We start from the raw sequence: 144,179 nt of genomic DNA on the forward strand, positions 1-144,179 counted from the left end.
TATGCTCTCCGTTCTCCCCTCCAATGCTAATGAGAAGGTAACTTTCCTCTCAGTGGCTAGGCCATGCTGAAGCCCGGTTGCGGTGGCTATCGGTTCACCCTCCTCCTTCTTTCTTAGTGGTCTGCTTAATGTTACTGCCACAATCAGTAACATTTATTCCACCACAAAGTGCCTAGAGTTGGCTGTTGGCTTCTTTAGTTTACATTCTTTTGATAGCCAATACAGAAGCAAGTTTGCCTTTAACCTGTCTTACATACTACATTTAATTATTTCCCGTACACGTTGGCATGATATCTCAGTTGCAAAATAATGTTGAGAACTGCTGAAACAGTGCTTCTTTTGTACATATTTGCAAACTTCCATATTAAACGTACAAATGAAATATACAATTTTGATTCCACAAAATATAAATATCTTAGCTAGAAGTATGGCTCTGTGGGTAAAACACTTGCCATGTAAATGTGAGATCCAGAATTCTGATCCATAGCTCTCACGTAAATGCTGGGCAGGCATGGTGGCCCATCTGTAATCCCAGGAGCCAAAGGATTCACAAGACAAGCCAGCTCTGGGTTCAAGCAAGAGATTTTGCCTCAGCAGATAAGGTGGAAAGTAAAGCCAGACGTCATCCTCACCTGCACACACACACATGTAAATGTGCATAATTTGAATGTGTACACCACACATACATGCAAACATATATATATCCACACATATACTCTGCACACACATTCAAACATGAATACAACCACACATGTATGTGAACATGCACACACATGTACAGCCTCACATAGATGCATGCAAACACGCATACACAACACATGTATACCACATACATACCATACACAAACATGCATACACACATGTAAATCACACACACATGCAAAACTGCACACACACACACACATAGACCATACACATACATGTAAAAAATTTTATCTGACTTGGTGTACACTCATTACTTTTCAATGTTCCCTCACCCTCCTCCAGCTGGAGTGTTGGAGTCCCTGACAAAGAAGCCGGAGTTAATTCAGCAGACAGAATTCACAGCAGTTAGAGTCTGAGTCTGCTTGTGGATGGTGTTGAAGAAACTGCAAAAACTGTGCTGGTTAGATTTTCATCAACTTTGTGAAACCAAGGGTCAGAGGGAACCTTACTTGAGAAAATCTCTCCATCGATTTGGCCTGTGAACAAGTTTTAGGGACATTCTTTTGATTTGCTGAGTTCCTCCAGTCTCTGGTTTGGTTCCTGCTTCCAGATTCCTGCCTTGAATTCCAACCTTGATGTTCTACATTGATGGACTATAAGCTAAAATAAGCCCTTTCCTCCCCAGGTTGCTTTTGATTGTGATGCTTACCATGGCAAAAGAAAGCAAACTAGGACAAGAACTTTCATATAGCAGCAGTATAAGAAATCATCTGGGCTGGGTGTGGTGGTGTCTCAGCACTTGGGAGGAAGAGACAGGTGGATCTCTGTGAGTTCAAGGCCAGCCTGATCTATAAAGTGAGTCCAGGACAGCCAAGGCTTCACAGAGAAACCCTGTCTCAGAAACAAACCAAACCAAACCATCCAGCCCCATTGTAAGAGCTGTAGTGCCCTCACTTAAAGCAAGAGCTTTGACCTTCCTGCTGGAATAAACCCAACTGTTTTAATTGCTTTCATGAAAAAAAAATTTAAAATAAACAAAAATATAATTTTCATTCCTTGCTGAAGTCGTGAAGTCCTCTCCATCTTGCCCTCTTTCATATCTTCGAATAAAGTCATGTGTCCCCACCGCATACCCCCTCCCTCCTCACGCCCTCTCCCATTTTATGGGATGAAGCCCCTCTCTCAGACCCTTTCTTAAAAGAGAGGAGCTCCTTTGTGTGGCAATCTAACGTGAGTCTCAGCATTCTTACCTTTTCTCCTGGATTAGTCCAAAAGGGACATTAGGACACGGTGGCCTCCTACCATCCAGGTGGATAAACCCATATTTGTGAAACCCTGTGGGTACAGATGCTCCATTGCACTCATGGGAAAATCAGTAGAACTTGAGCTGATATATTCTTATCTTACCTTTTCGGAAATGTAACGGTAGGTCTGTTTTTTAATTATATATAATGATTTACATTCTTATGTGTATATGTAGATGTACATAGTTTGCAAACATGCACACACATTCATAAATTAAGGGAAAAGCATTCCAATGTTTTTACTGCTAGAGTATCTGGTCAAAAATGTTCACAGGCAGGCCTGGGATGTGACTTAGTGGATAGTTTGCCTAGCATGCGTGAAGCCCTTGGGTTCAGTCACAAGCAGTCAGAAGCAATGCAGAACCAGCATGGTGGAGCAGACCTGTAATGCCAGCACGCAGAAGTGGGGGCAGAAGGATCAGAAACTCAAATTCATTTTCCACTACACAGAGAACTTGAGTCCAGACTGAGAGCCAAGACACTCCCCCTGTAAAGATGAGCATGCGGGTGCATGGATTTAATTCTAGCACTCAGAAAGCAGAGGCAGAGGGATCTCTGTGAGTCTGAGGTCAGCTGGATCTACATAGTGAGTTCTTGGCCAGCCAGGGCTGCGGCCGGAGAACCCTGTCTCAAGCAAACAAGGCCGGGGCAATGAACAAGGGGAGAAAGTTTAGCAGGCATAAACGGTAGGAGGCTACTGTTCCTTGAATAGCTACAATTAGAATCCTGGAATATAAAAACATGTTCGGCAAAGTGGGTGTCCTGTCCAGAGTTGCTAACTCAGTAGCTAAAGTGAGAGTGGCAATCAGGTCAGCAGGGAAGAACCGTAAATGAAAACAAAGTCAGGCTAGTACACAGTCAAATAGAGAAGGCAAGGAAATGAAGAAAAAGAAATAAGAAAACTTTATCACAAATAAAACAATGAAAAAAAAAAACCCTAGTGATCAAAGAGATAGGTAAAGCAAAAAGGAGAAATGATTTAAAAAGACCTTGAACTTGTGGAGACAAAGGACACCACGTGTAGGTGGATGTGCAGCCTGCACTCTCTGAAGGAACTAAATCAGTAAGCCAAGCACGTTTCTGTACACTCATGTTTGCTGTGGCACTGTTCATAACAGCTAATTTTCAGAATCGGTCTATGTGCCTGTCAATACACATTTCTACCCAGAACACATACTAAAAGCAAAACAAAACTTGGCACCACGCTTGGTTCTCAGCAAATGCTGAGTACACACTAGCATGGTATGAAGAATGTTTTTATACTCTAGTTAAATCTTTTACCGGCCCTATGGTAAAAGAACTGTAGATGTGTGGATGAGGATGTTTGTGCTGAGTCGTATGTATGTTTTCATCTCTTCTGTTACATGTCATTACTGTTGAAATACTGAAAATACTAAGACACACACCATGCCATGTGCCATGTTCCTACTCTTACCACATAGCATCCACATGTTATGGGTCTTCCACCCTTCTCCACCCTTCCAATCCCCTGACGATAGATAGGAAAGAAAAAGAATAGAGAGGAAGGGGGGCAATATTATCATTAGACATTGTACTATTTCCTGCTAATTAGGGGCATGGAGGTCCTTGGGGTAAGTTTGATCTTGGTCATCAAGATATCTTGTTTCTTCTTCCTCCTCCTCTGCCTCCTCTTCCTCTTTGTTTCTTTTTTGCATATGACTACTTAACAAACCACTAATAGCAGCCACTAACAACCTCCTTTTCAGGGCTCTAGCATTTATACACCCTCTGAAAAGTCCCCAGAATTCCAGACATCTCACAATTGCAGAAACTATCTGCAGCTGGCAAAACCACGCCCCTGCTAGAGCACGAGGCAAACCATAGCCAGCTGTTGCAAAGCAGCCCCATATCCCCACACCTGGGATTAAAATGAAAACATATTCTTACAATATTTCTGTTTTTAAAGAAACCAAAATTCTCACTACAGGTACATCTGTTCTGCATTAGTTTTTATTTCATGATAAAAAAACATTGTTTGTGTGAGCATCCTGCTTATAAGAACCTCAAATAGTGACTACAAAGAAAAGCTTCATGGTTTTTGTTTTGTGTTTGTTTTTGGGTTTGTCAAGACAGAGTTTTTCTTTTTAGCCCTGGCTGTCCTGCAACTTGTTCTGTAGATCAGGCTGGCCTTGAACTCACAGAGATCTGCCTGCCTCTGCTTCCCAAGTGCTGGGATTAAAGGCATGGGCATGCCACCACTGCCCGGCTAGGTCATATATTTTAACGAGAAACCAAATTCAAGCACCTGAAGTAATGAGAGCATGTGTTAGCCTGAGGAATCCTCACTGCCCGCATTTAAGAAGAAAGAGGCACCTTTGCGTCACAGTTATCTGCTGCTGGCGGAACTGAAGAGTGCTTGGAGGGGACTGTAAGATTCTAATATTGCCGTCTGAGCTCGACAGCACTTTGTGGCCTACAAGCTCCTTCAAAACCACACCAACAGCATTCTATAACGGGAGGAGCAGCTCAAGAGCACTGTGGAATTTCTATTTTGAGCCAGTTTTGAAGACGGAGAAATAGAACCATAAATGACAGTAATCTGCCCCAGCTGTTGTGGTATTTTAGTCTAAAATGTTAGCATTCTCTACTTTACCTGCGCCACTCCCCGCAGCCAAGTGCTCTCTGGCACAGGTGTCCTCGATAGGAGGTAATTAACTTATTGTCGTCTGTTTCAAAGTCTCGTGGAAATACAAACCAAAGATACAAGGAATAAACTAAAAGGTATCTCACAAGACAAGGAAGGCAATGCACATGTTAGCTTAGTCACTTTTCAATGTACACTCTCTCTGAAATGTCTCACACATAACATATTCAAAACTCTTTAATTTTTCATTAAGACCCCAAAACCTTGTATTTATATTGTTTTCTTAATAACATCTTGCTATGTCACCCTGGCTGTCCTTGAACTTGCTATATGAATGAAGCTGGTTTTCAGCTTGCAGTAATCCTGCTTCCCAAGCACAGAGATTACAGGTGAATACTAAAATGCTCAACTCAGCTCTTCTTTTTTTAAAGATACAAAAAACAAACAAACAAAACCCCAAAACAAACAAATCCAAAAACAAGAACACAAATGATAAACATTATTGTAATATATGAAAAAACCCACTGGGTTTGCTTGCTTGTGAGACAGCTGCTGTCCATGCTGGGTGTTGTAATGCCTGTTTACAATCCTAGTTCTGGGGCCGTGGGGGAAGGTGGCTTAGACAGAGGTCTTGAGAGGCCAGGCTGTGCTAACATAGGGAGTTTTAATGAATGTGAGCCTAGGCTTAGTGAATGTCCAAAAAAGAAAAAAAATAAATAAATAAACTAAACATTTAAATTTGTTATGTAGCCAAGGCTATTCCTGAACTCCTGATCCTCCTGCTTGCATGTAACATGATGATAAAATCCTGACCTCAGATCCATGAAGGAAAAAAAAAAACAAAAACCCCCCAAAAAAATCCCCCCGAATTTCCTTAAAACTCTTGCACATGAGAGGTAAGTGAGGAGACTCCACAGGCAGAGGTTCCTGTGAACCTCTGGTGCACATCCGGGCTGCTGGACACCGGATGCCCGGATGCTACCGCCCACGGTGCGGCTCCCTGGACCTGGACTGTCGCCCTCTCATCATAGGGGTCGCCTCTGGGAGGCCGCCTTGCTCACAGCCAGCACATCGCCCTCTGGCCCTCTGTCCTGGCCGTGCGGCCTTCTGGACTAGCTCTGTTCTCACTTGTAGACAAGCGTAACACATGAACTATTGTGATTATCTTTCTTGCCGTCTCAGCTAAAGAAAACAATGATCAAAAGATATAAAACTTCTCTATTGCAAGAGAGGTGTATAAAATAAAATTATGGATCATTTAAAAATAGTCTTTTGACACAGATGTACCAGTTTGGGCTGGGGCTGCAAGTTCAGGGGGCAGGTCACCTGTACTATCTAACAAGCAGGAGGATCTTGGTGTGGTGTCGTATACCAGGACTCAGAGACAGGAGGATCAGGAAATTCAAGGCCATTCTCATCTACATAGTTCGAGGGCAGCCTGGGCAGGAGACCCTGTCTTTAAAAAAATCAGTTCAGTAACTTTTTTTTTCTGGGGGGGGTTATTTATTTATTTAAAATAGAATGGTGACCACAAGCATGTGTGGAACATATTATACAATTGCTTATGGAGTTTTAAAAGTTAAAGTAATTGTAGCATGTAATGCATGAAAGGAGAGCATCAAGAATGACTGCCATTCGGGATTTTTTTTTTTTTAAAGGCCCCAATACTTAAAGAAGGTAAGAAAAAACTGGATAAACCTCACCGGAAACACACTCAATAGATGAAACAAATTAACCTCATAGTGTGTATTTGGTTGATTTTCTGAGGAAACTGGACAAATGTCTGTACCCCAGAAACAAGCAACAGGCTGAAGAAAGGACTCCACTAACATGGTACGGGAGTGTCGCTCACAAAAATGTCCCATCCTGTCATCGGTTATGATCTCATGGAAGCTGCATCAGGAAGCCTCACTTTCAGGTAACCTTCCACCTCTGATATACTTCAGCATTGCCCGAGAACAAGCACAGCTGTGTGGGAGCGGCATGGCTGAACTCCCAGGGGAGGGTGGGTCTAGGGTCCTTCTCTCTCCTGCTAGAAAGTGTTAACAGCCCCCAGGCACACATCAGCCTAGGTTGTCGCTGCTGTATTGCTCTGCTTAACTGGTCAAGATGAAGAGCTGGCCAAGGTTATCTCTGTCCCATGAAGGTGGTGGGAAGTTCATGTTAGGATTAGAGGAATGAGTGATACTACAGCACTGAGCGAACGCCAAAATGATTAAGGTCTCATTACTCAGGATGGAAGTTGGCATCTGGAGAAAGTGAAATCTAACGAAGTTTGAGAAGCACCTTTCCCTATAGGAATGGTTCTCAGACAAAGTAAAGTTAAGATGCAATCAGGACAGGAAAGCCTTTGCTGTGTCCAAATCCTGGAGCCCACACAGAGGTAGAAGTCACTCCACAAAGTTGTCCTCTGACTTCCCATACACTCTGGCACGCACATGACCCACACCCTCATCATAGGCACAAATGCCCCAGAGAAAAATTAAGGGCATGTGGGAAGGGATAGGAAGTCTTCACTGCAGTGTGAATAAAAGCTCCCAGAAAAAGCCAGTGAGGGTGATGAAGATTCTCAACTGTGGATTGACTGTGGAGAACTGGAATGTTGTAGCTCCACAGCCTAAGGCATTCGGAGTTATCTATGTATAATTCCCTCTACTAGCCACACACTGCCCATCTCCGTGGTAGAACTAACATGCTTTTGACTCTCATAAAACCTTTGGAGTGTATTCTTAGGAGACCAACAGCTTCCAACAGCTGGAAAGCTAAGCATGAAGGCACTGTCTGTGACAGTGCAGCCTTCTTTGCTCTGCTGTGACCTTTCTGCCTGTTGTCCCCACCAGCTTAGTTGGTAAATGTCACTTAACTTTTTTTTTTTTTTTTTTTTTAAGACAGGCTCTCTCTGTGTAGCCTGGCTGTTGGGGGTTAGTCTGGTGCTTCGTATTCTGATGTTAATTATTGGCCTCCAAGACCTGGTTGCTGCCCAAATGAGCAGACACTCACCTACCACAAAGTAATGTTTGTTAACTTGTTAGGCCCAGCATGAGCCTAATTTCGAGAAGGGATGAAGAGAACTCAGGAGACGGGTCTCGATGCAAAATCACAAGAGGTTTATTTTGACCATCGTGCAATGGGGTCACCCCTGCTGGTCAGCAAGGAGTGGCACTGGGAGACAAAGGCCTTGGGCTTTTAAAGGATAAGGCACGGGGAATTTTTAGAGGTTGCAGTCTTGGCAATTCAGGATTGGATGAGGAAGCTATAAAGTAAGATAATTGGTTAGTCTTAGGTGTTCAAGCTTGGCCAGTCCTGCCAAGTGTGGATGCAGCTGCAATTAAAGGTGGGGGCGGTTAGCTCATCCTTGAAGATTGGGGCTGTGGGCTTTTGGCTGGAGGTCAGGGTCTACTCAGAAGAAGAACTGAGGCCATCTGGGTTGGTTGCTAAGAAACACTATCTTGAAGACAAGGGTCTGGTCATTCTTTTTGCTGAGTGAAGGTCATTGCTTGCTCGCTTTTTTATATCTGTCCTCACAGATAGGGTCACATTTCTCCTTCTCTGGAGAGGTACTAAGAGGCTTTAGCTTAACCTGGACCTAAAACTCAAAACTATAGGCTTTAGAAGACATATAGGTTACAAAGTTAGTCTGATCCTTTCAAACTTTGTCTAAGAAATTATTCCTGATTGGTTAATATTAAAATACCGACACACCTGGCAGGTTAGATAAGGTAAGTGTGGCCAAAACTTGAGGCTTTGAGGATCTTGGGAAGGAGAGAGGTGCTGGAAGAGGGAGAGGAAGGAAGCAGAGTGCCACCGTGGCTTAGCGTGAGAGAAGGGCATGGCAGATCAGCATGGATGGAGGAAATTGACCCAAAGGAAGAACAGTAGCAAGGATTTTGGAATTATGCATGGGAGGTAGCCCAGATAGATATTATTAGAACACTTGGCCTGGAATGGGGGCTTAGAGGTAAAGGTAGTTTAGAGAGTTAATATCTGCCTTGCCCAAGATAAGATAAGGCTATTCTAAAATCTATCAGGTGTCTGTGTCTTTTATAGATTTCGATAGTAGGTTAGATAAAGCACCATAATAATTATAGGGCTAATAATAAACGTTATTAAATTAAATTAATAGCAACATATTAGCACCCAACTAATTTAATGTATCCACATCCCTTAAAATTATGTTTTTCATAGTTTGGCAGGGGAATAAGCTCCCAGAGATACAAACCAAGCTTCGAACCTGCTGCGGATCGACAGGAGACAAACTGAGTGGACTTAGCAGAGCAGAGCTGGCTAATGCAATCACAGCTGCCACCGCCTCTAACGGATCCTGCCACACCTGCCCAGGAAACACCAGCTGTTTTCCACGCTTCAGCTATTGGGAAGGTGGAGAGGAAGAACGGTTCCTTAGCAAGGGTGCTCCGTCCTTCTCCCTCCCCCCAAATCTTTCGAGGTTTGAAAGGCATGCACGTTAGTTAACACACATTCGTCCAGGGGTCCGGGCATTTCACAGGCGCTGCTTCCAGCTGCTGCTTTCGGCTCAACTCCCGCAGAGCAGTGGTGGCTGCGGAGACATGGCAGGTTGGACAGGCGAAACTGGGAGGCTGCCGCCTTCTAGACAGAGCTAGGCCTAGAACTGCACCTAAGATGGAAGCGCCATGGCAGATGGTGCGAGGATGCTTTCTGGCTTCGTTCTGGCTGTTGTTGCCAAGGACCTGGTCACAGTGTGTTCAATGCTGATCATGCTTCCCCACGCCCTCTCTAAAAAAGTTCAAGGAGAGAGGGGGGAGAGAGCCGAGGGTTGGAAGGCTAAGTAACCGGCAGTGAGAATGAAGGAAGGAAGGAGACTCTCTCGATGAGGCTGATGGCATTTGGATTTACGAGATGTTTGTCAGCTATTTCTGGGAAAGGCCCGTTGATATATTTTAGCAACAACTAAATTCCAAGGAATGATGGAACAGGGCTTCACTATTGCAACCTAAATTGGCACAACTGGCTCAAAACTTAGACTTATTTTCTTTCTTTGCTTGATTTTTTTTCTTGAAAGTTTTGAGTTACAATGACACAAAATTGGTATGAAATATTTGAGTAGGGTGGTGATGACACAGGCCTTTAATCCCAACACAAGAGACAGAGACAGAGAGACTCTGGCTTATACAATGAAGTAACTGCCTGCTGATAAGATGAAGGTGCTTTCCACAGTCCCTGCTGCAGGAATAAAATGTTCAGCTTAAAATCACCTGCTGACATCAGCACAGGGGGATGAGCTGCATGCCATCAGAACTCAGCTACACTCTTGGACAGTAGCCTAGGATTCAAAATGACACATTTTTTTCCCCTTCAAAGTTACTACATAAGTTTTTTTTTTCTTCTTAATAATGGATGATATGTCCTTACAGATCTAGAGGATGGACACAAGCCACGCTTGGGTATATATGAGGAGAGGATAAGTCCGTCAGGTCCGTCTCTTTCTATTGGTGTTTGGTTCTTTTTTTCGGTGGATACGAGGGCTCTTGCAGGTAACATGCAGTTCTGCTACTGTGTTTGCATGGGAGGGAGAGGTAAGTTGTCACACTGCTCTGAAAGGCCAGCCAACCTCCTTAGAAAGTGGGACTCCTGTGGGAGAACTGCTGTCGGAGGGCATTTTGGCCTAAGAAATATGTCCTGTTGGTCAATGTAAGGACCCAAAGTTAAGCGGGGAGACAAACATGCTGGCTGCATGCCTCCCACGTCAAAAAGCTATTGAATGCTGATGGAGTTGAGATGTCACACCACTCTGGCTTATCCCTTTAAATGTGAAACATTAGCTCTGTGCCCCTTTCTAACTGGATTTCTTGATTTGTGGCTTTTTAACTTCTTGAGTTCTTTATATATACTGGATATTAGCACTCTGTCAGATATAGGGTTGGTGAAGATCCTTTCCCAGTCTGTAGGCAGTTGTTTTGTTCTGATGACAGTGTCCTTTGCTTTACAGAAGCTTTTCAGTTTCATGAGGTCCCATTTATTGATTGTTGATCTTAGAGCCTGTGCTGTTGGTGCTCTGTTCAGGAAGTTGTCTCCTGTGCCAATGAGTTCAAGGCTCTTCCTCACTTTTTCCTCTTAAGAGGTGTAGTGTGTCTGATTTAATGTTGAGGTCTTTGATCCAGTTGGACTTTAGTTTTGTGCAGGGTGATAAATATGGATCTATTTGCATTTTTCTACATGTAGACATCCAGTTAGGCAAGCACCTTTTGTTGAAGATGCTGTCTTTTTTCCATTGTATGGTTTTGGCTTTGTAAAAAATCAAGTATCCATAGGGGTGTGGGTTTATTTCTGGGTCTTCTATTCGATTCCATTGATCCACCATTCTGCTACTCCAAGATCCAGCTATACCACTTCTAGGGACATAGCCAAAATACGCTCATGTATACAACAAGGACATTTGCTCAACCATATTCATCCCAGTTTTATTCATAATAACCAGAATCTAGAGACAATCTAAATGTCCCTCAACTGAGGAATGGATACAGAAATTATGGTACATTTACACAATGGAATACTTCTCAGCAATTAAAACAAGGAAATCATGAAATTTGCAGGCAAATGGTGGGAACTAGAGAAGATCATCCTGAATGAGGTATCCTAGGAGAAAGACACACATGGTATATACTTACTTATAAGTGGACATTAGCCATATAATATAGGATAAACATACTAAAATCTGTACACCTAAAGAAGCTAAGCAAGAAGGCGGACTTTTGGTACAATGATCAATCCTCACTTACAAGGGCAAATGGGAAGGACATCTGGAAGAGGGAGAAAACAGGCAAGAGGACAAGAGCCTATCACAAAAGGCCTCTGAAAGACTCTACCCAGCAGGGTATTAAAGCAGATGCTGAGACTCATAGTCAAATTTTGGGCAGAGTGCAGGGAATCTTATGAAAGAAGGGAGAGATGAAAGACCTAGAGGGGACAGGAGTTCCACAAGAAGAACAAAAGAATGAAAAAACTGGGCCCAAGGGTCTTTTCTGAGACTGATACTCCAACCAAGGTCCATGCATGGAGATAACCTAGACCCCCATGCACAGATGTAGTCTATGACAGTTCAGTGTCCAAGTGGGTTACCTAGTAAGGGGAACAGGGGCTGTCTCTGATATGAACTCAGTGGCTGGCTCTTTGATCACCTCCCCCTGATAGGATAACAGCCTTACCAGGCCACAGAGGAGGACAATGCAATGAGTCCTGATGAGACCTGATAGGCTAGGGTCAGAGGGAAGGGGAGGAGGACCTCCCCTATCAGTGGACTGGGAGAAGGGCAAGGCAGGAGAAGAAGAAGAAAGGGTAGGAGGGGAAGAGAGAAGGGGATACAGCTGGGATACAAAGTGAATAAATTGTAATTAATAAAAATAAGTTAATAAAAAAAGAAGAAAGTGAAGCATTTTCATGGGGCACAGGTGGCAGTCACTCCTGTTGCAAAAAGGTGCGGGAGACAATGTAGGTGGCAAAGTATATGCCAGCCTAGTTAGGTCCCAAAAGCTCAGGATACAATTCACATGTTTGAAAGGCAGAACTGTCCATATCTTATGGAGAAAGTGGTGGGATGAGTATAGCCACACAAATGCAGAAACTCAGGCCCAAACAGGTACAAGGTGCCTAGGGTGTACTTAAGCATTAAAGGTAGAAAGGAATTTATTTATCTATCTATCTATCTATTTATTTATTTATACATACATATGAGCACTCTATTTGCATGTATGCCTTCATGACAGGAGTAGAGCATCAGATCCCATTATAGATGGTTGTGAACCACCATGTGGTTGCTGGGAATTGAACTCAGGACCTCTGGAAGAGCAGACAGTGATCTTAACCACTGAGCCATCTCTCCAGCCCCCTAGAAAGGAATTTAAATGGAGTTGATTTTAAAAGGAAATGCATTTTTGTTGTTGTTGTTGCTCTGGGCAATCGGCTTATCCCTTTAAACATGAGGCTTTCTCTTGGGAGACGGGTAGCAGGTTGGGCTAATACAACAGGGCTCAAAGGCCCAAAGGAGGACATTTGAACAGCATATACGTGGCCAATAACTTCTGGGCTACCATATCCTCAAAGATTATCATGTCATTTTTTTTTAAATGGCATAGATAATTTGGTTTACAGTTTGGCTTACACTCCAGACTGGCTTATGGAGAGATAGATGGCTTCTGCTCATACCCACTGACCATCTCTCTAGTCCCCTCCCCCACTGTATAGTCTTTACTATAATCTTTACTGGTAAATACTCTACTCTTCTGCCTGGCTTTCCTTGGCCTCTTTTCTCTCTGCAGCTTGTGGCAGGCTGAGAGGCTGGAAGGAGCTGGAGAGATGGCTCACTGGTTAAGAGCACTGAGTGCTGTTCCAGAGGATCTGAGTTCAATTCCCAGCACTCATGTGGTGGCCCACAACTATCTGTAACTCTAGTCCCAGGGGATGTGATACCCTCTCCTGAGGCCTCTGAGGGCACCACACATGTGGTGCACAGACACATATGAAGGCCCACGCACATAAAACAAAATGTGAAAGAGGCTGGTGGGCAGCTGGGGCTCTGGCTGTGGTGGCTCTCCACCGAGCACAAAGGCTTGTTGGATGTGATTCTGGATCACCATCTTCAGAGGAGAACATGTTAGGGGGTTCCTTTTCACACTGTAGAGTCTTACTCCCCTTTAGAAACTGATTTGGCTCAAGCAGAGTGAAAGGGAAGGTGCCCAGTTATACACCTGCAAAGGAAAGTGGCTGCTTTTCTTCCTTCTTAGAGCCTCTTCCCGATGCATGCATCTGCACAGCCCGTGAGAACTCCTCTTTCCTCTCCTTCTCTCTCTCTCTCTCTTTTTTCTATCCAAGCATTTGTGTGGCTGTCCAGAGTGAGAGCAAGCAGAAAATATGAAATGATGCTTGCACCTGCTATATCCCCTGTGGACTATGCTTCCTGATCCCACAGACCTTTAGATGGCCAGGTTTTGCTTTCCCCAGAACAATGAGGTTCTTTCCCCAGAACAAGGCGCCATCCTCACCACCTGCTCCATGTGTGGAGAACAGTTGTACATCGGTCTTTAGCCTGTGCCTGGGCTACTGAGGCTCACGCTTGTAACTCAGTTATGGCCTGGCCAGGCCCTGTTGCACGCCTTGTCAGCCCACCGACAAAAGTAATGATGGGAGAAAGACTCAGCAAAACTATTAACGGGAACGAAAGGGCTAGTGCTAGACCTCTGACATGTGATGGGAGAAACAGAGCGAGCTTCTGAAAACTGCTGTCTTTCAAGCTAGGCTGGCAGAAGCCAAGTTTAAGTATCCTCAGGGCTACTTAAGAGAGTTTGCAAAATCAAGCCATGCTAGCGGCACAGGTTTAAAGAAAGTCCAACTAGGAAGCACAAACTTCAAAGATTAAATGAGTGCTCCTGATAACCCCAGCGTCCTCTCACTACTCTGTAAGAGGTGGCCTTCAAGGTCCTTAAAAACTGGGAGGATATCTCAAGTGCCAGAGCCTTGCTCCTGCGCCCATGTCGTCTTAGGAAGTGCTAGCGCTCCATCTAGTGGCTGTCTGGTTCACTGACTCAGAACTAGCCTAGAATGAAAGGATTTAGAGTAACCAAGATAATCCCAAAAGCATTGGCCTACATGCCCCACCCAGTGTTTCAAAGTGAGGACGTCCTGAAGGGAATATCCTTCTCTCTCTTGTGGGTGAGGACTAATCTCCATCCAAGGACCTCACTCTCAGTTCAACCCTGAAAAAGAACAAATGCCCCTGACTTTGTTCCTGGAACATGAAAAGCCCCAGTGGGAAAGGGGCTCCTCTCCCTTTGAAAACTGATGGGTGCCCGAGGCTATACAGAGTCTTGTATTGTCCATCACTATGAAGCAGCTCCTGCTGACTCTAGAAATAGCAAGGTCCACAATTATACTCCTTGTGGACATGGGAGTGACCTTTTCTGCTCTGACTTATAGAGAAGTTTTAACTCAGAATGTGGCTGTTCTGACAAAAGATCACATCCAAAGACCTTTTTAGGTCTGTGTGATCTGGATGGAATATAAACATGCCTTTAATCCAGGAGACAGAGGCAAGCAAGGCCAACCTGCTATAGAGTAAGTTTCAGGTAAAGAAAAGCTTAGATCCAGGTGCGGTGGTGCATACCTTTAATCCTAAACAATCAAGGTAAAGTTAGTTTGTAGAAGGAAGCACCCATGTTTGAAAGTGATATCTAATTGAGTGGCAGAAACAGTGATGAATCAGAGAAAGACTTGACAGAATAGGATATGCTCAACTCTCACAAAAAGAGACAGGAAAGAGACAGGACTTGGTTTTCCTTGCACCTTCGCATGGACTCTGGCTGTTGAACTCAGGTAGAGCTGAGGCTTTTGGCAAGCTTTTTACCAGCTGAGCGTGTCACCGGCTTAGTGTTCGCTCTGCATGAACATTTTCACGTGTTAGAACGACTGCTAATTTAGGCTCAATGCAGAGAAAGAGAGAAAGAGAGACAGACAGACAGACAGACACACACACACACAGAGAGAGAGAGAGAGAGAGGAAGAGAGAGAGAGAAGGCAGTGTTACAGGGATGTTAATAGAGAGGCAGGTTGCTGAGAGAGGACTCAGGTGAAGACTGAATGAGCCAAAGAATGAGAAGGATCCAGGACATTAGAGCTGATTGCTGGAGTTAGTTTGAGGATAAGCAGAGCAACTCAGAGAGAAAAGTCAGACTGTATAAATTAACTGGAAGAGGAGTTTGAGCCAGAACAGCTGGGTTGATCCAGCCAGCCCAGAGCTCAAAGAACAAGAAAGGGTGAGCTTATTAAGCAGTAAGACTAAGAGGCTGAAAACATACTAGGCCTAGTTTAGATTTTACAGAGGCTAGAAGCTTCCAGGACTAGGCCTAGGTAAACAGGCAGGTAGCCTGCAAGAGGACAATTGAACCAGATGAATAAGTTACTTTTACACTGACCGCTCCCTGTCAGAACTTCTAGGCCCCGATCCTTCTCATTGGTATCGATGGTAAGCCCCAGTTTGATTTACATCCTTCTTTTTTTGAAAAATTTCTGAAAAAAGATGATTTTATGTGTGTAAGTAAGAGTTTTGCCTGGATGTGTAAGTGAACCGTCTGTGTGCCTGGTGCCAGAAGAGGGCACTAGAAAGTGCCATGCACATTCTCCTGGCTAGAGTAACTAATACAGAACCTTACTTCTAACGCCCTCTGCTGCCAGCCTTAGGAAGGACAAGCCATAAGTAATATTTACTACTTAGTAAGATAATGAAATAGTCACTTATTTATCTAGCTATGATTCTACACAATCTTCACTCAAATCACATAACTTCCTTATCTCCAGTCCCTCTGGGGTTAGGTGTGGCAATTGTCTTGGGAGAATTTGCCTGCTGTGTTTTTGTGTGCGTATGTATACGTGTGTGTGCGTGCGCGTGCCCACATGTTAAGGGTCAGACTTGCCATAGCATCTGGAGGTCAGGGGACAACTTTTGTGGACTTGGTTTTCCTTGCACCTTCGCATGGACTCTGGCTGTTGAACTCAGGTAGAGCTGAGGCTTTTGGCAAGCTTTTTACCAGCTGAGCGTGTCACCGGCTTAGTGTTCGCTCTGCATGAACATTTTCACGTGTTAGAACGACTGCCTCATGGACAGTGGTCCTATTGGGAGATGTGGCCTCGACGGAGGAAGTGTGCCACTGTGGGGTAAGGCTCTGAGGTCTCTCCTGTGCAAACTTTGCCCACGGTGGCTCACAGTGCCTCACTTTCGCTGCCTTCGGATCAAGACGCGGGAGTCTCAGCTACCTCCTCCGCACCATCCTCGACTGTGTGTCAACGCGTTTCCCGCCGTGATGAAAGTGGACTGAGCGTTGTGGACCAGGCTGGCCTGGAACTCACAGAGACCCGCCTGCCCGTGCCTCCCGCGCCGCCACCGGCCGCCCGTCCCACCTCAGCGAAACCGCTGCAGAACAGGCTTCCTCGTCCGCCGCAGCGCGGATCCCGGACGTCCGCTGGGTCCCCTCCCCGGCCCCGCCCCCTCCCGCCGCACAGGCGGCGGCATCGGGCTTCGCTTCCGGGTCGCCGCCGCGTACGTTGTCATAGCGACCATTTTACGTTAACCGGTTGGCAGTGTCTGAGCAGGGGGTCTGGTGGTCGCGGGGCCCGTGCTGCCCGCGTTCTCCGAGAGGCCAGCGCGGCCGGGGGAGTCTGGCCTAGGCATCCGCGTCGCCCGGTGCGGGCGGGATGGCTGCGGAAGAGGAGGACGAGGTGGAATGGGTCGTGGAGAGCATCGCCGGGTTCCTACGGGGCCCGGATTGGTCTATCCCCATCTTGGACTTTGTGGAGCAGAAATGCGAAGGTAAAAACCGGACCCCGAACGGGCGTAGCCGCTGGCAATGCCTGCCGGGGCCCAGGGCTAGCTTTGTGGAAGGGGTTGCATCCCTGCTTCCCCGGGCGGGGTGCTTTGCAGACCCGAAGGCGGGCACCGAGACCTCCCAGCCACTCCCGCCCGAGCGCAGGTCCGAACACGGTAGACTTTAATCCCATGCTCCTCCCGTCACCTCATCCCGCAATTTGCTTCCTCGCGCAAGTGGACTGTTTGGGTAACCAGCATCTTCCCGTTATCTGGGGAAGCGTCGTTTTTCCCTCTTTGCCCTGGGGTGTCGCCGTGTGGACGCAGTCTACGAGATGAAAACTAATGCACTCTGGCCGTTTTATCCGCCAAGGAGGGTGTGTGGTTCGTCCGGTAGGACCAAAGCAGACGATAACGAGGCACACGTAGGCATCGCTGCTTTCTGATCGGTTCCTATCGTGTTCGTATCCGAGTTCACATCACAAAGACCGATTGGACCCTCTTCATAGCACAGGGACAAACGATGTCACATCCAACCTTTATCGTGGTTATTTACCTATAATACTTGGCAATACTTGGAGGGTAACAATATCTATCAATCCTCTGAGCTTGCGTCTTGGGTTAGAGGGATTAGACTAGTGGTAAAGATCAGTATGGTAGAGCTGAGGTGAGTGAGTACCAGCTGCAGGGAAAACACACTTCAGTGAGGGTAATGTTGTACTCGCTTTTCCAGGATGAGTTGGCTTGCCTGAAAAGTTAACGGTTTCCAGGCATTCGCAGGATCCGAATGCATCTGACAGTGCCTGCCCTGCAGTGCAGCCTGCTTGAGATCCAGCTAACAGAGGGGTCTTATCCTGAATTATCTTGCAAGTCTTCTCTGAACCTAAGATCCCATGGATCTATTAAAAAAAAAAGTTGTGTTTTTTTTTTTTTTAAATTACATTTATATACTCTTTCTTCACACACACCAGAAGAGAAAATCAGGCTCCATTACAGATGGTTATGAGCCACTATGTGGTTGGTGGAAATTAAACTCAGGACCTCTGGAAGAATAGTCAGTACTCTTAACCACTGAGCCATCTCTCCATCCCTGCAAAGAAAGGATTTTGCTTGGCCTTGGAGCCTTTTTTTTTTTTTTTTTTTTTTTATTCTGTTAAAATTCAAACTCCAGTTAAGTGTTTTGGCAGGGAACTTTTAAGAAAGGTCAGAAAGCAAAGTAGTTAACTTGTATTCCCCTAAAGAATTTAAGGTGCTATTAAAAGATGAGTGAAGCAAGGAGAAACATGACCTTCAGAAGGGACTGCTTCATCCATTGATTTAGTTTACAGCACTGGGGCTAAATGTTGCATGGAAAGGGGGAAGGGCATGGCTTGTCTTCTGTCCACAGGTACCAAGAGCAGCTGTGTCTGGGTAGGAACCGCTGCTTGTACATTTGGAATAACTGTTCAAATGTCACTGCTATGGGGCTGTCGGTGTGCTGTTCTCTACTTCAGATAATGGAAGGATTATTTAGACAGCTTTGTGATATCAACATTTCAGTGTTTAGTGAGTTACCTTAGACCAGACACTGGAGGTAGAAATCCTATGCCTGAGAAATTTGTAGTCTACTGAAGACACATGTGTAAACAATAAAATAGAAAGTAGCAAGGGCATTTTTTAACTAAAGTATTAAAAATAAAGACGCTGGGGAGATGGCTGTGGGGGTGAGTGTTTGTTGGTAAACTTGATGGCTTGAATCTGATCCCACAGCCCATGTAGTGGAAGGGAGAACAAGCTCCTGCAAGTCCATTTGTAAGATTTTATATTTGAACTTAATGAAACGATTTAATTTTTACTGTTCTATTTTTTTTTTTTATGAATTTAGTTTTTGATGATGAAGAAGAAAGCAAATTGACCTATACAGAAATTCATCAAGAGTACAAAGAGCTAGTGAGTATTTTCCTACTGACTGTTGTTTTGGTTGAGATGGGGGTCTCACTCTGCAGTCTTGGCTGGCCAGGAACTCCCTGTGTGGACAAGACTGTCCTCCCCAGTGCTGGGACCAAAGACGTGTGCCACCACACTGGTTCTTTTCATTGATTTTTTAAGAGGCATTTTATAATACTTATCTTTCTAAATGTGTACAAAAAAATGCTTTTTTAAATTGAAATTGTTTAAAATTGTTTTTAGTGTTTGTTTATTTTATGTGGATGGGTGTTTTGCCTCCATGTATATGTACTGTGTTTGTACCTGTGCGCACAAAGTTCAAAAGGGGGGTGTTGGGTTGCCTGTAACTGGAGTGCTGAGATTTGAACCTGGGTCTTCTGGACCTCGGCCGATGTTCCTATCTGCCACACCAGCTCTGCAGCCTCTGTTGCAGTTCTTTAAGGTCACAGAAGTTCATCATGCTCCAGCAGCACCAACAGTTTTCACAGCTTCTTTGACGTTTCTCCACGCCTCTTTCCAATCAATTTTGTGTCTTTTTGTTTTAGACTCTAAGTGATGTTTTATTGTGGCTTATAAGGAGCTTTCACTTTTAAATTTAATTTTACTTAGCGGGTGCCTGTAGGCAAGTGCTTGAGCTCCCTTAAAGTTGTCTTGGGAATGTTAATAGCCCCTGAGTATTTAAAATCAGGTAGAGCATGTTGTACCATCTTCACTTCATAATCCCAGCTGTCCTCTAGTAGAGGAAATTCAACTTCATGTGATTCTTTGCCAAGAAAAGAAAGAAAGAGAAAGCCTTGTTAATCTATGGATAAAAGCATTATTACTTCCATGTCGTATATAATAGTATGCATATTAATTACAAAGAACATTCTAAACAGGCAGAGTATCATTTAGAATTTTCCTATGTGAATTATAAAAGTTAAACCTTTTCCTTTTAGGTTGAAAAGCTGCTAGAAAGTTACCTCAAAGAAATTGGAATTAATGAAGATCAATTTCAAGAAGCATGCACTTCCCCTCTGGCAAAGACGCGCACATCACAGGTGCTGGCTCTGTTTCTGTGTTAATGCTTCGGTGTGACAGACATGCCCGCGTCTTTCTTTACGTTGATTTTAGTTTGATTGTGGCAGTGTAAGAGTCATGACATTAGACATCAACAAATTAGACATTGTGTGAGGTGAGAATATTCATCTGACATGTTCATCTTTAGCCACCTTAAGAAGCAACGTGATGGGCTGGAGAGATGGCTCAGTGGTTAAGAACACTGTCTGCCATTCCAAAGGACCCGGGTTGGACCCAGGTTCAATTCCCAGCACCCGAGTGGCAGCTCACAACGGTCTGTAATGCCCATAAAATAAAGTTAAATAAATAAATAAATAAAATGCAATTCTTTAAAAAAAAAAGTATATTCACTAAGAAACAATGTGAACCGATATTCAGAATGAGCTTCCTGATCTCAGAGTAGTAAAATTTATCACAGAACTTAACCAGACATGGTTTCATTTCTATAGGATTCTGTTACTTCTGTAGTTGACTTTTCCTGTTGGTAGTGAATGCACAGTTTCTAGTTATGGGGAGTCCTTGCGAAACTGTTTTTGTTTGTTTTATGTTGATTAGTGTTTTGCTTACATGTATGTGTGTACACTGTGCATGCCTGTGCCTGTGAAGGCCAGAAGAGGGCTTTACCCCCGGAAATGGAGTTACGGCCAGCTGTGAGCTGCCACATGGGTGCTGGGAGCAAGCCTGGGTCCTGCGTGGGGGCAGCCGCCGCTCTTGACTGCTGGGCCACCTCCACCTTCATCAAGCTGATTTTCTTGTCTCCTCAGGTCTGCAGTACTGGGCTGAGTGGCTTATTGGTACATTTATAAATAGTGTTTATTGAGAGTTCCTATGAATTGGTCTGCTCTTTAAAAGGGTTTCGATTTTATTTGAGACAGGGGCTTGCTGTGTAACCCAGGCCAGCTTCAAACTCACTATGTAGCTTGTGATGGTCTTGAACTCATAATCCTCCCAGGCTTGAGACTATTAAGGGTCAACCACATTGCTCAATTCCTTAGTTGGTGTTTTAAGACATTTTATTGGTGTTATCTCACTTTATCTTCTTGGAACCATTTAACTTCCACCTATAAATGAAGAAGCTAAAGCAGAGAAAAATAGTAAGCAGCCATTCCCAAGTCTGCAGCCAACTGAGTTGGAGAGCAAACACATCAGCCCAGGCTCTGTTCCTTCTGCCCAGACAGCGATCCTAAGAGCTCGCTTTGCTTCCTGTCCTCTAAGAAACATTTGTTTAGCAAGATGGTCATGAGGATTGCTGGTTATGCTACTCTAGGTTCTATTTTCAGCTTTGTGTCTTGCTATAATTCTTCAATATGTTGTGTGCTATCATTTATCTAGGCCTCTCACAAGCTTATACTATCCCTTAATCTAAAAGTACAGCCCTCTCCTCAACACTCCACTGTCCCTTTCTTAGCCCGAAGGATTAAAAAAGGTATAACTGCAAAACAGTCTTTGTTCATCATCTTTCAGCCAGTGTTAAAAGATTCAGGACCCAAAAATTGCACATCTGTGTAAAAGCAGAAGCATTTCCTCTGAAGGGTTTCTGTGAGGCTAAAGTGATGATGTATGCCAAATATTAAGTGTAATGCCTGTTGTGTGTTAAGCGGTCACTAAGCAAACCAAAGCACTTTTTCATTAGCTGTGGCTATTTTGGTGGTTGGTTAGCACTGTGCTCATAGGCCAGGGTCATGGGTTCAGAAATCCCATGGGTGAACTAGTTAGCATTATTCCCTCTGAACCAAGCTCTTAGTCACCTTCTGCTGAATGGCTCAGTATTCTTGAAAGGCATCTTGAGGTACACACACACACACACACACACACACACACACACGAAAGAAAGAAAAATAACTCCTCCTTAAAAAAAAAAAAAAAAAAGCCTGGCGGTGGTGCAGAGGCCTTTACTCTCTGCACTCGAGGCGGAAGGCAAGTGAATCTCCGAGAGCACACGTGAGTGGGGTTCATAGAACAGTTTGGTGAGTTAGCTTTCTCCTTCCACGTGGGCTGCAGGGATGGAGCTCACTGTTTAACAGCTGCACACTGTTTAACAGCTTGCTTTTCTGTTGTATGTAACTTGGGAACACTGTGATTTTGTCTGTGTGTGAGAGTGCAGATAAAAGTTATAAATAAGTTCAGTATAGCTAAAGCCGGGAACTTCTATGTAGCAAACAATAGAAATTTGTCTTGTTTTCATGTTTAAGTTGATTTACTTTTATGTTTGTCAGATGGAAACGATACTTGCAGAAGTGTTTCTTGTACAGTAATAATAATTTGGGAAAATTATTTTTAGTAACTGACATACTTGAGAATATATTATATATATGACATTTCCATAAGCGTACATAACAACCACTATTATATATGAATGTAGAAGAAACAATAATTTTAGAGGAATTTTGGGTTTACAGAAGATTGTTCAGATGTTTCCTTTCTTAAGCTCTTACATTAGTTTAGAGTGTTTATACACCTCTGGAACCAAGATTGATACATTATTTCACACTCTGTGCCCTGGAACTCTGCAGTTTCCACACACCGTCCATGACCCACTGTCACATTTTCACAGAAAATGGTTTCACTGCTCTAAAAATGTCCGGTGTTCCAATATATTTTTCCCTCCTGATCTAGTCCCTTGACAGTAAAAACTTTTATAACATTTTAAAATTATTTTTTATTATTTAAAGCAATTTTAAATTTAAATGTGTTTTAATCTTATTCTTCCCCTCTCCCAAGTCCCTCCAGTTCCTCTCCCCCTCCCTATCCACTCAATAAGTTTTTTCTCAAAAAACAAAAACCCAATACAACAAAACCCTCAAACCAAAAACCACACCCGGAATACAAACAAAACCCTAAAAAGCCCATCAAACTGTAACCAGAGAAAAGCACATATTCCACAAAAGCCTGTGGCGTTCGTCACATGTTGGTCAGCTCCTTCACTACAGTTGTGAGGTGCCGTGTGGGTGATGGGAACCAAACCACAGTCCACTGGAGGAGGGGCGCCCTTGCCAGGCCCCGAATTCTTTTCTGGTTTTGCAATAAGGTCTTGTGTATCCCAGGCTAGCCCTGAGTTCACAGTGTAGCTGTGTAGACCTTGAACTTCCCCAGTGCCAAGCTTGCTGTCTTGTCTTATCTCACTTGGGTTCATACAGTGCTGAGGGCTTTGTGCATGGTAGATAAGCACTCTATCAACTGAGCTACATCCTTAGTCAAAATAATTGTTTTAAAGTACGTTTTAAATGGTTTACTAGCAGTAAATGTTTGATTTGATGTGGGTTTACTTTTTCTTTTCCCAAGACAGGCTTTCTCTGTGTAACTTTGGCTGCCCTGGAGTTATTTTGTAGACCAGGCTGGTCTCGAACTCACAGAGATCAGCCTGCCTCTGCCTCCCTACAGGCCTGCTCCACCACTCCTGGCTAAGATACTAGTTTCTTAAGTGTGATTTTATCTGTGGTTTTCTTTCTTTTTTTTTTTTTTTTTCCCTTTTAGGTGAGGTCTAGAGTAGCCTAGGTTGGCCTCAGACCCACTATGTAGCCCAGCCTGGCCTTGACCTCCTTATTGTCCTGCCTGTACTTGCCATGTGTTGGGGTTACAGGCAGTCACCATGCCACTGTGTTTAGCTGTCTTGGCTCAGCTGCTGAGAGCACTTACTGCTTTGCTGAGGACCCAGGTTTGGTTCTCCTCACTCACTGGGGTGGCTCATAGCTGTCTATCGCTCTAGTTCCACAGACACCAGTCACATGCTTCTGGACTCCACAGGCACCTGTGTGTATATAATGCCCATGAGCCTGCACAGGTGTGTACATGTGTAAATTTCCATAGAAATCTGGAGAATAAGTGATCTTTGCAAGCTTGAGGAAATTTCTGTCTATTCCCATCTGCTGAGAAGGTTTTTTTAAACTAATTAATTGATTAATTAATTAATTTGAGACAGGGTTTCTCTGTATAGCTCTGGCTGTTCTGAAATTCACTCTGTAGACTGGGCTGGCTTCAAACTCAGAGCTCTGCCTGGCTCTGCCTCCCAAGTGCTGGGATTCAGGGTGAGCACCACCTCCCGGCTTTTGTTATGTTTTAAAAATGGGATGGGTGTCAGGCTTTATCAGAAGCTCTTTTCTGTGTTTACTGATAGGGTCGTTGGCCGTCTCCAGTCTGTTGATCTCTGATGTAGTGAGGTATTTTCAATTGTTGAATCTACTTTGAAGAATTAGAAAAATATTCCAGGTTGTTAATGCTGTGTAACTCTTTTTATACATTGTTGAATTCAGTTTGCTAAGTTCTTTGGGGCATTTTTGTATCTCTGACCTTTATTTTTCCTTTCTTGTAAAGTCTTGGATTTTGGGATTTGGGTAGTATATGTATTCTCTCTACCTCAGTAGTCTGGAAGAGATTGTAGAGAAGTAGTATAATTTCTCCCTCAAATGTTAGGTAGAATTTACCTGTAAATTCATCTTGACCTCATATTTTGTGTTTTGTACAGTTACCAAATATTATCTCTTCCTTCTTCCCTCCCTCTCCTCCTCCTCCTCTGAGACATAACAAGGTTTCTCTGCGTAGCCCTGGCTGTTATGTTGTCCTGGCACTCACTGTAGACCAGGCTGGCCTTGAACTCAAATCTGTCTTCCTCTGCCTCTCAAATGCTGGGATTAAAAGAGTGCAGCAACCACTGCCTGACAGATAATCCTTTTCAGTAGGCATAGTGAATAAATTTATCTATCCACATTATCTTACTGGCATAGTGTAAGTTCTGGCAACTGTGGTCATCAAGTTTGTGGGCACAAAGTTGTCTCTACATATTTCTTCATTACCCATTTAATGTTATAAGATCGATAGTGATAGTCTGTACATTTTTTTATATCTGATCAAAATGGGAAACATCTAGGTTCTTTAGTCTGATGTTAGCTGTGGTTTACCTTACTTTTGTTTTCTTGAGAGGGTCTTGAGTAGCCTAGGCTGTTCTCAAACTCACTGTGTGGCCCAGGCTGGCTTTTTCTTACTGGGTCGACAAGCATTTAAAGGATCAGAACACAGGCTCAGCAGTCGGAGCGCACTGCTCTCTGAGAGGACCTGGGCTCGGTGGCCAGCAGTCACATCAGGTGACTCACAACCAGTGTGATTCCAGCTTCGGGGGCTCTCACCTCTCTATTCTCTAGGGATACCTGTACTCACACAAAAACATGTAACTACCAATAATAAAAATAAAACTTTTAAAAAGGACCAGAACAGTTACTTTCACATTTACTTTTCAGGTTATAAAATTTTACTTAATTCAGTTAATACTCTGTGAGACAGTTGGTATGATGCTTGTTTTATTTTGAAGCAAAAGTTTAAAGAAGACTTTATTTCATGTATATGTCTGTGCACCGTGTGTGCAGTGCCTGCAGAGGCCAGAAGAGGGCATTGGATCCACTGGAACTGGACTTGCAGATGGTTGTAAGCCATAATGTGGGTGCTTGGCATTGAATCTGGGTACTGTTAACTGCTGAGACATCTCATTAGACCCCAGAGACAATCATAATATATTTAAAATGAGAATATTTTCTATAGTTGATAATGTTATTATTTAACTGGTAGTTTTCCTAAGTGACACACAAAATAGTGGCCTATTTTACTAATCTCTAGAATCTTAGCGTCCGTGAGGTTCTATATAGATGTTATTTCTGTTGATGCAGAGCATTAGATAGTGCGCAGAGTCACAGAGCTACTAGTGCCTGTAGTCAGATGGAGGTAGGCTTTTGATAGCGAGACTGTTCCTTCCCCAATATGCCAGTGTTTCTGAAACCTTAGTATAGAGGTATGTGGACACTCGTCCTGTGAAGATTTTTATGTCTGAAACAAGGTTCAGGAATATGCTTTATTAATGACCCTTTTTTCTCGAATCTTTATTTATTTATTTGTTTATTTATTTATTTATTTGTATTTGTATTTTTATGTTTTTTTCTTCACAATTTATTCATTATATATCCCAAATGAAGCCCTCTCCCTCAACTCCCCCCAGTCCCACCCTTCCTCCCTTTTCCCCTCATCCTCTTTCCATAGTCCACTGAAAGGGGGAGTTCTCTACCATTGCCACCTGCCCATAGCTTTTTAAGTTTCATGAGGACTGCCTGGATCCTCTTCCTCTGTGGCCTGGCAATGCTTCATCATCAGGGGAGAGTGATCAAAGAGCAGTCAACTGAGTTCATGATAGAAGCAGCCCCTGCTCCCTTCACTCAGAGATCCACATGGAGACTGAGCTGCTAGTCAGCCACATCTGAGCAGGGGATCTAGATCCTTACCATGCATGGTCTTCGGTTGGTGCATTAGTTTCTGCACGACCCTCTGGGCTCAGATCCTTTAGCTTTGTTGGTCTCCTTGTGGAGCTCCTGTCCCCTCCATGCCCCTCTATCCCCACTCCTCTTTTTCCCTAAGATTCCCTGCGCTCTTATAAGCAGATATTAGCTGTATAATATAGGACAGCCATCTATAGACCTAAAGATGCTAAACACTCAGGAGGACCCTAGGGAGGAGGCTTAAATCTCATTCAGAATGGCAGACAGGATAGACACCAGAAGTGGTGGAAGAGAGGAAACAGGACAGGAGCCTATGATAGAGGGACCTCTGAAAGGATTCACCCAACAGGGGATAGAAGCAGATGCTGAGAGTCACAGGGAAACTTTTCTTGGATTTATTAAGAAGGGTCAAAGATCACAGTTACACGTTCAGTCTCTAACTTTCTGCTAGAAAACTTGTTCTGGCACATTGCTGAAAACAGCAGTGCCCATAGTTGGGATTGGTGGCTCCCGCCTCTAATCCCAGTGCTCTGCTTTAGGACTGTTATAGTGGAGTTTGAGGCTAACCTAGGCTAGAGTGAGACTCTGTCTCAAAAGGCCAACAAGAAAGAGAATAGTGACGTCATTTTAAAAGTGTGTGTGTGCTGAGGATAAGGTATTTGGTGTTAGCAATCAGGGCAGGAAGCCCGACCCCCAAAAGGAGATTCAGGCAGAAGCTGACTGCACTGTTTCAGTGTGGCTTTCTCAGCTCATGTTTGTCTCACCCTGCCCTTAGATCCCTGACTGCCCAGGCAGAATTTAAGGGAGTACTGTATCTTTTTCTTCATAGTGCTCTCCTTGTAGGTACCACTTAGAGCTGCTCTTGCCTTTGCATTTGTTAAGCTGTGCATCTAGAATGTGAGCTGGTTGCTGGGGGAAGGGCTTATCCCTTACACGTGGAATTCCTTGGTGAAGTACCCGGCCAGGTATTCTTTAGAAGAATATTGCCTTTGCCTCCTAGTAAATAGCACAGTCTTGGTTACCTCTGCATGGCTTTGTGTCGTGAGCTTTTTCATTCATCTCAGGTAGAGCTGGAAATTAAATTCTGGTAACATAAGGCCTGAGTGCTTTGCTTCCTTTGGGGTTTTCCATGCATTTCAAATCTTATTCTGCTATTGATTAGCTTGGGACTTGTTTGTTCTTGGCTGTATGTAACGTTACTAATAGTTAAGGACACATACACACACACACACACACACTCTACATGCACTCTAACAGTAGATACCTTTATTATTACTTTTTAAAGATTTACTTTTATTCTGTGTGTAAGGATGTCTTGCCTATATACATATCTGTGTACCTTAGGTTTGATACCCTTTGGTACCCTCGGAGGGCAGAAGAGGATGTCGGATCCGCTAAGACTGGAGTTACAGATGGCTGTGAGCCACCGTGTAGGTGCTGGGACTTGAACCTGGGTCCTCTGCAAGGGCAGAGCTCTTTATAATTGAGCCATTGCTCCAGCCTCACTTTATTCTTCATTTGTTAATACTTTTCAGTTTTGACTTTTCATAATTCCTAACTCGCTCACATATCCTTTTGTTTTTGCTTGTAAGACTTCATTTTTTTCTTTATTAGTTTAACTTGGTACTTTAAAGATAATTTTATAGCTCCTGAATTACACTCAAGGTAAATTTTAAGAGATAGGGTGTAAACCAAATGTTTGGGGTAGAAACCAAACCTGGTAATGAAGTGAAGTAGGCCAGACGGTTGCTTCCGTTCAACACTAGCTGGCTTGGGAAAGGAGTAAGCCTGCTGTGCTGCTGGAGGCTTGCAGGTTGAGTGAGTTAGCTCCTGAGGACCCTATTTAAAGGCTTCAAAAACAAAAAACCAAACCAAAACAAAACTTAGGTTATAACTGTATACCCTGTGATCCCAACACTTGGGAGGCCAGGGCAGGAGAATTAGGAGTTTGATGCTGACCAGGACTACAGAGTGAAACCCTGTTGTTTTTTTTTTTTATGTTAAGATTGTTTACTTGAACAGTCTAACCATACTAATGTTGTCACGTCCATGAGTTAATATGCGCTCTTCAGTGGAGATGATGCTGTGGATGTGGGGTGAACAGTCTGAACGTGAGTGCTCATCTAACCTCCAGACTTCCTCCCCCAGGCCATTTTGCAGCCTGTGCTGGCAGCGGAAGACTTTACCATCTTTAAAGCAATGATGGTCCAGAAGAACATTGAAATGCAGCTTCAAGCCATCCGAATAATCCAGGAAAGAAATGGTAAAGTTCAAGTTAGGAATCTAAGTATTAGCTGAACTTTTTTGAAGTTTTTTTTTTCCCCTAACAGTCTTAAATGCGTTTATTTCAAATTTGTCAGTCTTTGTAGAAGATTTAAAGATGTAAATTTTCTAATTTAGCATGTGACATCTGAAAGAAAGAAGGCAAGAATTTGATTTAATGATCCTGTAGTTAAATCCCAGAGCTTGCTTCTCTGTCCAGCCATTGTGTTAGTTTAGTGCTTTAGTGGTTGTGGTTACTGTTGTGAGCAAGTGACTTATCTTCTGCGTGTCACTGTTAAGACCTTAGGAGGAAACGGTTTTGTGGCTTCAGTTAGTGCTGGGTCAGCTCAGACCATGGGCCACTTCATGGGTCTGGGGTGGAACCTGGTCACCTGCGTCTTTGATAGTTTCCCATGTGTTGCTGGAGCTGGCCACAGCAGGGACCAGCATTTTACTAGTCAGGCAGCAAGATTATTCTGGTCTCATTTCAGTTGTGCTGTTTGCCCTTAAGGGTGTGGAATGTGACATAGATAGGGCTTGTTCTTATTTTGCGGGAAGGAGCATATTTCAGTGGTGCACATGTGGTGGTCAGAGAACACTTTGAGGAGTGGGTCCTAGGAATCAAACTTAGGCCATCAGGATTGGCCGCAAGCACATTTACCCACTGCGCCATCTCACCAGCCCCAACCAATAGGGTTTCTGTGGTTAGGAGAGAAACATCAGGATGAGTAGGCAGAGCCTTAACTTTAGAATCAGCCACTAACTTAACCATGCTTCAGAGTAAAGCTGCTCTTCACAGAGGGCTGTAGAGTTGTCTGTGGGTGAGAGAGAACACACCTGAAGGGTGTGATACAGTGGGCTACTTTGAAGTAAATAAACTAGGAACACTGTCTTTTTTGTTGCACCATTCTTTGTTCTGGGAAGTCCTTTCTTCTCAGTATTCCTGAAACTATGCTTTACTCTGGTCTGTGAGATAATTGCTTTATATTCATAAAACTTGTTATGAGAGGACAAGGTTTGATAAAAGAGACTGAGCTTGATCAGTGTACTCTAGTTTTTCAGTTTGGCATTTAAGGAAACTTGATATTTATAAAAAGAACAAATACTTCTGCAGCTTCATGCTTCAGATTGCTAGTAATAGAGTACTCCAATGAAAATAGCCCGAACAGTTAGACATTACAGCCTCTGTCTTATTAGTCAGGGTCACTATTGCTGTGATGAAACCCATGATGAAAGCAACTTGGGGATGAAAGGGTTTAATCAGCTGACACTTCACATCACTGTTCATCACCTGAAGGAGGTCAGGACAGGAACTCAAGGAGGGCAGGAACCTGGAGACAGGAGCTGATGCAGAGGCTACGGAGGAGGAGTGCTGCTTACTGGCTTACTCAGCTTGCTTTCTTTTAGAACCTAGGAATGCCACCACTCACAGTGGGCTGGGCCCTCCCCCATCAGTCACTCATTAAGGAAATACCCCACGGCCAGATCTTATGGAGGCGTTTTCTCAGTTGAGGTTCCCTCCATTCAGGTAACCTTAGATTGTGTCAAGTTGTCATAAAACTGTCCAGGCACAGTCTCCCAGACCATGAAGTCCAAAGGAAGGACAGGTCCAGAAGGGGTTACTCTAGTGGCTCTCTGATGTTCTCAAGGTCTCTGACATTTGTCATGTTTATATTTTGACCTTCCTAGCCCTTTGTTTCTGTTTGCAATGCAGACTCTGTTTTGTGAGGAAAGGAATGTTTCCTTCTGTGTGAATTTCTTTTTGTTGGCAAGATAACATTTCATGTGAGCTCTCTAAGAGCCTTCTGCTTAGGCCCTATTGCTCAGGATCGGGGGTCACTTGCTTTTCTTAAACTAGAAGAAGATGAGACCATTGTGTTAGCTTGACCCAAGTGAGTGCCACTGTTCCTGAGGTGAGGGAGGGTCCAACCTCTCAGTGATGGCTGCCTGATGACTACACAGAACCTGGCCTTATTGGAGAAGGGAGGGATAAAGTGGAATAGTGACTGCTATCAGCCGGAGTATGGGGCAGCTTGCCCTATGTCTGAATTTAAACTCTTACATCCAAGGGTGAGTAGTAGATCAATGTTGATTGTATTCAAAACAGGATGTTTGGAAATTTTATTTCTTGTAAGAAAAATTCAAAGGCTTTCTATATTCTTGTTTGTATGTTCTCAAATAATTTGGAGAAAAATGCATTTTGATGGTTTTAAAGAATTCCATACTCTTACATTGTTCCTTACTGCTTCTAATTCTCCATAGAAAGCTTGTTAGGAGGAAAATGATTTTATCTTTTGACTGAGCAAAATCACACTTCAGGGTGATGCGTTTACAGATCTGACTTTCCTGGTGTGATGCTGTGCTGTGGTTTTGCAAGGTGCTACCACTGGGGAAACAGGTGAAGAAAGGGCATGCACCTTTCTGCTCTCTCTTTGCAAATGACTGCTATTAACTCAGTAGAATGTTTAGCCTAAAATGCATGTGAACATGAAGGGAATTAGGCTAATAAAACTACGTTAGAGCTAATCCCGAATCCCATTGTGCATACTTGCATAAAGCAATAGAATGTAAACTCAGCCTCTGCTGACGCTACAGACCATAGAGATGAAGAGAACACCCACTGCCTTCTCAGGGAGCAAATTAAAGCAACAATTACAACTACTTCCTGTGGATTTGTGTTTTCGGGGGTGGGAGGTGGTGGTTGTGGGTGGGGGCCGTGAGGGGTGGACGTTGGAACAAGTGTGATTTAAAGCTATGCCAATACCTGAACAATGCTTCAAGGGCAGAGATAGTATTGATCATTATGTTCAGCACATGCCATCGCTCACATAGTAACATGTCTTTTCACTAATATTGTAGTTGAAATGGAGAACTTCATTTGCCCTCTAACAGCACCATTTTGTTTATTAAACTCTTCACACTTAAGGTTCACCTTTAACAGCATTTTATTAACCCTAGATGAGTAAATATAAGTAGTGTATTCTCAGATACTGTGTGGCAATGGAAGACCGTAATATGTTATTTTTATTGCAATAGTTTTTCAGGTTTAAAAAAATTTAAATTAATTTTGTGTGAGAGAAACAGATTTGATAGATCAGTTGTTCGAATGAGAAAACATGAGTGCCTCAATGATGTGGAGGTCACTTTATTTATTATGTACACAATGTTCTGTCTGCATGTGCACCTGCATGCCAGAAGAGGTCAACAGATCTATTACAGATGGTTGTGAACCACCATGTGGTTGCCGGGAATTAGAACTCAGGACCTCTGGAAGAGAACAGCTAGTGCTCTTAACCATCAGAGGCAGCTCTCCAGCCCCCTAAGTGATAATTTGTAAACTAATTTGTACCTGATGAACTAGAACAGCGAGAAGAAAGTGTTTTCAGTTGACTTGATGGTCTTTCATGTGGTGTTTCCTTTTCAACAGGTGTGTTACCTGACTGCCTAACTGATGGTGCCGATGTGGTCAGTGACCTTGAACAGGAAGAGATGAAAATTCTGAGAGAGGTCCTCAGGTGTGCTTCTTCAGCTGTTTTTGAGTGACTTGTTAGAAGTGTTGTATTTGATCTGAAAGCATATGAACTTCTCCCTAGAAAAGGCTACCAGCTAGAAAGACCAAATGATTTTTATTTAGCTATGTATACACAGCTTGAGTGTCCCTTATCCAAATGCTTAGGACTTGAATGTTTTGGAATACTCGCACAAATCACAGATGAGCAACCCTAAACAGAAAATTTTAAATTCAAACAGTCTAAAATTTGAAGCGATTTGAACAGTCTGCTGATATGCCAAAGTTTTTTTTTAATTTTAGAGCATTTTGGATTTTCATGTTTGATGCCCAATTTGTATTATATTTAATTGATTGAAAAAATATTTATTTTCATATATCACTTATCCTGGATCAGTCCAATTGAGAGGATTTCCCTGCCCCCCCTCCCCTTATCAAAGGTTAAGGGACTAGCCACCAATGGAAGGAGCTGAAATAGACTCCAGAGATTGACAGGGAAGGGTAGGGTGTGACCTGAGCTGAGCAGAGTTCTCCCCGTCTGCTATATTTCAATATTAGAGGCCACTTAGGCTGGTGTTGCAATGTAGGAGGCTGGGAGTCTGTACCTCCAGCTGAGGAGCGATGGGTAATCTAGGGAGGACAATGGGAGAACTTATGTTGAACTCATAAGTATCTTGCCAGTCACTTCATTCCATCTCAAGCAGTTGCTTGTCATGGGTGTGGCACCCTTTAAACAAGAAAGGTTAGCGAGCATTGTATTTCTCATGAAGTCATTCCCTTCAAGTCCCTGAGGAAGCTTTGGAAGGGAGGGGCCACCTGTGAGAATCTGTTTGGCTTAGAAAAGAAGACGCTGGTCATCACTGCCCCTGGTGGGAAACGCTGACAGAGCTCCAAGGCTAGGCGCTGAACTTTAGGCCATGTGGGTGGTTGTGAGGACTGAGGTAGAAGTGTGGGTGGTGGGCATGGCCCTTTCCCGCCCACCAGATCCTGCCTTGTGCCAGGGGCAGATGGGAATTTGAGTTTCCAGATGTGCGAAGGGAAGGCTATTTGTCTAGAGGACTGGTAAGGTTTTGATTAGTTGTACTGACGTACTGTTGCCCTGGAGAGTGTCAGGCAGTGTCTCCTGTGGGATTTTTTTTCTTCTTGTATTGTGGCTAGTTCCTTCATCTTGTAAGAGCTGTTGGGAAGATCCTCTCACTAGGGCCGTCCTAGTAGCAATCAGATTGGTTGGGTTAGTATTTTAGAGTTGTAGTTTCTAAAAGCGTAGCTGTGGACATGGAGGATAGCGTCCTCAGTGTTTTGCTGATCAGTGACTGAACTGCTTAAAGAAAGTAATAGGCAGCAGAACTTCTTTGCGATAGCTCAGATGTTGCTGACCCACCAGAAAGAGGAGAAAAAGAGTTAGTAGAAAGGATGGAACATTTCAAAGACTTCCAAGAGTCTCCTGTAGTCAGACTGGCCTTGAACCTCACTATATAGCTGAGGGTGGCCTGTACCTCCTACCTTTGTCTCCCAAGTATTGGGATTTAGAGGTATGCCCCCACTATTTTCCTAGTGGAGTTTGCCATTAAATGTGGGTTTAGACCATTCATTTGTATGTTAACTTAAAAAAAAAAGGTTTAGAATTTCAGATCTGTTGGTGATTATTCAACTAGGGTTCATTACGTAAACCCATATAGTCTACTGATAGCTATATTTTGCTGTCTGTTACAGGCGGCTGTGGAGCAGGGTTGTAGAGATGGCTGTTCTCCATCTTGGTGGTAAAACGCCTTGCCTAAACATGCTGTGTGTGTATTCTCAGATGAAGAAAAGGTGGGCAGTGGTGGCTCACGCCTTTTATCCAGCCCTTGGGTAGCAGAGGCAGGTGCATCAGTGTAAGTTCAAGGCAAGCGTGGTCTACTTAGGGAGTTGCAGTACAAGGCCAGGTCTGTCGAGAGACCCTGCCTCAACAAAACAAAACATAATTTACTTTTTAACTTTTTTCTTTTCATATTTCAGAAAGTCAAAAGAAGAATATGACCAGGAGGAAGAAAGGAAACGAAAAAAGCAGGTGCTTGTAGGCCATAAATGCAGTATATGTATTGCCACTTCCTCTTGCTAAGTTTACGCTTGCCTGTCACTGTTACAATTTAAGCTTCTACAGAGCACCTCAGGGTAGTCCTATTTCTTTGGCAAGTCAAAGAATTTATACTTAAATTTTTCTCCTTTTCTCCTTTTGGTCTGTGCAGGTGTGTGTGTGCCTCACGTGGATATCTGAACGTTTGCATTTGTGTGAGCACACCTGCCCGTGTGTGCGTGTGCAGTGTGTGTTGGGGTCAGGTAGCCTCCGCAGTCTCTCTCTACGTTATATAGACAGGGTCTCTTGCTGAAGGCAGATTGTTTGCTTGGGGAACAGCACCTCCATCTGCTCTGCGGGGATGGGAGGTTAGCTGCGTGCCTGTCTGGCTTTTGTATATGCTGTTACGGGATCTCAGGGCTTCAGTTCCTGCACTTTGTAACTACTCACTGGGCAGTCTTCCAGCCCCTTCTTTGAGCAAAGTTTACTTTTTTCTTTCTTTTTTTTTGACAATTTCATCCATGTATATAATGCCTTTTGATTGTATTCACCTTATTTAGCCCCTCCCTCTCTCTCTGAACTCCTTCTTTCTAACAAGCCCCTTTGCCGGGGCCAGCTGGGCAGAGTCGAACGGTTCTTGAGTTGGGTGTGAGGATTAAAATTAATAAAATAAACACACAGCACACAGGAAACTTTTTAAAGGTCCAGACTCGACAGCTTTTGCAAAAGGCAGACTGCTGCAGTAAGCAGCAAGTCTCAAGACTCTGCCTCCTCCTCTGCCTCCAGCCTTCTGACCACTTTTATTTATTTTGAGGAGTTACTTTAGCCAGTAAAACATCTCAGAACAATAGGTTAATTTGCACAAGGAGCCTGAGGAAGAGGTGTGACCCTCAACAAGCTATCCCACCTGTTGTCACAAACAAAAGGAGATGGACTTGCAAGTTCTCTGCCATTAGTAAAGACCTGCTAAAAGCCATCTCTCCACCGAGATTTAAATATCAAAGCAGGCCGCTGAGTCACGGCTCCTGACACCCCTTCTTACTTCCTGAGTTTAGTTAGGGTTGCATACACAATAATTTGTGTAGTGTTACTTTCTGCATCATGAGCTCCTACACTATTTCGAAAAGAAAATGACACCCAGCAGTTATTAACTGCCAATAGCTCCTCACTTAGGGCTGGGGCCTCATGAGCCCTCCCCTATTACATGCTAGAATATTGATTTCATCTTATGCGAGACTTGTACAAATGAGCACAGCTGCTGAGAGTTCCTGGGAACAGCAGCTGTGCTATCTCCAGAAGATAGTTTCATAGGCCCCTTCCCCATCCTCTAGTTTTTGACGTTCTTTCTGCCTCCTCTTCTGTGCTGCTCTCTGAGCCTTGGGTTGGCATTGGCAGTATGGTACAGATACCCTGTTTCAGGCTGTATACTCAGCAGTCACTTATTCTCACTACTTGGGCTAGTTATATTCCTGTACAGTAAGTACTATCTATTTGCAGAAAGAACCTCAGGGTGGGAGAGAGAGCTCAGTGGTCAAGAACATTTGCTCCTCTGGCAGACTTTCAGTCCCTAGTGCCCACATGTGGCCCACAGCTGTCTGCGTCTCTAGTTCTAGGAGACTTGGCCTTCTCTTCTGGCCTCCACGGGTACCAGACATGCACACAGTATACATATATACACTCAGGCAAAATACCCATGCACATAAAACCAGGACAGATCCTTACAAACAAAGCCCCAAAACTCACCTGTGACTGAGAGCAGAGACTAGTCAGCGCTGCTTTTGACTTGTCCATTGAACAGGAAGACAGGAGTAGGTTCCCCAGCCCAGGATGCCCCCACCCCCAGTGTGGGTTTTTATGGGTTTATTGTAGTAGGCGTGACTCCCCCTGTGGAGCAGGCTCGGCCCTGCAGAGGAACCGTGCCTCTGTCTCACCAGAGTGCTATTCCTGACCAGCACATCAGCACTGGGACTTGCAGAGATCACATCCGGGCAAGAAAATGACACTCTATGCTTTGTTTACTTTTGTTTTTTGAGACACGGTCTTACTGTATAGCTCTAGCTGACACTGAACTCCAAAATCAGTTTGCCCCTGCCTCCCAGGGGCTGGAATTAAAGGTTTGTCCCACTATGTCTGGCTCAATATATACTTTCTTACAAGAGTATACTTTATACATTCTTAGAGTGTAATTATTGGTGCTAGGGATGTAGCTCAGTGGCAGAGCATGTGCTTAATATATGTGACTTAAGGTTTTATCCTTAGGCTTTACTGCACATCCAAATCCAGAATTGTATCAGTTTAAATTTGTTCACTTTATATTAGTCCAGCAGCCTATCTTTTACATTTCATGATAAAGGCTGAGAGCATCACATCAAAAATGGTAATCATTGATATGTCTAAATATACATGTATACAGACACACATACCTACACACACACACACTAGAGAATTCTTTATAAAATGTATAGTAGCCCTTCACCAGAGCTTGTCTTCATTACTGTTCTGTTGCTGTGAGGAGACATGGTGACTTATAAAATAAAGCATTTAATTGGGGCCCTGTTTACAGCTTCAGAGGGTGAGTCCATGACCATCCTGGAGGGTAACATGGCAGCAGGCAGATTGGCATAGTGCTGGAGCAATAGCTGAGCTTACATCCATACTTAGGTAGCAGGCAGAGAACAAGACGGCTTGGTGTGGGCTGCCCCACACCAAAAAGCCTGCCCCTAGTGACAACACCTCCTTCAATAAAGCTGTGTCCTAGACAGTCCATCACATGGAAACCAAGCCTATGGGGCCATTCTTATTCAAACCACCACAAAGCCCCTCCTAACCCTCTGGAGTTCTTTCTCATTTATGTACGTTCACTCTACTAAAAATAAATAAATCCCCAGGTTTTTATATTCAAAGGAAATACAGAAAAGCTGTTGTCTTTGGCCCTTTGCTACACTGAAATACCAACCTCGGCTTTGAGCACAGGTCACTGCCAGGCTTCCCTGTGCAGCAGTATCACGGAGCACGGTCTGGAGCACTCCCCTTAAGAACCATTTCTGTAAGTGGCCACTCTGTCCAAGGATGGTAGAGATGAACCTGGTGGAGGTAAATGAAACCCATTCTGTGCTCCCCACTTCCTGGATGTGTGCCTTTGTTATTCTTCATAGTCTAACTGAAGGAAAGAAATCCCAACACAAATACTGAAAAGTCATTTTTCTTCTTTTTGTCCTCCTAAAACCACGGCACATCTATCACACACTGCATTACAAAATCCTCTTATTCCACTGTACCCAAGAGAAAGTCCTCTTATCCCACTGTTGTATTCAGTCATTAATATTTACTATTGATGTATCTTTTAGTAAAGCTATGGTTAATCCTAAACAGCTGTACAACCAAATCACCACACAGAGACTAGGATTTATTAACCTAGGACACAATGCTGGGTAATAGTTACTGCATCCTAAACCTCCAAGCCTACATAGTTTTCTACCATTCAGATTCACCCATTATAGTTACTTTTAGTGATATCTTAGGTCCAGTTCATTTCTCCACGTCGTTCCAAGACCTCTCCTCCAGCCTCTCCTCTCCCAGCTTCTGCTTCTTTTCTCCCTGCTACTCCTTCCTCTTCCCTTGCTTCTCTCTTCTCCCTCCTACTCCTTCCGCTCCTCCTGCTTCCTTCCTCTCCTCCCACTCTGAACCAGGATGTCCCACCCTATCCTCTCCATTGCTCAACATTGTGGCTGGTTGTTTTAATTGACAATTTAGAGAACAAATGGTGGCATGTTTACACAAATTTGAGACAGGTGATGCTTAGAATAAACATCACAATGCAATGTCCGGATTGAAACCAGATAGTGGGGGAGAGAAATCAGCATTTGAATGAACAAGGGTAAATTGTATACATTCCAAAGAACATTATACCAACATCCCACTGTACCCAATATAAAGAAAAGAGATGGTTTATGGTGGTAAGTAATATATGTATTTTTGAGTAAATTTTTGGTAAATAGATAAATATTCGGAGTATTAATGAATATTAAATGTAATATTACAGAAATTAATGTAAAATCATGAGAGGACATTATTTTAATCTTCTATTTTTTATGCAAACTATTGTTTCTTAAGTTTCACATTTTAGGGATGCACAATTTTTTTTTCATTTGAGAACTTATGAAAATTAAAAACATTAAAATAATATGCTGATAATAATGAACCCCAGTTATCCATCTCACAGTAACCAAAGGAGGAAGAGTTAGAAATCTGTGAGTCACTTAAAAAGCTAAAAATGATTTAGGGTTTTTTTTTGTTTGTTTTTTTAAGATTTATTTATTTATACATTGTTCATCCTGCTGCTTGCCTGCATTCCAGAAGACACCAGATCTCACTATCGATGGTTGTGAGCCACCATGAGGTGGCTGGGAATTGAACTCAGGATCTTTGGAAGAACAGCCAGTGCTCTTAACCTCTGAGCCATCTCTTCAGCCCAGTTTTCTTGTATTTTTAATGAAAAAAAGAAAAGAATTAAAATTAGCCTACTTTATTTCCAAGATTATTTTATTTAATATTTATTTTTCCATTTTAGTAATGGAAATAAACGAACTTGTGGCTATGTTAGGCATTTCAAAGTTATAGCATATTTCAGGTGGAAAAAATTGTAATCCAGTAGTATTATTTCTCTTAGTGTATGTTTTAATGGCTTGCTTTGAGTCATATGACTACTGAGTGTCGAGCTTGGGTTTGGAACCAGTTCTTTCTAAATCCTAAATCCTGCTGCTGTTAGTACTGCATGATTTGAAACAGGATATTATTTCCCTCAAAAAGTAGGAAGTGCTGGGCTGGAGAGATGGCTCAGTGGTTAAGAGCACTGGCTGTTCTTCCAAAGGTCCTGAGTTCAATTCCCAGCAACCACATGGTGGCTCACAACCATCTATAATAAGATCTAGTGCCCTCTTCTGGCATGCAGGTGTATATGCAGACAGAACACTGTATACATAATAAAAACTCTTTAAAAAAAAATCTTAAAACAAAACAAAACAGTATGAAGTATAGGGGCCAGAGTGATGGTTCAGTGGTTAATAGTACTTGTTGCTTTTCCAGAGGTCCCAGGCTCAGTTCCCAGCACCCACACGGTGGCTTACAACCATCTGAATTTCCAGTTCCAGGGAATCTGAGGCCCTCTTCTGATCTCTGTGGGCACCAGGCATGCATGTAGTATATATACATACATGCAGGCAAAATACACATAAAAATAAATCTAAAAAATTAAAGTAGGAACTATAAAATGTTATTAACATGTTTAAAACATTGGGAAAATAGAACCTCCTGTTAATTATCTAGGTCAGTGATAGTAATGTTTTAAGTAACACCTTTGGATCTTTTAACTATTGAAGTGGTCAACATTAAAATTGGTTTTTTCCCTCCTCTTTAAATTCTGATGGGATCCTGAAGTCACCAGAGGCTAAAATGGAAGAACCGCCAGTATATGCTAGTGAAGCTGCACCAATGGATAATTCCCAGGGGGATGGCGAGCATTTTGTACAGCCACCCTCAGGTAAGCTTGAGATGCAGTGCACATTAACAGGCAAACATGGAGGGCGTTTATGTTCCAGAATAGATTTAGCTTCTGTACTTGAGTTCTTTCCAAGTTTATTTTGTAGGTAGGAAGTATGCAGCCTATAAGTAAATGCCATGTCCACATTCCTGAGTAAAGCTTGTATTCCTGCGAGTAAGGAACAGTATCTGTGAGTTGGAAGCTCAACTCAGAGAGATACTATTAAAAATTACTTTAAAAATTACCTTAAGGTAGAACTAGAAAATGAGAGGAAGCAGTTTTTCTGGACGTTTAGTTAGAAGTTATGTACTTAAAGGAGATGGCAGCAGAAGAGCTTATTCAGTACGTAGCGATCTTTTTTTAACTAAAAAGATAAAGTGAGGTAGATATTTATTTTTTCCAATTTTTTTTAAAAGAAATTCAAGAAAGTGACTTTACACTATTTCTGAACTCTTAAGTGGTGAAATTGTGACTTCTGACTTTAAATATTATTTTTTGCTATACCGACTGGCCTTGAACTCAGAGATCCACCTGCCTCAGCCTGGCGAGTGCTGGGATCAAAGATACAGGTCACCACACCTGGCTTTTAAAATTGTTTGTTCAATTGTGAAAGTTCCCCTCTATTTTTAGTTTACTCATTGGTTTTGAAGGAATTGTAATCTTAGTTTAAATTTGTCAGGATTATGGAACAGAAACAGTTTTGTAATATTTTCTGTGTTTTTATTATGTTTGATCATTTTTTCACACATTTATATAGAAATGAGTTCATTGGAATCATATACACAACACGCCTGCTTTAGGTATTTTTCTGTGCTTGAATGTGTGACCCAGATTTAATTTTGTTCATACCGACTTCCATGTACTGTTTAAAGCTTGTTTCTGATGTAATTTGAATACATGTTCTCTGTAGTGCTTAAGTGACAGTGTCAGGTGGGCACCGTAATATTTATCTGTAGCTCTAGTGCTTGGAAGGTGGAGGTAAAGCCATCCTTGGCCACATGGGGAGTCCATGACCAGTCTGGGTTACATGACAGTCTGTCTCAAAACTAAAACACCCGGATGGGCAGGGAGGCCAGTGTGGTCTATGTAGTGATTTCCACAGGGCTCCATAGTGAGAGCCTGTCTCTAAAGAACAAGACAACATTTCATGACAGGCCACACAAGATACAGGTTTACACTTCAATAGCAAAACAAATGGCAGATAATTTCAAACGTAATGTTTTTTAAATGTTTCAGTACTTTGTAAAATTAATATATCTGATGTTCTGAGGATCACTTCATATAAAGTGATGGGACCCTATTTAGAACTCCTAACTTTAAAATAATCAAGCTGTTTGACTTGTATTTTTTGTCCTCATTTAGATCTTCTTTTGGTTTCTGCCAAAAATAGTATTTGTTCTCTGATGGAGTTGTCAGAGATGGGTTGATATTTCATTAGGCTTTCTGATCCTTTCTTTAAAAACCAGGAAAGCTAGAGGTATTTTGCCTCCACATACTCCCTCTTCTAGGCTTGACAGCATGTGCATCCATTTATGTCCATATCTAACACATTCAAAGCCGCAAGTGTTTGAGTATGTGCAGGAGTTGAACAGACATGCTTATGCATGTGAGCTTCTTCCTTCTCCAGTTCTGTGGTTCCATGTTTGGGGCACCAAGACTACTTCTTGTTTAAACTCATTAGGTTCTGTGGCCCTCTGCCTAGATTGTTTAGAAGTGCCAGCTCTAAGTATCTTTTTATGGAGACTTTTCTATTCTCCAAATGCCTGGGTTTTCTTCGTCTCCCTTCAGTGTGGTCAGTCTCCTCTCTTTGTGCTGCAGCAGTGGTCCCTCTCAAGGTTCTTTTCTGGTTATACACACCTGGCAAGATTATTAATCCTTTGAGATGTATACTGTGGTCTTCCCTCATTTTACTGCTGTGTCACTTTTATGTCTTTTCACATCTCACTGTTCCCTTTCATAGCTCATGTTTTTAAATTAAAGATGTTTTTATCTTTTATTTCTTGGTGTCCATGTGTGGCTTATATATGTGTGTGCACATATGTGAGTGCTCATTCATGCCTATACATGTAGAGGTCAGAGGTTGAGGTCAAGTGCCTTCTTCCGATGCTTCCCACTTTACTGAATCTACAGCTCACTGACTGGCGAGGCTGGCAGGCCAGCAGGCCCTCAGATCCATTTGTCTCTGTGGTGGATGTTCTCAGCCAAGCTTCGCTTTTAAAATGAGTGTGAGGGATCCAAATAGGATTTTCATGTTCTCATGGCAACTTTTCCTATTGAACCACCTTCTAAGCCCCACTACCTTAAGATGATTTACTTGTGTGTATGAAAGACAGACAGCGAGCAAGAGAGCTGTGTATGTGTATATGCGCCACTGTGTCATGTGGTAGAGAACTTGCAGGAATTGGTTCTGTCCTTCCTCTCTGTCGGTTCCGGTATCAAACTCATAAATGCCATCATATTTGGTAGCCAGAGATTTTTACAATTCTTATGCAATGGTAGTAATTTTTAGTAAGTTATCACAATCAAATCATTGCCGCTGATGCTTAATGTGAGACAGAAAAGCAGTTTCAAAAAAATTCAAGTATACCGTCACATACTTGGAAGCAAGTTTGGAAACTAGAGATTTATTTGTGAGCGATCAGTGTGCTGTTTGAATTGCAAAGTATCTATGTTATTGCAGAATAGTGTGGTTCTTATAGCTTATTATAATTGTTAAGTTAAAATATCTTAATTGGTCTCATTGTTTACTGCTAGAAGTTAAAGTGCATTTTGCTAATCAGCCAGTACAACCCTTGGCAAGAAAGATGGAGCTGTTGCCTGAAAGTCCCTCCCTCCCACCAAGAGGTCTGAAGATTCCGAGCTTAGAACATGCAAGCATGGAAGGACCGATAGCAGTAAGTAAAAGCTAACTAGTTACTATGAGGAAGGCACTGTGGACATGCAAAGTCATACACCTGTCTTTGTTATACTCTTGGAACTTAGAGCTGATTCAGTAGATGTCTCGACCACGTGTTGTGTGGACTTGAATACAGACAATCCCTTCTCTTATCTGAACCAGAATTTGTCAGGACTTGGAACAGAAGAGTTACGTCAACGAGAACACTATCTCAAGCAGAAGAGAGATAAGCTCATGTCCATGAGAAAAGATATGAGGGCAAAGCAGATCCAGAATACGGAGCAAAAAGGGAAGCCTACCAGGGAGGTGGAGGTATGGCTGGCTAGTTTTAGTATTGGTTTGTGCAAGAAAGCCACCAGTGAATCTTTTTAGGTTGGTCTACTCAAATTAACCATGTGCTAGTGTGACAGCTGCTCAGTCTTCTCTGAGGGGAGTTTAGATGAGAATTTTGTGAGGAAGAAATAATCATTTTGTTACACATTTCTGTTGACTTTCGATGCCGAGTTCCTTAGGCTCAGCCATCTGAAATGTTTGCAGTGGTCTCTCCATACCCCACCCATCATCACCTTCCCAATGCTTCTCCCAAGAGATTTAAGACTCTCTTAAATTTTGGTCATTGACTTGTAGTTTTACTGAAAATATTCTTAATCTTTGTTCCTTTGAAGTATATTGGGAATTTTAGATATATGATGCTTATCTTTAATTGTAGCCATTTTCTTCTTTTTTTTCTTAAAGGAAATGACAGAGAAGCCAGAAATGACAGCAGAGGAGAAACAAACATTATTAAAGAGGCGATTGCTTGCAGAGAAACTTAAAGAAGAAGTTATTAATAAGTAATATTAAAAATTAGCAAAACACAAGCCCAAATTTTCTTAAAAATAAATTATTTAATCCTTAAACAAAGACTGTTAAGTTTCAAGCAAATACTTGCTTTTCTAAATGCAACTGTAAGCTCACTACTATTATTTCAAACAGGTAAAGGGCAAGAAGGAAGGCAGTTTAACAGAAACTTCTGCCTAAAGCCAGGTAGGGTGGTGCATGCCTATAGTCCTTTGCACCCAGGATGCTGGAGGAGGAGGATCAGGAAGGACCTCAAGATCCTTCTTAGTGACAGCAAATTGGAGGCCAGCCTAGATTACATGAGTCTGTCTCAAATAATCAAAATAAATAAATAAATTTAAAAATAAAACAAAAGTTTGGATGTTTTCTTTTTTTTTTTTTTCCTTCAAAAGGGCCTACAGAAGGAAATTAGTTGATGGTGCATGCTTTCATTCATTCTTACGTAGACACTGTTATTGCTAAGCACGATACACACCAAAGGTACAGTAGCCAAACAATGCCGGGGTCCTGCTTTCATGGGGCTATTGATGGTCCAAAAAGCAGTGTTTGAGGGAACATGACAGGCCGGCTACCTGCCTTGAGTACGCTGGAAGCTGTTCAGGTGGCTGCATGGAGAAGAGGGATATGCAGTAGTAGTTTAGAAAGCACATGCTTTGAAGCTGAACCAGAACATACATGAATAGGAGGGATACCGTATGAAAGGTGATAGTGGGTTAGGGTAGTTTTGGGTTTACCAGATTTGAAGCAATCCAAAGGGTTTCATGGACAGTGGTAAGGAGTTTTATTATTTGAAGCAGGACAAACAAGACTTGGAAAATAAATGTGGGAAATGTAAAAAATTATTACCTTTTCTACAGAAGTTGTTGTAAAAACAGACAAAAGGATCAACTGACTGAATCTGTTGAGGAAAATTCTACCATAGAGTGTTGGTGTCTCTATGGCCCTGGGAATTTTTTCTAGTCTCTTTGCTTAAAGGTACTCAGAACGACTGTGCCTTCAAAAATTTGCAGTTACAATTTGCACCCATCCTTTTCTATTTATTGAACATTTTTTTTCTTAAAAACAAACAAAAAACCCCAAACATTTTGTGTGTGTATGTATGTGTACAGACATATGCATGTATATATGTGTGCATGTGTATGCTGCTGTGTGCCTGTGGAAGTCGGGGCAATTTTGTACTGTGTTGAATTCCATGGATCACACTCAGGCTTGCCAGCAAGTCCTTTACCCACTTAAAACTTCATCTTATCTTCTTGAATCTAAAATTGTACTTTTAAGCTCCAACCTTCAACCTGTAGAAAAACCAGTGATTAAAACACATAAATCTGTTTCACATAACTTTTTATTAAAAATAGTTTATTAGGTAGGTATATGTTTACAGATATTTTTAGGACCTAAGGCATACAAATGTGTGCTCTGGCTTGAACTAGCTGAGTGGAGACAATGCTATCAGCACCTCACTGCATGAGAGTCGTCACTCAGGACGGCAGCTAATATAGAATCTTCTCAGTTGTGCCTTCCAAGGACCCTTTTGCCATGTGGGTGAACATACGCATTATACAACTGTTGCCCTTTTATTTCAAGAAAGCATTCATATTCCTGCTGTAAGAAACACTTCCCATAACGACTTAAAGTTTGAAGTTCCTTAGAAAGGAAAATTTAAGCAAGTCTTTATAAAGTACTAGACTATAAACTTAAAGTTATATAATAAGAATTAACGGAACAGTTTATAGGTCAGGGCTGCTTAGATTCTAAGCACTAAGGTGGAAGAGGCCTGAGAAAACTCTCTTGAAAGAATGCCCGCTCCTACAGTAACTCACTGATGGTGGTTGAAAAGTATCTCGGCTCATCTGGATTCCACATGCAGGCTTGTTGCATGTGCACCCGCCTTTGTTTAGTGCGAAAACGGCTTCATGCTGTCCTGTTTGCCCAGGGTTTACCTCTTAAGTGACACTTAAAGCAGGCTTGACTCTTGCATTTAAAACTTTCTGCATTTAAAATCTTTATAGATTCTATAAGCTTTAAAAAGATAATGTAAACTAGATATATCTCAAAAATAAAAGTTTACTTTATATTTACAACAAAACAAACAGAAGCCTCAATCATGGAATTACAGGGTCACATTTTAATTCCTGAATTTTACAGTTTAGCATTAATATCACCACATGTATACAAATGGTGTAAAACAAGTACAGTGGTATTTTTAATACAAAATAAACATCTGTTTTATGGAAAAACTATACTTCATATCTACACAGACAGCCCATCTTTTCCAAACAATAGCCCAAATTAAAATTAACTCCAAAATCTCCAACACAGGAAACTGCTTTTAAGCTATTCCAGGAAAAATGGACCCATAACACATTACAAAGCTGATCTAAAGACTGGAGCTGAAATTACTATTTTTAGAATTTTTCCTCAATGCATTAAATTGTAGTTTGGGGTCATTTTTCTCATCTCAGCAATGATCTCAGATCATAGATGAGCAAACTAACATTAAAATATTTACAATTAACTTGTTCTAAAAATAAAAGCTCTTAATAGTTTGCCCCAATTATTTTAAATTCATTTACGAACATGGAATGTGCTTTTTAAATCTGTTAAAAAAGCAGCTTTCATGTTACCCCCCTTGTCCATGGAAAAGCTTCCCATCTGCATGTGACTCTGACACTTAGGTAACCTCTAGGATCAAATGACTTCTAGATAGTAAATGCCATGTAACTCAGCACCATTCTTTATTGGTCTTTATATATTTGTCAGCAGCTCTGAGGAGACCCAGACCTAACTTGACTGAGACAGTAGAAAGTGATTCACTGGAAACATAGCCACTCCTGAGTTTTTCTGAAGAGGACCATTTCAGAACACTGCTGTTGTGTTTCTTGGCTGCTGTTACCTCTAAAAATGCTGACATTGAAGATCTATTAAGAAAACTATCCATTTGGAACCCAGCTTTTTTGTTGTTTAATGTATTAGAAGTTCTTGGTATAGAGAAATTGGTGTGTGCTGTTCTAGGGTGCATGTCCGTCAAACACCAAAAATTGACTTCTGTGATGTCCTTAAAGAAATGGTCCCAATAACATAACTTCATTTCTAATGACAGTTTAATTTGTTGTACATAGAAGTTTCTTTTAAAAAGAGGCAACTGATTAAAACATGGCCAGCACCATTATACAAGCAATGTTATTGGGTACTGAAGTCTTACAAGTCTCTCTAGGTTGGACTCCCTGGAGCAACCCTGTCTTAAATCAACCTTCCTCCCCTAAACCAGAGACTTCCCTTGATGGGAAGCTTTCACCCAGGCTCCAATTATCTCTCTCTCTCTCTTTTTTTGGATAGCCCAAAAGGCAAAGCGTTTAATTACTAGGAAACAAATTCTTGGGAAGCCTGGTTTCTTACACAACTACACTTTCCTACCTGGTAACCGAGTCTCTGCTACTCTGTGTGTGTTAAGTTCCATAGAAAGCTTTCCGTCAGACTTGAGCTCAGTGAGCAGCTGCAGCGTTTTAGTAAGACCATGTGTTGGAGTCCCCTAGCAAGTATTCTATGAGCCAAGTCGAGGTCTTTTCCTAGGGGATGATTCTTCTTCCTCATCTTCTTCTTCATCATCTGGGTAGTCCACTAAGCCAACCAAACTTCCCTATTGAAGAATGAAAAACATTTTAGCATATATAACCTAAAATAAACCAGATTAGCATGAAAGAAAGCATGGTACAAATACAGTCATGAAGCGGTATTAGAAGCCATTTTTCTAAATAGTGTATCTGATAGAAAGACATTTGAAGTTAAGGAAGGAATTGCTTAGATTATAGTCATTTACTGAATACTACTGCTGGCAGTCTCCCCCTCAGCATTTCTGTTGTTTGTTGGGTTTTTAATGAAACTTCAGAATTCAATTTAACAAAATGTCACTAGGAAATTGACTTTATTTTTTCTGTTACCACCTGACAAGTCTCTAGTTTTCTCATGAATTTATTTTACAAAGTGTATACTTTTTCTTTAGAGAAATGTCTGCATTACATCCTTTGGGGTTTGATATTTCTGGTAAGACTAATCTCTTGATATACTCTGGACCCCACTTCTTACAGGGTATGCAAGCAGCACCCCAAGTTGTGGTCTATCTTTTTACTTTATACTAGTGTCATTTCTAATCAGAATGACATCTCTCTCTTTTTTTTGTCATTATGCTTTGGGTATTATATACTGTACTTAAGATCATGAATATTCCTGTTTTCTGAGAGCTTTATATTTATGTTTAGGTCTTCTAAGTTTTGTATCAAGTGAGTCCAACATCTATCTTGCATGTGGTTATCCAATATGTAATATTTGTTGAAAATAATTTTTCTTTTAAAAAAATTTAATGAGTTATTTTTATTTTATGTACACTGGTATTTTGCCTACATGTGTGTCTGTGTGAGGGTGTCAGGTACTCTGGAACTGGAATTACAGTCAGGTGTGAGCTGCTTTGTGGGTGCTAGGAATTGAACCTGGGTCCTACTGAAGAGCAGCCAGTTCTCTTAACTTATGAGCCATCCCTTCAGACCCCAAAGAATTTTTTCTAGTGATCTCTCATACCTTTGAAACCTGTCATTCTTCCCCTTCTGCCCCAATTCCTGAGAACTTCAGGACTCATGGAATTTCTGCCTGGCAGGCTGTGAACAGCCTGGACTGCAGAAGGAGTTATCACACCCAGCTTTGGTGGTGTGTTTTGTTTTGAGACAAGAGATGAGAACTCACTATGTAGCAAAGACTTTCAACTGCTGGGATTATAGGCATGTATAACCCATGCCTGGCTACTTGTGGGTTTTATTCTCACCCTTCTGAAATTAAACATTTGTTCTTTGTTTTAGAAAATTTTCTGCTCTTTTATTATTGGATGGCACTTTCTGGGTTGATTAGCTGAGCCAGCTGTTTTCTTGAGTTTAATTTCTTATTCTTCCAGATTAAGTTTTTTTTTTTCCCCAATAATATGGGAAGTACAAATTTATTTTTCACCCCACTGATGCTGTCAGATTCCAAAATATATTTGTTCTACATCTTCTGGGGCAACAGATAAAAATAGTGATATTCTTTGAAAGCAAAGTTTCACTATCACTATAAAGTTTCACACGAAAAAACAATGCACACATACAAGTCAATTTGTTCACAAAATTCTATTTTTGTGACTATTATAATTATGACTATTTCTCAATAGGAGCTGATTCTTCAGCAGTGGCTTCCAATTTCATTATCAGTTTAACTGCTACAGTTGCAGGCTGCACAGATATCAGCTACTAGTGATATTAAAAGATAAAATATGAAAGTTGTAAAGACAAAAATACTTTCATCGTTTAGTATAAAATATCTCCTTTCTATGGGAAAGAATGTTTGTAGAATCAGAATGATAACATGTCTTGTGAAACATGTCTGTAAGTCAAGCACTCTGGAGACCAAGGCATAAAGATATGAGTTGGAATCTAGTCTGGAACACGACTGTAAAATCCTGTGTCAAAACAACAAAACCAGAATGGGAAACTATTGGTGTATGCTACAACAAACACCACTTCTGCTATAAAATGAGGAAGGAAACCCTGCATTTTACTTTCTGTAAGCTTTCCAAGACAGAAAGTTTAAAGACTGCCGGTAGAATTTTAAAAGATGCCTAACTAACCCCTATTGTCGAAAATGACCAGACTTTCTTGCAGTTTTAAGTATACTAGCAATGTGAACTTTACATATATCATTTCAGATGTGTGTATAGAATTTGTGTTTATGACCCTATTTCCAAATACAAATAAAATAGAAACAAATGGCTAATTTCTTAACATGCTACCTGTCTAACAGCGAAAGTTAGTTTTGTATTTAACAAACGTTAGGGTCATTCCCACTTAATCAGGAACAAGACAGGTTGCTGCTGTCACTGATATTATTTAACCCTGATTGTAAGATACTGATTAGTACATTTACTAAATGATCCAAACTACCTCTTTATATTTCCTGTTACATGGTAAAACATCCTTGCATTCTTCAAACTATACTTGGTTATGATTTACTCTGTTGCAGGGAGAAAAAAAAAAAATCTTCCTTTTCTATACCCCTTACTACTTGTAGTGAGGTTTCTGAGACCCCTAAATCAATACTATCATTTGTCATGTTACTGGCTGTTCTAGCCCACTGATGAAGACACCACACATTTTGTAAGAGGTCAAGCTGCAAACAGGATGGAAAACTGGTCAAAATGCTGGGATTATGAGATTTAAATGTTGAGTCGTTAGTGAAAAGAATATGCAAAATGTGCCTGGATCTCACTGAAGATACAACTTTACCCAAAGCTTTAACCACCACAGTGCTGAATATATGGCTTATGTGTTTCTGTTAAACAGTAAAGTCAGACTTTAAAAAAAGATGATTTTTCTTTAGTTGGGTCTTCTTTTTGTTTTTATTTTATTTTTAGATAGTTCTATATTTATGCTTCTTAAAGCTAATCAATCATTCCTTTTCTGGGGGAAAAGGATGGTTTCATATGTGAGATTTGTAAAGGTTAAAAAAGTACACAAATGAAAAAGTTCAAAATATAAACGAGTATAACATTAAACCAATGAAAATTTGCTATGAAAATTATAGAAAGGCTAAACCTTAACTGAAAAATCATGCAAATTAAGAAAAAGATAAAGCAAATTTACAGGGCACTATAAAACACACAAAACAGAAAAGCAAACTCAACGTTACTACTGACAGGAGATGCATAATAGGGAAAGATAGAGGATACACCTTTACCCAACTGGTGAAGATGAAAAATACTTTTAACAATACTGTTAATGCTGTACCAGGAACACTCATACATTGCTCATGGGAATAAAAACTGGCATAGACCTTTGAAGAACTTATTCAACAAAAATACTTTAAAATGTAACACTAATAGATCAGTGAAGTAATGGGAACAATTTAAATAGCACAACAGAGAGCTGGTACTTGCAGGGAGAGGCGGAAGATGCTCACATATAGCTAAATAAAATGACCAATATACTTTAAATAAAACAAAAGTCCTAGCAAGAGAAAAAAATGTTTATCCTAAAATTTCCGTAATATTCAAGATAAACGAGTTTGTGTACACGGCTGGGAGTCAGGCACTGATGACAACAACCTTTCATTCTGTGAAACTTTCATCTAAGTCATCTTCAGTACACAGAGCAAAGTTTGTGCGTAGTGCTTCTTTCACATACCTTAGTGGCTGTCATTGATGCAGCCAAGTTTGTCGTTTTGGAAGAGGACCCATTAGAACTTGCTGGTGTTGTCTGAGCCACTACAGACTTACTGTTGGTACTGTTTGTTCCATTAGCAGCACTGGGGGAATGGGAGAAAGTAAATTTGAAGCCACCAGAAGATGTCCTTTTGGGAAGGTTTTCCTTGTCTTCACTTTCTTTTGCTAAAGCAAAAGTAAAATTGAGCCTATATTAAATACTGCTAAATCAAAGCATCTATCAAAGTGACAGCACACAACTTTGCCTTAGGTTTCTCAGAGTTACAAGACGCGAACATATTTCTGTTGGTCAGACTCTTAGGAACGTCAATCAACAGACCAACTATCTTACATCCTATTTATCTCACTGTTTACTTGGAAAGCTACCAGCAGTTTGATTTCTATCACTGTCTTCTACTCACTGACTCTACAGTTCTTGACCCCCCCACAACAACAAAAAAAACCAAGTCACTATTTCAAATACCTAAAGACAACTCTTCAAGTACCCTAGTCTCTTACTCTCTAAAATCTCCAAGTTCCATTAGTTGTTTCTTTTATTGCAGAAGTGTCCGATTCCATTTAAAGTTTGGTTAACTTTATTTTGACACATTTCCTAACAGCATTCATTGAACAATGGGTTCAATACTTAGGCATGCTTTCTGCTTTTTATGACAAATTGAAGGCAGTATTTCTACTGACTGAAGGGGAAATAATTTGTCTGCTAAAAAGAACCTGTTCTGGATGGGGATATATAGCTCAGTGGCACAGTACTCACTAGCCACGCATGCTCAAGGCCCTGGGTTCAAGAGCTAGAAATTATACATAAATAGAATACCAGCAGGTTCTTTGTTACCCTTAGGGGGAACTCATGCAACTAATGAATAGGAAATGAGTTAGACTCATAGCTGAAAGAAATTATACCAAGTCAATTAAGAAGAAATGCCTGTAGAAAAAGTCACATTCAAATGGTATTTGCAAGCCAATGTTCTTTAAGGCACAAAATTAAAGTGATTATTTCTCTTGAAAGATACTAGCTATAGCTTAGCCCTCTACAATAGGAAAATTCAGCCCTTCCCCCTCTGAGGCAGTGAATGTCTAATATATCTTAGGCTAGTCTCAAACTTGCTTTGAAACTTAGGATCACCTTCAATTTCTAACCTTCCTACCTCTACCTCTTGAGTGCTGGAGTCATGAGAGGGTGCCAGCATGCCTGGGTTCAATTTGCTTTTTTGGACACAAGGTCTTCCTTCCTATGTAGTTCAGCCTGGCCTCGAGCTCACAGTGCTTCTACTGCCTCAGCCCAACAATGCTGGGATTACACGGATTCACCATTCACCAACATAACTAGCTTTCCCCTATTACATCTTTAAAACAAACAAACAAACAAACAAACAACAACAAAAAACAGGGTTTCTCTGTGTAACAGCCGTGGCTGGCCTTGAACCTGCCTCTGCCTCCCAAGTGCTGGGATTAATAGTGTGTGCCACTATGCCCAGCTCACCCTATTATATTGTTAAGCAACTTTAATAATAGCTGAAGTTTCAAAGAGCAAAGTTACATCTTTGAGTCCAGTTTGCTCACCAGTAAATATGAGAGATGGAAATATTCTATGCTTCTATGGTTATAGTCTTCAGTTACTTAATAATAGAAACCCTGAAACAATTTAATCATAATGGAAATCTTCAATGGAATTTTAGTATAGAAACAAAGCCAAGACTAGTCTGTTCAGAGAAGTGTAAGTACACAACAAGTTCTAAACAGAGGCTAGGTGTGTGACACAGTGTAAGCCCAGAATTTGAGAAACTGAGGTTGAGTGACCATGAGTTCTAGGCCAGAATGAGGATATATATTGAGACCTTGTTTTACATAATATTATAAACTGAAAATTTCTAAACCCAAATGAATAGCATCAAATCCACCAGGTTTCAAGGAAAAGATTTAAAATGTGAACATCCCAAACAATTTGGCATATGTGGATAATTTTAAAAGGGTATAGTTCAGCATAGAATTCTATGCTTCTTGTTTTACAAACCTTGGCCAGTTTCCCAAACAAGTTATCTATTATTATGGTTTGTGTATCTGTGTGTATGTATAGTGCTAAGGATCAAATTCAGGCTATGTAATTATACGCGAGAGGTGATAATATACGAAAGTTCAGGATCTTAGTACCTTTTTTAGTTTCCATAAATTTTTCATAACTATCTGGAAAGTCATCTTCAGTTTTAGATTTTTCAACTGGCGTTACAGTTGCCTTTCCTTCGTCTTCATCATCTTCATTAAACCACATTTCTTCATCCTCTTCCAAGGCTTTTGCATCTCTGCGATATCGATTACTACGCAATATAGATGGTACACTGTAAGAAATATATCACAGATGTTGAAGAATAACTATAAGGTTATGACCAGATAAAATTTGGGAAGGATGAATAACCAAGATGAATTAATACTTAAGGATGTACAGTATATCAAAATAATCTCAGCCATCATGTTAAGATGTCGTTAGAGAATTCTTCAAATGTCTTTGCATGTTGTAAACTAAATTAAGAGTCCATCCTGAGTTGGATCTCTGTAAGTTCAAGATCAGCCTGGTCTACAAAAAGAGTTCCAGGACAGCCAGGGATACACAGAGAAACCCAGTCTCAAAAACAAAAACAAAAAACCCAAAACAACAACAACAATATCCATCCTGAGTTACTACATACAGTAACTATATCAAGTCATCATATAACGGATGGGGCAGGAAGACAGTTTACCTTATGCTGTGCTAATAAAGAAAATTTCACATGATAAGATCTAAACCATGGACAATTTTATACTTAATTCTGCTTGCTACAAATGTAATATACTTAAAACAATACCTGTTCAGTTTCTGATTTTGTCTGTCTTTTTCTTGTTCATATTTAGTCTTCAATCCTTTGAAAGTCTGAACATATTCAATCGATTCAAGCGCTTTGTAAAAGTTTTCAACTATATGTGCAGTAAGAGACTTGATATCTTCCTGTACAGGCACAAAATCCATATTTATAAAACAATATAATACTTGTTGAGAAAAACAAAAACTTGTATAGTTCCAAAGTTGATCAAAAAAGGTTTTTCAAAATCACCTTCTAAAAATAAATGTCCTAGATTCCTTACACATGAGCCAGGACAGGACTCCACAGAAAACTTGAACAAGGAGAGGCAATTCACTGGAGCCCTTTAGGGGGCTATAAGGAACATTTGAAAAGCAATGGATTTAGTTTATGTCTTAGTGCTTTATACAGTATTTTATAATTTAAAGAACACTTTCACAATTTTATATAAGATTATCACAATCCTATAAAATAAGCTATACCTATTTCACAAAAAGACAAAATTTAGGCCTTCAGAGCTTCTTAGAGACAGATGTTAAGCCCCTATGTCCGGTAAATGTTAGTTATTTCCTGGTTAACTGCTGTCAGGAATAGGATAGTAGCTAACGAGCACAGGCTTCTTTGATTGGGTCGTGTACACGGATAGACTGCCTAACTGGCACTCTGTGTTTTCTATTTTGGCAGTAGACTGTTGCACACAGAACAAAGACACGTTAAAGCTGAAGAGCCAGTGTTCAGTTTATCAATTTTCAGAAGAAAACAATGTAAACTCTTGTGTACCGAATTCATTTTATCAGCATCTCACAAAAACGGTGAAGGAAAAAGTAAGTCCAATGAGAAAGCTTATGAAACACTCCGAGTCACTAGGACAGACAGTGGCTGAGGTAATCAACCCCGCTGCTTGTTTTCCAAGCTAAATTTCCATGTCTCTCCTCTTCATCTCCTCAAGAGTCATACTCTTGGCAAGTGGCAACTCTCAGAAACTAGCTTGTCTCTATTATTTGTGCATTGCTCTCTCCAGCTCTTGGAAGAGAAATCTGTGTGACAGTGCCAGGACAGTGGAAGTGCTGAATGAGTTTAACAGGCGAGCGACCCACTTCTGCTGTCTCAGTTCCCTCGTCTACAACAAAAGGCAGTTGGACTACTTTCGACTTCCCAGTTCTCTTAGTTTAAATTCTAAACTTCCAGCCTACTGCTTAGGTATCTTGTACAAACTTTTACTGAAGAAAAATTGTAATTTTTGTATTCATTTCTTTATTATTACTCCTATGATAAAAAACTTTTTCATAATAAATCACAAAAATGCCTTGCGTGATTGAAATGTTCAAAATGCCATGCATGATCCTAAGACACTTCCCCAAGAAAAACAGAGCTGAGAAAAATGAGCAAATACGAATTACAAATCTCTTGAATTTCACTTTTAAATTTCATAATTTTCAATAGTGATTTAGGGAGTGACTTAGTAAAGCTTACCTACCACATAGAAAGAAGGATCCATATATGATCCCCAACAGTAACCCTCCCCACATAAAAGAAACTACTACCATTCAACTATTGCCTATGTATAAGAATAAAAAAGTGATTTTAAAAATTTCAGTTTATTAGAAATAGATTCTAAGACACAAAGAATAAATAATTTCAGGAAAACAGGAATGAAGAAATCAATCTTATTACACGCAATTATTTACTTTTATATAAAATTAGTTGTTTACATATGACTACTAAGAGATCTTTAATATAAACTTACCACTCTTATAAATTCAAACAGTTCAATAACAGCTGAATTTAATAGATTGTACCGCGTTCCATTATCCAAAAGGGCATTTACAACTGGTTCAAAAAGATTTCCTTTGGTGATGTAACGATTATAAAATTCATCCTTCAGGCCAATTATTCGCCTCATAAAGCGAAGAGCACCTAATTAGAAAACAAGTAAGAGGCTAATGAATTTACCAACATTATTTTATAGATTTTAGCATAAAGCAATGTTTAAATCTTTCTAAAATAATAAGTAAAATGGTACAAAATAAAAAATTGGGTTTTGAAATAAAAATTTTAGGAATGACAACTGACTTGGCTCAGCAGAGAAACTAGAATTCAATACCCAGAACCCTTGTGAAAGCGGAAGGAAAAGAACCGACTCCACAAGTTTATCCTCTAACACCATACACACACATATCAATGATAACTAAATAGAATAATTAAAAAACCCAGGACCTATAAAATGCACTGCAAGCAATACTTAGAGCAGGGAAGTGTCGCAGTAAAGGAAGTTAGAATTAGGCGCTTGGTGGGCACAGGTATGGCGCAGCCTATTGCATTTCGAGTGAAGGATTCTATGGGGGCAGATATTTGTTTTTTATTTTCTTAAAATACAATCAAAGGAACGGACAAACTTCTAAGACTTTTTCAATGAAGGTTATAGATTTACTATTCTTGCTTCTCTTGCCTTGGAACACTAACTTTTGAATCAATACCACTTTCACATTCTGACAATACTTCTTTACCAGACATGTACGAACTACGGCAGATCAGATTGTATTTGCTAACGACGACAACAACAGGAAAAAGCCAGAGCAATAACTAAGCACTGTAAGTTGGCATTTCATATCTTAGGATATTAAAAAGGCATTCCCTTTTTAAATTAGCTTTTACTGGTTAAATAAAATTAGAAGCATTATTGCTAAAATGCTTACATGATGTCAAACACTGCAACTTTAACCCTTTATGTGTTGATACTTTAACATAACATCCTCCTTAGTTTAATTTCTTCTAAGATTTCATTAGCAAGGACTTCTACATTTATGTGTCTCTACTTTCAATTCTGTTATGGCTATTAGCCCATAAATGAAAACAAAACAAAACAAAAACTGAACCCAGTATAACACATCACCCCCCGACACACTCCATATACACACGCAAAAAAAAATAAAAATATTAAAAAGACTGAAGTCCTGGAAAAGGTCTGAGTACACAGACTCACATGCTGCTGCTGAATGAAACAAAAGATTTACAAACTATAACTATGACAGCTTTGTTTTATTATAATGATGGAGAGCTTGAAACAAAACTTATATACTGGAATTTCATCCAATCAGGATATGTTCACACTAATAGGTATAATCTACAAACATCTACAGGATTATTTGTGGAAAACCTATTATGAAAACACAAATCCTTCCAAAATTAGTGTACAAATATAATTCCAAATGAGATGAACTGAATAAACTTTTATGTTACAGTTAAAGAACGTCTATAAATGACTAGGAAAATTATGAAAATTAAGGGGCAGAATCAAAAGGCAGGCAATTAAGTCTTCCACAGAAATATTATATAATGAAAATAAGTTATTACTTCATCTGACGAGATTAAATTATAGATAGTACAAAAATAATACACAGGTATTTTGTTAGTTTACTGCACAGTAAAAGTAGCATTTTCATTCTATGGAAAATATTTAATTAAGGTGTTGGATAGGTGGCTAGCTACTTAGACTACCACTTCATACTACATCCTGAAATATATTTCAGATATTACATATGCAAACTAAAAAGGAAATAACAAAAATGCTGGAAAATACTGAAGAGAAAATTTGTATCATCTTAGAAAACAGAAACGTTCCTAAGCATGACAACTCCAAACACAAATAAAAGGAAAGCAAACTAAATTTATAAAACTTCATGAAGCATTTTAAAAATGTTTATGTGTCAATATATGCTGTATTTGTGTGAGAGGTGTGCATGGAGAATCTGGAGGGCAATCTCAGGTGTCATCCACCTTTTTTGAGACATGATCGCTCATTGTCCTGAAGTGCTGTTTTTAAAACAAAATCCCAAACATCCAGTTTTACCAATAAAAACTCAGGAGCTAGATGCTGGGATGAAAACCTGTTAGCCTGGGAAGGCAGAGAAAGCACCCAGCTGACCTTCCTCTTCAACTGAAGACCCAGAAGAGAAAAGCCTCTTCTCCTTCTCCCTGCTGTCTTAAGAACCTTTCAAAATGATTGTCCCTCTCTTCTTTCATAAGATACGGAGGGGACAGGAGCTCCACAGGAGAGAGAGAAAAAATTCTGGGCACAGGTATCTTTTCTGAGACTGATACTCCAACCAAGGACCACTCATGAAGATAACCTAGAACCCCTTCACAGATGTAGCCCATGGCAGCTAAGTCTCCAAGTGTGTTCCCTAGTGTGAACTCAGTGGCCTACTCTTTGATCACCTTCCCCAGGAATGGGGGTGGGGGAAGGGGCAGCCTTACCAGGCCATAGGGGAAGACAATGCAGCCACTCCTGATGAGAATTGATACACTAGGATCAGAGGGAAGGGGAGGAGGTCCTCCCTTATCAGTGGACTTGGAGGAGTATGGGAGAAGATGAGGGAGGGACAGTGGGATTAGACGGGAACTAGGGAGGGGGCTACAGCTTAGATACAAAGTGAATAAACTATAATTAATAAAACAATAAATAAATTTAGAAAAATGATTATCCCTCCTTTCTACTTCCTGTGCATCTATCTGTCCTTTGTATTTCAAAGGTGTGTGCTAGGGCTGAGTAATACCACAACTAGAAATAGGTTTTTCCAGTACATAACCTTGGGGTTCACAGTGTGATCAGGTATCCTGCAAAACTGAAGCCCACTAATCAGGACAGACTGGCTGGCCAACAAGCCTCAGAGATGCTCTTGCCTCTGCCTCCCCAGAAATAGTATCATACGTGTGTACACCACTATAGCCCCGAACATGCTTCTGGGCATCCAATTCAGGTCCTTGTGCTTGCAAGTCTCAACAGACCCATATTCCAGTTCCAAGAGAGATTGTTTCTTTTTAAAAGTTACTTGGGAAACATCATAAACAAAAGGTAAGTAAGACTGGAACATCTCCTTCTAAAACATAAACTATAACACACAAAGCGCTCTGTGAAAGAAGATAACCTGCAGCTCACATCAGATAAAAATGCAAATTAGGCTGAACACGATGACTTAGACCTATATCCTAAGATTTTGGGAGTGGAGGCAGAAATATAAGGATCATCCATAGCTATACAGCAAATGACGTCTGCTAGGCTATAGGAGACTCTGTCTCAAAAGAAATAAATAAAAACACAAATTATATTAATATATGAAAATATCCTTTGAGGGAAATACAAATTAGAACAAAACTACAACACATTTTCATCACTAGACAACAATTTTAAGAATTAGTAATACAGCTGGGAGTAGTGACCTGGCTATAATCTCAGGACCAGGCTGAGGCAGAAGGACTGCCATGAGTTCAAGTTAAGCCTGAACTATATAATGTGTACCAAGCTAGCTTGCAACTTCAAGAGTGAGGCCATGTGCCTTGTTACCATTTATTTATTTGTTCATCAGTGTGGCATTATAGGGCATTGGAAAAATACTATGTGCTTCATCTTTTGGCAAAGTAACCTGGTAGGTAGATATTAAAATTTAAAAAGAATATATGAAAAAGTACACAAGTGACTTTGCCTGTCAATCCTATTATTATGGATCTTAGAGAAACACATTAGCATATAAAAGATTCTTATACTAAACTGTGTAGTTTGGAGTAGTGAAAAAGAAAAACAACTTTGTAATATATGTTTTAAAGAATGGTAAATGTTTGTGAAAATCATACTATGAAATATTTAGCTATTAGTAGAAAGAAAAAAATAAGAGCAAATAATTTACAGTGGTGCCAAAGGCAGAGAAATGTACAGAGATAAAAACAAAAAGCCCTATATATATCTATGAGCATGCTTATGTACATTTGTACAGGGACAGAAAAAAAAAAACCAGGAAAAATATAGGATGTTAACATTAATTTTTTTGCTTGCTTTGTCCTTTTTGAGACAAGGTCTCATTTTTGAGGCTAACTAGTCAATTGCTATGTACTGAAAAATGATTTGGAATTCCTGATCTTTCTGCCTCCACCTTCCAAGTTTTTGGATAATAGGTGAGAGCCACCAAACCCACCAACACTGGCTCTTTTAAGAACAGAAAAATAAAGAAGACTAAGAGAATTAAGTAGCAAATGAGACCGGCAGTGTCGCTCAGGTGGCCTAGCAGGCTCAATGGCCTCAGCTCAATACCCAGAGCTGCATAAACTGGAATCTGTATAATCCCAGTACTTAGGAGTGAAGGAAGATTAGTAAATTCAAGGCTACCCTTAGGTACATAATGAGCTCAAGGCCAACACACAGGCACACACACACACACGCAAATATAAAACATGATAGTTTGATGAAACTCCAACATACCAGAACAATTCTATGAAGCAATGCTGTTATTGCACATGGTATTGTATTCCAACAAAACCTAGGTTAATTCTACCAAATCTAAATGTAAGCAATGTGCATGTGAAAAACCACTACTTTCCAGCTCTCTTGATCTTTCATAACAGAATACAATGCAGAAGCAGTTGTGTTTCTCAGCCATCTCATTAACATCACACATACTGCTAATACGCGGATGACTTCATATGAGTAGCTGGCTTTTATGTCTACTAAATTCTTTCTTTAATCTTTTTTACAAAAGTGCTCATTTAAATTGTTACTTACACAAAGCCAGAAAAGTGTGCTTTGAGTTCATCAACACCAAGACTCTTCTCAGCAAGTCCTTGTTCATGATGTAGTTTTTTATGTGGTATGTGTGATGTTCCACACAAAATGTGAGTAGCTCTAAAATTAAGGCAAGTAGCTGTGCTGTTTGATAATTATCTACAAAAGAAAGGTGTTTTGTGAGAATAAATATAATACATCCAAATAGAATAGATACATCCTATATCTTAGAGCAAAACTACACTTCACATCACTTAAAAAAGGTACATACATAAATACATACTACTTGTATATATGTAGACTCTTAAAAAATGTAGTAACAGGGAAAAAAAAGGCTAACTACAAATGTGATAATAAAGCCTGTTGTTGATATAAACATGTTTTTGTTTTGGTCCCAGGTGTGGGGTGTGGGACTGATTCAGATGGTCCACAGCAGCAGACTATTTGACTCATGCCGGCTCTGAAGGGAGCTCTTTGCCAGTTGCAGAGAGTTTAAATCTGAGGACTCTAGAGAGAAAATAAATGCCAGAGCCCAGAGAGTATGGAGATCAGAGAAAGAACAAGGCTGCTCCTGTTTCCCCCTTGCTGCTCCTGGTTGCTGTTGTGGGACAAGAAATTGAAGACCTCCTTAAAGGAGGATTGAACTGGCTTCAAGGAATCCGACTACCCTAACCAGCAGCTAAGAGAAATGCACCCCCTCTCCCACGAACCCTTTCTCCTACCGGGTGTTGGGGTGTTGGAAGGGATTGGAGTGGAATAGGGAGAAAAAGATAAAAGAAATGCAAATAAAGGAGTGTTTAAAAATATGCCAACAAAAGCTTTTGTCACTTTGACATTTTCCTAAAAATTCTTCCTTTATTAGTGCTACCACTGCAAATATGAACAAATCCACGAAATGGTACAACAAAGAGGAAAGACCTCAAAGTTCTTGTCTGAAGCCGCTCAAAGCACATTTCTTTTAAATTGGTTTCTGCATGTGTGTGAGTACAGACATGGTTGCGGTTGCAGATTTTGGGATCTGGAGACCAGAACATAGGACCAAGTGTCAGTTTCTTTACCAACTGAGACACCTGGCAGCTCCCAATGCAAGTCAACATTAAAAAAATTCCATCATTAAGAAAATGTTAGTTCTGCTACTTAAGTATCAAGCAAACACTTTGCCATTGAGATTTCATCAGTAACAATCTTGAATATACTCATGACGTTAGGATCACGGAAGCTACCTTTTGGTTGCTCTTCTAGACACCCTGCTTCATGAAAATGTACCATCCTTCCAGGCCCGTACAAAAGATATTTAAAACAGTGATCTATCACTTTAATTCAATCTCTGAACATTCTCTAGAAGTAAAAGCTCTTCTAGAGGTTTGTTGTTTCTTTTGATATGCCTGGTAGAAAAAATGTAATGGTAAAAGCGGGCAGCATCAATATTACCAGGCCGCCACCGTGAGTGCACATTCTAAGGAGAGGCAGGCAGTGTGCACAGTACCGTGCTGATGTTTGGCTCAGTCAGTAACATCTAAATGTAAGAACTACATTACCAACTTACAACTAATGATTCCTCAAAACAATATCAAAAACAACATCAAATTTACAGAGGAAGCAATCTGTTTCTCATCTTTCAGAGCTAGAAAGCACAACTGCTTCCTTCTAATAATAAAGCAAATCTGTGCTTGGATTTTATTTTTATGTTAAAAAAGATTTTTCTTATTTCCACATAAATATATGTATTAATTAAGAAAAAACTCATAATTTGTACTCATAAATTATGAATATATACTTACCAGGGCAAATTGTGTTGGTTTTGTTAGATCCAAGCATATCATCTAAAAAAAAAAAAAATAATAATAAAAAAAAAATCACCTACTTCAGTACTTCAGTTAACAATATTTTACATTCACCTCATGTTTTACAATACACACATCTTCATTCATAATTTCTTTTGAATTTCATAACAACTATTAAATTGCTTGCTTTGGCCAAATATTATATGTCTTTTACAGAGTTAGGTGCAGAGGTAGATTATTAAAACCTAATAGTGAGCCAGGCATAATGGTGCACACCTTTAGTCCCAGCAAGGACAGGCAAGCAGATTTTGCTATGTTTGAGGCTAGCATGGTCTACACAGTGACAGCCTACATAGTCTGGTTTCACAAATACTGGAAAAAAAGATAGTAACAGTGAACGCACTCTGACAAAAAAAGTGAGATTAAAAACAAGCAAGACTGAGAAATATTATTTTACTTTCTTTTATTCAACATAACAATTAGGATATGTTTCTGCCATCATGTATTAAAAAAACACAAAATACTGGAAGTTCAAACTCTCAGAGCAACACATACATTAACAATGTATTTATGCTAAAAATATGTACCTGGCAAAATGATTCTTCCTAGAGCACATATAAGCTCATCTGTACAGGGAATGTAAGAATGTTTACAGGAGCATTATTTACAACTGGAGAAAGCGTGAAACAAATGTACACAGGAACAAGAATGCTAATACTCATAGATACGATACGAGATTTAAAGTACCTAAGAAATCTAGATATTACTATAAAAATAGGGTAATACCGATAACAGAAGTAAATTTAAATCAACCTTGAAGTTGAAAAATAATATCTTACATACACCATAAGAACACAAGCCAACACAAAAGACAGAAACTCTTGGGTAGAACCTCAGGAACTGCAGACTATAGTAGAGTGCGCCTGAGACGGTGAAGGGGTACACAGAAAATCCCAATTCTAGTTTTTCTTTTTTAATCAGAAAAGAAGTATGCTAAGTTAATTTTGATAAAGGTATTATATAAGTATCTACTGATAGAATTAGCTATATTTTGCCCATGGAAGAAGTGCTAAAATGAACATTAAAATGCAGTATTTTAACTTACATACTGTAACAAAAATCTTCTGGAACATGCCCTTTTAAATTTACTTAACTTTGCATTTTTAATAACTAAGTTGCTACATCAACATTCTTTTCAATTATTTTAACTGCAGTCTTCCATTATACAGACACTCTACAATCTGTTCCTTTTCCTATAGTAAGTAATACAGTAATGGTCCTGAACCTACAATGAAAATGTAAAAATACCTCTTAGGGTATATAATCAGAAAGCAATTAGAGTTATTAGATAAGGTATGCCTGTTATAATTTTTATTAATTTCTTTCACATTTTATTGACTGACTCCCCCGCCTCCTTAAGACAGGGACTCATTAGTCCAGACTAGCCTTGCACTAAGCTAAGCTTGGCTTTGAATTCCTGATCCTCCTTGCCTCCACCTCTCAGTCCTGAAATTATAATACTGTTGCCACCACATCTGGCTATGGCTTCCTTTCATTGTTTATTGTAATAAACCAAAAACTGATGCCAAATTGGGCCTATACAGCTACAAATGCCTAAACAGTTCTGTATTCAGATTACTTCAAAACTATCTTTGTTTCCATTCTACTTTAATTCATAAACAAGAAACTGGCATTAGTAAGTTATGAGTATAACTTAGGCAACAAATATGGAAAGGCAACAAAAAATACATACTAAGAAGCAAATCCTTGTACCACATATTATGCACTGATAGTTCTGAACAAAGGACAATCATGATTTCATAATGCACTTTAAACCTTTCAGTAATAACTTACTTCCCTGTCATATAAAGCATCAAGTAATGCTTTATGGCCATCATAAGCACATAAATAAGAGAACTTACCTTTCTCACATTTGTCTTCTGACGTATTGGTCAAAAGTGGAGCTGTGAGGACATGCATACAATGGTTGTAGAAGAAATTTAAAAATTCACTCTTTTCAGTTTTCTGAAATAAAATATTTAAAAGAATACTTTATCACCTCAGTATTTAAAGATATCTTCAAGAATCAGCAGTCATGGCCACACTCTTAACAAGTCCTTCAAGATAATGTGAAAGAATCCCAAACTACCTAGAGTCAAAGAAGCCAATGTAGATACATATACTTCAATCTGAATTCTACAGATATTAAGTCTAATAATTGAAATTTGACAGACATTAAATAAAAGTGAAAGTGAAAAAAGAAAGTTTTTTGGGGGAAATTCATAACAATTTTTTTCAAAGGCTGCTATCTGAAGTGTAATGGAGACTACTAACCCACTGAACACATTGGGTACGTGGAAATTGTGAGGATTACGATTTAAAAAAATGTCTTTTCATTCCGGTTGTGTATGTGTGTGTGTGAATAAAGGCCAGAAGGGAGACTGGATTCCTTGGTAGTCATAAACTTGTAACATGAGTGCAGGGAACTGAATTCTGCTCTTTTTCTGGAAGAGCACCAAATGCTCCCATCTACCAACTCATCTTTCTAGCATGGGGATTATGATTTTTAAATGCTTTAGGTGATTAAAAATTGGAGTCTGAGGACTGTGAATGCACTTTGGTGCCTAATCATCTGACTAGTATGTGCAAGGTCTTGGGTTCATTCCCCGTGTGTGCTCATTCCCTGTGTGCGTGCAGGCACGCATGCCTGTGTAAGAGGCACTGTGGTCCTACATTTCACTGCCTATCTAAATCTGCAAAAGTACTGATGAAATTTATCAAGCTACTAAATGGAAAGATGAAATTCAAATGTTTCTTAAAGACTGAAAGTTGTAATTTAGAAAACAATTTCTAATTTCTACCAGTGTTTATTAAATGATTAGGCCAACTAACATAACCATTTTAAAATAATGTATGTATTCTCTAATTATGAGAGAATTTTATTAAGGAAAGGTGGTCTCTTATATTGAAATAACCACTATTAATATTCTGGGATCTTCCTTGAACCTTTCATGATTTACATAATTAACAACCTTTAGTTTATGTCAATTTTATTGCTTTTTACTGTGATAACATAAGGTAAAATAAAATTTGTCACCCTATTTGGCATCTTAAAATACAGTTAAGCATAATTAGTAGGTTCACATTGCTATGCTCAACTTTTAAAAAATAAGTTAGCACACAGAACCCAAGGAACAAAAATTAAATTCTTACTCTAATTAGTATTTCTGGGCCAGTGGGGTAGCTCAGCAGGTAAAAGCACTTGCTGCTAAGCATGATCAAGCCTGAGTTTGATTCCTGGGTCCCCTAAGTTAGAAGTACAGAGCTAACACTTGTAAGTTCTTCTTGAACCTCCATGCATAGCCTCTAACCCCCAGTAAATAAAGAAAAAGTTAACAAAAAAGGAATTATATTTACTAAAAATTAATTGTTAGAAAAATACCATTGCTTTTAAAAGCAAATACTTATCCAAGTATTTAATGTTTCTAAAAACCTTATTATAAAACCATTTAAGATGGATTAGGCCAAAGCATTTTTAGTCTCAGTGTGAGTTCTTACATTAGTTGTAGCCAACATGTTCTCTGGATCAATTAGCGTACGAAGAAGTCCCATTAACTGAACAGCACCTCCCAGCTCGGGGTCAGTATCACAGATCATTTGTTCAATCACCACATTAATAAGAAGTATATCCTGAAAGAAAGTATGCTTCCATAAGACCAACACACAGAGCACAGAAAAAACAAAGCACAGAATAGCTTATTTAAAGTTTTTTTTTTTCTGGTTTTTCGAAGTACTAAAAATATGAAATCTCTCTCTCTCTCTATCACACACACACACACACACACACAGAGAGAGAAAGAGAGAGAGGGGGGAAGGGAGGGGGAGAGAGAACATGACTATTTTACTGTTACCATCCTAGGTCTTAACTCCAGGTATAAATCAAGAGATTGATCAAACACATATGATCACAGAACATGTGACCCAAAAACCAATCATTTCAATCTTTAAACAGAAAACTCTTCCTAGAAAAGGGCCAAGCAGTAACTCAGCACACAACTTTTTACAAGATCTGAGAACAGTGTCATAAAGTGACTAATATCAGGATTATTGTCACATAAGTTTGTATTCTTACTGTGTTTGTGTGTGCAGTGTTCATGTATACAGATGTCTAAAGTTAATGTCGAGTATCTTCCTCTACTTTTTTCCTTTTAGTTTTTGGTTGTTTTTCTGAGATACTATGAGCCCTTGGCTGTCCTGAAATTGATATGTAGACAAGCTAGCTTTGAACTCACACAAATCTACTTGCCTCTGTCCCCAGAGTTCTGGGATTAAAGGTATGTGCTATCATGACAAGCTTACATATAATTTTTGAGGCAGGGTTTCTTTGATTCACACAGACATCCTGTTTCCATTTACCCAGCACATAGGTTCTGGGAACCCAAACTCTGGTACTCATGCTTGCATGGCAAGCACTTTACTGGCTGAACTACCTTTTCTACCCTCTATTTTTATTAGTGTAGGACAGAAAGTGACTGTCATGTCAAAGGAAAAATGCTCTATCATCAAACGTATATTCTAAGCAATCTGTTTTAGGCTTTTTTGCTGTTGTATGGACATTGCATGATTATTATGGTGTTTGAATGAAAATGGCCCCATAAGCTCAAGTATTCGAGTATTTGGTTCCCCAGTAGATTTAATTGTTTGGGAAGGCTTAGGAGGTGTGGCTTTATTGGAAAAGTTGTGTCACTGGAAATGGGTTTGGAGGCTTCAAAAGTCATGGCATTCCACGGCTTGAGCTTTGTGCCTTGTGCTTGTGATGTGATGTAAGCTATCAGCTACTGTTCTGTTACCATCCCTGCCTGCCTGCCTGCTGCCTACCCTACTCCATGATGGTCATGGACTCAGCCTCTGGAACTATAAGCACCAATAAAATAAACTTGCCCTGGTCGTGGTGTTTTGTCACAGAAGTAGAAAAATAACTAAGGCAGGTATACAAACCTAGATGATGTAACTCCGACATACTCAAGCTATAATTATATAAATAAATGGACAACCACCACTGCTAGACTACTCTAAACAAAACATCACAGGATTAAATGAAAAGGCATGAGACCAATGCTGGGAAAATATTAAATGATGAGAATTGCTAAGCTTCCCAGGCTAGTCTTGAACTCTGAGCTCAAACTATCCTTCAAGTAGCTAGGGCTTAGACACACTCCCACATCTGAAACATAGTCTTTCTCTCTTTAAAAACCTGGCAGAATTCGTTTTGTTTTCCTTTTCAGATGGGGGGTTGGGGTGGGGTGGGGTCTCCCTATGTAGCCTTGGCTGACCTGGAAATCACTATGTAGCCTCATCTGGCCTTAAACTCACAGAGATCTACCTGCCTCTGCCTCTATAATGCTTGGAGTAAAGGTATGTAGACAGGTTAATTAAATTTTTTTTCTGGTCTCATTTTAATGAGAAATAATTATAGAAGAAAGCAATAAAGAGACATGAATCCACAAACAGCTGGTAGACAACTAGGAAAACTAAACAAGGTCAGAGAAATTAATTATTGAAAATTGGAGTTCAATCCTCTACCGTGTTTAAAAATTTGAAAACCACTGAATCTATTTTGTCAAGGCATTAGAAACTGACTTAGGGTTCAGCAAGATGAAATTATGGGTGAAGGTATTTGCAACCAAGCCTGATGAACTGAGTATGATCTCTAGGAGCCACAAGGTGGAAGAAGAGAGCCAACTTTTCATATGTCTCCTTGGGATGCATGTACCCACACATAAACAAAATAAATTAAAATATTTTTAAAAAAGCAATAGATTAAAGAATTATAAAACAAATTCCACCAAACTTCTCACCAAAAAGGACTTTTTTTTTTCTTTCTTTTTTTGCAGTACTGGGGATTGTACCCACAGCTAGACAAGCACTCTATTACCGAGATACATTACCAGCCTCCCTCCATCCCCCCATCATGGTTACTTTTTTATTGCTTAAGACATCATGATTGAGGTAACTTATAAAAGAAAGCAGTTAATTTGGGCCTTATTGTTCTAGAGGGTAGTAGAGTCCATGACTATCATGGGAGAAGCATGGCAGCAGGAGGTCAGCATGGTGCTGGAGCAGCAGCTGAAAGCTTATATCTGGTCCACAAGCACAGATGGGGGGAGGGGGAAAAGGGAAGGGGGATAGAGGTAAAGGGGGGGGGAGTGAGAGAACATGAAAACCAGGAATGGGGCGGGCTTTTGAACCTTCCCAGTCTACCAATAGTGAATTCTTATAATAAATAACAAAACAATTAAATAAATAAAAATGCCTTCAAGCAGGACTGTTTCTAAACCTGTCAGATGAGTTAAATTCTTCTTTGAAATATGGTCTCACTGTGTAGGCCTGACTGGTGTGGAACTTACCAAGTAGATCAGGCTGGCCTTAAACTAACTCTGCCTTCCTAGTGCTAAGATTAAAGGCGAGTGCTACCAAGGCTGGAGACGAGTTGTTTAAAAACAAAAATTCTGGTCTCAATCTAGTGAGACACAACTACAAAAGAAAGCAATAAAGAGACATGAATCCACAAACAGCCCAATCCCAAATAAGACCCAGTGAAGTACAACACAGTTTGCTTCAAAAATAAAAATCAAATCAGGTTTCTGCTTCTGACCAAGATTCAGTGACCCTTATGCCAGAAATAAGCAAAACATGAAAAAAAAAATCGACAACGTGTCAGACAACAGTATTATAAAAGAAAAGACAGGAGGAGGAGAAGTCAGGTAAGCTGTAGGATACATGCTAACCCCCATTATTAGAATAAATGAACTAGATTATATCAGCTCAGTAAGACTCAGCTCCCAACTCAAGTGAACTGCAGATCTGGATGTTATGATACAATGCTATCCCAGAGGCACTCAGCTCATCAATTAAAATTAGTCTAATGAAATGTACTACCAAATCCACCTAAAAGTAACATAGTTGCTATTTGGTTCCTGAAAAGGCAAGCTTGGTCCCAAGACCATCAACTCCTGCAGATGCTAAAATCTTAGGATGATTACAATAACATGAAAAGGTTTAGTATCTGTAATATCCAATGTTGGTTCACTTTTTAGAGGCAGGGTATGACTTGACAGCCCAAGCTAACCTGAAACTTGCTATGTAGTTCAGGTTGTCCTCAATCTTGACAAGTCTCCTGCTTTCAAACTCTGGGGTGCTATGATTAGAGATATGCCACCACACTTGTCTCCTCCACATAGTTTAAATAATCTCTAGACTGCTCATAACTCCTAATAAATGTGAATGCTTTGTAAATAATCGTTATATAAAGGGCCTGTATTCTTGGAGCTAACTTTAAGTTCAGGCAGAACTATCTTATTTCTTCAGGATAGCATACAACTTCAGCAACTTTTGCTCAACTAATCTTCCTAGCTTGGATAGACACAGCTGCAATAAATATTCTGCAATTCACATTGCTAAAACCGATCTGTAATAATAGAAGAAAAATTCTGAGTATCAGACACCTATAATCTCCCATGCAAAGCAGGCAGAGGCAGGAGTGCCACCTACAAACCCGAGGCCAGTGTGCTCTATATCAGAAATTTCAGGTCAGCTCTGTCCGGGAACAACAAAACATCAACCACCCAATCAAAGTACAGGCAAATTACATTCCCTTTTCACCTTTCCTGCCCTCAAAGTGGCACAAATGCTATATTCAAAGTGATAGAATAAGTAGGATTATGCTGCAAAAATGTAGTGGGCCAAAAAAGTGAAGATGCTCAAGGACCCTCTTTCCTTCTTAAAGCTCATTATTGGTCTAATATAGAACCAATACGAAGAATCCATCCATCCTACCTTTCCTTCCTTCCTTCTTTCTTTTTTTTTGAGACAAGGTTTCTCTGTGTAGCCCTGGCTGTCCTGGAACTCACTCTGTAGACCAAGCTGGTCTTGAACTCACAGAGATCCACCTGCCTCTGCCTCCCAAGCACTGGGATTAAAGGTGTATGCCACCATGCCCAGCCTAGAATATTTAATCTTAAAAAAATCAACAATAACTTTTTATACTTCATCTATCTTGAAAGACTGAATTTCAAATTACAAAACTGAGCCTCCTCTTCTCCTTCTGAGACTGGCCTCAACTTCACTATGTAGCTGAGGCTGGATATGAACTTTTGATTCTGCGTGTGCACCATCATGCTCAGCTTAAAATTATAAACCTTAGGAAGATGCTGCAATATGCTTATATACATACATATATACACAGTATATTGCCTGAAGCCAGAGATGTGCTCCCTTCCATGCACAAATGGAACATAGTGGCACACACCAATCACTTGTGAATTAGAGAACCTTGAGGTCACCTCAGTTACATAATGAGAATGAGACCAAACTGGAATACTTAGGACCCTATCTTACAGGAAGAGAGAAAGTGAATAACACTGGACATTTTACTGAGGTGGGAGGATTGCTTGAGCACATGAACTCAAGGCCAACTTAGGCAACGTAAGACCCTAGTCTCAAAGAGAGGGGGCAAGGACGGCAACTTAGTTCTACTATATCTCCATGTAAATATAAATATAAACAGGAAATTAAATTAAATATAAACAGGAAAATATTGCTAATGAAAACAAATCAAATTTTTAAGAATTAAGAATTTTAAGTTATTGTTCATGGTTATCATGGTATGAGTTGAAATTTATGGCCTTTAAGATGAATGCCTTTTGATCATATAAGCATCAAAGATAAAATATTAATTTCAATAGAAATATTAACCTCAAAGTTATCTTCTATAAAGGTTGACACGAAGAGTATTACAGTGAGACAATAATAAACTAGCATTGAATCTGGAGAAACAGCTCAGCAGTTCAATGCAGGTCCTTCTCTTCCAAAGATCAGAATTCAGTACCCAGCACCCATATCAGGCAGCTCAAAATTGCCTATATAACTATAGCTCCAGGGAATTGGATACCCTCTTCTGGCCTTGGAGTACTTGCAAATACACACCACTGTTGCAGGATATTTGATCCCACTGAGAAACCGGAGATTGTGAACTGTAAAAATCTGTTTCTAGTTGTGGAGTGGCTCAGCCCCAACACAAACCTTTAAAAACCAAGAGCTTTCTGTTTACTGTAAACAATTACTTGGAAGTTTGGCTCAGCCCTAGCACACACTTTTAATCCAAGAGCTAAATATAATTAAGCCTAGATCAAGAGGCAGAGCAAATAACCATCTGACAGACATTGAAAAGGGTATTTAAGACAGCATGAAGAAGAAGCTTTATGGCTTTTGGATTTTTCCTTTTTTCATTAGGGATGTGAGCTGAATAGGAAGGTCAGCTGGGTGCTTTCTCTGCTTCTCTGAGATAGTAGGTTTTCATCCTAATATCTGGGTCCTGGGTGTTTACTGTGATAAAGCAGAAAATGATTGGGATTTTTTGTTCTTTATAACAATGTAGCACTTCTCTACACATAAATGAAAATCTAAAAAACAACTACAACAACAATAACCCCACCAAAAACAACAACACCCTCCCCAGAAAACAAACAAACAACCCAACCAGCAATCCCCTCTAAAAAAACAATCAAACAAATATCCCCAACCTAACCAAACCAAAAAACCCACTTATACTTAACATACTTATATTAAGTTTTTTTTTTCTTTTCTTTTTGAGAGATGGGGGTCAGTGGGAGTGATGGTTCAGACCATGTCTTATTCCATAGTGCATGTAAGAAAGTCCAGGACTCGAGCTTATGGCAACCCTTCTGTCTCAGGCCCCAATAAGCGGTGAGATGTGAGACACCATTCCCAAAATATTACTTCTTTATTACCTATAAACTACAGCACCACTCCAAACTTTTTGTAACGAATGGAAACAGTGGTGGTGACACAAATTTGCATCACTTGAGAGGCTGAGGGAGAAAGGGCTATAACTTTAGTCAGGCTAGTGAACATGATCAGCATCTCAAAACAAAGGCAGAGGGCCCAAGTTTGGTTCCCAGCACCACAGTTGGGTGGCTGACAATTGCTTGTAATTCTACATTCAAAGGATCTAATGACTTCTCCTGGCCCTCCAGTGGTACCTGCTTGACATATACACACAAACCATAAAATAAAAACCAAACCAAAACAACAAAAACCTAAACCAAGAAACACTGGAATCAACTAAGACAGATGGAAAGTAAAAATACAAACAGACATTAAGAGAAAACATAAACTGGGCACAGTGGCTGTAATCCCAGCACTCGGGGAGGCAGAGGCAGGCAGATGTTGACAGGCTGGTCTAAAAAGTCCAGGACAGCCAAGGCTACCCAGAGAAACCCATCTTGAAAATTGAGAGAGAGAGACTGAGAGAGAGAGAGACAGACAGAACACATAAAACTGTAATGCACTAGCTGGTCAATGTTACACATGCCTTTAATCCTAGCACTTCAGAAGCAGAGGCAGGCAGATCTGTAACTTCAGTTACATGTTCATTTTGTCCCTGCTATAGTTTAAGGGGAAATTTTAAATATTTTTATAGTAAGAAAACACAACAGTTTTCTAATTATTCAACTTTCACTTCTATTTAAAAATAAAAAATGAGTATAAATAAAAACAAATTCTCAGTTATATAAGATAATTACTTGGTCTGCATAGCTTTAAGGGCTTAAAATGTTTTTCATTAGCCCTATATTCTTAAATTTAAGGTTATGACTATGATTGTCTTGCCACAGTAAGTATTTTTCCTGGGGACACACATACCACTGCACCATTATTACTTACATCATCACTCTGCTGGGCTTCCTGCATCACGAATTCTCGGACCATAGATGGGCTAAACTCAACCAGATAAGAAAAAATATCTGTAGCAGCTGATCTGACTTGCAAATCATCCATGCCCTGATAAAAGGAAAGCAAGGTTAGAGACTGATAACAGAGCTTATTTTTGCATTCTCCTCTTCTCTTTCAAATTCATGAATAACCTCTCAGGTTTTTAGATTAACACTGAACTTCACCTTGCAATCCTTTTCTTCCCTAGATGGACTTTTTACCTTCCAATTTTTTAATTAAGACCTCAAACTGAATCAAAATATCTTTTTCTTTTTCCCTACTCCCCCTCAACTTTTTTTTTGTTTTTAATGGCAGGGGTTTTCTGTGTAGCCTTGGCTGTCCTAAACTCACAGAGATCTGCCTGCCACTGCCTCCCCCAGTACTAGGATTACAGGTATGCACTACTTGCTCTGCTTCCTCCTTTCTTTCTATAAATGTTATCATTTGAAAGCAGCTCAGTACTAATTTTAATGTTTTTTTTTTTTTACCAACTTTAAAAAGTTTATACATAAGAGTCAGCACAGAGCTGAGTATATTAGTGCACACCTATAATTCACTGGCATAGGCACACATGTGGCATACATCCACATAAACACACAGACATGACGAAACAAAAGATACATTTCATAAGTCACTTATTTTAAAATTATTCATTAAAATTATTATTTAAATCTCTTATATGAACATCTATGAACCAAATTCATGTAACTGAAATCTGACAACTATAACCCTACTCTCACTCATATGGAAGTGTAGGGCCTTTGGTTCACTATGTCCTCACTCTACTAACTGGACTAAAAAGGGAAGACAACCAACCCAACTCTATGAAACAGTGTCACTCAAGGAAAGACAACAGTCTTCGAAAACGACGACGATAACAAGAACAAAAACACACCAGCACTGATGGTACAAGTCTGCTAACTCGGATTCTGGTGGCGACTCAGCATCAGATGAGCGACTACACGGTAAGTCAGCACTATGTAAATATTTTACCGTCCACAATACAACAAATTCCAAAGCACAAGAAAACAACGTTAATTACCATTACGATTTCAAGAGCTGGGAGAATTCCCAATTTTGCCAATGTTTTGAAAAAAGCATCCCTGTTCTGAGGTTGTAATGTCTGAGAAAATGCACAAAATTCTTTGAAGAAATTAACCTGTAAGGTTAAAATTATAAAGTCAGTAACAGGAAAATAAAACAGATACAATATAAGATTAGCTACCGGAGTATGAAGTTCATCCTTCCGAAGGATCGTATCTTTTCACATATCCTGGTGATACGTGAAATTTACATTTAAAAATTATAATAAAAGCTAATCTGAGAATAGTGGCTTATAATGCATACATTCTCAGCACTCAGAATGCTGAGGTGGGAGAGTCAGGAATTTGAAGCCAACCTGGGCAACAGTTAATACACTTTGTCTCTTTAAAAACATAGCCCAGGGTAGAGCAGATGGCTCAGAGGGTAAAGTTACTGTTAATTCCTGGAACTTGATAGATAGAAAGGGAGGAAAACTCCCATAATTTGTCCTCTGACCTCCACTTATGCATGTGTACACTACTTCTCCAATTGTAAAATATAATATGTATGTAAGTATGTATGTGTGTATACATGTATTATATATATATAAATAAAATATATGGGTGTGTGCTACACACACACAACAAAACTCTAGCAACATATTAAAAGTAAACTTAGCTTTATTTCTCAAACATTGATCCTCTCTAAATGCAATATAAAATGCTATGTAAGGCATTTTGCATAAAAACCATTCTGCAAAAAACACTGTCTGGGTTACCAAGGGAACTGAAAACAAAACAAAACCACAACAAAAATTTAAGCATTAACAAAGACAGATAGTTCTTTACTTTAAAATATTAATTTAACAACCAGAAAACTTAGGAATCCAGTAAGTAACTACCAAAGACAATATTTAAAATTATATGTATGTAAAATATTTAAAATAAATACACATCTGTATATGTATTTATTTTTTGAGATAGGGTTTCCCCATGTAGCTCTGGTTGTCCTGGAACTCACTTTGTAGACCAGGCTGGCCTTGAACTCACAGAGATCCGACTGCCTCTGCCTCCCCAGTACTGGGATTAAAGGTATGTGCTGCTATGCCTGGCCAACACCAATTTTAGTATCTTGTAATAGTGTGTAAAATCTATAAATTTGATGACATTTCAAAGAAGACAACATCTGGTAAACAGTAACTGTTTCTTTCACCTCTAAAATAGAGTTAACTCTCAAAACAAAAGCAAAACAAACTCCAAACTTCCTAAAACCTCTTTATAAATATATTAAAAACTCTAAACATTTCCAAGGTATCAGATGTTTTACCATTCACTTATTTTAGAAGTATTTTCCTTGCATGTCTTTTGTTGTTTTGTTACACACACACACACGCACGCACGCACACACACACACGCACGCACGCACACACACACACACACACACACACACATATATATATACACTACTATAAAAAATATTTGTAGTTCTGTCCTTGGGGGAGAAACAATGACACATCTTAAAAGAGTTTTCTGAAATATGTAAAAACAAATTTTAGAAACTATGACTAAATAACTTACCAACTCACGCCGTTTATCATCATCTGTGGCCTCATCTGTTAATTGTGCAAAAACTTCAGACAAAAACTTCTCATCTTCCTGCATGAGAAGAAATAATGGCTATGAAATATTAACAAAGTATTGTTACATTATGTATATGCCTTATACAAAGTATAGGAAAAACATTCAAAAAGCATTTTCATCATGAAACCTAAAGTTTGAGGATCTATTTATAGCTTTCTGAAACCTAGAAATACCTAGAAATAACCTAGTTATCTATCAACACATACTCACCTAGAAATCTCACTACACAAGACTAGGCCAAACAAACAGGAGCTCTAGAGTTAGAACAGTGAATTCCTTTACTTTTCTGATAGCTTTTCTAACTCAGTTTTTATTTACTCACTTTAAACACACTTCAAATAAACCCGAGGCTCTCACTGTCAGTTCATATAGTGCCAGAAGAACAAGCACAAGGCGGGGCACAAGCACAGCAGGGAAGGGAGCTGGGCTACGGCAGCAGGTACAAAGTCTTGAGCATGGGAAAACTTAGAGTGCCAGGGGTAAAATAAAGTAAAAAATCACTATGGTAACTGCATTCTAATGACTTGGAGTATTAAAAGACAGGTGTTAATTTCCCTACGTGCTTGTTAAAAGAATACATAGAGCCAAGGATCAAACCCAAGGCCTTGTGCACGCTGGGCAAGTAATCTACTACTGAACTATGACCCCAGACCAAGTATGTATCTATTTTTATAACCCCTTTTCATTATAAATTTTATTGATGAATTTTTTATATAAATTTGTATGTCTAAAATGTAGGAGGTTTACATCACAACTGTCATTGTTTTAGTGAAGCAAGTAATCTTCAGCTTAACCTATATTTTCTACAATAAAAAATTACAAAGTAAAATTACATAATATTGAAATCCATTTTAGATGCTAAAACAACAACAACAAAACCCAGCTACTAAAAGTATGGTGCTTTTAAGGTTTCATTATATTTTCAAAACCCTTCTCTGTGAATTGTAATTTCTATTAATTTAAATTAACATGTTCTAAAATATTCATAATAGTAATTTTTTCTTCCCACATATCTCCCAGATTAAATTTTCATTCTTTCCTCCCAAAGATTTTTTTAAACTTTTCAGAGTATTTTTTAAGAAGATTTATTTATTATGTATACAATGTTCTGTCTGCATGTACTCTGCACACCAGATCCCACTATAGATGGTTGTGAGCCACCCATGTGGTTGCTGGGAATTGAACTCAGGACCTCTGGAAGAGTACCCTGTGCTCTTAACCTCTGAGCCATCTCTCCAGCTCTAACTTTTCAGAATATTTTCAAAGAAGAAAGTTCCAATGTCTTGTTAATACAATTTTTTCCCCTAAATTCTTTGTACACTAACACTTGTAAGGTGACAGTCATAACTGCAAAAACTATTCATAAAAGCAATCTCAAGTACGTTCATTAGGAGAATGCTTTCGGATTCCCGGTATATTTTTCCAATTCATAGTATCATTTTTCTGATTTCTTTAAGGTACAAAGCATTATGTTCCAGAGTACATATTAGGAAGAAAATAATAGATAACTTAAAGCTCATAGTTGGAATGCTTTTTTTCTAAGTCCTTCTCTAACTCTTTAAAATAATCACATTAGATCATGAAAAATTTTCTTTTCTGTGAGTTTTAAAAGCTTTTTTTTTTTAAATAAGACATAATTGTCATAGTCTATCTGGCTACTTTTCTAAACAAAACTGTGGGGAAGAGGTTCTAAATCAGGGCTGGGACGTAGCTCACTGGCAGAGTGTATTTCTAACCATGAAATTAAAACTTAGCACCACAAACAAAAATAAGAACAAAACAGAAGTATAAATCAAACTCTTTTCTTCATAGTAATGTAAAAACAGGTAAAACAAAGATAATTATCTTTTTAGAAACATGCAAATGGCGTCAGGCTTTTTACAACACTACTTGGAGACTGTCCTGTCCAATTTTAGATTTTAGGAGATAGGTTATCTCAAGTTAGTGAGTGGCAGAAGTGGAGTTAGGAACCAGGTATCTTGAGTAAATGGCTTTTAAAAAGTTACGTGGGACAGGTGAGAGGGCTCAGCAAGTAAGGGTGTGCACTGCACTGCCGAGGCCAGTTTAGCTGCCGTTCACCTCAGGCAACTAAATACTTATAACTCCTGCTTCCAAAGGATTCTATACCCCATTCTGACCTTTATTGAACATTATACTCATATGCACAAACCCATATATAGACACACATATACATAGAATTACAAAAACAGTAAAATCTTAACAATAAAGTTACTCTTACATATTCTTATATTCTAGCTATTGGCAGCAGGACCAGTCACAATCTGGAAAGGACCAAATGATAATGAAAAGGGTCTAAAACTTTCCTGTATGCTTTTAAAAGGCATCTGAAGGCAGGTGTGGTATATGCCTTTAATCCGAGCACTTAAGTAAGTTTACATAACCTATTTAAAGTACTTTTCAGATAACTAACCCAACTGGGTATTCTTTATCTGTTCTTCATTTTGGTTCAATGAGATACAATGTGTACAATCTCATTTGCCTTATTTAACTCAGGCAACATATTTTTAAAAAGATAGAGGTACACAAACTACATAGTTAGAATGGTATCTGGAAACATCTAGTATCTGGCCAAAAATTTCTTCCTGGAAGCCTTGGATCTAGGCTTTAGAAAATAAACATTCAGCACTAATATGCATGTATGTGCCAGGACATGCATACATCCATGCGTGCACACAGGTACAAGTGAAAATAATAGAAATCAACTTTTAAGGAGGGTTACAGTCTACTGGTTGTTAGTCTAATTTTTTTCCTCCTCTTACACTTTGGAAACTAGATTTCAGTGTCACTATAGGCATAGAAAAATAATTAAGCGGTAAATCCTAGACAAACAGCAGAAACAGCAGAAAGTCGTGAAGCCAGCACAGCTGTTTGACACAGTTCTAGCAAAGCTGAGTCAAATGCTGTGATCGTTGTCATTCTGTTTCTCACTTTCAGTTTTGGTCTCTGTGTTGCATTCTTGGGGACTTTTTATATTATGAGTCATTTTATGCCTTTTTAGGGAAGTTACTATCCCTTCTGCTTTTAGGGAAGAAATTCTATGTGGCCTATTTGGAAAGCTTCCTATGCCCTCCCTAGCAAGTGTAATAAGCACTGAGCTAGAAGTTTCTAATTAAGGCCGTTACTCCAGGAATGTTCTCGGGGTATCTGCCTCTAAGCAAACTCAAATACTGCAATGTCAAGACAGCTGACAGACTCTGCCTGGTGAGTTAGCAAGTCAAGGCCTCTTTACAGTGTGCCCAGAGCTCTCTGAAAATGCACTTCAAAGACAGGGGCTCATACACGGTATGACCTCTGAAGGAACAGAACTATCAATAAATAAGATCTTTATAGCATAGATGATGAAATGATATAGTAAAAGGAGTTAGGTATTAGTATTTGCTAGTCCTAAAAAGATTGGTTCATGGGTATTTTCTGTTTGTCTGGAGTGTTTTAAAAGTGCAAATACTGCCAGCCTAAAAGCAGACTGTTATATAATAAATGTGTTAACTTTGATGGAGACATTCTTTAGATTCTTTGACTTGGAATTATAGAGCTAATAATAAAAATAAAATCTGTTTTATTTGTACTTTCTAATTGTGACTGAACTTAGGACCCTGGACATGTAATAAAAAATCAAACAGATCTCCAGTGACAAAATGATATCATCTGCATTTTTTGGATAATCATTAGTCTGTCTTTGTTCTGTGAAACGTATATAAATAAAGAAGCAACCTGATTGCTAGTCCGGCAGAGCAGCATGATTCTCCTGACCGTTGTACCTGACTCATTCCTCTCTCACTGACTCCTTACCTCCTCTCCTGCCACTCTGTCAATAGGGAGGGGCTGGCCATGGGCAAGATAGTTCAAAATTAATAACAATTTCACAAAATGCACCTCATAGATCATACATAAACAAAAATTTCTTGGCTAGGTATGGTAATGTAAGCCTTTAATCCCAGCACTGAGAAGGCGAGGCAGGTGGATTATTAAGAGTTCAAAGACAGTGTAGTCAAACTAGTAAGTTTCAGGTCACATCCACCAAGCCTTATAAAAACAAAACAAAACAAAAAAACCCCAACCCTCCAAAAAAAACCCTAAACAAAACAAAATTCCTTTAAAGCATTGCTTTATATCAGATTTCACAAATAGAAATTTAAAAAATATGAAAAATGACATAAAAAATTTACAAATATTTACAGATTAGTTTACATAACTTATTTAAACTATTTTTGGCAGTACTAGGGACTGAATCAGGGCCTTGCACATAAAAAGCAAGTACTCTATCACTGAGCTTTATCTCTAGACTTTATTTTTCCAAGATAAAAAAAGTTACGATTTACTATTGTGGGTTTGGAAACCCTTCTCAAATATCAAGTCAAGCAATCATTTGAAAGCTACATCTGAGAAGCTGACATCCTTTACATTAACTCCACACTATGACTCCATTTCCAGTTTCCTGATGCTGACGTTTTTGTCTACAAGTGAAACAGCATCCTGGAATGTACAGTAGGTAACATCATTGAAATCAAGAAGCTAAGGGAGAAAAGTCATGAGTTCAAGGCCAGCCAAACAACAACATGAAGAAACCAGCAAAAAACATCAGATCCCACTTAATGTAACAGAAACCCAATATGTAATTTAACTTTCTTCATACCCACTACTGAAGAATAATGAAAAATTGATAGGTAGGGTCAGGAGTGGTACAAGTGTGTAATCCCAGTAATTAGGAGCTATTCTCAGCTACACCGTGAGTTGAAGGTCAGTCTGGGTTTCAAGAGACCCAGGGCCAGTGAGATGGTTCAGTGGGGTAAAGGCACTTACTGCTAGGCCTACTGACCTAAATTCAATCCATAGAACCAACATGTTAGAAGGATAGAACCAACTCCTACCAGCTGTCCTCTGACATGCACACCACATACACAAATACAGTAAATGTAATAAAAAAGTACTTTATAGTAAAACTTATTCTTTATAAGCAAGCAAACAAACAAACAAACAAAAAACCACAGGACAGTTTTCTATGGTTGACAGAATATTTAAGTAAATAAACCTTTATCACCAGCTTAAATTATTAGGAACAAGACACTTGAAAATAATTATGGGAAATAATTTACTTACCTGCAGCATGCTGACTATTTCAACTTTATTGAAGAAAATAAAAGATGTAAGAGTAGAAAGGAAATTCTCCTCAAAAACAGATGGTGTTGGCAGAATGATGTCCTGAATGTACTGTACCCTGTAAGTCTGATGTATCTTCTGCCTTAGCTCTGAGTCTGTTATTGGAATAACTTCCTTAAACTTTGCAGTTTTGGTCAAGAATTCTCTATGTCTTTTTGGCTGGGCCAAAGCAGGATCATATTCAAGGCATCCCACGACATCCATGATACACTCATCAGAAAACATTACCTCAAAAAGAGTTGCCTTATTTAGGAATAAGATTCCTCTAATAATTTCATACAAATGGTGTAAGCCTTCAGTGTTTTCTAGGTTCTCACAAGCTTGGAACAGCTGCAGCAGTTTTTTGATATAGCCTTCATTTTCCAAGGCCAGAGCCAGCTTTTCCCTACGGATAGGTGAGGAAAGAACTGAGGTAACTAAGTCAGCAATCTCTTCAAGTTTACTGAGTTCACATGTGGGCAGGTCAATTAGATGACTAGTTTCTGGCATTTCTTCAAATCGCTCTTCTTCTGATTCATCAATGAGGTCCTGTGTGACTTCTACTGATGGATCCTTACCTTGAACCTAAAAATACCCAAGTACAGCCGGTTATCTTAACATACAAAGTAACTTTATACTCTGGAATCAAATCACCGACCAATGAATTTAAGTAAAAATACCCTGAGCACTGAGCACTGAGCACAGTAGTTTACCTGAAACCTCAGTGCTTGAGAGGCTAAGGCAATAGAATCGGGCATTCTAGACCAGTCTAGTTCAGAAAATGACATTCTCACGACTGGGGCAATGACTCACTTGGTAAAACACTTGCCATACAAGCCTAAGGACCCCAACTCAACAGAATCCCCAGAAGCCAGCCAGCCAGCAAATGCGGGATTGTTCATAATTGTTCATAATCCCACTGTGGGGAGAAGACAAGTGGAAAGGAGAGATGACAACAGAGGGCAAAGGAATGACTAGAAGACTATGTAATAAGAGAACCCCAATGCTGTGTGCCTCAAACACTAAGAGCAAGAAATAATACTGGCACAGTTACACCAGATGCCTGAAAGGATAGAACCTTACTTATCAAGGCTATCTCTCCTTCTAGAACCTGACAAAGGCAAAAGGGAGCCTTGTAAACTCTGTGAGTGACACTGCTCTGTGACGTTCCATCATATAAGGTGATGATGAACTGGAATAGATGACCAGTAATATTTCATTATCTACAGACCCTACTTTTTAGTTAAATTCTGCAATACTGATAATCAAATATATTGGGAAATTAAACTAAAGTTTCTTGAGGATGTAATGCCAAAAGAAAATGACTGGCCTGGAAAAGACATAGATTTGCTAATTTCTTTCTTTCTTTTTTGAGACAGGGCTTCTCTTAGTAGTCCTGGCTGGTCTGGAATGTCTATGTAAACCAGGCTAGCCTCTACCTTCTCAGCACTGGGATTGAAGATGTGTGCTACCATTTCTGACCTTTTTTAAAAGCAACTTTCCTCTTGTCCTTTTTGGTGGTGTTGTGTGTACATGTGTGTGTACAAAAACCACCTAAGATGACAAGGAGACATGAGTGGTGCAATGTGGCATCAAGGGAAAAGAAAATGGGCATTACGGAAAAGCTCAGATCTAAAACTGAGCATGGGTTTTTGATAATAATAATGCTTAATATTAGAGTATTAACTGCAACTCATGTTCCATATTAATGTGAGGTGCTAATCTGGCTGCATTATGTGCAGCTAAGGGCAGGAATTGCCCGGGAGGGAGCTATACAGGAACATTACACTGCTCAGTACATTCCCCATTCCCCTTTTGAGACAGGGTCTCATTGCTTAGGCCGACCTTAAACTTACAATGAAGCTGAGAATGTACTTAGACTTTTGATCCTCCTGTCTTTACCTCCTGATTGCTGGGATTATAGGTGTTCGCCACTATGCCTGCACTGGAGCTAAACCCAGGTCTCCAGTATACTAGGTAAGCACTCTACCAATTGAATTACATTCACATTAAAAATTATAATGTTATTGCCGCTCCTAATTTTAAGTAAAATAATAAGTTACAATAAACAATAAAAATCCAAGACTGAGGATATAGGTCAGTGTCAGAGCACTTCATCCCTAGCACCAGAAATACACACATAAACATCCATGTTAAGTATTAAAATCTTAACCTATTATCTTCCCATAGTTTAATAGATACTTCTGAAGTGAAAAGAAAAACAATAAATAATGCATACAATATTTATAAAGATATAAAAGAAAAACCTTACTTGACAAATTTTTTCCCAAATCTCATCACAGCCAGCTTTTTCTTGAAAACTTAGAGCCAGATCATAGTTTTCAGCTTCTGACCAAACAATTAAAGTATCCTGTTGAAAAAAATAAAAATATGTCTCATTATCTCACTACAAAATATAAACAAAAGTTGGGAGAATTGGCATTTAAAGTACATAAAGTACATCTATAAAGTATCTTTTTTATACTATGACGTATTTTGCTATGCCGTTAAAGTTTTGTTACATATTCCCATTGAAAGAGAAGCTTTGGTATTAAAGATGACACAGCAATTTTCTAAAAAGCTCAAGTGGGTTAGTAAGCTCTAGGTAACCGTTCTTAATTCTTCTTGAGCAAGACTGTAGACCCTCCCAACCATCCACTTTGCTGTCTGGAAAGTCAGCCGTTCCATTCATCAACTTACATTGCCTAACTTTCTTTTTAACTAATTATCAGCTGAGTAAAAGCATGCTTCAGACAAATTTAGGTTTAACGCTAATTTGACATTTATATAAAAGTTTATTTAAAAAAATAAATAAAAAATTAAGAAAAAGTTTATTTTTATTTTGTGTGCGAACGCTTGCATGTGTGGTGTTTTGAATGGTAAATGTGTCCCATAGCCTGTGACATTTGAATACCCGGTGCCCAGTAGGTGGTGTTTGGGAAGGCTTAAGAAGTACGGCCTTTCTGGTATTGGGTGCAGGCTTTAAGGGTTCCAATACCTGCCTCATTCCCAGCTTGTTCCTGAGCTCTTAGAGCTGTTCTTCCCAAGTCTGTCTGCTGCCATGATTCCCCACTGTAACGTGATCGACTCATTACTCTGGGAACTATATGCCCAAATAAACCCTTCTGTAAGTTGCTTTTTTATCACAGAAATAGAAAGGTAACTAACATAGATTCTGCTACCAGGGAATGGATTACTACTGTAAAGAAACCGATCATGTGAGTATATTTTTTTAGAAGAATATAGAAATATAGTTGCTGCTGTAAGCAGAGCTTTATGGACCATCATAGTAGGCGCTTGACAGAGTAACGCTGAGAGCTATGTGGACTGTGGAGGCCTGGTTAAGAAATTTCAGAGGGAAACAATATTAACTGGGCTAGAGACCAGTCTTGTAATATTTTGGTAAAGTGTGGCTGCTTTCTATTCTTGTCCTGAGAACATGTCTGATGCTAAATATGCCTGACGTATTGAACTATGATGCTCCCACCAACCCCCTGAGATTTCAAGCCTAATAGCTAATATTGACTCTATGACATGGTTATTAGTAACATTCTCATGCAAGAATACAATGAAAAAGGGTAAATGGGTTAAAAAGAATTACAGAACTTAGTGTTTGAAAAGAAAAAGAGCACTAAGAAACTCAATGCTGTACAAGACTTCCCCTAAAAGGAAAAAGGATCTTAAGGTGAAGCTTGTCCTGCACTGGAATAAAAGGAAGGCTGCTGCTGTCAATGTCATTACTTTTCTGTTGCTCTGAAGAGAATCACAACTAAGGCAACTTATAAAAGAAAGCATTTACTTGGGGCTCATGGTTCCATAGCATAGTAGTAGAGTTTATGCGGGGCAGGCATGGTGCTAGATAGAGAAGCAGTGAAGGCTTACGCCCGATCCATGAACACGCGACAGAAAGAGAGCTAACTACAATGAAGTGGGCTTTTGAAACCGAATATTTAAGTATATGCATATGTATCTATGGGCACCATTCTCATTCAAACCACTACAGGTGGGCCCTACCCACCTTTTTCTTTTTCCTTTTTTAGTCCCAGAAACAACAAAAGGTTCTACAAATATGACTGTGGGGCTCCACCTCAAACTGACGGCTGATCTTGGCAGTGTTATGTGCATGATGCTGGCTTTAGTGTCATGAAGGACACAAGAGTAAATACAGCCATAAAATCTTCTGTGGTTTGAGAAAGCCTCTGAGGGCTGGTGTGTGGCGGGGACTTCCTGCACAGAAGCCCTGAGAGGTCACTGAATGAAGCTCTAGAAGTGAGTCCTGAGTTGTGTTAGAGACCTGCTCCTCAATGTTGAAGTCGCTAGAAATACGGGATATCAGACAAGGAAAGCTGCACACAGAGAGGAACCAGCCCACAAGCAGCAGTGAGCAAAACTGCAGAGGGGAAGCCACTTAAGTCCTTTGACATCAGACATGAGCTACACGGTGTTTTAGCTTGCCTTGATCCAGAATTTTCCCCCTAAGCTACGAATCCTCCCTCCTTTTGTAGTGATCCTATATATTCTATGCCATTTCAAGTTGAATGGATGTAATTTGCTTTTTAATTTTACAGGGAGTTGCAGTTAAGAACTTGCTTTGAATCTCAGAAGAGACTCTGAACTTGAAAAAAGTGTTCAAACTATAAAAGACTAGGGAGTTTTAAGATGGACTAAATGCATTTTGCATTACGGTATGGCCTAGAGAGTAAATGAGTGCTAGAGAGCAGAATGTGGTCCCTGATAGTCTCTGGCATTTGAATATTGGTGCTATATGGGGAGGCTGAGGAAATGTGGTCCATCAGCAGTTGCAGAAAGAATAACCTAAGATTTATTCTTCATAGATTATCCTCTATTCTGTCCCTACCTTTAAAAGGTTAGGTTGTCAAACCCTGTAATAAGAAACTACAACTTAGACTTTAATTAAAACACACACATACACACGATCAAACAATAATCTAACAAAATGAACAATGTTGTTTTGGATACAAAATAAAATTTTACTTTAAAAATATAGGGGAAACCAGCATGGTGGTGCAAGCCTTTGATCTCAGCACTTGGGAGGCAGAGGTCAGCAGATCTCTGTGAATTTAAGGCCAGCCTGGTCTACATAATGAGAAGCTGTGTCAATAAATTAATTAAATTAAAAAAAAATGACAAATGTGGCTGGGGATGTAGCTCAGTTGGTAGAATGTCTAGCATGCATGAAGCCCTGGATTGGACCCCCTAGTAGCATGCTGTCTTAGCTATTTTTCTGTTGGTATGATAAACTACATATCCAAAACAATGGGAAAAAGAGAGTTAATTTCCATCACTGAAGGAAGCCAAAATAGTAAGACATGGCAAGGAACCTGAAGGCAGGAAATCAGTCAGAGATATCGGAGGAAAGCAGCTTATGGCTTGCTCAGTCTCTTATACAGCCCAGGGTGGCACTGAGTAGTTAGCTGGGCCCTTCCCCATCAATCAGTAATCAAGAAAGCCCCACAGACATGCCCACCAGACAACTGATGGAATCAATTTTTCAGTCAAGGTTACTTCTTCTTCAGTGACTCCAGCTTGTGTCAAGTTGGCAAAAACTAACCAGCATACACATAAGCTGGGTGAGCCTGCAATCCCAGCACTTGAGAGATGGAAGGCAGATCAATATCCAAGGTGATGCTTGGTTAGATTAGTTTGATGGTAGGTTTACCCACACTGCTCAAAAACCAAACCAGGCAAGCACCGCCCAACAACAAACAAACTAAAAACACAATCCATAAGGACATACATAATTTTTTAAAATTTATTTTTATTTTATGTGTATGAATATTTTGTCTGCATGCACATATGTCCATTACAAGTGTCTCTGGTGCCTATAGAAGCCAGAAGAAGGCATTAGATTCCCAGGATCTAGAGTTAGAAACAGCTCTGAGCTGTCATGTGGATGTTGGGAACCAAACCTGGGTTCTCATCAAAGTGCTTTTAATCACTAAATCCCAGTCCCAACAAAATATATTTATTAACCATTCATCTGACTAGTACTTAGAAATATTATGACTTGGTATTAAATATAATGCTCAACCGGGAAGGGGTGGCACACACCTTTAATACCAGCACTCGGGAGGCAGAGGAACGCAGATCTCTGGGTTTGAGCCCAGCCTGGCATACCTGACATGTTCTAGGACAATCAGTTACATAGAGAAATCCTGTCTTGAAAAACAAACAAAAGAAATATAAAGTTCAGTAGCTGAACACTTGTTATAATGTGTAAGACCCTGAGTTCAATGTTCAGCACTGTAAAACAAAAATGTTTTAGATGTAATCAGTAAATAAAGAATGACCTCTAACTAATCCAGGTCTTAATTTCAACTTTTTATTTGTATGCGAGAGTCAAAAGTTGGGCTCATGTTTTCCTCAAGTATTCCCACCTTTTTCTAGAAGGGTATCTGGTGGGTACAGATAAGAGCAGCTGGCCAGCAAACCCTAGGGAGCAGTCTCTGACCCTCTTCCTAGCACTGGGATTCCAGCACGGACCACCATGTTTGCCTTTTTACATGGGTTGCAAAGATCAAACTTAGTTCTTCATGTGTACAGGAAGCACTTTATCAGTTGACCCATCTTCCCAAACCCTCAATGCAATCTTTTTTCTTTGCTGTATATTCAACTAATAGCTGTAAATTTTGTTCTACCTTCTTCCAGACTATATACCTTAAAAGGGAAATTTGCCACCAAAATTATTTCAAAATTTATTAGGTGCTTCAGCTGCTTAAAACACCCAAAGCTGTGTTTTCAAATCTCTTTTACAAACTAGTGCAAGTGGGTGTGTAGAGAGAGAGCTCAGCAGTTCAGAGCACTTTTGCTACTGCAGAAGGCCAGAGTTTGGTTTCCAGCACCTGTGCATGGGGCAGCTCCTAAGTGCCTGTAACTCTAGCTATAGGATCTGATACCCTCTTCGGTCTTCTGCAATACCTGAGACGCCCACACCGTGTACACACACCCACACCCCAATCTTGGCAGAAGGAAACTTACCTAGAAAAGTTCTAGAGATCAAAGCAGAGCTGCTGCAGCCAGGCCCAGTTAAAGCATTTGAGCATCCACTCAGCTTTTCCATGTAACGGCTTCATGAATAGTACTCTCCAAAACATTGATCATATGCCTAAAGTTTACTAAATATTTTATATACACCTTTGACCTCAGCACTGGGGAGGCAGAGGTACGTAGATCTTTGTGGCTTTGAGTCTATACACTGAGATTTAGGCCAACCAGGGCTACACAGTGAGACCCTTTCTACAAACAACAATGACTTCATACAACACACACATAGGAAACAAAAGGATTATATAAAAATAAAATAAGAAAAATGTTTAATGTTCGAATGGCTGTTTAATATTAACAATCAGCCTTTAGAACTACTTAGACAGAGTAAACCTGCAAATGGTGGTAGATAGTTAAAATATCTTTTAACAACTAAAACTTTTGTGGAGTGTTAACTTCTTGTCAGAGTTCTTTTGGTTTTCATTCTGTCACATCACTGGCTGCTAACCCAAGTTTGAATGGCAGTTTGGTCACTATCTTCTTAATTTCTGTTGATACCGTTTTCAACTGTTTACCTGATCTGTTTTGTTAGGGTTAGGATAGTCGGGCAACAGTTACTGAAATTTGAGCAAATGTTTTGGAGAAATGTTACTTCTTGCTTAGAAATGCCACATAGATTTTAGGACCCCACTACTGGACGCTCTAGACACCAACCACAACAATCTCCTTTTGAGAAAATCAATACAGAGGCAGGTTTCTTCTCAAACCCTCATGTAGGGCCAAAGAGGTGGCTCTGTGGTTAGGAGCACAGACCTGAGATTGGTGCCCACCAGCCCCTATCTAAGCCGGGCAGCTCATATGCACCTCTAACTCCAACTCCAGAGGGATCCAATACTTCTGACCCCCATCACCTTCACTCATGTGCACATGCCCCTGCCTGCTGCCCCCTAAATAAGCAAATAAATCTTTAAACTCCTCAAGCTCCATACTACACATTCCAGTTTGTATTGCCACGACAACTGCAGAATAAAATCCATATTGGTTATGCAGGCATCTAAGGCCCAAATAATTTTGACTCTGACTTTCTAAAAAGTATGTGCAGGTAAAACAACAAAAATCTGATTAAAGTAACTGAGTGCCCTTTCATCATCAATTTCCTTCTTGCCTCTCTTTTTCCTTGCTTTTGTTTATGTTTTTATTTATTTTTTTAGAGTAAGGAGTCTCACTGTGTGACTCTGGATGGCCTGAAACTCAGTATGTAGATCAGGCTGGCTTCAATACACCTCTGTATTCCACTTGCCTTTGCTTCCCAAGTGCTAGAAATAAAGTTGTAGGCTACCACAACCTACAAGGAATCTTTTTTTTTTTTTTAATACCCAGTACTTTATTCCTCCCATAACTGACTTTGAAGCCTAACAGTCAGCATTCTAAATTTTACTGAAGTACTATATTTCAATTAAGGCACTTACAACAGGGCCTATTGGCACAAACCTATAAACTGTTACTGAGAAGTGTGAGGCAACTCCAAGTTGAGAGTCTGCCTGGGCAATGCAATGAGTTCAAGGTCAGTCCCAGCAACTTGGCAAGTCTGTCTCAAAGCTAAAAATGAGTTTGAGATGTCATTCAATGACAGCTTTTGCCTAGCATGTATGTGTGAGGTCCCGGGTTTAGTCACCTCAAAGAAATAACAAGAATACCTAACAGACACAGGGCGAAGGGTGCAAGTCAGCAGCACAGCACTTGCCTAGCCTGTATGCGACCCTGGACTTAATTCCTCAGCAATGCAAATATACTGTAGCCTTTTTCTTCCTATTATCAAGGCCTAATCCTTCATCAACACAAACTTTCACCTCTACCCTCAAAATCCACTTAGTTTTCTCTGTGTCTTGCCTTCTCTGAATGAATCATTCACGGCCAGCTACACAGTGGAAGAGATCATGCTAGCCTTTGTACATTAAAGTAAAAACCTTTAAGACCTTCAAAAAAATCCTTTCAGGGATTTGAGATGTTACACTGGCTGCTCTTCCAGAGGACCAGGGTTCAATTCAGCACTCACAAGGCAGCTCACAACCACCTTTCAAGTCCAGACCTAGGTGATCTGATTTTCTCTTTTGGTCTCCGAGGGTGCTGCACACATGTGGTGCCCAGACATACATGCAGGCAAAACACTCACATATTAAAAAAAAAAAAAATCATTGAAATCCACCTGTCTCTTTCAACATCCCCATGACCCCCTAATTCAATTGCCTATTTGGACTACAGAGCGACCCAACCCCAAATATTCTTACGTTTATTGCCTTTCATCAGCACTCACAGACTGATACATATTTTGGACCATGTCATTAGTTTCTTGGAGGGGAGAGTGCAAACAGAGTCCCCTGCTACTAAATTTGAGGAAATCACAGTGGCCAGCACATCTGGAGTGCAATGGATATGCTTTATCCCAAGAAAACCAACTCTGTGATCATGGTATCCCCCTGCCAGGTAATTTAAAAACTCTTCCTAAAACCGGGCAGTTAGGTCAGTGGCAGAGTAGTAATTAGCACTTGAAAGGTGTTGGATTTGACCTACCCCCTCCCCAGCCCCGCATTATAAACAGAATCCAAAACAAGTCAAGTCTTCCAAAAATCTCAAACTTATTTTAAAAAACAAACCCTAAAGAGGGTTAGGGTCGGGCCATAAACAACCACCTACTAAGTACTAGGTCACATAGTTCTGCAAAGCTGTCTTAAGCTTTGTTCTGTCCATTAAGAGGATAGTCCCTTGCTGGAGCTAAAAGTTCATTTTGTTTCTTAAATGAGGATCTGCTTTACTAACAACTCAAACCCTACCACTAGCTCCAGATGTCTAATATTAAGACTTCATTTATTTCATTTGCCTTAAAGCCTAAATTTTAAAAAAGGCCCAGAACAGCACGTGAGCTTATGAAATGGAGAGTATGTCTATACATTTCTGTTTACATAGGTATTACTGGAAGATAAGCTGTAAGAAAATGGGAAAGTGATATGCACAGTGGCTTACCCCTTTAATCCCAGCACTTGGGAGGCAGAGGCAGGCCCATCTTTGTGAGTGTGAGGCCAATTTGGTCTACATAGTGAATTCCAGGACTGCCAGAGACACTTAGTGAAGTCTTGTTTCAAAAACTCAACCAACCAACAAATAACAAAGAGAGTGGTAATGAGGGCAACTGTTAGTAATACAAACCACATGGACTAAAGGTATGAGAGATGTCAGTACTTTTGAATGCCAACAACAACAAAAAAAAGCTTTGATAATCAAGCCTCAAAAGAAGAGATGAATGCAAGCCTGCTCAACTTCTCACTTTTTGGAAATAACTCACTTTCCTAGCCCAAAACACTAGGCAGTAATCGTAATAACAGTAACAACACAAAACAATAAGACAGTACCTTGATTTCTTTTGATGTCTAATCACTCACCATATTCTCTAGCAGCTTCTTTAAAACATACCAGAATTCTGCTTCAAGTCTATTTACCAAACTTTCATTTCTTGTATCACAATTGTAACAAATGGGTTTCCCACTCAAAGCTCTTTTGTTCCACCACGCTCTTCTCATCTATTACTCATCATATTGTCAAAGTGGTTTCCTTAAACACAGTATTTTCACCATGTTAAGTCTCCAATAAAAATTTATAATGGCACACTTTTGTTTGGTACACCAAATTCTGAAATAAAAATACTTCTGCAAACAGACTTCTTCCAATTCAAGTAGATATATTATTGATTTCAGCAATCACCACCACTACCAAGAATGAAATTCTTATCGATCCTAGCTTCTAATACTTTTTCCTGTTTTCTCCTGCCCACAACTGTGGAAAACAACTTTTCTGCGTACAATATTTTGTGCTGCAGTATCAGCTTTGCGTTCCTATTCATAACCTATGTCCACAGGTTAAACCTTCCATTCATTTTCAGTGAGATCCAGGCAAAAATTCTTCCGTTAGTTATTTTGTCATTCTATTACTGTTTCACTGAGGTGAGGACTTATCTTTTAAACTCATAAACACACAACTATGTTAACTATGCTATTATATCTCTGTAATTTTGACTTCTGAGTAAGTCAAGATCGGTAGGATTGGTTTTAAGTTACTTAAATATCTGAAACATGTATCAGGCACAGCTTCATGCTGTACTGCATAACCATTTTTTCCTCTTTGTCGATGTGTTTCCTTCAGTGTATTGAGAAAATACATCTCATCTGACACTTTTCAGTACTAGACATAGTGGGGAAGTACTGCGAATCACTGACAACCTTCTGCAATTCAGTTATTTGATACTTATTTGTTACTTAATTTAATAATTTAATAGTTATCTCTAAATTCATTCAACATATATATGTATTTTTTGTTTTCGGTGTTTTGAGACAGGGTTTCTTTGTGTAGCCTTGGCTGTCCTGGACTCGCTCACAAAGATCTGCTTGCCTCTGCCTCCCTGAGTACTGGCATTACATGCATGCGCCACCCCGCCTGACTTGGCTCACCATATTTAACATAGCCAAATAGTCTATAAACAAGCCATTCACTCAATTTTTTATTTAAACAGCCATCTATGAATAACATACTTCTTTTAATTTTGGAAATAACTTTCTAGAATAATCTATTTAAAATCTCAAATGTTGACAAATGTTGATAATGTGATAATTCTAATAAACATAAAAATGATACATCCAAGAATTCCAATTTGTATAACTTTGTAAAAAGTGCAAAGTGAGCAAGATTTTGGTTAAAATAGGAAAAAAATTTATATATTACAAAGGAACTAAATTTAACGTAACTTCAAAGGTCTCTATGGCTTCCACTGGAAAGTTCCTCTGAATTTAAGTAAAATTAAAGAAAATACAGGTGACTCCATTCACAATTTTCATTTCTGTATTCACAGCATGCGTTTCTATAGTCTTCTCATTACCAAAGAATTCTCTTACAAACCTTAGTAATGTGTGTTTATGGTGTTATTTTTCTCCTATGCTTTGTACACTTAGTGTATAAAAAAAAAAAAAATCAAATTTAGTTGGAACTTGTTTTCTTTCTTTTCTTTTTTGGTTTTTCAAGGCTGGGTTTCTCTGTGTAGCTTTGGCTATCCTGGAACTCGGATATCTGCTTACCTCTGCCTCCTGAGTCCTGGGATTAAAGGCATGTGCCACCACTGCCTGGCTTGGACCTAGTTTTCTAGAAAGTTAACATTATACATGAAAGTATGCTTCAAAATTCTTAAGTATTTAATGAACCACTGTATATTTTTAAAGTGCTGGAGTACTGTTTTACAGATAAGCCTCTGTACAATATAATATTTTCAATAGGAATAGCAGCTCAAAGATCCCTTATACACGTCAAGTATTACAAGAAATGTGTAGGGAACTGTTCATGACTTAGGAGTCACACTTAGGAGCAAATGTTCTTATCATTTTATATTCATATAGATAGGAGAAAAAAATGACAAAATACTATTTCTCCACAAATGAGCAAAAAACTCCCAAGTAGCTATCTTGTAAAATTTAATGGAAACAAACAGCAACTATCTGCCTAGTTGAGTTAGGAATCATATTTATTCAAATGTCCTTAAATATATCTAAGATACAGAAAAACACTCAAATGTTCAAGACAAATGTTTTAATTGAATTCTTCACCAAAAGATAAACACATATAAAAATTGTCCATGAGAAAAAAAGCTACCAGTTGAATATTAAAATACTCTGAAGAACTAAGAATGTACTGCATGCATAAAACAATTTACAATAAAATTTTTACTATTAATAAGCTTTACAAAAGATGTAATTTTATTTCTTCTGTGAAGTCTCTATAGCATCCAAATTCTTATACACCTTGAAGAAAGGTAGACTTGATGCTATCAATATAAACCTAAAATAATTTCTCTTTTCCTTCCAAAGTCTGTCACATGACTTTATTTGCATAACACACATTACACCACATAACATACACACACATACATACACACACACACTAATCCAAATGACTCATAGGTATATATCAAACACCAAAATGTAATACAGAATTAAAATAAAAACCACCTACATTAACACGAATAAATCTTCAAAGAAGTATGAAAATGCAAACTTTAGAATACATATAAAAGGATGGTATCAGTAGTGTAAAAGTTTAAAAACACAAAAGACTACATATTATTTACGGATACATACATATGTAGGAAAGGTATAAAAGGCATGTATACAGAATACACAACAATTTCAGTATAGGGTTACCATAGGGAGAATGGAGAATAGACAAAATGGGATAGATACAAAGGAGATTTTACCTCTACCATGTTAAACATTACAAAAAGATTGAAGAAAATATATTATGTTAATATTGTCAAATATGATGGTGTTATAATATAATGGAGCCTATTATATTATTCTCTACACTATTCAGTTTTGATAGTATTTCATAGTAAGAATGAAAACATTCACAGGTAAAGAAAGGATGACTCAATGCTATCATCTTCATGTTAACCAATTAGAAATACTAAAACCAGGTTTCCTTTTCCAAAGTGACAATAAATATTAACAAAAAATGTTGCACAATTCCCAGCGTGTATATTTATAAAGCATCCATTGATTATATTAAAATGATATTAAAATATGCATACAATTAAACAACAGAACTTAAACGACACTTAATAAACTCTTTTCCTTGGTCAAAGAATCAATTTCACACCACAAACAGACTTTCCTTGCTTTAAAAAGCATCCCTTTGAATTTTTTCTTAATGGTAGTAACTGAACAATCTGAATCTTCTTTTAACCCATTTCTTTCAAATGTGACTCAGAACAAAAGGCTTAGTGCAGAGCATATAGCAGAGATATGGCTTACTTTAAAGAAGACCAAGGAATACACTGCATTCCAATACAAACAGAGGCTCAATTAAAAACAATTATTAAATTGCCAATATAAAAACTTTTTTTTTTTATTTTGAAACTCTCAACCTGAAAGGTAAATACACATGGTCTCTAATTTTAGTTACCACACTTTTTTTCTTGTCTGGAAATATTCCCATCTTTGTCAGATTAATACTTCCTGGATCACAGATGAAGTCTTTCAAATTAAAGAGAAACAACTACTTGCCTGCTGTTTTTGATATGCAGTGTTTGGATTTATCTTTGACTCCAAGAGTAGAGATCCTGAAAGAGTTAAAAAAAAAATGCAAGGCTCAAATTCATGTGAAACCAATATTCAGACTATGAGATAGCTATATCATTTAAAGCCTAACTTTAACAAAAGCCGTTTCATTGCAATTCCTGTCAAACAAAACAAATCACAAGGACCAGAGAGAGACTTACCAAAACTACTTATTCTTTTCCTTTGACAATCAACAGAAATCCAGCATAACATAGAAATAAATGCCTCTGACTACTGCCCTAGGACAGTCACCAAAATAAATCTAAGATTGTTGTTCTTCTATTACATGTATTAGCTGCTCCAATTGGGAAACTCGTGAGTACACGTAGTAGCTGTTTCATTATTTATGGCTGCCAGTTTTTAATAATACTAAAATGCTTTCTATGAATTCTGCAACCAACAAATACAACTTTACAGTCTGCTTTAGTTTTCTAACTTGCTCAATCACGGAACCCACTTTTTCACTCTCTGCAATGGCAGCCTGGGGGAGAAGGGGGATCAAAAAGTAAGGATGTGCTTCTGTGTGTATCGTGGAAACAGACTGTACTAACTCCAAGAAAAAGTCCGTTTTAGTTTTCCCCAGCACGGGTCCCTTGGAACAACTGAAACGTATTTTTCTTTTTTTTTTTTTAGGCACTCAGAAAGTTTCACTAAATCTTTTATACCACACACATACGCCCGACAAGCGGGTAGGGGGGGCTGGTGGTGTCTGATCTACTCATTTCCCACTCTTCACATTGTAAAGCTCAACCAGCGGGCAGGGACTGGAGGGGGAAGAGACAAATCCTTAATAGGGATGGAGGCGGAGAACTGCAGTTCACGTCTGACGGAGAGTAAATCCAGGCCCAGTGGTTTGTTTTTAACGTGGAGAAGGGCAGGCTCAAGACCAACGCGCGGTCCCTAGCGGCGCTCGTCCTGAGGACGGAGCGCAGCGCTTACACCGAAGGCGCTGTCCCCTACTCCACCGTTCCGAGAGCCTTACCGTCGGACTCCGCACGAACCAGCAGCGACATCCCTTTGAGCTCCTCGACGTAGGTGGAGGAGACGTGCCCGGTGCCTCGGTCGTCCCACTGCCGGTCTTCGTTCAGGGTGTAGACCTTCACTCGCCGCCGGGTATCCGACATGGTGGAGGCCGGCCCGCCGCCCCGCCGCCCCGCCGCCGCCTCCTCGCTCGCCCCGCCGGGGCTCCTCACTCCTGAGAGCCGGTCGCGGCGGCGGCGGCGGCGGCGGCTCCCGAGAGGCCCGAGTTTACCATGGCTCCAGGGGCTCAGCCGTGGGGAGCGGTGACAAGAGCCGCCGAGAGCCCTCTGCTCGTGGTCTCCGCCGCCCCTCCCGTCACCCCTGCGCACGCCCACCCCCCTGCCCTTCGCTCCCCCGGTCTCGCTCGCTCTCCTGCTGTCGCCGCCGCCGCGGGCACTACCACAGGCCCGCCATCTTGTAATCCGACTCTCTCTGCCTTTCTCTTCCTCTTCCAGCAGGTTCGCACGGGCTGGTCTAGCAGGGGCTACGGCGGCCGACGAGGCCAACGCACGGCGCCGCCGACTCCGAACGCGCTTCCGGAGAGCCAGCCCTCGGTGCTCTCGCGAGGAGAGCGCGCCACTGAGGCCACACGCCAGGGAGGGACTTCCTGCTCTTCCGGCCCCGCCTCCTCGCTCGGGATCTCACGTGGGTGGCAGTTCTCGCGAGCTTTGCTCCCTGCAAAGGGTCTGTAGCGGGTCGTCGCAGCTGTGGCGTTGCTGATTCGTTCGACTCCGGGGCGGATGTTAGGCGTGCGGCGGGTGGTCAGCTCCGGGCTTGCTCCGAGGACAGAACAAAGCCAGGCTGGGGAGTCCGAGTGCTTGGACGGGACTCACGCCGTCCGATCCGCCTGCAAAGTGATCCGCGGCCCCCGGGAGCAGTAGGCAACTCTAGTGTTCCACGGCCGCGCTGGCAGTTTTCTATTTCCCGCCAAAGCGTTCTTTGGTCGGCCTCGAGCGCCGGCCGTGGAAAGGCTCCGTTTGCCCCTCGGGAAGCTGCGGTGCTCCCAGGGAGGCCGGCGGCCGAGACGGAGCGGGAGCCGGCGAGCGGCCGCCCACCCCTGCGGAGCTCTCGGCGCCCTGTGCCACAGAATGAAGGGGCCCCGGAGCTGAGTCGGCGTTGCCCAGTGGGGCGAAGCTCTCGCCATGCCGCCTCCGTTCTCCTTATTGGGTCCCTCGCCTGGGCCAGCCCTCGGCTCTGACCTGAAAATGAACGAGGGACGGGGGCACAAGGCGATCCCGAGGTGTATTTCGGGAATTGTAGTCAGCACTAGGCTTGTCCAAGTGTTCTTAGGTTCTGAAGAGGTTAGTTAGGTGTGAACACTCTTTACCTGTGCATTTAAAGTTGGGTTTTGCGTAAGTAGGCACTTGATTAAAAATAATTTCAAATTTTGATTTACAATTGCTTTAAATGTATAAGAGACCAAAAAAAAAAAAATTAGCCTGGCTTGCTGCCACCTGCTTGTATCAACTTCACTTGGAAAGGCTGAGACAGGAGGATCTCGAGGTCCTGGATAGCTTAAGGTATGTACCAGGACTCTGCCTATGATACAGGGACCTGAATCGTAGTACGTAATACTACGTACTGATACGGCTATGATTGATATGAACAAAATGTACTTTGAGCTTGGGAAAATATAGTTTGTTTTGGAATGGCTATAGAAAGCTTTCCACAGTCCTTTTTTTTTTTTTTTTTTTTTCCCAACGTTAGAAGACATCCCAGGGTTTGTTCTTCTTTTTCTGGGTTTCTTTTTGTTGCCTTGGCTGCCCTGGACTCACTTTGTAGACGAGCCTGGCCCTGAACTTACAGAGATCCTCCTGTCTCTGCCTCCTAAACTTAAAGGCATGAGCCAACATGCCTGGCCCAGGGTTATTTCTAAGCATTTTTTTTTTTCCATTGTCCACTCTTCAGAAGAAAAGGCCTTGGCAAGAGCACTGGATAGATCCTGGAAGTTCTTTATGACTGGAAACTTCACGGTGCCCAGAGCTCTCTGCAGAGATAGTGGTTTTGGCTCCATTAATCGTATGGCCTTTTAGATGCAGGGACAGAAAACTAGAGCAGGAATCCACAGCACAAGATCCAATGCATGCTCGACCCAGAAAGCAGCACTGCACTATAACCACACCTCCCCTAACTGTTTTTCAAGAAGGCATTGGAGATCTACTCTAAAAGGTTCTAGCCCAACTGAGTCCTGATGTCCTTTGTCTAAAAGTTTTATGTATAAATCCTTTATACATAAAAAGCTGAAAGGCAGAGAATCTTCTGCAGTGCAAGTTAAGTCTCCTCAGCTCCTGTCTCTAGCTATTTAGTTTTTCCTCCAGAAAACATGGACTATATCACTTCCCTTAGAACCCCCCCAACTCCCACTTTTTGTGTATGTAATGCTAGAGTGGGGCCAGTTTGTAGGTTTGTGGCCTATAGAGTTATACACTAGGTTTAATGTTGCTATCACCATCTTGAAATGTTAAGTAATTTTTGAAATTTTTCTTTTCTACTAGGTCTCATGGCATATCTTGTTTTAGGAGATAGTTTATCATATACAAATTGTATGTGTTTGTTTGTCCAGTGTAGTTTGTCTCTTGGTGACTTGAATGACTGTTTCCAGGACTGGAGTCAATACCAAAATCTGTGTATGCTAAAGTCCCTTATATAAAGTGGCATATATTTTACTTATAACCTATAATGTAGAATAATTTATATCTCTGGATTATAATACTTATTACAATACAAATGCTACTTAAATAGCTGTTACTACTGAACTGTGATGACAATATATGTTTAGCACAAAGTCCTTTTTAAAAGATTTTTCATTATGTTCATTAACACCACACACGCGTGCGTATGTATGTGTGTGTGTGTGTGTGTGTATACAAAGGTCTCAGAGAACCAGAAGGTGTTGGATGCTCTGAAACCAGAGTTGTGAACAGCCTGATGTGGTTTCTGGGAACTGATAAAACATGTCATTAGTGTATAGAGGCTTTTAAGAAATGACTTTTATTCATTTGGTGAAGGGAGGGGCTCTGCCACAACATGGTGAGGAAGTCAGGACAACTTGAAAGAGTCACTTCCCTTCTTTCATGTGCGTCCTGGAAAAAAAACAAATCATAAGAGGTTGGTAGAATACATATATGCAAAACTCATAAATATGGAAACTAATTGTAATCCATTTTGCTTCTCTGAGGACCAGAACTGACAGGTTGTGTATTAGGGCTCTAGAGGAACAGAATTAAAGGGGAGTGGTGTAAAAGATACATGTATTTACCTGTGTCTGAGGATCTCTATCTGTCTGTCCATCTTGTCTGTCTATCTAGCTGTTTGGGAATTATTAGAAAGGGTTACAGGTCATGTTCCAGCTAGTCCAACAGTGGCTATCAATGGAAAGCCCAAGAATCCAATAATGCAGTCCATGAAGTTAGATGCCTGAACTGGTCTTTAGTATGTGCCAGAATCGTGAGGGGCTAGTCCTCAGTGAAGGAATGGACTTGCCAGTGAGAGCAAGAGCAGGAGCATCAGGCAAAGAGAGCAAACTTTCTTCTTCAAAGTCCTTTACATTGACTGTGAGCAGAAGGTGTGGCCCATATTAAAGATGGATCTTCTCATCTCAAAGAATCTGGATTAAAAGTGGATCTTCCCATATCAAATGATTTAATTAAGAAAAAAAAATCCCTATGTACTCAGGTACAGTTAGGTTTTATTGCTGTGACTAGACACCATGACCACAACTCTTAAAGAAAAACATTTAATTAGGCTGGTTTATGGTTTGGAGGTTTAGTCCATTATTATGGCTGGAAGCATGGTGCCACACAGGCAGACTGGGGCTAGAGGGGTATCTGGATCCACAGGCAGCTGGAGAGAGAGTGAGTCACTGGGCTTGGCTTGAGCTTCTGAACCCCCAACTCCAATCCCCAGTGATACACTTCCTCCAGTAAGGCCATACTTACTTCAACAAAGCCACAAGTCTTAAACCTTTCAAATAGTGCCACTCCCTCTGAACTTACAGGGTCTGTTTTCATTCAAACCACCATGAGGGCCTACCTAGCTGCTTGGATTTTAGTTAATTCCTGATACAGTCAAGTTGACAACTAAGAATAGCCATCACAGATGATATACTGACTAAGGCCAGAAAACAGTAAGATTGGATTTGGGGAATGGTTTGACTTAGGCTCTGACTCAATGTGGGCATTCTGGTGCTGACTACCAGCTGTTGGCCTAAGAAAATAATCTAAAGGGGGTAATCCATGTTGCATATGCAAAATTCAGGCACCTGAAAATTATGGAGGAAATGGAGACTGCAATTGAGCTATTCAGGGTATTTCAGAGGCTAAATCTAGGACCCATGGGGTAGTCTGGAACTTATTTCTGTAGTTTAAGGGTAGACAAGGGATTTGAGGGTCATGGAGCTCTATGTAAAGATACCTAAACACTCAGCCTAGTATCTACTATGTAGTCAAGGCTCTTGGGAAAACCTGAAGCCTTAAAATGTGGATGAGAACCCCTTAGGGATTTTGGTATTACAGATACCCTCTGGACCCTCAGACCTCATAGAAGCAGCTCATAAGGCCTTATAAAAAGCAAACACTTCCTTCCCCACCTTTACCATTTACTCTGATTTTCTCTCCTAGCTATGAAGCTACCTAGGTTTAAATCCCGGCACAATCTGTGGGGACTGCTGGGAAGATTATGCATTAAAGGAACTAAAACCAGTCAGAATGTGTTATTGGGAAGTCAGAGTACACTTGGTATTAGATTTTTTCAAAATGTTCATAGACTTCATTGACTTGTACTCTTTGGGAGCAGATATTTAACGTAAGTACAGACTACAGCCATGGCATAAACTCATTGCAGGCTTAGCTCTTCAAATCCTGAAAGGTGATAGCATTTGCTGAGAAAAGTGGAAATGAGCTCTCAACAGAGCAGCTTTTGACTCCTGGAAAAGACAGCTATTTCCTCTTGCATGCTTACTTGTAAATCTTGTTTTGTAATAAGTGGTTTAGGTGGTCACCTGAAAGTGTTTTTCTCTGAAACCCCCTTTAATCTCATATTTATAGGACTGCCAGAAGTGTTAAATAATAACAGTGCTTGTTTTGTTCTTGACTTTGATGGCTATACCTTCAGTGTTATGTTTCTAATACTTAAAAATTTTATGTGTATACCATGTGCATTTAGGATCCTGCCAAGAACAGAAGGTGTCGGATCCCCTGGAGCTGTAGTTGATGGTCACCGACTCAGGTCCTCTGCAAGAGTTCCAAATGCTCCTAATTGCTGAGCCATCTCTCTAGCTTGTTTCTAATTTTTTGATCAATATTTGCCAAATTAAGGACATTATATACATTGAATTTTGTAAATCACTTCTTTGGCAATTGGTGTTTTCCCCCTCAGTATTTTGTTATAATTTTTATATTTTATAATTATCTATACATTTTGTGATTTTTATTTTTTAGCATTGTCTTCTAGTTTATGAGTTCTTGGGAATTATGGTAATTTTATAGCCCCAATTAAAAAATGTGTTTTTCAGTGCTCCCAGCACATACAGGTTAAAGTTCAGTCTTAATTCTAAACTACTTTATTGTGGACTCTCTCTTCAGTTACCTGTGAAACTGCTTCTAATCAGCAGTCTGCCTCTTCCTTTTGTCATCATCCCTTAAAGCCAGCTCACATATTGACCTCTCTATAATAAGAAGCAATTCAAATTCCACTTGGAAAGCTTCACTTTTTTTTTTCCAGTTTCCCTACCCGCCCCTCCCCCCCAAAAAAAAGATTAGGGTCTTACTGTTAGCCAGACTGGGTTCAAGAGGTTCTCCTGCTTTAGCCTCCTAAGGGGTCTGTCACTATGACTAACTCTCATCGCTGGTGTAAAATGACTGTGTGTGTGTACGTACATGCATGTACACACACTCTACAAGTAAACCGCAGGTGTCATTTAGTTTGTGACAGGATCTCTTCAATGGCTTGGCATTTTCAGGTATGGCTAGGTTGGCTGTCTGGTAAGCCCCTAGTTCCACTTGTCTCCATCTCCCTAGTGTTGGGATTATAAGTGCAAGCCACCATGTTTAGCTTTTTTATTGTATTCTGGGGATTGAGCTCTGTTACGACTAATTAGAAATACATGTTTGCTCATTTAGTGTGAGTGCATATACATGTGCACATGTGGTGATCAGGATTTATGAGTTAGTACTCTTCTTATACTATGTGGTCTGTTGGATCAAACTCAGGCTTGGTATCAAGTGTCTATTGTGTCTTTGGCACAGAAGCATCTTGCTGGCCCACATTAAAAAAAAAATACATTTATTGTGCATTTCTGCACTCACTTGCCAGTATGCATGAGACCAGAGGACAACTTGGGAGAATCCGTTCTTCCCTTTCATCATGTAACTGTAGGGATTGAATTTAGGTTGTCAGTCTTGGTGGCAAGTGCCTTTATCTGCTCAGCCATCTTATTGGTCCCTAACATAACTTTAAAAAAACAAACAAAAATATCAGAGCCATGATGTATGTAAGCAACTTCAACATTTGGGAGGTAAAGGCAGAAAGATAGCTTCAAGCTGGGTCAGCCTGTTTTATAGGGAGTCCAGGAAGTCATGGCTACATTGCAAGACCCTTTTGTTAAGAGAGCCTCTCAACTTTTTACATTAGTGACTATGCTAAACAGTAAGTTTCCAAAGGAAAGCACAACATACTCTAACACTATGCTCAGTTTTTTATTTTTGTTTGGTGTATTGTGTTTTGCTATGGACTGAATTCAGGGCCTATTAACATTTTGCAACTGAGAAGGAGAGGGTCACAAAAACCTCTGAGGTGGGAATTTCCTCCGAGGTGGGAATTTCTTTTGGGTTAGCTTCATGTCTGTTGTCCATTCTGTACGCAGCCCCAATAAATTCACTTGTGATGAGCTTGACTTGGATAAAATACGTTTTTGTAGATAGCCCCTCTCTCTCTGGGGGGATCATACAGTAGTCTCCAACTGCTTTCTGTGACAGTCATCTTTATGTTGGTTGATGATTTCACTCATATTTGGCAAGATTGCCACTGATATCAGATCCTATTATATCCACAACCCCGAGGGTAACCTCAGCAGTGTAACTGCTTTTTCCTCTTTCAACTCTATATTCTATCCACCCATGAGATACCATAATCAAGTATAAAGTACTTTTCTTGACTACTGAGTCTTTCTGTCAGTTAAATACAGGGTATGGGACTTCGCCATGACACATTTTCACTGTAACTTATGCTGGTCTTTATATTTCCTTTCCCATTTCTACTGCCTGCCAGCCTGTTGTCAATTTTCATGAGAAGCATTTATCAATGCCCATTAAACTGTTCATGATTCTGTTTCCTTAGAAATAAGCAGATGCTTGCCTAATTAAATGGTTTGAAAAATTACCTGCTATCTCCACTTTATATTATTTTTTAATTTTTTTCTTTACAACTCTTACTAGTTTATTCACCTTGTGTCACGGCTGCAGTCCTCCCTCGTACCCTCCTAGCCCCCCCTCCTCCTCATCTCCTATGCCCTCCCCCAATCCAGTGATAGGGGAGGTTCTCTCCTTCCCTCTGACTCTATAGTCTATCAGGTTATATAATTTTTTAATATTAATTCAGTGTACATCTTGGTCCTGTCCTCCCTGTCCCACCCTCCCTCCCGCAGCCCCTCTCCCCTATTCCAAATAGGGGAGCCCCCCTACCCAGATGCCCCAGCTCATCTATTCACATGAAGCAAAAGATTAAACCACATAAAATTGTTTTACAAAATGAACTGTTTACTTTTGCTTCTGGACATAGAATACCAAATGAAAATGAAGACCTCTACTTGAAATTTTCTTTTTCAAATGTCTTTTTATGTCCTTCCTCTAATGCATTCACATCTCTTTAAAAATATAATCTATTAACTTACCACTTGTCCTGGTTGGAATTTTTTTTTGGTCAACTTAAGCCAGCATCATTGTCTTCAAGTGAGGAAATGCTTCCATCTTACTGGCCTATGGGCAAGTCTGCCAGGCATTTTACTGATTAATACTTGATTTGCGAGGGCCCAGTTAACTGGCAGTAGTACTACTCCTGAGTGATAAGTCCTGGGTGGTATAAAAAAGGCTGAGCAAGCCAGTAAGCAAATCCTTTTCTCCCAATTTTGATTTTGTTCATGGTTTATATTGAAGCAGTAGAGACCTCTAACTTGGATAGATCACTCTTACCCCTTACCCAAATGCCTTTCTAATTTAAAGCACCTGCCACTACATCTTGTTATGTACTTGATTACTGTCAGTTTTCTTCAAGTAGAATGTAAGCATGTTGGAACTTTAGCTCTGCTTGCTGTCATTGCTGTACATGTCACAGTGCTTAATCCACAGTAAATGAATGAATTCACTGTTTGGCTAGGCTAAGCAGGTCAACTGTTGATGTGTGTTTCTTTCTTAGAAGAAATTTAAGATGTTTTGGAAGAGAAAAAAAATGGCATAAAACCCATAATTTGAGCCAGTAAGATGGCTCAGCAAGTAAAATAAAGGTGCTTGCTGTCAAGTCTGAAGACCTGAGTTTGTTTCCTGGAACCCACATAGTGAAGAAGAGAACCAACTCCTACAAGTTATCCTGATTCCTATTCCTACACATGCACAATGGCATGTAAGTGCACAAAATAAATGTTAAAAAAAAAAAAACAGCAATAATTTACGGTATGTCAAAGCAATAGTTATAAAGGAACAACTTGCAAGTACCTTAACTTAGTTTTTGGCATGTGACAGTTCCAGTTTAAATACTTAGAAATTATGGAAAACTACCATGATTTGAATAAAAATGAACAGAAGGTCTAACACGAATGGAAGGCTCCTGGTTTAAGCAGAAGTGAGGGTGCTTCTGCTGTTGGTGCTGTCCAATTAATTCAGTGGCATTTCTCTGGAATTCCAAAAACTGGCTTTGTTTTTTCCAAATTATTAACAGTTTAGAGTTCCTTTGAAAAATAAGAGCAAATTTAAGAAAACCAAATTATAATTTTGAAATCCTACCACTAAAGGTTTATTGTTCCTTAAGCTAAGGATTATGGCAGTCACTATTACTAAATAACAGTATTGATCATTAGATTTCTATATTTAATATACTATCTATTATGCTAATTTACGAAGAATAATGATTGTTTACTTAAGTATAAACGTACTTAAAAATCTTTGGCTTGGACAAATATATACTTAATATCTTATGAATCAATCCCGAGTCAACAATTCACATATATTTTTATAAGATTTATAAAAGGATTAAAATTAAATTATGTGTTATTTTTTTGTGGACTAATAGCATATTTTAAATTATAGAAGTTAGCTGGGTATGGTGGCACACTCCTTTAATTGTAGCACTTTGGTGTCAGACAGGACAACCTCAGTTAAATTTCAGCCTGATCTAATGAGTTCTAGGGACCCTGTCTCAAACACACACACACACACACACACACACAACAAAAACCACAAACAAAATCTAAACAATGAACTTCACAGTTATTTCTAGAAATTACATCAATAATTTCTATACCAATTGATTCCTCCAGCTCTTACACCAAGAATATCCACACACTGCCAATTATATACATAAAAAGAATGACCTAGTTTGACCTGATGAGTGTATAGGTGCTACTTTTTAAAACTTTTATTTGAGGTTCCTTATGCCTCCCAAACCCTTGACCCCAGGTAGGAGAGAAAGAAAGTTAGAAGGGAGAGGAGATGTAGACCTCTTTAGTTTCTGCTTATTAGGGTCGTTGGTTGGGCTCTTTGAGGCCGTACCAATCTCATAGTCAGGATATCCAGCAGTCCAGCAAACTGGCAGATGCAGCAGCAGTCTTCTCAGAAAAGTAATCCTTTCAAAGCCTTTCTCCTGAGTCCTCAGAGTTAAACTAACAAAGACCATGGCAAAGACCACGCCCCTCTATGAGGCAGTTATCAGCTGTGGACAAACTAAAAGCAGCCCCATATCTCACTGTTGGTATTAAAACAAAAACATTAACATAATATGACTAAAAGAAACCAAAACTACTACATGAGTGCATAATCTTTATGATAGGTAGTTAAGAAATTACCTATTAATTAAGAATCTTAATTGCATTTATAGGACTCATCCCACTATATTTATGGTTTTGTGACACACTTGAAACACTTATCATTAAAAACTGAATCAAACCAGCTCCCTCAATGCCAGTTAAATGCGTGCTTGCTCTGAAGAAGTAGGTTCTGGCTTTCAAAATGGCAAGTTCCAGTGTTTAAAATAGTAGTAGGCAAGCACAGTTGTTGAGCAGAGGTGAGCCATAAGGTGAACTCTGGGAGAATGGACATTACTATATATGAAGAAAAGGAAGGTATAAGAAAAGATCATTAGGAAAGAGTAACTGCTCTATTATTTATCAGTAGTTCATAATTACAGGAACAAAAAGGTAATCTTTCCTAAGATACAAAAATAGCTTTTAATAATATTTAAAATCTAAATAAGAGTAAGCAAATATATGCTACCCTTGAAATAAAAAAGGCACATGAAATGAGCATTTTAATACAAATAATTATATTTAAATTATATATAAATCTACACAGTAAATAGTATTATTAAAACAGTCCCACAGAATATCACCACCGAACACCATTTCAAAAGAGTCAAGGGGAGGAGTTAGATGATGACTGTGAAACAGGCTCTCCCATTACAATGCTACTTCTATCATTCAGAGTTCTGACAGCAGTTGTAGCTGGAGATTGAAGTACTTTACGAGATAGCCTCATTCTTCCATCAGCTGGATCACGGCCAAAATATTTGACCTGTGTTAAAGAAAGATTCACTTTAAAGTTGACATGTAATTTCAAAGACATTTAAATTTCCATTGTCCAAATAGGAAGGAAGTGTATAATGAAAGGACAGCTCAGTAATATGTAGAGATACACCCAGTAAATATAATCTGGTTAAGTAGCTGTTATAAAAAAAAAAAAAAACAAAAAGAATCCAGGCATACTGTCCTGTTCTTAGAATTTCAGCACTTGGTGGCAGGAGGCATGCTTGAATTTGAGGACAGCCTGAGCTACTAAACAATGAGTTCCAGCTTGGCTACAGATCTTGTCTAAAGAAAACCTAAAACCAAACAACCAACCAAGCAGGAAAAAAAAAAAGTGTCTTCAGGTAAACTAATTGTGCCTTTTAATTGTCACTAGGTCCCTATACTGTAAGACTAAAGTCACAGTTATGGTTCAGATAAAGGCTTTCTAAACCCAGCTCTACAAATTCTATACAGTGCTTAGAACTCTATGACTCAGGGACCATTATATTAGAGTATACACCATTCTTTATGTCTCAGGGATACTGGAGTATATTTTTCCTTGGACACTGCAAAGAACGGGAAATGCAGCAGGTTTCAAGTCCCCTTTGATGTAAAAAAAAAAAAAAATAGTATATGGAGGTATGCTGTCTTGAGTCTCGCTTTTCCCCGGAGCCACTTTAAGCAACAGGAGCACAGATAGAAGTAAACTTGTGGCCTTAGTCACTCAGGTATAAGTGGAACAGAATGTGGTGCAATCAGCACACCTGGATTAGCAGCAACAACTTCTGCTCACTGACCGAGGACTACAGGACAGGGCCAGTTTTACTATCAGAGCCCAGAGACTTTGCCTTTATAGTAAGCTCAAAAGCACTCACTGTCAAGTCAAAAGTCTCAAAGATGGCACAGTTTTCAACCACGTTATCAAGTCTGTCTCTAAATGACAGTCTGCACAGCTCTAGAGGTGGATTTTCTTGAGCTGAAGTGTGATCTCAAGGAAAAGGGTCTTACTTGAAATTCTTACTCAGCAGATCTGGTTTAGCCACCCTCACAAAAGAGTCACTGTGCAGAAATACAAGTTAGAGGTGTTCTATACTTTCAAAAATGCTGATTGGAACTTGAAGCATATTACACCTTTGGAGATAATACATTAAACACAGATACCTGAATTTCTTGGCCAACTTCTAATCCTAGGGCAGTGGGATGTTTAATCTGGAAAAAAAAGTTAATTAGTTACATGTAATTTCTAATAACCACAGATGTAAACATCTTTCCCCAAGTGAACAGGTATGTTTTTCTAATGAAATCTATTAACTACCAAAATCAAAAACAACATAAAAGTAGTCAGAAGAAAATGAAAACCACATAAAACTCTTTGTTACTGATAACTGTGACAGCTTCAATATGTAGCCCTTCAAATGTCTATTTAGTGTGCCTTGATAAACATGGGCTTAGGAAAGCAGCTCACTCAGTAGGTTAAGAATGTCTTTTCATATGAATAACTAAAGCATTGTAAGACTATTCAAACTACATTGCAAACGTTAGTGGCTGGTGAATCTAGGTGAAAGCATTTTGTATATTCTTTGTACTTAAACTATTCGTAGGCAAAATATACAATTCTCAACAATTCAGGTAATTTCAGTACTATTTTTAACAAAATAAATCTGTGCTGGGAAGACACCTCAGATGATAAGAACACTTGTTGCACAAAAATGAGGACCTGAGTTCAAATCCCTAGCATCTGTATAAAAAGCCAAGAACATTGTTTATGTGCCTGTGTGGGGAATGTACAGAAGGAAATTTTTTTGGAGCTTGCTGGCCACCAGCCTAGATGAGAAATGGCAAACTGCAGGTTGTGAGAGAGTAAGTGTCAAGGGAATAAGGTAGGGAGTCCCAGAGGATGCCTGATACCTTCCTCTGGCCTCCATCCAGACACACATCTACCCACTCTGTACACTTCACCACACATACAATTCTGTCTGTCCTTTTACCTTTCGATGGTCAAGTTGTGAGTTATGAAGTAGCACAGCAGTCATGTTTGGATACAGTTTTACCATTACTCCAGTGTCTCTAGGAAAAGACAGCAGCTTGGTTAAAACAATAAGTATGCACTGACAAATAGAACCTATGCTTTTATAGAAGAAGAGTGCCAAACAAATCCCAGACCACATATATCCCAGACCATACACACACACACACACACACACACATATATATGAAAAATATGTTTTCTTCTTTTTTTGGAGACAAGGTGTCTCTGTATAGTCCTGCAATTTGCTGTGTTGACCAGGCTGACCCCAGAGATGCATCTACTCTGGCTTATAAGTGCTAGGAATAAAGGTACATGCCACCATGTCTGGTTTCTAGATTATATTCTCATGATTATAAAAATTATGACTATGTAACAATATACTTCTCTCATCTCTCCCCATTGTCTCTCTGTCTCTCCTTTACCCGTCTTTTATAGTGCTTGGGATTTGAACCCAGGACCTCATACATAATTAATAAGAATTCTAATAATAAGCCATTTATCCTAAATCCAAATACATTTTTTCAATAGAAAATATTTAAATATTTGTGAATTAAATGACCAAGTAAGATAAGTTTTTAGAATATATTTCTCTAAAGAATATAAAATTTAATTATTTTAGATGTATTTTATTTTATGTGTGAATGTTTTGACTATGTATATCTGTGTATCTGTTGTGGCTATAAACATGTTTTAGTTTGGTCCCAGGTATGGGATGTAGGACTGATTCAGATGATCCACAGCAGCAGACTACTTGATTTGTGTGGGCTCTTGAGAGGAGCTCTTTGCCAGCTATAGATAGTTTAAATCTGAGGACTCTGGAGAGAGAATAAATGCCAGAGCCCAGAGTGTGGAACGCTGAGAAAAAAGAAAGCTGCTCCTGGTTGCTGTTGGAGCTTTCCTGAAATGAAGGTTGGACTGGCTCCAAAGAAGTCGACGACCCTGACCAACAGGAAGCAGCTAAGAACTGTATCCCCTCTGCCACTAACCCTTTTTCTTTCCTACCTGGCGTTGGGGTGTTGGAAGGGGTTGGGTGGAGTAGGGAGAAAAAGATGAAAGAAATGTAAATAAAAGAGCTTTTAAAAAGTATGCCAACATATGTCTGCATACCACATGCATGCCTAGTGCCTGTGCAGGCGGAAGAGGTATCAGATCTGCAAGTGCATTGCATATAGATGGTTGTGCGAAGTTCTCTTTTTTTTTTCTCAAGTCTGAAAGCAATCAACTGTACAACTGTATTGTTTATTTTTCACCTATAATGTTAATCAGATTATCCCAATCTCCCCTTCACTCCCAAAATGGCATTTTGAGATAATTTCAGTTGGCAAAAATACTTTGAGGTTGAAACTGACTTGAGGATGTGTGTTAATCAAATATCAAACAATATCAAACAGTAACGATGAAAAGGAGATACTCATCTGTAGGTTTTAGGTTTACTGTTTTGGGTGAAATTTAAATTGGTAAGCAAATGTGGTTTGAAAGTAAAAGATGGTAGGAAATTTGGTTTAAGAAAAAAAATTCTGCCAAAGGATCTAATATAATCATAGAACCATTTATTGAAAACATACACAGTGGCACAGAAAAAAAAAATTAGCTTAAAGAAAAAGGGATTACATGGGGCTAGGATGTACCTCAACTGGTACAGCACTTGTACCCAAGGCCCAGGGTTTGAGCCAAACACAACAAAAATACATCACGGTAGTGCACACCACCTCCCAGCATTCCAAAGGTGGAAGTAGGAGGATCAGAAATTTACTGAGTCCGTTGGAGAGATGGCTGAGCAATTAATAGTACATTGGCTGCCTTTCCAGAGGACCTGGGTTTGAGTCTCAGCACCCCCATGGCTGGTCATATCCATCTGTAACTCTAGTTCAAGGGACTCTGATGCCCTCCTCTGGCCTCTGTATGCACTCACTACACACCAGACACAAATGGTGCAAGACATACATGCAAACAAACACCCATATATATATAGAACAAATAATAAACACAACAAAACACTAAAAGGGAGTGCGGCTGGAGGCACAGTTCAGGGTTTTAGTGCACTTCCTGGACTTCCGGAGAACTCAGGTTCAATTCCTAGCACCCGCCTGGTAGCTCACAACTGTCTAGCTCCAGTCCCAGAGGATTCAACATCCCCTTCTCGTCTCTTCAGGCACTGCATGGTTGGTAGACAAACATGTAGGCAAAACATCCAGAATAAAGAGAAAAAACAGTCCAGTCATTCTCAGCTACATATTGACTTAGACCGGTCTGGGCTGGAGACCTTATCATATACACATATTCATTCTCTCTCTCTGCTCTCTCTCACTCACAGTTATTGACAAATATCTAAATAGTCAGTGAATCTGGCTTGCTGTAAAAATCTTTTAAAAGTGAATCCACTGTTTACTTGTAATTACCTGATTTCAGTTATTGTAGCGGTATAAACTGCTCCAAATTCTAATTGTTGCTCTTGCTGTTAAGTATAAAATAAACCATTAGGTTCATAAAGATAACAGGAAAAAAAATAGGCAAAAGCTATCATAAGATGTCTACTTACATCATCTCTGCAAAGTTCAGTAATGAAGTCTCTTGCCTCATGCATTGCAGTAGGTGTTGGTGCAAATATGGAGAAGGTTTCTTCATCAACCTGACTAATTGTGACACCTTTAGAATAAACCCAGTATCATGATGAGGGGTGGGAAGAACACAAAAGAGGTAACAAATTAACAAGTTCAGCCAGGCACGTGCCTGTAACCCCAGCACCCAGGGAGGCCTAGGACAGCCAAGGCTACACAAGAATGGGGAGTGTGGAGAGGGGGAAGACCTCATGCAGCTGGATTGGTGTCCCTGCGTGCCTAATGACTGCAGGGATATGAAGCATAATGCACTGCTCTCCTGCCAGGCACCTGGCATTTACTAGGCCCTATGGATATAACGGTGAACCATGTCCTAGCAGCAAGGCTAACTTTTAGGGTTTTTGTTTTGCTCTTTAATTATGACTAGAAATACTAGAATACTTTCATCATCATGTTTTATTATTGTCATCCTTTAGAATGAATATGTAAATCATGTCAGTTTCTCTTAGCACTGGTTAAAGCAATTCTGCTTGTCCTTTAGCAAGCTTAAAATAACTATTAAGCCATCGAAACACTGCTTCTAGAAGAAACAAATTAAAACGTAATTTCTGCATATATTCCTTTTTTCTTTTTCGGAGACAAAATCTCAGTTGTAGCCTTGGCTGCCTATCTTGGAACTCAGCCTAGCCTTCAACTCAGAGATTCACCTGCCTCTGCCCCTGAATGTTAGGACTGAGGGTGTGTATCACCACATCTGGCCTCTGCACATAGGCCTCTTTAAACAAAAGAGCCTAAATGAAACTAAATCTAAGCAGTAGAGGTAAGAATACTTAATAACTTTTTCAAGTGAAAAACTAAAAATTATTTGGGAATGTTCAGTTTTAAATGTGAAAGTATGATGATTTTTTTGTCATCCTTTCTCTTTTCTCTGAGACAGGGTCTTGCTAATTTGTCCTTCAAGCTACTGTCAAAATACCAGGACCACGGACATGACCCACCACATGCTGCTTTATCCTTCTTGAATATAGGATTAAGGCTTGTTGACTTAGAAAAAAGTCCCACAGAAAACTCATAGTAAATATATGTACACTTTTCTTCTGCTTCTTCTCAGCCTTTCAAATACCATTTTTGGAGTAACACAGAGATGAAATAGCAAACTTACATGGTTTGCCATTTAATAATACCCTCAAACTATATATAACCCTTACCTGTTTCAGCCTGAAGTTTTTTTAAGTGATATCCACCAGGTCCAACAAATTTTGCTCTTTTTGATAATGGAACCTTAACTGTTTCTGAAATGCAATGAAGACAGGTAGACAAGTATGTAAAGAAGCCAAAGATATACGAACCTAAACATACATACAAGTCTTTCTTTATGAAATAGAAGAAATTTGTTGTGATTAAAATTACCGAAAAATATACAAGATTAATATTCTCAAACTTAACATGTGGTTTTCTTTCAATATAAACAAATTTATTTTTAAGATGATATATAAGAACACATAGATTTTATGTACTGTGATTTTTGATACATGTATACATAATGTAATGTTTAACTCTGAGTAAATATATCTGTTCTTTTCCATTCTTTTATAGAAAGAAAATTTAAAATCTTTTTTCTAAGGCTAGTAAGATGGCTGGGTTAGTAAAGGCACATGCTGCCAGGCCTAATAACCTGAGTTCAACCTCAGGACTCATGGGAGAGAGTCTATTTCTACAGGCTGGCCTGAATGCCAAAAATATTGTAGCATGTGCATACCCCACCCACATCTACACATAATGAATAATGATAATAGTTTTCTTTGAAGGTATTTAGCAATCAAAGTATTATAATATTCTTATTTTGTTAAGAGAAAAATGTTTAAAGACATCAAGTTTTATCAGTAACACTTTTAATGTCTTACCTACAACTGGTCCATTTTCTTTTCTAGATATTCGAGGTTTTGAAATTGTTTTGTTCATGATCTGTAGTATCTCCTTCTTTGCCACTAGGAGAAAAAGCAACAGAATAAAAACTAACCCCATCAAGCAGGTATAATCTGAACTAGTCTCACTGGTATACAATCCAAACCATCTCACTATGAGAGTCCTTCATACTCCAGTTATCTTACAAAGCCACTTTGTTCCTCACTCACTTTTCCAGACTTCGAACTCTGAAAGTTGTTTATTTTGTAAAAATTAAAGTTGCATTGTTCTTTCACTTGGGTATTCAATGTGATAAATAATTAATACTTGATCATGTTAACTTATGTTGCCCCAACTCTTCCAATTTTAATGGTGTTGGAGATCTGATCCAATTCCTTATACATCACAGGCAAACATTCTGCCAGTCAGCTACACTCAGTTTTGAAAGCAACATTTTATAGTACGTTGAGTGGGAATTATAGGCCACATAAACAAATTAGACAGAACTAAAAGGAGAATAAGTAAAGCACCTTGATTTACCTGAGGCTTGTTGAATGGCTTCCATTACAATTTTAATTGGTATTCCAGGTAATTTAATATCAGCCTAATATAGAACAGCCAAAAATAAATAGTGGCCCATAACATTATGTAAATATTTAAAAGATTAAACAAGCTGGTTTCAAAAATACCTGTAATGCAGTTATTCCCTTATTTGTACCGGCTATTTTGAAGTCCATGTCACCATTATAATCTTCAATTCCCTTCAACAATGTAAGAAATTATAGTAAAGTTTTACACAAAGCCAAAATTCCTCCATAGTCACGGTAAAAGAACGTCAAGTCCCAGCTCTGAAGTAAGCTGTGTCCTCTAACGCCACATGCAAAGAGCCACCTCTCCTGCTTGGTGCTGTCACTGGAGGTAACACTCTCTGCTAATGCTGTTTCTAAACTACATGAGAATTAACTTAGAATTATCTCTAAGGGAGTCATCCCAGAGAAGTATACAGTAGTACACATCTTTACATCCACGCAAACAGGAAATAAACACGGCTCTATCCGGAAGTACGCCTGTCCCTCTAGAGCAGCGGTTCTCAACTTTCCTAAGGCCAGGATCCTTTAATACAGTTTTTCATGTTGTGCAGCCCCCAAGCATAAAATTTTCATTGATGCTTCATGGTTGAATTTTTGCTTGTTATAAATCATAATATAAACATCTGTTTTCTGATGGTCTTAGGTGACCCCTCGGGACATTCAATCCCATGAAAAGGGTCATGACCCACAGATGATAACACTGTTCTAGGCTTCTGTACGTCTTTTTTTTTTTTTTGACAGGGTCTCATCACATGGGCCCAAATTGTCCTGGAATTTGCTATGCAGTTTAGGTTAGACTAAAACTAGTAATACAGGTGTGTGCTACCATGCCTGGTCTAAGCATGTACTTTTAGATCTACTTGTAAATATTTCAAACTGGGAATATACTTGCCAGAATATCTGTGAGCAGACGATAATCTTCTATTTCACCTTTCTCTGGATTGTTTTTGGTAACCAATCCCACTGCTACGCCTGCAACAGCAGATGAAATTGGGACCCCTATAACAACAAAAAGGTTTGTGTATAATTCATGTAGTATATATAAAACATGCTGAAATTTTGTTAACTTTCTTGGTTTGTTTTTGTTTTTTGAGACAGGGTTTCTCAGTGTAGCCTTGGCTGTCCTGGACTTGCTCTGTAGACCAGGCCGGACTCAGATTCACCGAGATTCACCTGCCTCTGCCTCCCTGAGTGCTGGGATTACAGGCGTGCATCATTGTACCTGGCTTTGTTGATATTATTTTAATGAGATAATCATCTCATCATATTTAAATCATCTCATCATATTTAAATCATTGAGTTAAAAAGTCCCCAGTTCAGTTCCTTTGATTCTCTTATAATGTAAATTCCCAAGTTATAAATAATGTAAATAAAAACGTAGTAAGTGTAAAGCCACAGGTAATAATTATACTTGGCCAACCCCTAAGAGAGAAAACTCTTATCTATACTCTACTATTTTGCTTTTGGTTCCGTTTTCTAACCCTATGTTTGTTAAATTTCCTAAGCCTGAACCTTTTAGTTCGCCTCACCATGGTCTTTTAGGAAATGTCTGTATACAACTATAAATGTAAAAAAAAAAAAAATTCTTTAAATTCTTATTTGAAAGAAACATGTTATATATGCATTAACTCGTACCTACAGCATACTAATCCCCATAAATGTCATTAATAAACACAAAAAGTACATACCCATGTTTTCCTTGCTATTTTGCAGTAAGCTTTTACTGTGTAGCTGGGTAGCAGGTTCCTGCCTTCGTTTCTTGAGTGCTACGTCACAGGCATGCACTACCATAATAAGGCTACCATATATTAAACAATTTTTAAATTGAGACAGAATTTTACTGTATAGTTTTGACTGGCCTGACTCACAGAGATCTGTCTCTCTCTGCCTCACAAACGCTGGAATTAAAGGTGTGCTATACCATTCCCAACTAAAACAACACTTAAAATTTTTTAAACTTTGTGTATTTAAATGTAGACAAATATGTGCCATATGTGGAGGTCAGAGGACAACTCTGGAATCTGTTATTTCCTGCCACTCTACAATTCTGGGATCAAACTTAGGTTATCAGGCCTCTACATACTGCACTGAACCATCCAATCTGATACACCATAAATAGAGGTGCTTAGTTAAAGGCATGGGTATTTATACTTGCTCAAACTGTCAAGCTACCTTCCAAAGATATGTACTTTTCATGTCATGTATAATGATGCAGGAGTTTGTTTCTCCCCTCCCCCCATTTCCTCATGTGCGTGTGTGGGTTTATGTGTCTGAAACAGGTTCTGACATGTGATGTGGCCCAGGATGGCCTAGAATTTCAAGGTTGGTTTTGAACTCTCATTCATCCTGCCTCTAACCCCCCAAGTACTGAGCTAACAGCTGTATACCACCATGTCCAGCTTTCTTGATAATTCCCATTAAACCTTTTTTTATCTTTGCTAAAAGATAAAAATAATTTTTTGAAACTTGATTTTTTTTTATGTATGTGTAAACATGGCAGAATTTATTTTTACTTCTTGTCTTTGGTTCTCATGTATATGAACTCTTTTGAAGACCTTTTTTTTCCTCTTGTAATATTACAACAGGAACTCTTTCATTATGAGTCGTAGATTGTTATTAAATTAAGCTATGTTGTTGTCTAGCTTGTTTAATAATACTGATTTTTTTCCTGGATAGAATTTTTATATTTATGAAACCATGGTTCCTGCATTTTGCTTAGAAAGGCATTTCTTCAAGTTTTGATAAAATTCTTTTTCTCTTCTTCTTCAAGTTTGATCTTAACTACTTTTATTCTAATCTGTCTTATCTATATCTCTGGCTTAAACTACCATTATAATGATGCCTTTTTAAAAATTTACTTTACATTTATATTTATAAGTGTTTTGCCTGAATGTATGTCAGTTTATTAGGTGTGTGTCTGTTGCCTGTGGATGTCAGAAGAGGGCAATGGATTCCCTGAACTAGAGTTACAGAGGTTGTAAGCCACCAAGTGGGTACTGGGACTAAATCCAATTTCTCTTAACTAGCTCCAGAATGGCAACTTAACTGCCTTGTCCTTCCACCTGGATTTCTTGGCCAAGGCCTGCATCTGCTTAGACAAAGTGTTTCCTGGAGTTCTCTATCAAATAGAATCCATTTAAATAAATAAAAACATAGACCCCTTTAAGTCCTCCCTAACCTTTTAGATTTGTTGGTTGTGGTGATGGGAATGCTTAGGGCAAATACTTCTGCATGCTCAGCAATCACTGTATCACTCAGTTGTCCCCTCAAGCTGGAGAGCTGTTATTTTTAAAGATTTAAATTGAGTGTATGAGTGTGCTATGCTTGGCGAAGAGGACATTAGATCCTTCAGAGCTGATGTGATAAGAAGTAAGAACTGGGAACCAAAACCTAGGTTATCTACAGGAGCAGTGTAAGCTCTTAACTTCTGTGCCAGCACTCTAGCCCCCCAAGCTGGGGGTCCAAAAATGTTTAGGACATTGAGGTGGTTAGAATGAGATTGTCCTTCATAGGCTCAGTATTTGAACACTTGGTCCTCAACTGCGCTGCTGCTTGGAGAGGTGATTAGATCTTGCTGGAGGAAGTGTATCCGTGGAGGCAGGCTTTGGACTACAGACCAGCCCCACTTTCAGTCTGCTCTCTCAGTGTTTGCAGTTAAAGATGTGATATCTCAGTTAATCTTTTCCAGGGTTCTATTGAGAGAGAATCTTACTAAATCACTTGGCTAGCCTTGAACTCATAGAGATCTGCCTGTCTCTATCTCTGAAGTACTAGAATTAAACATGAAGCCTGGCTGCTTTTTTTAAAATGAGACTTGGCTGAGAAATGCAACTTCTGAAGAGAAATGACTGTTTTGCTTACCACTTGGGCTCAAGAACTTAGATTAGTGCCTGATTTAGTAAAGATTTGTAAAATGAATGAATGAAGACGAACTGTAGAAAACTGTAATATATATATATTTCTACTGACTAGAACTAGGAAAAGGTCATTACTTTGGCCGTTTTTACTTTGGCCTGTTTTAAGTTTTTATGTTGCTTAAGTAGTATTAAAATATACTTACATGACTGGTTCACTTTCTCTGGTTTATCATCCTTTCTATACTTCATTTTTGTGTTGTAAATGTTCAAGCTTAGCAGAGCAATTGTTGTGTATCCTTTGTAGTGCCTTGTGGTACCTTTTCTCTTTCTTTTTGAGTAGCATTACAATTGCCAGAAACTGCTCTTGAAAGTCTAAAATGTGAACTCTTTCTTTCTTAGTGTCACAGTCTCGGGGATTTCATCAGACAACTTTCAGTATTTCTACTGAATTCTACAGAATTCCTACACTCCTGACCATGCTTTTGGAGTGCCACTCCCTCTATGGCTAGTATAAACTGACTCAAAGATTATATGGTTACTTTTCTTATGGATTCTAATGCTTTCTGTTTACTAAATTGAAACTGCTTTATAGACTGGAATCAGTTCTGGAAGTCTTCACGTTTGGAAGGTGAGAAAGTAAACCGAGTCACAAAGGGAAGTATATAAATTTCAGTGTATTTTAAAATTTAGTGTCTTTTAGCTAAAAATAAGAACCTCAACCAGTGTATTTCTTATATTCTACTTTGTAATTACCTTGTATCAGGCCTAGGTTGGTAATCTATAATCTGCTTTTGACTTTTATTAAATCCAATTTAAACAAATCTTTATATTCTGTACTAATGAAATATATATGTAAAGTAACAGTTTTGAGAAATAATTTTTTTTACCTGCATCCATTAATGCCAAACTTCCACCACATGCAGATGCCATAGAAGATGACCCTATTGAAAAAGAAGAACCACTTCTGTTGTAATATATTGATTTCTTAAAATGTAGAAAACAGCTAGTGTTGTTTATTTCCATATACATATTACACTTGAACATAAATTGTTAATAGTCTTTTCTTCCTTCTTTGTAAAATCACTTAAGAGGCTGGGAGATGACTCTGTGGGTAAAAATGTTTTTTGTGCAAATATGAGAACCTGAGTTTGAATTCCTAGAACCCATTAAAAAAAAGGCTGGGTGTATAGCCAGATGTACATGGGCCCCTAGTGTCACAAGGTGCAGAGACAGAAGGATCACTGTGACTTGCTTGGCTACCAGCCTCATTCCAGGCTCAGTAGAAAACCCTGTATCAAAGGAATATAAGGTAGAGAGTTTTGCAGGATATTTGTTCCCACTGTGAACCCCAAGATTGTGAACTGTAAAACCCTGTTTCTTGCTTGGTTTGGTTGAGCCCTAACACACAGCTTTACTCCAAGAACTTTCTGTTTATTATGGTATGATTCAGCCAGCCCTAGCACACCTTTAATCCACGAGCTCTCTGTACACAGGATTTAATAAAGTTAACCCTAGGTCAAGAGGCAGAGCAAGAAACCAGCCGACAGGGAGTAAAGAGCAGGAGGGACTTTGAGTTGAGGGTGTTTAATATCGTGGAGAAGTAAAGGGAGCTTTAGCACGTGGCTCCTTCGGCTTGAGCTAGCAAGCCTTTGGCCTTGGGTTTTATTTTATTTTTACTTTTTGCCTTTTCCTCCTGGGCTGTCACCTGAGCTAGTGCGCCTATTGGGCTTTTCCCTCAGAGATGTGAGCTGAGTGGGAAAGTCAACTGGTGCTTTTTCTGCTTCTCTGAGCTAGCAGGTTTTCACCCTACTACCTGGCTCCTGAGTCTTTACTAGTAAAATTGGACGGTGCGTTTTTTTTTTCTTTTTTTTTAAACTAACAAGAGAGTGAGATAGAGCAGAGTATCTGGATTATTCCTCTGGCCTCTGTGTGTCTGTACACAAAATTCTGCCACTCCCAACCCCTATACTCATACCTATACCCACACAATACGTAAGCAATAAACAAAAAAAAAAAAAAAAAAAAAAAAGAGATTTAACTCAATCTCTCTTAAGTGACTAAGTACATGGCTACACAGTACAATACAGTAGCCACTAGCCAACAAGTAATTACTCAAATTTAAATTAACTGAAATAAGTTTAGTTTCTCCATTGAGTAATTCATTGGGTTTCCATTATTACAAAGAATTCTGTTGTGCAGCTTTGCTGCAGAGATTCTGAGCCCAAGAAACCCCCAGAAGGCCTAGCAATATTTCTGTTGCTTTAATCATAGGGTACAAATATATGAGCCCTAGCTCTCTCATTGGAACAGGATTCCAATTCCAATTAGTAGAGAACAAAAAAAATCTTCAGTTTACATTCTGAACTAACTTTATGGTGTTACCTTAAAATCTGTGAGCACTGTGGCTGCTAGACCCTGCAGAACTCTGTGCCCATTCTGCCTCATGACAATACCTAGTTGACACATGCATGGACTGATTTATTCTATTTAATTTTGACCTTTTAACCCTGTTTCTCTCCTGGTGTCCACTTATTCATCTCTGATATGTGGATTCTTTGATGGATCCATCTGTTTTGGCTGCTACTCTCTCCAAGCTTAACTTGCTCTGTTGCTTGTTTGCAAAAAAAAAAAGTAATCCAAATTAGATGTGCTGTAATACATAAAAAAAGAGAAATACTAGTTTCTGATTTAGAATACTTTCAAAATAACTTAGTAGCTAAGAACAGATTCAAGACAAGGGTACGAACAATTCAACTTATTTTCTCCTGCAGCAGGATTGAGACTCTGTAGTAGTAAACATAACATAACCTTAGAAAGCATAACCTTAGAAAAGTTAAGATGGGGCTGAGAGATGGCTCAGTGGTTAAAGGCACTGACTGCTTTTCCAGAGGACCTGTGTTCAAATCCTAGCACCACATGGCAGCTCACAACTGTCTGTAATTTTAAGATTTGATATTCTCAAATAGACATACATGTAGGCAAAACACCAATGAACATAAAATAAAGGTAAATAAGAAAAGAAAAAAGAAAAGTTAAGACTGTATCAGGGAATCTAGTCTTTTCTACTAGGAAAGAAATAGTGAAATATCATACCATTTGATTCAAGGACTTCAGATGTAACTCTTATGGTAAAAGGAAAATCTTTGGGAATAACAGGACACAAAGCTTTCTCAGCAAGAGCACCTAAATAAGAATAGAAAACAATAATCAAAATGTACTAAGTCTCTCTAAGAATACAATAAAAGCTTAGGATTGTACTCACCATGTCCAAGTTCTCTTCTGTTTATACCAGTAACTTTGCCAATTTCATTGGTTGCATAAGGAGGAAACTGAAAACAAAACATACACATACACATAAGTGACATGGAATGGCCTCAGATACCTTAGCAAAACAATAAAAGAAATTACAGTACAAGAGAAACCCACTTTTGTTATAAAGACTATATTACCTATCTACCATCTGTTTACTTTTCTATTTATTTGGAAAGTGTCTGAAAAAGATACAAAGTATGTATTAGCTATTTGTATTGTGTAAGGAGACTGGAGTGTAGGACATGGTTATGAAAATTTATCTCATTCAAAGATTTATTTTTATTTTGTTTGCATAAGTGTTTTGCCTGTATGTATGTCTGTGTACATGTGTGCCTGGTATCCATGGAGGCCAGAAGAAGGTGTTGGATCTGCAGTGATTCGAAACTACCTCATGGGTTCTGGGAACAGGGAGTTATTTACTGGAAAGCTACTTATCTAAATCTCTTCTCTAAGCAATAAAGTAACCTAATCAGCCTTCACAGATACATGGTAAGATGTTAATGGCAGGTCCAAAGGAATGGGCACATGGAAGTTTACTATCAGCTTTTAAAAATTTTGCTGTATCCTAAAATATTTTCACAAGAAAAATGTTGGGGAGAAAATTTATCTTACCTCATAGTGCAGCATGAAATTTTTATCTTTTACTCCACTGCAAGAAAAAGGAATGATATTAAAACCATTATTAGGACATAAATCACTAAAGGTGATTTATTATGATTTTAGAAAAACAACTGAGTATTAATAAGAGTTGGTTGGAAAAAGAAAACTTGAAGAACAGAGGATGAATGGGACTTTTTTTCTTTTTCTCTCACTATGCTGTTCAGGTTGGTCTCAAACCCCTCAGTTAGGTAATGTTCCTGCTTCAGCCCCTTGAGTAGAGTAGCTGAGAGATGCCTTCCTATTGCTGGGACTTACAATTGAATTCCAGGTTGATAGAGGAAAACAATTTTCCTTCAAACAAACAAATTGGTCTTTTGTTGTTGCTTTATAGAGGCAGGGTCTCTTGTGTTTAGGCTACCTTTCAATTCTCTGTATAGTCAAAGGACAGCCGTGGGCTCCTGTTCTTCCTGCCTCTTCCTCAGTGTGTGACTGCAAGTGTGGGCTATGGCCCATTTAGGCGGTGACAGAGACTGAACCAATGTTAACCAACTGAACCATATACATCTCCAGCCTCCACCTGTTGATTTATTATGTACATAAAAAACAAAAACAGGTGGGGAGGCCAGCAACCCCACCATGAGCTAGAGCTAGGCTGTAAGTCTGTAAGGCTCAGGACCATCATGCAGCGGCACTGGTGGAGACATTATCTTCAGCAGATGAACAGTGTTTTACTGCTGAAGTTGCAGGAACAGGAAGAGAGCCCATATTTCTGAGCACAAAGTTAATATTACTTGAGACTAGATAGAGATTTTATTAATAGCCTCTGGCTTATTTTAGCACCTGGGAATTCACGCATGATGCTCTCTCTTTTGTAATACAAAGTTTATTCAAGGTCATCTGAGAAGTTGCTCCTGGGGACCGTTTCTAGGGACATAAGCTAAATGTGATCACATTACAGAGTAAATGCTTTCCAAATGTGTTCCAAGCCAACAATTCGGAAGATACGGTCCACCAACAGAAAAGCATCCTCTGCAATTCTGACCTTGTAAACAGAAAAATGAAGTGTGCCATACAAGGCTATTCAAATAATAATAAAGTGGTTATGGTGGCTTGCATCTGTAATTCTACCACTCATAAGGTTAAAGCAGGATGATTGCTAAGAATCTGAGGCCAGCATAGGCTACAGACTGAGGCCTTATCTCAAAACAACAAACAAACAAAAAGACTAGCACTGCCCTTTAAGAGTTTGCTAATGATGAAATTAGAATAAAGTGCTAGGATATACACAAAAAGACTATTTAGTGAAAGAACACAGAATATAACAAAACTTAACTTACTTCATAGCTGTAATAATTTGATCTGACTTAATACTGGATTCTAATGAATCAAATGTAACAGTACAGAGTACCTAAAAAAAACAAAATTATTCTTTAAGCTTTAAAATAGTAACAACAGAGGTTAAAACCAAAATGAAACATAGTTTGTTAGTCTATACAATTGGTAATTGTTTTTTATTGTTGTTGTTGTTGTGGGTTTTTTTTTTTTTTTGGTTTACTTTGGTTTGGTTTGGTGTGTGTGCGTGTGTGTGTGTGTGTGTGTGTGTGTGTGTGTGTTGGGGATTGAACTGAGGGCCCTGCACACTAAGCATGTGATTTACTACAGAGCTACACTCCTAGCCCCAAACTATCTGAAAACTTATCTAACCCTTCTACAAAGAAAGATGTAATATATAAATACATAATATACAGTGCTATCCACGGCAGTTATTAGAGTAAGTAGACATTCACTCTGAAATATCAAGCTTACTGTGAACGTCAACAATCCAAATGGCCCACTAGTAGTGCTGAGGTGGAGAGAGGGGAAGACTCCTAAAACCAATGTCACTGCATAAAATAAATCGCCACTCAATCTGAAGGGAACATATTCACAGGTCCCTGTACGATAGTATGAAAGAGCCTGGCATACGCACTTATAATTTCAGAGGAGAGGTAAATATATTTGAAAGAAATAATGGCTAAAACGTCTCAGGCTTAATGAAAAGACATATTTGTTGATTCTAAGTATGACATATTCCAAGAAAACCACCCCTTTCACTCATATGCTGAAATCCAAAGATAAAGAACACATCTTGACAGCACTCACATAAAAACAATACATAACATACAGGAATAATTTCAATATGTCCCATCAGAGAAACAATAAAGAACAAGACTGGGAGGCAGAGGCAGTCAGATCTTTTTGAGTTTGAGGCAAGCCCGGTCTACAAAGTGAGTCCAGGACAACAAAGGCTACACAGAGAAACACAGAAAAACAAAAAGAAGAAAACACAGCACATCAAACAAAAAACAAAAAACAGCACAACATCTCTAAGTGCTCAAAGAGTTTAAAAGCAAGCAACCCCACATTCGAATATTAGTCATTAGGTTAAGCATAAACTGACCTTGCCCTCCAGCTAGAGGGCAGGCCTGTGAGAAGAGATGACAAAAGTATCCAGGACACCTAATGTTTCACTGTCTCTAATGTCTCAGTGAAAGGCACAGTGAGTCCAAGGTGAGATGCACTATATTTACTGTAAGCACTAATTCAAGCTGTCAAAATTCCATTTCTCAAAGTCAGTGCAATTCTAATGTAATTCTAAAAGGACTATTTGAAATCGAAATACTTCTAACATTCAAATGAAGGAACCAATGTATGTGAAAAGCTCAAACAGTTTTGTAAAGAAGGGTATATAAACAGTGAAGATGTACTTCATAGACATTAAGGTGTACCTAAAAGGCTTGATAATGAAAATGATATTGACCCAGAAAAATACACAAAACAATGGGTATTTATAAACTTTAATATAAAATCAGTGGGAAAAATAAATGATTTGTGAATTGGTTTCACTATACACCATATGCAGGAATACGTTCCAAGTATATTAACTGTCTAAATTTAACAGTGTTAGAAAGCTAATAAGAAGAAAACGATAGGTACCTAATTCTGTAACTCTAGAAATAAGGAGTGATGTTCAATAAAAAGTAAAAAGGAGATAAATTATTGCAAAATAGCAGGTACAGTACTGTAAGTAATGTTAAAAATGAAAAATAAATCAGCCCAAAAGTAATGAGGGCAGAAGGAAGTTCAAGACACACACTCTAGGTGAAATGATCTGCATGAAAATGGGTATGCAGTCTTCGTGGGCGTGGCTCACACAGTGATCACGTTCACTAGACCACATACGGAGATTCTCAAATAAACTAAAGCAACAAGATACAACTTCGTGCTTATTCGGTTAGCAAAATGAAGCATGATTAATGTAAGAAAATGAGGCATCAAGCATTAAACCATACAGGAACAATGGATAAACAAAGGGGTAAATGACCAAGTGAATATTGGAACAATGTAAATATCAGAGAACAGGTATCTATGTAAAGAAAGAGTAAGACAGGTTTGAAGTAAATGTAGAAAGCACGCAAAGATCATGAATGATGAACAATGACAGCGAACCCTAAAACAAGAAGTAGTAACTTAATTTTGTGCTTTTAATATTAAACTAAAAATACCCAAAAGTTCTGGAAAATGAAATGAACATATAGCAACAAAAGCAGTTTCCTGTAGAGAGCAGAGCAGGGAAAAGGAACTATAGAGATAAACTGAGCTATGTATGGCCCTGTGCCATTATTTTCTTAATTATGGCAAATGTTAACCAGGTATGTAAATTTAAACATACCAAATCAAACACTTTAAGCATCAGGCTAAGTGGAACACCACGTCAATCAGTCAGGAGAAACCTAAGTTTGATGCCAGCCTGTGCTGCAGTGAGCCTCCAGGCCAGCCTTAACTACATAGTGGGAGTCTAAAAACAAAACAACTAAAAAAAAAAAAACATACACAAAAATTCCATATATTGTTAAAAATGTATACTTTACTACACTAAATTATACCTTGATATTATTTAAATTTTATTAATAAACACATTAAGTCATGCCAGTTCTCAGGGTACTCAGAAGGCAAAGGCAAGAGGCTCATGAGTTTCAGACCAGGCTAGGCTACAATAGTGATGTCATCACAATAAAACAACAGGAGACTCTGTCTCTTATATTTGGTTGTGAGTCGTCTCTTCAACAGCTGACTCATCTCTCCAGCCCAGATACTCTTTCTCAAAAAAAAAAAAAAAACAAACAAAAAAGTTGGGCACAGTAGTATGCATCTATAAATCTGGTGCACCTATGGAGAGATAGGGGGTGGAGACAGTGTATAATCACCAGAAACCCACAGGCCAGCTTTCTTGGCAAATATAGTTGTACACAACAAAAGAGGTTCCCTGGTTTCAAATTAAGGACACACAAAACACACACACCACACACAACTTAGAGCAGATACTGTTGGCGGTTGGTCTGGTGCTGTGTATTCATGCAGGTGCCTTGAGATCTTGTTACCACCCTGCCATGGGCATGGTTATAACGTTCAACTGTCTCTGTACGCATGTGATGAGAAGGAATGTTCCCCAATAATCCCTGATTGGCTGATTAAAAGACCTGGGCAGGGCAGAAGGTAGGCATGGCTAAAGTTCAAGGGCTTTGGGAACAGAAGGATCATTGGAGACACTGGTCTGGGAAGAAGAGGGAAGCAGGAGAGAGCATGGGAGAAACATATGCCAGCCTGGATGGGAAGTGGCCCAGATGAAGAAAAAGGAAATATTTATGGGATTATGGGTGGAAGGTAGCCTGGGATGGGACTGGGAGGTAAAGGTTTAGAGGGTTAATATCTGCCCTGCCCCAGATAAGATAAGGCTATTTGAAAAATCTATCAGGTGTCTGTGTCTTTTATTGATTGTAATTGTGGGTTAGCTACACTGCTGTAATAATTATAAAGTTAAATAATCAACATTTAGCCCTACCGTAATAAACCACAAGATATAATTAAGTGACTTCCAAACACGTTACCTGTGTTTGTCCTCTCTGAAATAATGCTGATCCATGAAGTGTTTTAAACATATCTACCTCACAGCTTATATTCCTAAGTGAAGTCAAATCTCGCCCATCACACCTGTAAGAAAAGTAGTAAAGCCACATGGGAAATCAGAAAAACTAGATTTCTTTATCTCCACCATTAATTTCTAAACGCCAGCTGCCTACAGTAACTTGTTAAAACTTTAAACACTAATATAAATGCTTGGGTTCCACTCTAGCTTCCACCGAGTCAGTGTGTGGAGGTGTGACTCAACAGCAGGAGAGCTCCCCAGTAGGTGCTCATTTATAAAAGGAACATTACTCCTTACTCTCTGAAACCAGCTTCTTCCCTCAAGACAACTTGCAGGCACAGCACCTACTTCAATTCTGCCACAGGAAGACATAGTTACCTTTTGTATTCATTCAAAACAATACTTCTGAAAACCTCCTTTGCAACAACATTGAAGGATTCTATTATTTCAAATTGGTCGGCCTCTGGAAATTTTTCTATAGAAAAGAGACAAATCAAAACAAAGCTTTTATCCTTTTGGAATGTAAGTTCTCCAAGGTTCACAGCATCAAATCTAGTATTGTAATGATAAGCCAAGAGACCTGGCTGAGCATATATTCCTGAGAATATACGCCAGTTTAGGAATTTAGCTTAATTTTTTTTTTTTTTTTAAAACCAGATCAAACTCAGATTTTGAAGCTTGTTCAGCAAGTTCTGTCACCTGCTGAGCCACCTTGCTGACCATCACTTCTTATTCTTGGTAAAAGAGATTTAATATAAAAGCCTAAACTTTTGAAGATAATTACAGGTAATCGCATTAACATAAATATAGCAGAAGAATTTTTATTTTAAAATCTGATAAACACTTCCACAAGAGGGCACTTTTCTCTTGGTGGAAAATTAACAAGAACTGTAAGCCATACTCAAGTTACTACAAGAATGATGTTCTACAGTAAGATACTCTGCTTAGTGACTGTGAAGAGTTAATCTAAAAGTCTACCCTGTGTGGTCCCAGACAACGTAAAGAATAACAAAGCATCATGCTGAATGATGCCTGTGTGCCAGGTACAGAGATGTACATGACTTAACCCATTTAATCTCCATAAACCAGGTATTTTTGGTACTATAATCTCACAGATAGACTCAATAATTTATTAAAGTTTTTTTTTGTTGTTGTTAATTATTATTATTTAGTATTGAAGGTTGCACACAGGGCCTCACACATTCTGGGCAAACACTCTACCACTGAGCTATAGTCTCAACTACTGGTTTTCGTTTGTTTGTTTTCTTGATTTTGAACAGGTTCTCTCTACATTACCCTGACTGTCCTGGAACTATGTAGATCAGGCTGACCTGGACCTAACAGAGATCCTCCTGCCTCTGCCTCCCAAGTTTTGCCTGGCTGTGTTTTCATTTTTAACTCAAGAATTTTAAAGAGCAGTTTTTAGATTTTCAAATGATAGGCTACAGGACTAGCACCTAAAGATAGTGAAACAGATAAGAAAGGAACATTTTACATGCATTATTTCCTAGATGCCTACCCAAACCTGTTAGCCAGACCTCTCAAAGTTAATGTGACAGTCACCCTCTTATCTATCTTCGTTACAAATTTAAGATAAAACTGAAGAACTATGAGAATAATCGTTTTTCAAGGTCTTAACATTGAAATATGAAAACAAATCTATGTGTTTTTTAAAAAAATTTGTTTTTCTTTCAACATCTTTGAAGGTGAAAATAGAATTTACCCTTTAGTTGTTCCTCTGTATCTAATCTTATCTTGTTAACGGCTTCGTCTCTGGAAATCTAAAACAGCATTGATATTAGTGTATAAACATGACATTCACACTTCTATTGTCAATGTTACATAAGTAACACACTGTAAGAACAGTAATAGTAACATTCCTGGAAGGGTAAAACCTGATTTAATTAATTCAGGTATGTATTTGCACATTTCCTTAAAGTGTGTATTAAGAAAAGAACAGGTAGACTTTGACTTAGCTTTACAAAGAAAAACCCAGTTGAAGGCAAGAGATTAGAGTTAACAAGAAGAAAGGCACCAGAAAGGAAGCAAGATGAATACAAGGTGTGGTTATGAGCTCTCAAAAGAGGACTGCTTCATTCAACATTTTGTTAAGAGATTCATTTATTTATTACAGTGCTGCCAATCTATGAAAGGCCCTCATGAATGCTGGACAACTGATCTACCACTGAGCCACATCCCTAATAGGAATAATATGTACAAACAAAATTGTATGAGTTACAGAAGTCATCTTCTAAGGTATACCTACTTTATCATGTTCATAATCCGTAAAAACTGCATAGAGTTTCTCCATGGCGAGTCTATTAAGTATAAAATAAATGTTAACAATATTTGAATATTTAAACTATGAAGTTTTTATAACTGAGACAAATTATAAATGGCAGTGAGCTACAAATGAAATAATAAGCCTTTCACAAAGATCAGATATTCCTGCATGTCACTGCTAATGTGCTTAATACCACACAGACCAGATTTCTTACCACAGCAGCCAAATCATTCACATGGCACCATTCCCCACTTCCTCTTTATTGCTCATTTAATCCCAACTTAGATTCACTATTTGCTCAGTGCCTCCCTGTCTGTTCTAAGCATTGCCAAGCACTGTCTAAGCACTGGGTACAGGGCTGGTTCAAACCCATTTCTTTTTGAGAAATCCAATGGTTTCCTAGATATTCAAATATCTTATGTTTTATTCTCTTTTCTCTGGACATTGAGAAATAAAGAATATGATTTTTAAACAACAAATGTCTGTCCTTTTCATTTACAATTTAAACTTTTGTCGTGGATGAAGTTTGTGTTCTAACTGTGTTTATCCTCTTATATGCATCAGATAGGTATTTCTGGTAATGACTAAAAGCAGAAAAGTGCTGCACGTGAAGCGATAGAAAGTACATTTTCTTAGAGGAACCTGAACCTAGTGACAGCTGCCCATGTGCACAGGTGTTCTTACTTATGAGTGTACTTCACAATCTCTGGTGAAGGAGTAAATATCTTCTGGGGTGTCCTCTTGGCAACACCAATTCCTCTGACCAACTGCTCGATGCCCTGAATTATCTGCTGCGTATGCTTCACCCCCACTTTGATAGCATGGCAAAAGTCCTGCTGTAGAATGTTTTCTGCAGAGGCTTCCAACATGACTAGTTAGAGAAAGTAAGAGGATGGTTACTGTCTTAGAACCTTTACCAATGTAGTATTTTTGAATATAAAACAAAGATACAAATAACAAAAGAAAGTATAATGTTGCAAGTAAAATCCAGAATGAATGCATCTAAATTATTTACCAATTTGGCTTTTAGGTGCTCCGGCAACCACTAAATTTAAAGTACTAGAAGACATTTCTTTTCTTGTTGGGTTAACAACACATTCTCCATCGATCATTCCTATTCGGACTGCCCCTAAAACATATTAAAATGTTGGCAACTGTTTAATTGAAACTTGCAGTTTTCAGTTATTCTAGTAAGGGCTTCAAACCATTGTCTTTTTGACAACAGCACGACATTTCTATTTTTCCCATTGTTAAGGTCCAGGAAGCATCCTATCCCACCCTACTTTGTTGGCTCAGTGGAATGCTCTGAATCAGTCCAGTTAACCATTTCTGGCACGTCTGTTTATGTTCTGTCCAGATTATTCTGTCCAAAAAAAAAAAAAAAAAAAAGCTTGCACCCCTTTCACTAACATTTCACTGACATACCGGCTATGCTGAGAAGCCCTACTTGACAGCCTGGCCTGTTTGTGCCATGTTTGTATCTTTCCCTTACTCATGCTAAAAGCAAGAAGAGCTTCTTTAAGTTTTCTATTGTTAGTACTCTGATGGCCTTTTCTCCTCACTGCTTAGCCCAGCTGCTAGCACTGAGGACACTCAGTCATTCACTGATTGCCTGGTTACAACTTACAGAATTATAAGTTACAAACATGATGGTTTTATCTTGAAAGTATATACTCTGGTAATTCTCCACTGTAAAGAGAGCTAAGATACCAAATATGAAGGGATCTAAGAAGTCTAGGGCCACAAAATCAATAACACTGCAACAGAGTTGGTTATTGGTGACAAAATCCAAAGTAAGGATGAGAATGCCTGAATGATCTGCAAGAAATCTTGGAATGCATTCAGCTTCCCATGAAGCAATAAATCAGCACCAATAACGTGTTCATCATTACTAAAAGAATATAAACAGTGGTTCATTCTTTCAAACTGTAACTTACCAACAGGTCCATTCCAAGGGATATCTGATAAGGAGAGGGCTGCAGAAGCTTTAAAAGGGAGAAAAATAAAAAACTGAAATTATAATATTTCATTGCTTTAAAAAATCAGCAGTGATCATTTTAGTTGGTGTTCTTATACTTACCACCATTAATTGCTAGGATATCAGGTTCATTGACACCATCTACTGCTAGCAGATTACAAAGAACCTGGCAATAAAGGAAACAAATTAGACATACAGACACATGGAGGATTGTAATCAGCAACCTGGCCTAAAATATTAGAACTATATGATCAATATCCAAATCCCTTAGAGTTAACATCACTTAAATTCTTGACACTAGGCATTTAAAATTTGAGTTTCCTTTTTTTGTTCTTTTTAATGGTGTGTATGTATGGCTACTGGGCATTGTTGAACCTAGGGTTTGCTTTTACTACCAAGCTACCTCCCCAGTTCTGTTTCTTCATCTTTAGAAAGAAAAAAAAATATGGCATATTCCTAAGGGGTTCATGTGAGAACTAAAGTACATTACAATGCAAGTATTCTTTAACTGTTAGCTATGTATTTGCATTATTATCAGCTGACGCTGCAATGATGTACCTGTGTGCTAAATTCTTAAAGAACAATTTCCTTGAGGTTCTGATATTCTCTCAAAGGTATACCTACTTAGTGCAGTTAAGTAAATAGTTACCTAAGTATGCCTACCTAAAGTATAATCACCACGAGGAAAGAAAAACATATTTAAAAAGTTAAAATAGAAGTTCAGAAGGCCTAGAAGTAAAGATGTTATAAAAGTTAGCTGTGATAAGCTAGTCATGATGGCTCATTGCTGTAACCTCAGCACTTGGAAGCGAAGGCAGACAGACTGCCATGTGTCTGAGGCTAGCCTAGGCTGCTGTGAAGTGTTTAGAGCCAGCCTGAGCTACAGAGATTTCTATCTTGTAACCAAATAGAAACAGGTAGCTATGTTGGTTGTCCTAGTGGGCTACTATTAACCGGCCTACGAAGTGCAGCCGCTCATGTGGCCGCCCGTGACTAACCGTCGTTTACGCACACTCATTTGCCCCCTAACACAGGGTGTTTTAGACTCTCACTCAGCCTTCCTAGAGAGTTCCCAACAGCCACTTATTCCTGCTCATAACGCAGGCGTCAGCGGCACCAGTCACATGCAGTTTTCCCAAGCACTGCCTTTTGAAATGACTCAAAGTAGAACGCACAAGTATCAAAATTCTTTACAAAGCTTTCTCTCGAGTCATAGAAATTGAATAATTAAAAAATATAATGTCTAGTAACAAATCAAAGCAGAATTTACCTGAGTATCATAAAAATAGCCGGCTGGAAAGAGAGGTCGAATTGAACGATCTGTCAAAACAAAAGAAAATATATTAAATGGCCTTGCAGAGATGTTTTAGAATAAAAGCTACTGAACTAACATAATAGGTGTTGAATATGTCAGACACAAACAAAAGACCATGTGTTAAGAAAAGCATTCATAGCTGCCACATGCCTTTACTCCCAGTATTTGGGGAAGCAGATCTCTGTTAGTTGGGAGGCTAGCCTGGTCTACAGAATGAGTCCAGGACAATCAAGGCTACACAAAGGAAAACCCTGTCTCAAAAACTTAAAAAAAAAAAGAAAAAAAAATTGATAAACATCAATACTTTCATTAATGCAGACCATTACCTAACAAAGCAGAGGAAGAGACTGAAGACCAGCAAGACAAAACGAACATAGTTTTTTGATTTATTGTGACTGAGGAATACTTATAAATATAACTTAGTACAATGCTTGCCTACTGTGGATGGCCCTTGATTTCACCACCCCCACTGTGGAGAGCTGCTTTGTTTGTCAGGGTGTTTTTTCTTTTTAAATAATTTTATACATTCACTTGTATCCCAGCTGTAGCTCTTTCCGTCTTTCCTTCCCAATCCTCCCCTCCCTCCCTCATCTCCCTGCCCCCTTCAGAGTCCACTGAGATGGGGTGTCCTCCTCTCCTTCCATCTGGCCCCCACCCATCAGGTATCCTCAGGATGGCTGGAATGTCCTTATCTGTGGCCTAGCAAGGCTGCTTCTCCCTCAGTGGGGAGGGGAAGCTCATGAATTCATGTCAGAAACAATTCCTGTCCCCCTTACTAAGGGACCCACTTGGATACTGAGCTACCATGGGCTATGTCCGAGCAGGGGTTGTAGGTTATATCCATGCATGATCCTTGGTTGGATAAACAGTCTCATAGAAGACCCCTGTGCTCAGATATATTTAGACCTTGTGGGGCTCCCTGTCCCCTCTAGGATATACTAATTCCTCCTTCCTTCATATGATTCCCTATACTCTGCCGAAGGCTTGGTTATGGGTCTCAGCATCTGCTTTGATACACTGTTAGGTAGAGTCTTTCAGGTGCCTTCTGTGGTAGGCTACTCTCCTATTACTTGTTTTCTCCTATTTCCAATGTCCATCCCCTTTGACTTTCTAGATGAGGTTTGATCATCTTACTTCTGGACCTCTTTCTTGTTTATCTTCTTTAGGTGTACATATTTTAGTATGTTTATGCTATCTTATAGGTCTATATAAGTGAGTATATACCATGTGTGTCTTTCAGTTTCTGGGATACCTCACTCAGGATGATCTTTTCTATATCCCACCATTTGCCTGCAAAATTCATGATTTCCTTGTTTTTAATTGCTGAGTAGTATTCCATTGTGTAAAAGTACCACAATTTCTGTATCCATTCCTCTGTTGATGGACATCTGGGTTGTTTCCAGGTTCTGGCTATTATGAATAAAGCTGCTATAAACATGGTTGAGCAAAAGGGTGTTCTGTTAATCAGCAAAAAATGTTTTCATCCAGGCTTTTACCTTGAAACTGAGAAAAGAGGAAGTTTCACCAAGTTCCCTAAAACTTGTTTGTGATACCTTCCTTGGACCTTAACTGCTACAGGGAAGTAGTTTTAGAAAAAAAAAAAAAAGTTTGGCAGTTCCTCAAACTTCTTTCTTGTATTGATGTGACTTGTTTTAGCTTTGCCTATAAAAAGGAATTGTGGAATAAGCTCACGCTGCAGTCTTACTGACAGCCAATCCCAAGTGCAGTATGACTTTGCTTTAATTATTTCAATCCTCACTCCCCACTCAGGAACTGCTGGACTCTGCTGGTGGGTTCTGGCACCCCACAACACTCAAGCCTCTTCCTTCACAAAAAGACTTGGAAGTTGATATACTTCAATAGCTGATAAATACAATGCTTTTAGGAGTTAGTTAGTAAGTTGAACATAAAAATGAAAAACCACAAGGGAATAAATTTATCAGAGAACAGACATGGGCATGGAATGCACCCGTTCAACAGATTCATTCAGTATTTACTGAATGCTTCTTCACCAGGTAGTACACTAGGTATAAGGATTTGGCGGTGAGGATTTTCCTCTCATGAACATACATCTGAGTGAAGGAGCAGACTGACAGTCATACAGTGAAAGGCAGTCTGGGAGACACTGTAGAATGCAGATGGAAAAGAAGCGATGTGAACACTGGCACAGTGGGGGAGGGAGGGGCCTTGGCTGCTCGCTTACCTATTATTCGGCTTGTAAGAATTTCTTTGTCAGAAGAGCCAATCTCTCTTCTAAGGTAGTTTGTGGGGATTCTACCCGCAGCAGCAGCCTTTTGTCTGTAGTCCACCTGAGATAGCAATCAAGAATCAAGCTTCCTTTTTGGGTAACAAGGTCTCTCCGAAGATTTGCAACAAAAGCACCAATTTTCTGGAAGTTAGCAACAACGTCTTCTAGACTACAAGCAGTCGCTTTGAGCACTCTTACACCTTCTCAGGGAGGGAGAGCACAGAGGGCTTCAACCCACCACTGAAACAAAGCCCTGCACTTCGCAGTCACGTGACTGCTGCATCTTACTACTTCATAGTCCCCTTCCCCTGCTCTCTGTGCATCAAGCCTGTGACACATAACTGACTGCTGCTCATCATGTTAGAAAGACACAAAAATCCTAATGAATTCACTTAACATATAGCTGCAGACCCAAAATGGCAGAAACCCCACAAAAAACGAGTTCATTGCTTCCTTAACATACAAGTCCTCCCGCACTCTCACCAACCTCATCAGGCTGGTTATTCTGGAGTAAGCATACCTTTAGCAATCAGGTCAGTCTTGTAATCAACACAGTCTCAAACGTCTGAGGCTACTCTTTGCTATAGAGTTTAATTTTAACCTCAGACACCTAACAGGGTATTACAAGTTCTACATTTATACCATTCTAGAGACTCAGGTAAGTAAGCAAATACTTACCACCAACGGCATGAACTGGGAAGGTGAAGGCTTTGTTTTACTGACTGCTGTGACCATAACTGCAGTATCACCTGACTTGATTGAACACACAAATAACAGTAAATTTCTTTGAAATCAGGCATTAATGGATAAACAGCAATTGAATGAAACCCCACTCCAAATAAACTCAATGAAAGATCTCTATCTTTTTTGAAATAATGTCTTATTAATAGCCCTGGTTGCCTGGAATTTACTATGTAGACCTCAAACTCACAGAGATCTACTTATTTCTGCCAGTAGAGGTCCAGGGAACTGGGTTTAAATGCTTATACCTCTAAGCCTGGCTCAACAAAAAATCTCTTATTTCATGTAATTACAACCAGTCCAATCTTGATCCTTTCTATCTGACCAAGTTCAGTATTAGAATATTCACTGAGCTTTTCACATGAAGAAATGGCTTAATAGCTTAGTTATGTCAATGAACAGAATCATATTTTTTACTCTTTAAGAGGAAATTTAGACGATAAAAAATTTCCAAGAATTACTATGAAAAGAACAGTGAAAACACCTTTTCTAGAAAAGTGTAGCAGATTTTATTACTAGTCTACAATGAGGCCCAGTACTTGGAAGAGAACTTAAAGGTCATGTAATATATCCAACACTGGCTTTGATGGCCTAGCACAGTTCTGACACTAGAAATACCTATACTAGTATCTGAACCAACTCCTGATACCATGATTACTGATGACTTATAATGGTACAAAAATAGCCAGTCACTATGACTAAAACAGACTAGTTTCCTACCTGCACCACAGCACAGCCATCTGCAAATCTTGCCAGTTTTCCAGAGGATATTTCTAATTTTCTGTTTAAAAATAAAAATTTAAATACAAAATGACACTAGTACAAGTGTTTACTTTTTTTTTTTTACTTAAAAAAAAAAAAAAAGGCTCACAATCTTCATGTTTCCCCCTTCATAAAAAAGCATAAGTAAGCAGGATTTGTGATCACCAAAAGCACAAAGGAGATTTAAGTACAGCTTATAGATGATAGAAACCAAGGCAAAGGATTCGTCTGGAGGAGACAGAAAGTACTTTAGGGAGAAAACAAGATTCTTAATTATAAATTCTCATCTCTTATCCCTTGCCTTGTTGGCTGTATAAACCTAACACACAAACTCTTTTCTACCCTATTAACATACTTTTAAAATTTTCCCTATTACTTTCTGAAAAAAATATAAACTTTTGAATATTGACTACAAAGACTTTCATGTTTTGATATATAACAGTATTTTTATGCTACCCTAAAATGCTACTTCTGAGAAGTAACAATATTTTGAATGCTTAGAAACTTAGTAGCAATAATAACAATAAAGACTTTCATGTTCAACAATGGTGTCAAAACAATTTAATGGTAGGGAAAAAAGTCTTTTTTCAGCCAAAGATGTGAGATGGCTGGAAAGCCACATACTCAATACAAAAATAAAAAGCCATACATTTTAGGTATTGTTTTCTTAGAGCAAGTTTAAAACTCTTAGGAAAAAAACAGTAGGAGTAAATCTCCATAAACTAGATTAGAAAATGTGTTTTGATGTGACATCAAAAGCCCAAACACAGAGGATGATGTATCTCATGCAAGTAAATACCAGCTCCTGTCTAGAACTACCCACAAGGCACAGATGTATAAATAACTTAGTTCTAAAAGTAAAAAGGTATGCTCTATAAGCTTATCAAATATATCAAGAACACATATATGAACACATCGGTATATTAAAGGGTCTAAGAAAAAACAGGGCCAAGAACTCATCAAAGATAGTGAACGAACAGTGCCACACCCTCCCCTGGACCGTTTAGAAAGACATCTAATGATGCCAATAGTGACAAACACATTGATCTGCTGCTTGAGCACCTGCTGTGTGTCAAAGGACTGACAGGCAGAGGACTGACTGTCCCTAAAGCTTCAGCTGAGTTTGGTCCCCACTGGGTGGATGGCCCCTCAAATTGTTGTTGGTCTTCATATCTGTATGGCCATCCCTCTGAACCCAGTTCTGAACCTTACATATTCAGCTGAGCTCCACCATGTAGCTTGGCTCTATGGACCTCCAACAGCTCTCCAAATGGGACTACCAGCAGCAGTCTCTCTATATTTGTCTTCACTCTTTGCCTCGCGTCTGGTAAATCTTTTCAAATACTTGAATTATGCAGCCTCTTTAATTCTGCAGTCACTCTGTGCAAGCTGTAATGTGCAATCTGAAAGCTGATATTACTAATTGACAGCTGAATAAAAGAAATCCCTTTTGCAAAAGAGCCAGGTTGTATCAAAGGAAATTAGAACTACTTGGCAAATGGCTAAGAGAACTGATAGTCTGTGTATTTATTGTTGTTTAATGAATTCTGATAATGCAGAAAGGTTTTTCGGGGGAGGAGCACAGGTGCTTTTGGTTGTTTCTAAGAAAACTTAAATTGATGGTATTTTCTTTTTGTTGTTGTTAAATTTGCCTCTTAACAATTTACTTTTCATTGTTATATGTATAAAATATCTCCAAATACACAGAGGACCCATACTACATGGGTAGCCTCTGGGGTTTGTGTGTGTGTCTGTGGAGGGGGGGGGGTTGTCCCAGTTTTGTTAACTCTGAGAAGTGTACCTTTTGACCTTTTGTTGTCTTAACTACAAAATGAAGGTAATCGTACCTTCATTGCAGGTTTTACAGGACTGTGTGAATCATACAACTGGCATTCAATAGTCAATAAAATCACAGTCCCAACTCCGGATCACCCTGGCCTAGCTATTGGCAATCAATTGAGCTGGAGCACACACTGACAACGCGTTAACTCGAGGTGGTAGTGGTAGGTTTCCTACTTCAGAGACCGAGACCGAGGTCTCGGAAGACACAGAGAAGGATGTCAGGGGCCTGCGTGCATCAGACTCAGCAAGGAAGTCCACCACGGAGCAAGAGGCAAAGGGCAGCGGCCAGCTTCGGAAAAGGGAGGGCCCAGGGAGACAGACTTCCAACCCGGAAAGGGAAGTCTCGAATTCAGGTTGGTTTGGGGTGAAGAGGTTCCAGGGCCTCCCGCTGCTGGCGTCCCACCCCGGGGAGCTGCCTACAGAGGTGGCTGGGCAGGGCACCGCGTGGGGACCCTGCGAGCGCCGCCGTTCCTTACCTGTGTCCCAGGTCCACCGCCACCGCTCGGGGGCCGGCGCTGTCCCACAAAGCTCGCACTTGCAAACTGGTGGGTGCCCGAGCCTGCCCGGGCCGGCCGAGGGGAGCGAGGGGAGCAAGGGCGCCGCAGCCCAGCGGCCGCAGCCGCAGGCACCGGCAGCACTGCCTGCAGGCCGCCATGACACCCAGCGCGCCAAGGGCCCGAGAGGCCTCATTGGTCAGCCCGGCGTGGGCGGGGCCTGGCGCGTTTCCGGTACGGTGGTGCCTGGGCGCCGCCGGGAAAGCGAGACTTAGCGTCTGTCTACGTGGTTCCGAGAGGGTCAAACCACAGAACGCGTTTTTTTTTTTGTTTTTTTTTTTTTTTTTTTTTTTTATCCTTACCAGCGAAAAGCAAAGACTACCGTAAAAAAAGAAAAAAACAAATTACACAGAATTAAAGAAAGCCATTTTAGTAATGCTGTGTGCGTGTGTTTGTGTGTTACCCCGGTTTAAAAGGAACTCAGAATAACGTGTTTAATAAAAGTAGGTAACAATAAATAGGTGCTGAACCACACAGGTTTATTTGGTTCTGTTAAGATCTAGGTTCGTGTAAAAAGTGGAGTGCTATCCAGCAAGACACCTTATGTGTCCACATACAAGCCCGAGCACCTACACACACGTGTACCTACACATATGCAAACAACCAAACCAAAACAAACAGCTTTTTTTGGGGGGGAACCCCTTGAACAATGTAGCTTTCATTCAGTTGTAAATGCTGGGGAAGTGCATAAAGATAGGAAGAAGTGTATCTTTGTAACTTACTGGCAATCTAATTTTGTGTCATAAACTCAAGCAAATATAAACATTGAAGTTTATGGCAGAGCTTCCCCCCCCCCACTATGTTATGCTAGTCAGTTTTAGGTTAGCACAGAGACAAAAATATAACTTCTTGTGGCTGCAGCCCCTGAGACTGATTTCTGAGGTTTTCACATTCTAGAATCCATGAGCAGTGTTTCTCATAGATCCTTTTTTCTTTTTTCTTTCATCATCAGATTAAACTGCATCAAAATAATACCTTATGTGCTCTGTGTGGCAATTTTATTTAAGTAAAACATTATTGCTTTAAGATATGCTTAATTAAAGTGTAATTTGGTTTGAAATTATTTACTTTTTTGAGACAGGTAGCTTTTCAAAGGCTACAAGAATAATGAGTCTGCATCATGTTATACATTTGTAGACATTTAACTAACATTGTAACTAAAAGTATCAGCACTGAGGTAAACAAGAGAGTTTTTCAGAAAGAAGGAATCCTGCTCAAATTTAAGAAACACTGCTTTGAGGCTGACAAGATGGCTCATCCCTTTGTCATCAAGCCATCAAGTCATTTGAGCTTGATCCTTAGAACCCACAAGATAGAGGAGGAGAACAGACTCCAGCAGATTAAATGCTGATCTCCACATGTGTGTGGTCATGCAAATAACATATTAAAAAAGAAAGGGACAAGCATTGCTTTACATCACAGCAAGTGGTGCTTTCTAAATTACTATACAGTGTCTTTGCTCTGACTGAATCTCAGTAGCTTCCCAATTTTTTGTTTGTTTTCTAGAAAGGGTTTTGGTTTTTCTGTGTAGCCTTGGCTGTCCTGTGTAGACCAGGCTGGCCTTGAACTTACATCGATTCACCTGTCTCTGCCTCCCTTAGTGCTGGGATTAAAGGATTGTGCCACCACACCCAGTTGCTTCCCAATTTTTTAAACAGTTTGTTTGTAACAGTTATAGATTGTTTCTCATGGTCTATAAACATTTCGTGTTCTACTTGGTTTTTATAAACTTTAACTTACCAATCTACTCATCTCTACCTCCTTTTTATACTCCAAATGAAGTGAACTTACTCCATTGCAGTGTGCCACTTTTTCTCATGCCTCTGTGTCTTTGCATGTATGTCTGTGTGCTTAGCACATGAACCCTCCTATGTGTCATGTCACTTAATACAACCATTCTCCTTTCCCCAGAAGACACATAGAAACAATCTGTGCCTGACAGTCTAGTTTATTCATTTATTTCCAGAAAGTGGAGATAGAGTTTGTGGAGCATCAATACAATAAATGTTGGTTATGACACCAAATTGCCTGGGTTAGGATTTTACCACTTTCAAATTCTAAACCCTGTGACTCAGGTAAGCTGCCTTCTGTCTTTCCTCAAGTAAAATGGGAGGGATGAAACCTACGTCTTAGGGTTGTTGTAGATCTGAATGCAATCATTTCTTACGGGACTAAAGTTCACCCTTTCAGGAAGAACATGCTCCAGCATTTATTGAATAGCTATCGTATAGTCTGCAGATGAACAGGGGGTAGGCTGACCCGTCCTGCAGGTCTGTCACCGGAGATCCTGAATGGGGGAGTGGGAATGAAAAAGGGGACAAGGGCACAAGAAATGAAGACCAAGACAGTATCTCTGATCAAGGTCTCCGTTTATTATTTTTAGTATATTCTTTATATAGGCAGGACGAAAGGAATGTAATTGCCTTTGGCAGGGTTACTAAGTGACTAGAAATCATAGGATGGCCCACCAAGATATGCTAATATTGATTGTTTGGAAAGCTCCTCAGAAGAGTTACTTAGGAAGCCCTGAGGGAGAGGAGGATTTAAGGTATTTCAGGAAGATGATCTTATCGAAAGCCCCAGGTCAGCCAGGAATGCACTATTGTATCCGAGCCGTAGGCCGTAAAGCCAGACACCAAAATTCAGGGGGCAGCAAGGTGCCAGAAGGTCCCTGACAGTAGGTGAGAAGGAAATAGTAATGAAGATGGAGAGTAAGATGGGTTGAGGGAGAAGGAGAAAGAATAATAGGAAGAGAGAAGATACAAGAAGGAGAGGGAAGAGGAGACGACAGGGAGGGGACTGAGAGGGAGAGGAGCTGGAGAGTGACTAGCAGTCACTACTAGTTCACATGTCTGTCTCTGGAACACCCTCACAGAAACCGCCAGAAGCAGTGCTTTCCCAGGTCTCTATGTATTTATTATCCCAGTGAAGCCAACATCTAAAACTCACATTAGCCCATGGGTCTGTTCTAGACTCAAGGATAATCCCTGATTTTATGCAGTTTAACCTGAGACAACCAAATAACTATACAGATAAGATAACCTGGTTAATGCTGAGAATAAAATAAATATGGTGCTAAAAGAGAATATGGGATGGGGGAGAAAGATTTTTCAAATACTGTGATCAAGGAGTGTCTTTCTAAGGAGCACAGATTCAAGCTCAGCAGTGGATGAGAAAAAGGCAACTCAGCTTTTCCAGCAGAGGTATGAGTGACCTGTGCTGAGAGAGATGTCCCTGAGTCAGGGAAGAACTTGCTTTCTGTGAAGACAAGGAACAGCCAGAACAGTAGTTAAGTGTGAGAGATACAAGGTTGGGAAGGGGGAGCTACTATAAGGCTTGGGAAAGACATGGGAAATTTACATATGAGCTGATCTGGAGTCTAAGATGGGTTCTTTGGCTCCCAATTTAGGCTAGTACAGAGGCAGAAAGAAAGAGAAGTGTAATGGTCAGTAGCAATGTGGTGACATAGACAAATATGGTGGCAAAGGTGAGTATGAGGGAGATGGTTAGGACTTGAAGGATGAATATAGGGAAGGAGAATTTAGGGCTAGTAATTAGATGTGTCAGGAAGGCAGTTCTAAGACAGAGTAGCTAGCTCTCAAGAGACACATCTAAGCACAGGATTCAGAGAAAGCTAATTTAAATATAAAAGTAACTGTCATCTCAACGACATCACAATTCAGAGGTCTGTATGACATTATCTAGAGAGATGGTAGAGAAGAGGCCCTGGATCTGAACCCTAACGAGGCAGACTCTATCAAGGAAACGAGAAAGAGAGCAGCGTGGATGCAGGCAACCTGGGACACATTCTGCAGAGTATTTCCAATCTGCCTTTCCCAGTGCCTTTGCTACCCTCTTTCCTTTATGAGGTGCGACACTTCAGCTTCCTGGCCTTCTTGATTTTGGCTGGGTCTGACAACGGGAGAGGCACAAGTGAGAGATCAGATTTCGAAAAATGAAAAACTGAAGGCCATAGTTCTTCCTTTTAATTTAAAATTTTAATTTTCTGAGAATAGCATGAGTACCATATCCACATCATTTCTACCACCTCTAACTCCTGTTACCCCACTCCTATTAAATTACTGACCTCTTCTTTATTACTGTTAAATATAAAAAATATGTATGTATACATACATGTGTAGGTGTATACACATACACACATACATACACACACACACATATGCAACCTGCCAAGTCCATGTAGTGTTGTTCTTGTATGTTTATTGCTTTTGTTGTCCTGCCTTCTGGTACTCAGATGAAAGGGTGTTTGAAAACCCACAGCTCCGAGGCTGCGAATCCAAGTAACAGCACTAAATGTTGATATTCTGTGTGCTGGTCTGCCAGCCTAAATTTCTGGTTGGGTGGGAAGGTGTCCGGGACACTCACAACTCCGAGGGCCACAAATCTGAGTCACAGCTAGGAGGACTGGGAAGGTATCCGGCTCTGAGGTGGGAGAGAATCCTAAGGGTATCCCGAGACACGGGAGCCCAGGAACCTCACAGCTCTGGGGTGGGACAGCGTCCCGAGGAGGAACCACACAGCTCCGAGAGGAGGCTTCAAACAGAGACGGTGCAGCTCCCAGGGGAGGGTTGTCCCAGCCCCTGACGAGCTGAGGAGCTTTGAGAGTCTGAACTCTGCTTGTTCGTTTCCTCTTCCTCCTTCGCCAAGCGAAGAGATTGACTAAACGGACAAACCGGACAAACCGACAAACCCGGGAGCAGCTACCTTCCCTCCAAGGCAGAAGGCAGCAAGCAAAGTATTTATAGAGGAATTCTTAGGGGGCGGAGCTTTCTGGGGGGGGGCAGGGATTTCCAGAGTGTGGATTGGTGGGATTTCAAGTCCTGAGCTATGGAAAGCTCAGGGATTGGTGGGCTTTCCTGTTTAGGGATTGGTCAGTTTTCCTACTCTAGGATTGGTGGGGTTTTGTATAGTCTTTCCACCTCAAATTTGCATAATCTGAGTCCTATTGAGGGGCTGGAGATGACATTTACAGAGGTGGGGCAGGGGCTGGGCTGCTGGAGCCTCCTCAGGCAGAGATCTGGCCACTTTTCTGCCTTGAGGTAATGGCTATGAAGTATACAGAGTGTCCAAATTTACAGAGTTCACCGTGAAGGCAGTAGACCGAAGCAGGGAAGGTAGTCGTTAGCATGGACAGCTCCCATGGCGGCGGCAGTAGGCAGTCTGAGGCAGGAAAGATGTCCCGTTCTATAAACTGAGGCAGGAAGTCACCATGGACACCTCCCCCTGAGAGTTGCTGCCTCCACAGCCCTAGGAGGCCAAGGACAGCCTGACTGCCCTGAGGAGGGAAGGGGAACTGGCAGGGAACCACTTGCTACTCTATATTAAACTGGCGTCTAAACATTGCTCTTGGAGGGTGCAGTGGACTGTTCAGGCAAGGGGCAGGGGCAGTGGGTCACCACAGCTTGTGTATCAGAACCGGCTTGGGGTGGCCTGCTACCTCAGCTTGGTGGGCTATCCCATGCCTTCGGGTGGGCTGGGATTGCCTCAGCCTGGGGCGTCTGCTGCAGTGGGTTTGGGGTGGCAGGTTGCCTCGGCTCTAGCCTTACAATATGTTTGGGGCTGGCCACTTGGGATTGGATACGCCTTGTCTCTGTAGAAGACTGAATCCCTCTGCCAACAGCCCTTGACTGACTATGGGAGAGCCATAATTCTTCATGGTGTGGCAATGGCTACATCCTTCTGCCCAGGCAGCTCTTGCTAGGTGACCCTATTTGCCTAGCTCAGCTCTCCAATTATTCTACTGCTTCTTGCTGTCTCAGTTCCACGGGGAGGTATGCCTCTCTGTGTCTGTGGCCTCTCTGACCCTATGCTTTTTTGGGGGAAGGTGAATCATGTTTTTAAAATTTATTTAATCACTTTACAGCTTGATCCCAGCCTCCTCCCTCCTCTCCTTCCAGTCCCACCCTCACAGCCTTTCTCCCACTCCCTGTCCTTCTTCTCAGAGAAGGGGGGCCCTTTAAAGGGTGTCCACCACCCTGGTATCTCAAGTTGCCACAGGACTAAGCACATTCCCTCCCACTGAGGCCAGACAAGGCATCCCAGCTAGGGGAATGAGACCTGTTCTTTAAGTATCGGGCTTAGATAACTGATAGAATAGCATAAATTATCTGTTGTAATGTTTACCTTCTGTAGCCCATTAACTCTAAGACGTTGACAGTGTCTTCACTTGGGATAGAGATGAAGGGAGAAGCTTGTAATTCGAGGGACTCTTTGGCTTGTCTAGCTTTATCTATGGTACTGTTGTAACATTGTCAGTGTTGCTCTAAGATGAGAACGTTCTTTCCAGATCTAAGGTAGTTCAAGCAGAAGCCAGGGCTCTCACACAATTCAAGATCTAACATGTATTTATTTTTTTCATTTTTTCCATGGGGGTATTTGTCCTGCTTCATAAGTTTTAGAGTTGCTTTAGAATTGGAATACAGGAGAAAGAAGCAGACA

At 39.7% G+C, this 144,179-nt stretch overlaps 3 protein-coding genes across 3 annotated transcripts; 1 reads left to right on the forward strand and 2 right to left on the reverse strand.

Annotated features, from left to right (window-relative positions):
* The first annotated feature begins 16,586 nt into the window (after positions 1-16,586).
* Cfap36 (cilia and flagella associated protein 36) lies at positions 16,587-43,573 on the forward strand. Its single transcript, XM_021659481.2, has 10 exons — positions 16,587-16,885; positions 18,744-18,808; positions 19,744-19,845; positions 28,267-28,381; positions 31,808-31,895; positions 33,887-33,938; positions 39,381-39,483; positions 42,238-42,377; positions 42,542-42,691; positions 43,115-43,573. Exons 1-10 carry the CDS (start codon positions 16,771-16,773, stop codon positions 43,214-43,216), a joined length of 1,032 nt encoding a protein of 343 aa, XP_021515156.1. The 5' UTR covers positions 16,587-16,770; the 3' UTR covers positions 43,217-43,573.
* Positions 43,574-44,558: 985 nt separating this feature from the next.
* On the reverse strand, positions 44,559-95,918 carry Ppp4r3b (protein phosphatase 4 regulatory subunit 3B). Its single transcript, XM_021659476.2, has 16 exons — positions 95,374-95,918; positions 94,338-94,393; positions 82,508-82,606; positions 80,197-80,820; positions 75,016-75,093; positions 73,458-73,574; positions 72,368-72,484; positions 65,183-65,314; positions 63,547-63,649; positions 61,622-61,663; positions 59,841-59,999; positions 55,035-55,204; positions 53,294-53,433; positions 52,605-52,789; positions 50,419-50,621; positions 44,559-46,856 (listed from the first exon to the last, which is right to left on the reverse strand). Exons 1-16 carry the CDS (start codon positions 95,513-95,515, stop codon positions 46,761-46,763), a joined length of 2,463 nt encoding a protein of 820 aa, XP_021515151.1. The 5' UTR covers positions 95,516-95,918; the 3' UTR covers positions 44,559-46,760.
* A 10,003-nt stretch (positions 95,919-105,921) lies between these two features.
* On the reverse strand, positions 105,922-137,851 carry Pnpt1 (polyribonucleotide nucleotidyltransferase 1). The gene is made up of 28 exons (XM_060365122.1): positions 137,643-137,851; positions 135,283-135,343; positions 134,500-134,574; positions 133,777-133,882; positions 131,529-131,578; positions 130,361-130,424; positions 130,218-130,265; positions 129,296-129,409; positions 128,965-129,151; positions 128,263-128,314; positions 127,720-127,777; positions 126,375-126,471; positions 125,959-126,061; positions 122,368-122,438; positions 121,043-121,079; positions 120,381-120,447; positions 120,212-120,301; positions 118,006-118,059; positions 114,154-114,260; positions 113,361-113,432; positions 113,212-113,275; positions 112,671-112,754; positions 111,975-112,058; positions 110,748-110,854; positions 110,608-110,663; positions 108,168-108,246; positions 107,341-107,388; positions 105,922-106,186 (listed from the first exon to the last, which is right to left on the reverse strand). Exons 1-28 carry the CDS (start codon positions 137,819-137,821, stop codon positions 106,028-106,030), a joined length of 2,373 nt encoding a protein of 790 aa, XP_060221105.1. The 5' UTR covers positions 137,822-137,851; the 3' UTR covers positions 105,922-106,027.
* Between the last annotated feature and the right edge of the window lie 6,328 nt (positions 137,852-144,179).

This window comes from Meriones unguiculatus, chromosome 12 (genome assembly GCF_030254825.1).
Source record: "Meriones unguiculatus strain TT.TT164.6M chromosome 12, Bangor_MerUng_6.1, whole genome shotgun sequence".
NCBI classification, from domain to species: Eukaryota; Metazoa; Chordata; class Mammalia; order Rodentia; family Muridae; genus Meriones; species Meriones unguiculatus.

Excerpts from the sequence above, each read along its gene's own strand:
- Ppp4r3b (XM_021659476.2), bottom strand. The coding sequence starts at position 95,515 with ATGTCGGATACCCGGCGGCGAGTGAAGGTCTACACCCTGAACGAAGAC. Across the intron at positions 73,575-75,015 it reads ATGATAAACGGCGTGAGTTG|GTTAATTTCTTCAAAGAATT; the intron begins GTAAGTTATTTA and ends TTAACCTTACAG. Across the intron at positions 46,857-50,418 it reads CATCAATGACAGCCACTAAG|GGAAGTTTGGTTGGCTTAGT; the intron begins GTATGTGAAAGA and ends ATTCTTCAATAG.
- Pnpt1 (XM_060365122.1), bottom strand. The coding sequence starts at position 137,821 with ATGGCGGCCTGCAGGCAGTGCTGCCGGTGCCTGCGGCTGCGGCCGCTG. Across the intron at positions 133,883-134,499 it reads CCCAGTTCATGCCGTTGGTG|GTGGACTACAGACAAAAGGC; the intron begins GTAAGTATTTGC and ends TTGCTATCTCAG. Across the intron at positions 130,266-130,360 it reads TATCCTAGCAATTAATGGTG|CTTCTGCAGCCCTCTCCTTA; the intron begins GTAAGTATAAGA and ends TCCCTTTTAAAG.
- Cfap36 (XM_021659481.2), top strand. The coding sequence starts at position 16,771 with ATGGCTGCGGAAGAGGAGGACGAGGTGGAATGGGTCGTGGAGAGCATC. Across the intron at positions 31,896-33,886 it reads ATTCTGAGAGAGGTCCTCAG|AAAGTCAAAAGAAGAATATG; the intron begins GTGTGCTTCTTC and ends TTCATATTTCAG. Across the intron at positions 42,692-43,114 it reads AGCCTACCAGGGAGGTGGAG|GAAATGACAGAGAAGCCAGA; the intron begins GTATGGCTGGCT and ends TTTTTCTTAAAG.